Below are 125,646 nucleotides of genomic sequence, written 5' to 3'. Positions count from 1 at the left end.
ATTCAGCCACAATATCAACTATCTATGGAAGTCAATAGACTTATGCAGGAGTTCATCGATTTCACTCACCCGACGGATTTTGACATTTGAGCGGGTCGTTTTCTCGAACAAAAGTTCATTTTGCGTTCATTATGCGACCCGCTCAAACGTCATAATTTCTTGGGGTTCATTTTGCGTTAGTCAATACATGGATCGGTGAGCATAACATCATGAGAAGGGATAGGCACTGAACTGAGGTGACCCATGACAGATTGCTTTAAAGTGTAATGTCAGAAATTTACTGACGAGAAGAACGTTGCCGGAAGGAACCAAGAGCAGCCAAAAAAACAAACCCATCGCAGGAAAATAAATATGCAGAGCAAGTTATTACTGAGTCGCAGGAAAGAATGAAGCAGAACGATTTTCGGGGTACCTAATGGGTCTGTCAATGGCGTGCGGAGGAAAGCAGTGCCGTCTCCACCGACCACCGACCTTTTAAGCACAGCAGGTTTGTCTCATCTTCGAAAATGGTTAGCTATGAAGCTGTTGACTTTGGCATGTGCCAGTGGACGCGTGCCACTGTGGGGGACCAGCGCCGACCATCGTGTGCATGATCCGGTCTTCTTAATCGTGAAGAGGGTTCCTATGTTCACCTGAGGTAGCTGCAGTGAAAGAGACAGCTTTGCGGCAGATGGCTACCCGCACACGATGACTGAAAGGAAGGAAAGTGAGTTTCTGGTCGATGACCGCGCCTAGGACTTTAACTATCTTCTTATCCAGGATGGGGTGCTCCCCTAGTTTGCGACTGGGTCCGGACATTTGATGTCTCCACCTGCAGACAATTCCTCTTATGCAGATACTGGCAGTCATTTCAAAGCATACTGACGTGACCCAACGAACTACGGCGCTGACGGCATAATGAGCTTTGATCTGGGTAGTAGCTGGTGGTTTGCCAACAATGACCAGCAATATGTTGTCGACATACATGAAAAAGTGTATATTTGCAGGCAGCCTTCGAAAAACCTTGTTCATGACAATAAAAAAGGGCCATTGCCAGATAAATAAGCCTTGAGGTACGCTCGTCTATTCTGGGAACGAGCTTGAGTCCTGGTTTCCAATAAAGACTAGGAAAGTTCACCCCGAGAGGAAATTAAAAAAAAACGATAATAGAGCTTGCTGACGTTTAGTCATCTTTCTCTTTCAAGCGCAAAGGAAGGATAGGATTTGTTTTCATCGGGAAACGTTACCATCGGCTGCTAATTTAACCCTTAGCTGCCGATTCACGAACCTCTCGAAGCTTTTCCGCTATTAGCTCGGAAAGATTTGATCAGACTATGCTTGATCTGCTCCAGAATACGGATCATAGCCGAAGGTGGAAAGCTTTTGATCATTTGGTAATTAATTCTATCGGGAATAGATTATATTCCGTTACTCCTTGAGAGGGCCAGGAACGGAGGAGAATGGCGCTTTGTAATTCCGGGGGACGTGAGAGTGTGGAGAGAGATGAAGATCTTCTGGCGATGATCCGCTGAAACTCAGATCTTTCTCAGATAAAAAACTAGCTTATTCATCCTAAATTATTTCCTCACTTGTCATAGGACGAGTTCATACTATAACATTTTCTTAACTAATCTGTTTATTAAGCAGCCACCGGAGGGGTTCGAAGAGTGTTCGATTCGGAGTATCGTGATGGAAGATCTTCGCTTACCGCTGAGTGTGTTCACTTTTCCCCAGAGCTCGGCGTAAGTTTGGACGAGTATGACGAGTGAAGAACATCCTCCCACTTTAATTGCACATTATTCGGCAACTCGGTCGTACGAAAACCATTTTTTGTTAAATATCTTGGCTGTGCATATGCACAGCATATGTTTCGAAATGGACAAATTGATATGAAATTTGCGAAAAAGAATCCACGTGTCTTGGAGGGACTCGAACCCTCAACCTCCTACTCTCTAGATAGGCGTGATAACCCCTACACAACAAGACCACTTAAAGGTCACGTTTGTGGAAAAGTCATCAGAATCCATCAACCTCCTACTCTCTAGATAGGCGGGTTCGAGTCCCTCCAAGACACGTGGATTCTTTTTCGCAAATTTCATATCAATTTGTCCATTTCGAAACATATGCTGTGCATATGCACAGCCAAGATATTTAACAAAAAAAATGGTTTTCGTACGGCCGAGTTGCCGAATAATATGCAATTAATTGTAATCAAGTGTCGGTTTTTCACCGTCATTAGTCGTCTGAGTACACGCGACCGCTTACGTAAAGGCAATCAAACTCATCAAATGCTTTAGCCAAGCAAGCCTTTGGCACAGCAGAGTGCGATTGAATTCGCATTCTATACCGTCCCGCCCAGTCCGTTACTGGGGGGCATGGAGTGCGATCCTCTCGTTTAATAAACAATGTGCACTCGCTTGGCTGTGGATATACAATAGTGAAGCACATGTGGAGATTGGACAAATCAAGCATCCGAAAGATATTCAATTTGCAAAAAAGAGAGCTAACCGCGGTGGAGGTTGGTACTCGGATTCTGATGGCTTTTCCGCAAACGTGACTTTTAAGTGGTCATGTTGTGTAGGGGTTATCACGCCTATCTAGAGAGTAGGAGGTTGAGGGTTCGAGTCCCTCCAAGACACGTGGATTCTTTTTCGCAAATTTCATATCAATTTGTCCATTTCGAAACATATGCTGTGCATATGCACAGCCAAGATATTTAACAAAAAAATCCTCCCACTGTTTTCTCTTCACTTTTAGAATCACTACGTATTCATAGTGTTTTGGGGGAATCTACAGGTATTCGTAGTGTTTTGCATTCAAGGTTATTATGGTCCTGGAGGGCACTTACCTTGTAAGGATGACCAGCGGGGAGTCTCCGCATCGCCTTCCGGCTGGCCTTTATCACACAACGCGTTTCGTCCGACCATCAACGGAGTGCCTTCCTCCACGGCCGAGTGCTGGTTTGTGGTATGACGGCATCGAGGACGGTTTTGGTGAAGTCGGGAAGGGTAGTTGGCTGCATCACAGCGTCATCTTGGCCTCAGGTGAAGTCCAGGGGCGAAGCGTGGACTGTAACCGGGATCGGATAATGATTAACGGTGTCGATAACGGTGGCCGAGTGCCGTTAGAAAAGGCGGCGAACCGTTGATAAGAGTTACTAGGTCCCCGTTATCGAAAGCTTCGAGAAATGCAATATCGCGGGGATAAGACCTGCACAGAAAAAAATAATAAAGTTAGCGCTTAGTTATCAGCGCGTAAATAATAAAGACGTGGGAAATTATACTATTCTTGGCGTACATAAATCTATTCCAACAAGTTCACCCTAAATGTATGTAATTTACATAGCATTATGACACTTTTTCGTATAAAAAGTGACATAATGCAATACAAATAGCATACATTCAGGTGATAATATCCTTCAAATTGACGCTGTTTTTGGCATTCCCTTTATGAGCATTACTTTCATGTAAATTTCAACAACTTTTTCTACTGGGTGGTATCGCCCCAGGATGGATGATACACGTTCAAATCTCCCATGAGGAGGATAGGGGTGGAGAAGTTAATGATATCGCCCACCTTTCTCTTAATGCCCGCAGCCGCAGGGTAAGTGGAAATTTACCACGTTGATTAAAAGAAGGTCTCCAACAATTGGAGGTTTGAACTCGATTGACCTTCTGATGAACAATAAACCACGACAGGCTATCATGCGTGAACAGCTTTAGGTTGGAAGGTTAACAAACAAAGATTGTCCTCCAGCACAAGAGTAGGGGTCGTGAAGAGACCAAGTGTACTACTTTGATCCAAAACAGTAGAAGGTGGGGGCGAATCGTTCGATGAACCACAACGTCGTCAGTTTTAGTTGTTAATCGGTTGGACACATTGCTTCTCGATGGTCCATCGTAGAAAAATAATGCGTTCCGAGCACGCCTAACGGAAAACGCTTGAGTCGCAGTCCTCCGGAGAAGCAGCGGCTTGCAGGGGGAAAGTGCGTCCCTCTTCCATCTGTCCTCGGGCGCTGGAGGACATTCCCTAGTTCCGGTATGCGGAAGACGTTCGTACTGGGGACCCCTACTGCCGAAAGATCGGAACAGGCTTGACATTTCTGCGTCCATTATTTGTTGGTCGTACAACTTGCAGATACATCATCTGTTTTATGATTTCAGAGCAGCGTACGACTCAGTGGAAATAAATGAATTATGGCATATTAGCCTAGAACACGGTTTTCCAGCGAAACTAATACGGCTGATTCGTGTAACATTGAACGGATCAAAATTAAATTTAAGGGTTGCGAATGGTTTGCTGGTATGTTTTTGATGGAGATTAATCCTGACGGTTCTTCATCCTTAATCTGTTGCGGATGAGATTCCGACATCATTTGTAACCTTAGATGGATTGAAGCAGAGCGATGTACTCTCGAATTTACTGGTCAAAATGCATAGCGCCCGTGCACAGTGTTCGATTTCGTCGATTTCACGATCAAAATTGAATAACTTTTAAACCGTTGGATTTAGATGTTTGGTGTCTTCTAGAAAGTTTTTGGGCGTGAAAAGACACATCTTTTGATGTAATGAGTTTGATGATCAATTCTCCAAGAAGTGAGATGAAAATTTACTTTTCGTCAAAAAATAAATAGAGAATTGGTTTCTTCAGCAAAGTTGTAGAGTAAGGCATTACCAGAAACTTTATAGAACATTCCGAAGCTCTATCTATTAAAGGTAATGAAATATGAGCGTTATCTGAGGATGACCCCCTCAAAAACAGTTTTTTAAATATATCTTTTTAACGTGATTTTTCACATTTTCACGATCTTCTACAAAGTTATTCGGGCCAATAAAATACGCATTTTGATCACAATAGAAAGTTTCTATGTCTTAAGATAACAAAGTTATTCACGATCTTCCATTTTTTCTTGGTGAACTTTCACCTTAAGTAACATTTTCCGGCGCAAAATGGCGCAGTCAGTTCAGGTGGTATCCGAAAGTCCTAGCCTTCTGCTACAACTGACATGTGAAATTCCTTGTAGGCAAGAGTAGGCAAGGTATGTTACATTCAGAAGAAGTGTCCAATATAACACCAACAAAAAGGCAAATAACGCAGCTCGCAACCTACTGTTAATGCTTTAAATGCATTTTCATTCCATAAAATTATAAGGAGAACTACTGTAAGCCCAAAGCGAAGCACGGGTTTTGTTTGGTTCATCAAACACAATTAAATATTATCAGTATTGCTTTTATATTGAATTGAATTGAATTGACTAAAACGCAAATAAACAAAGATTCTGAAAATTCAATCAAAGTTCATTGCCTGCTTTCCGGATATTGGCCACCCGGAGTGGAAATTAATTATCATGTTTTAAAACTCAATTTGTGCATATGCACAACATGTGAAAGATTTAGTTTGAAAATGAATTGGAGGTAACCACTTCCTTTGGTGGTGGTTGAACCCATGACGAACTTTGACAGATCCTATAGACATTTTCGGCTTGGAAAAACTCATGCCTCGTTTTTTCACTTTCACTGGTTCGTCCCTTTCCGTTTCCTCATAAATTATCTTCCATCAGTTCATGTGAAGAGCTTCGTATTTGTATATCTATTTCAATTGAAACTATGTACTACCAGACAGCGTTTTCTAGTTTTTTTTATGATCTTTTCGTTGATTGGTTGAATTGCGAGAGTTCGTCCATGTGCCATAGCCATAGTGTTGGGAATTCGGGCTTATCAGTACCCGCGTAGCTGCAAAAGATGACGGAGGTCCTTCATGACTTAGTAGGGAAAGCATCTGTATAGCATACTGGGGTCGTGGGTTGATACCGCACCGAAGGAAGTGGTTACCTCAAATACATTTTTCAAACTAAATCGTTCACATGTTGTGCATATGCACAAATTGAGTTTAAAAACATAATAATTAATTTCCACTCTGGGTGGCCAATATCCGGAAAGAAGGCAATGAACTTTGATTGAATTTTCAGAATCTATGTTTATTTGCGTTTCAGTCAATTGTTACTGTAAAAGCAATACTGATAATATTTTATTGTGTTTAATGAACCAAAAAAAAAACAAGTGCTTCTCTATGGGCTTACAGTAGTTCTCCTTATAATTTTATGGAATGAAAATGCATTTAAAGCATCAAATGTAGGTTGCGAGCTGCGTTATTTGCCTTTTTGTTGGTTTTATATTGGACACTTCTTCTGAATGTAACATACCTTGCCTACTCTTGCCTACAAGGAGTTTCACATGTCAGTTGTAGCAGAAAGCTAGGACTTTCGGATACCACCTGAACTGACTGCGCCATTTTGCGCCGGAGAAAGTTACTTAAGGTGAAAGTTCACCAAGAAAAAATGGGAAATCGTGAATAACTTTGTTATCTTAAGGGATAGAAACTTTCTATCGTAATCAAAATGCGTATTTTGTTGGCCCGAATAACTTTGTAGAGAATCATGAAAATGTAAAAAATCGCGTTAAAAAGTTATATCGAAAAAACTGTTTTTGAGGGGGTCATCCTCAGATAACGCTCATATTTCATTACCTTTAATAGATAGAGCTTCGGAATGTTCTACAAAGTTTCTCGTAATGCCTAACTCTACAACTTTGTTGAAGAAACCAATTCTCTATTTATTTTTCTGACGGTAAGAAAATTTGCATCTCACTTCTAGGAGGATTGATCATCAAACTCATTGCTTCAGAAGATGCGTCTTTTCACGCCCAAAAACTTTCTAGAAGACACCAAACATCTAAATCCAACGGTTTAAAAGTTATTCAATTTTGATCGTGAAATCGACGAAATCGAACACTGTGCCGTGGAAGCGATCATGACTGAGGACCGGTGTGCAAGGAAGCGGTATCATTGTAACAATATCGCGTATGCTCCTGGGCCTTTTGGATTATGTCGATATTATCAGCATTGACCGCCCCCGTGCCGTGGCTTTTGCGCCTTTTAAGAGGAAGACTGTGAGAATTGGACTCACGACCAATACCAGCAAAACGAAGTATATGGTGGTGGTAGGTGATTTTGAAGATGTACAAGCATTTATGTATTTTGGAACTCTAATGGCGTGCAATAACAATGACACCTGGGAGGTAAAAAGGCGTATTACAGCTGCTGATAGGGTTTATTACCAACTCTTTTCTGTTCGGACTCTGCGACCAGTTATTAGATCTATTACCTAGTATCACAATTCAGATCGATTTTTGTTGCAGCAACTCCAAAATGACAGGATTTAGTTGCATTTGAGTGTGCTATGTACTCGGGTTGTAGCTTTATTACCGACTTCATAACCAGCTGAAGCCCCGTAGTCTGCGAACGAAGACGAAACACATTGTTCGTATGTCGGAAGAGCATCATGTGAAGATAATATTTAGTAGACAACCCGGCTGCAGGCTTCGTGGAAGGCCGCGTACACGATGGCTTTTTGCAGTTGAAGAGGACCTGAGGGCGCTGAACGTTCAGGCAACTGGAAGCGATTGGCTCTGGATCGAATTCAGTGGAGAAGGATACTCCTTCCAGCTACAGCTCATCGACGAGGATATGTAAAAGTAAAGTAGAGCAGATGTGTAACAACACTAGGAGCAAAAAAGGGTATTTTTTTTATTAATCGATTGTGTTAGTGGTTGGCCTCAAGATACCGAATATGGAAGTTTCCGTCTGTGAAATTGAAAGTCTACAATTGTCTACACACCGGTGAAAGTAAAAAGTCTTAAGATCACTGCGGAAGCTGTTTTTACCAGGACAACTTTAGTCCCAGAGAACATCTTCTTGCTTTTCATGTAGCCACATTGGAGGCAAACAGTACTCGCCACGTGAGGAACTTAGTGACCGCTTGGGATCAGCTCGGTCCAGCATCAATTAAGATCTAATGTATCCCTTGTAGTCATATAAAACCTGCCAAAGTTCCCGACCTTGTAGAACCACAGTGGCCACCAAGCGATTATGGGATTATCGGACAAAATGAAGAAAAGAATGGGACAATCGGACGATTGTTTGTCCGATTGTGTAATGCTCTTTCATTAGTTTTCCGTGGAAAATTATCAAAGTTTTAAGGGAATAGAGTCCACAATAGCGGCGTGGTAAACCCTGATCCATGTAACTGTCAATACTTTCCATTGATAGTTGTGGAGATGCTGTGTTCTGAGTATCTACACCCAATCAGTGGGTGTTGGATTTTCATACAATTCTGTATAAGAACTGCTTAAATCTATATAAGAATTGAGCATATGCGAAGTTGGTAAATTATTGGTAAAACAGAACATGTAAGGTCTTATACAAAAATCCAACAAATGCTTATTAGGTCTGTAGCAACTACAAGTGGACTTGCTGGAAACAGCGAAGATACCCCAAGTCTGAACCGCTGGAATACTATATAATTAAATAAACAAAATAAATACTAAATTAATAGTTGGTAAATAATGATTATACATTGCAAACATCAACCGTAAAACAATTGTAATCAATTAAATTTGTTTGTTCCCATTCTTGGTAAAAATATCTTATATTAAAATTAAATTGATTAAAAACATCGTTTACAATATTGAAGCATGCAAATAAATCAAGGTTTCACGACCTTGTTGATCATTCGGCAACTAAACATGCTTCGGTAGCCTTTGTTAATGACGGTGTCTTTTTATTCCTTCATATAATTTTACGTTCCTTATCGAAACAACCAGCAACATAGAGAAATTAAATGGCTTTAACACGAAAGTGGTGAAACATTAGTAAAATTAGAAGAAATCGGCACATTCTATTTAGACAGTAGAATGTCCAAGTGTAAACGAAAAGCAAAAAATACTAAAAGACACAAACTTTGACAAACATACTTCGTATGTAACACGAATAGTATGAATGTAAATATAGTTTTTAGATAGTTTTGAAGACGGTTGTAGGAAGATTTATATAAAACAAAACAAAAAATGAAGAGTAACATACCAATAAAATAGAGAGAACTACTGCCAAAGAATTATCCTGAAACGATAGTCGTCTTTAGTGATAACAATGAAAATTCAAAGCAACAAACCAACTGTAAACTTTGTTTTTAATTTTATTAACAGAATAAAATTCACAAAACTTTACTCGACTACGGATGTTTCCTTCAAGGCAATTGGCATTGATTTTTCAAGGAAATTCGGTTTAAATTTTTAGAAAATCTGAAACCGTGCATCTCGATTCAAATATTTCGCTTAGAAAGAAGCACAAGCACAAACGAAACAAAAATAAAAAAAAAACATTTCTTACTCTTTTGTATAATCTTTGCATAACTTATTAACAAGATGATATAGCAAAAGCGAATGTGAAAAATTTCTTTCTTCAAACAAAAGTGTAATCAAAATTAAAGTTTAAAGTGAAAAAAGGATAAAAAAAAATCAACCATGAGTAAGATTCCAGTTTTATATACCATGATTTTACAGGGTATTGAGGTAAAATTCCGTTTCAAATGTGATTTGAACATAACAAACTATTGTGTAAGAATTAAACAAAAAAATCGTAAAAACAAACAAGTAACTGATCGGGAAACGATTCGGTAATTGTCCGCAATTAATAAGTGGGTCTAAATACAGTTTGAAGGAAAAATAAAGACACGCGCCAGTGATGCAAATTTGAAAACAGGAAACCAATTCAATATTTAAGCATAAAGTACGGTTTTGACAAAACAAAAAAAAAACGATGTAGATAGAATTGTTAAATATGAAATCATGTGAGCATCGTAATTAATAGCAAAACAGAGCAGACAAACGAAAACCAACCTGTATAAACGAAATGAATTCCACATAAGCTTGTGAACATAAGTAAAAAAACAGTTGAAGGACAGTACTTTAGAAATAAAGGAAAAAGTAGCAGCATTTCAGTGCAATCGTTTCCACATTGTATAGGCATTGCTTTGATTTTTAATTAATTCTTACTAATAGAACTTACCCTCATCGAACAGCTAATATTCCTAGAAAGTCAACGTGCAATCGATTCCTTTCCTTAACCCCCGATTATAGACATTAATAGTCGTAAATGCTTCTATCAATTTGTAATAGAGGAAAGTGCCTAATTTAGACAATATAGTCTTCTCCACACAAACTCTTTAACGAAAAAAAAACTAATCTCGAATTCCGATAGATTTTCTCCGCGTAAGTGAAAGCACCACAACCAACTATCACAGTCCTAAAAACACTATTTTGTTCTCCGAACAATTCTTCCCGCGTCGCCGTTACAAGCATTATAAGCACAATTGCTTTCTAGGCAATATTTCTCTAGTTATCTCTGATGTAATCTCTATTCACAAAACTACAATTCACAAATTCATAGATTTTTTCCCCCTTTGGAAGTATACAAAACGAGCAAAGCTATAACAAATCAAGTATATTGTTTCCCCATAAGAAAAAATCACACACAAAAATTGTCGGAAGTGTGCACATTACAATCACGTTCACCATTTTGGCCGCCATTTTTCGACATTTTGGAAGTGAACGGAAAATACTCACAAACACACGTTATTATTGTGGATGTCATGCCATTCTTGAAATTTCGTGTACTCGGATCACACATACACACACATACAAAAACACACCGTACACAATGTAACACACAAACACACAGACTAGTAATATGTAGTAGAAAAGGGCAGACAGAACGCGGCAATAGACGTTAAAGGGAGTCATATTAAAGGTTTAGCAAAAATATTTTAATTGAAGAGACAAGACGAAGGTGAAACGAAATCAGAAGAAGAAAAAAATCATTGTAAAAATAGACAATTCAACATTCCCAAATAAATGTTGTTTTCTTTATTATTTTTCACGTGGCGCTTGGTTTTATTGTAGAGAAAATCATGTCTTATAGCTCCCAGCTGGTCAAAACATTCTCAAATTTCAATCATCGATCACTTATGAGCGAGCAAACTCGTTTGCGGTTTTAGAAAAACATAGCGATTGAATTTTCCATGAAAATCCGCAACGTTTCACTCATTTGCCGAAAAATCAATTCGCTCCTAACAGCGTTTAAAACTAATCTGACCCCACGGAACCTTGCAATGACGATTGGAAGTGAGTTTTTCAATTCAAGTTTTATTTGAATCATAAATCATTTTAATGATAAGAAAATTATTTTGAGCTTTTTAGTGGAATGTTTTCACCTGTCATAAGACGAGTTTATACAATCCCATTGAATTCCACCACTTAAATGTATCTTGACAGATACGTATTTCGATCTCAACAGCAAGGCCGTCTTCAGTGTCTCGTACTTGGCATTTTAATGAGTTTAAGATTTTGAGTCCTTCTCAACACTGATAGCTCCATTCCAGTTTACGAGTTACTTGATGAACTTATCAAAAACGCGTTCCAGTTTGGGTTTGAAAAAGACATTTTGTATGCACGAAATAGTCAATATAATCGAAAACATTGAACATCGCTTGCTTCAAAATCCGGACACAGTATATGGGATGCTTCAAATACCGGACAATTTTGCTTCGAATTCCGGACACTTCGAGTTTTGCTATACCGGGATACCGGAATACCTGGTTGGCTACAACGTCGCGATACACCTTTATTTCATTCATATATTTAGTTTACGTCTTAACAGATAACACTGAATCAACAATTTATCGCCACAATACACGGTTCGAGGCCACATCTCTCCCTCCTCGAATCCACGCTCGCCAAGTCATTCTGTACCTAGTCAGCCCACTTCGCTCGCTGCGCTCCACGCCTTCTTGTACCTGCCGTATCGGAAGCGAACACCATCTTTGCAGGGTTGCTGTCCGGCATTCTTGCAACATGCCCTCCCCATCGTACCCTTCCAGCTTTAGCTACCTTCTGGATACTGGGTTCGCCGTAGAGTTGGGCGAGCTCATGGTTCATTCTTCGCCGCCACACACCGTCTTCTTGCACACCGCCAAAGATGGTCCTAAGCACCTCGAATACTCCGAGTGCTTGCAAGTCCTCCTCGAGCATTGTCCATTTTTCATGTCCGTAGAGGACTACCGGTCTTATTAGCGTCTTGTACATGACACATTTGGTGCGGTGGCGAATCTTTTTTGACCGCAGTTTCTTCTGGAGCCCGTAGTAGGCCACAGATGATGTGCCTTCGTATTTCACGACTAACATTGTTATCAGCCGTTAGCAAGGATCAGAGGTAGACGAATTCCTCGACCACCTCGATGGTATCCCTGACTATCGTAACGCTGCTTCCCAGGCGGGCCCTGTCGCGCTCGGTTCCGCCCACAAGCATGTACTTTGTCTTTGACACATTCACCACCAGTCTAACTTTTGCTGCTTCACGTTTCAGGCGGGTGTACAGTTCTGCCACCTTTTGCAAATGTTCGGCCGACAATGTCCATGTCATCCGCGAAACAAATAAATTGACTGGATCTGTTGAAAATCGTACCCCGGCTGTTACACCCGGCTCTCCGCATGACACCTTCTAGCGCAATGTTGAACAACAGGCACGAAAGTCCATCACCTTGTCTTAGTCCCCGGCGTGATTCAAACGAACTGGAATGTTCGCCCGAAATCTTCACACAGTTTTGCACACCATCCACCGTTGCTTTGATCAGTCTGGTAAGCTTCCCAGGGAAGCTGTTCTCGTCCATAATTTTCCATAGCTCTACGCGGTCTATACTGTCGTATGCCGCCTTGAAATCAACGAACAGATGATGCGTTGGGACCTGGTATTCACGGCATTTTTGAAGGATTTGTCGTTCAGTAAAGATCTGGTCCGTTGTCGAGCGGCCGTCAACGAAGCCGGCTTGATAACTTCCCACGAACTCATTCACTAATGACAAAAGATGATCTGGGATATCACTTTGTAGGCATTAAGGATGGTGATCGCTCGAAAGTTCTCACACTCCAGCTTGTAGCCTTTCTTGTAGATGGGGCATATAACCCCTTCCTTCCACTCCTCCGGTAGCTGTTCAGTTTTCCAGATTCTGACTATCAATTTGTGCAGGCAAGTGGCTAGCTTTTCCGGGCCCATCTTGATGAGCTCAGCTCCGATACCATCTTTACCAGCTACTTTATTGGTCTTTAGCTGTTGGATGGCATCCTTAACTTCCCTCAAGGTGGGGTCTGGTTGGCTTCCATCGTCCGCTGAACTGACGTAGTCATCTCCTCCGCTGCCTTGACTTTCACTGCCTGTACTCTCAGCGCCATTCAAATGTTCCTCGTAGTGCTGCTTCCACCTTTCGATCACCACACGTTCGTCCGTCAAGATGCTCCCATTCTTATCCCGGCACATTTCGGCTCGCGGCACGAAGCCTTTGCGGGATGCGTTGAGCTTCTGATAGAACTTACGTGTTTCTGCAGAACGGCACAGCTGTTCCATCTCATCGCACTCCGCTTCTTCCAGGCGGCGCTTCTTCTCCTGAAAAAGGCGGGTCTGCTGTCTCCGCTTCTGTCTATAACGTTCCACGTTCTGCCGGGTACCTTGCTGCAGCGCGACCGCCCGCGCTGCGTCCTTCTCCTCCAGAATCTGTCTGCACTCTTCGTCGAACCAATCGCTCCGTCGACTTCGTCCCATATACCCGACGTTGTTCTCCGCTGCGTCGTTAATGGCTGCTTTGACTGTATTCCAGCAGTCCTCAAAAGGGGCCCCATCGAGCTCACCCTCTTCCGGCAACGCTGCCTCGAGATGCTGCGCGTATGCAGTGGCGACATCAGGTTGCTCAGTCGCTCTAGGTCGTACCGCGGCGGTCGTCGGTACCGAACAACAATGTTCGGTACCAAAAACTTTTGAAAAAACATATCAATTGAAGCGGCGAGCCCTAAAGATATATCCTCTGGAGTATTTTGTCCTTAAGATAAATGTCCTCCATGTTCCGTGCACGCAAACCAATTGCTAAAGCAACTTTGACAATCGACAATCTGGAAGTATATTTTTGAAGCATTAGTGTACTTAAATATTTACAATAAATATTATTTGTCTTACCTACGCTGTTCCAAAACTATATTAAAATAATATTTTAGCTTAAATTAGTTAAAAAATTGGAACACGCTCCGGTTTCACTAACGATGTGCCGGATACGCTTCGTGGATGAACTTTTTTTTCACTCATTAATGTGTAAAAATCCAACAGTTTTTTAATGTATGAGGTTGCCAATAATGAGTATTTTTGTACCCTTTGCATGATTCTGAAATACCCCCATTTTATAACAGATTTTTTTTATTCGGACTAAGGCCGAAGTGGCCTGTGCGGTATATAATAATCTTCTCCATTCGGCTCGGCCCATGGCTACACGTCGCCAACCACGCAGTCTACGGAGGGTCCGCAAGTCATCTTCCACCTGATCGATCCACCTTGCCCGCTGCGCACCTCGCCTTCTTGTGCCCGTCGGATCGTTGTCGAGAACCATTTTAACCGGATTAGTCGTCCGATTTTCACGGTGTGAACGATGGATGGTGCTTCCAGCAGCTCATGCAACTCGTGGTTCACGTTGGTCCTCCACGAGCCTCTTTCAGGTCTCGTGTCCGTAGAGGACTACCGGTCTAATGAGAGTTTTGTAGATTGTCAGTCAGATTGCGGAGTCCAAAGTACGTACGATTTCCAGCCACTATGCGTCTCCGAATTTCTCTGCTGGTATCATTGTCGGCAGTGACCAGTGAGCCCAACTACACAAATTCTTCTACCACCTCGATTTCGTCACCACCGATGCAAACTCGTGATGGGTGGCTCACATTGTCTTCTCTTGAACCTCTTCCTATCATGTACTTCGTCTTCGACGTGTTGATGACTAGTCCGATCCGCTTAGCTTACCCCTTTAGTCTGATGAAGGCTTCCTCCATCTTCTCAAAGTTCTTCTTCTTCTTCTTATTGTCATTTCATCCCCACACTGGGACAGAGCCGCCTCGCAGCTTAGTGTTCATTAAGCACTTCCACAGTTATTAACTGCGATGTTTCTAAGCAAGGTTACCATTTTTGCATTCGTATATCATGAGGCTAACACGATGATACTTTTATGCCCAGGGAAGTCGAGACAATTTCCAATCCAAAAATTGCCTAGACCGGCACCGGGAATCGAACCCAGCCACCCTCAGCATGGTCTTGCTTTGTAGTCGCGCGTCTTATCACACTACTAAGGAGGGTTTCAAAGTTACGAGCCATAATATCTATTTCGTCGGCGAAGCCAAATAGCTGGACGGACTTGTTGAAAATTGTACCACTCGTGTGAATCCCTGCTCTTCGTATTACCCCTTCCAAAGCGATGTTAGCAGACACCAAAGACCATCACCATAAAAATGAAGCTAGCAACCATATTATATAACGCATAATTGTCCCATGTACATAGGAAATCTTATTAAACACAGGACAAATATGCGTGTGACGGTAGTCTAGGACAATTGTGATCAGAACCACAGGATACCACTTGGTGCAAGAACGCTGCCTACTAGAACAATAGCGTGCATGCGACAATGGGTGGAACCGGTTTCACGGATTTTACGGAAACGGCCATATCTCAGGTTTTTGTTGTCCGATCTGTGACATCAATATATCAATCAAATAAGGAAGAGCTTTAGTTTATGTATAAAATATAAAAAGAATCAACATTTCACCCAAGCAAAAAATAGAAGCGCTCAAAAGATACCATTTTTGACATGCCCTCAAATAATCCGGATTATCTCCTGTGTCCAGCGGTCTGACCATAGATTTGAATTTTGATAAAATTATACACTATGCCCAGGTTGTCGAGAAAGTTTCCAACCCGAAAACATCCTAGACCGGACCGAAAATCGAACTCCGCCATCTCCGGATTAGCAATCCTACGCCTTTGCTCGCAAGGCTACGGGAGACCCCTATTTTGAATCCTCTGAAGTGCCTTCATTCTGGTATTGCAGCTACTTTTGCTGAATGGCAATCAGCAGTACCTATTTTGCACGTAAAAATATCAGTAAAAACACCTGGCAACACCTGATTAGCGACACATGCTCACAGATAGTGCTTATCGTTCATTTTCATTTATTTAGTTTACATCTAAACAGATAACACTGAATCAACAATTTGACGCCACAATACACGGTTCGAGGCCGCATCTCTCCATCCTCGGATACGCCCCACGCTCGACAAGTCGTTTTGCACCTGGTCTGCCCATCTCGCTCGCTGCGCTCCACGCCGTCTCGTACCTGCCGGATCGGAAGCGAACACCATCTTCGCAGGGTTGCTGTCCGGCATTCTTGCAACATGTCCTGCCCATCGTACCCTTCCAGCTTTAGCTGCCTTCTGGATACTGGGTTCGCCGTAGAGTTGGGCGAGCTCATGGTTCATTCTTCGCCGCCACACACCGTCTTCTTGCACACCGCCAAAGATGGTCCTAAGCACCCGTCTCTCGAATACTCCGAGTGCTTGCAAGTCCTCCTCGAGCATTGTCCATGTTTCATGTCCGTAGAGGACAATAGTGCTTATCGACGGACGGAATTTCTGGGACGCTATAGATGTAAGGTCGTACAGAGGCCCAAACTTTGATTCGGATCATTACCCTAATAGCAAAAAATCGGTGGCGACTATCCAGGAATTGTAGAATTGCATCACGCCCCGTTAAAAATAAATAATAGTAAAATTGTATTCGTTTGCATGATAGGAGGTAGACAATTAGTTTGTGAAATTATTTCTTTTTCATCCGCCCATTTGCACACACGGTGTCTTTGTCCGAAGAGGATTGTTTTCGAAAAATCAGTATCTCTAAAACACCCACTACACGAAAGTATAGGTTTTACTCTTTCACGTACCTAGGTGCAACATGTTTTATCGGCGGTCATTTTTCCATACATTTTTGGGGGGCTTAAATCGGCTATTATTTGAGATTTATATGGAGTTAGTACCAAAAATAGTGAAAAAAATTAAAATTGTTCTACCCACGATATGAAAGAGGAGATCATATATTTTCGCGTGGTGGGTGTACTGATCTTTGAAAAAGAAATCCCCATAGAGACACCGTGGCACACCTTCTGCTACCAAGTCCGCTGGGCGTCCAGCTACCAAGGCAGAATATCGGTTGGTACGCTTGATGGTGAGGGCCCTCCTTAGCCTAGCGGTAAGGCTATAAAGCAAGACCATGCTGAGGGTGGCTGGGTTCGATTCCCGGAGCCGGACTTGTTAAACTCGAGCCGGTGAACGAGACAGTCACGAGAAAGTCGAATAGCCACTTTGGGCTTTGAGTGTAGTGCGAGAGTTATATTTGTAATTACCTGAGGACTTCAATTCGTCTGACAAAGGAATGAAGACGTCTAGTCGATCAGTGGATTGATTCCCCAGGTGGAAAATGCGACCCGTTACCGCGTGTGGACTCTAAACTGATTCGCGGGTATAAGGAATCTCATAAGTGATCGTTGGCACGCGGTCGAAAGTGCCCTAGTCCCTGAAGTGAGGTTAACCACTCGATACCGTTCATGTGAAGCCTATAATCCACGGTAATCTCTATTTGCCACATTCCAGATTTGAGACCGACGCCTATTCGACATTCTAATCGTAAGACCGAAAAGTGTTCCCCCGGTATCATACTTCGCGTTAGGGCTGTGAATACCAAGATACCTTAAACTCGAAAAATCGCGGTGTGTGACCGGACGTCACGTCTTAGGACCGCGTTCCAACGCCCATAGTACGGCGATGACCACCGACAGCGTCGACCACGTCGTGCAAAGAGCGACGGTGGGAGGAGCGACCTATCAGATATCAGAACGTCGGCTCCAGGGGCACGTTCACCTCAATTTGGGAGATTTGTGCCATCGCCTTCACAGCCTTTTTCATCACACACCTGACGGAAAAGGAAAGGAATGTGGATGGGAGAACAAAGGGAATGTTTGGAAAAGGGCCCTTGAAGAGGGCATATAACGCATAAGCGTACAAGAGCTTATAACTCCTTACCACAACGGATTATGAACAACAAAATACTCTGAAGGTTCAGGTTTCTGAAGTCAATTTCACTAAGTAAGTGTTTACCAAATATTTGGAAGCGCAATTGTGCATAGACTGGGCAGTTACATATTAGATGATAAGAAGTTCCATAATCGGATTCACAACTATCACAAACAGATGATTTAACGCGTTGAATATTTGCCATGTGATAGTTCAGTCGGCAGTGACCTGTCAAGGCCTTGACTAAGACACTGCAATTCTGTTTAGACAGATTAGCTAAATAGCTTGCTACTACCGGAGATGGCTCCCGGATGTACAATTTTGTTTGATGACATGAATCCAGACTACTCCAATGCCATTTGTGCTGAGTGACAGCCCAACCACAGCTTCACCCAACACTTGGATATTGGAATAGCTGGCTCAGGACCAATAAAGTCATGCGATGCTCCATTACGAGCTAACTCATCAGCCAATTCGTTTCCAGCTATGGAAGAATGGCCAGGTACCCATATAAGGTGTAAAGTATTAACTGAATTCAGTTCCTCAATTTGAGTTCGGCATGCGATTACTAACTTCGACCTTGAGTTGGCCGAGGCGAGAGCTTTAATAGCTGCTTGGCTATCTGAACAGAAGTATATTACTTTGCCCATAATGCGTTGCTGCAGTGCAGATTGCACTCCACACATGATGGCAAATATTTCCGCTTGAAAGACAGTGCAGTGTGTACCCAGTGAGTGTGACTGTTCCAATCTCAGCTCACGCGAATAGACGCCTGCACCTGCTGTACCTTCGAGGAGGGAGCCGTCAGTGTAACAAACAATGCTGTCCGACATACTTCTCTCCAAATAGCCAGATGTCCACTCATCCCGCGAGGGGAATTGTGTTGAAAATGTCCTATAAGGAAAACTACTAACGTGTGTGAGATCACTTGGAGCAAGAAAAATTTTGTCCCAATTAACCATAAGCGGTAACAACGAAGTGTGTGTAGAACTGCGGTTTACAGGATTCTCTTCCATAAAACCGAGTACCCATAGTCGGTAAGTACAAGAAAATGCTTCTTGTTTGAGATGTATGTGTAGTGGGCCACGTCGAAGAGAACTTCGAGAGCAGCCGTGGGAGTTGAAGAGAACGCACCAGTCATTGCCATTAGGCACATCCTTTGAAGATGGCCTAATTTAGACTGAATTGTCCTCACTTCCCCCTTTTGCCACCACACAAGACATCCATAAGCCAAAATTGGTCGTACAACTGTTTTGTAAATCCATTTGATATATTTGGGTTTAAGACCCCAAGTTTTTCCAAAGGTTCGTCGGCATTGGCCGAAAGCCATACACGCCTTTTTGATTCTGAACTCAATGTTAGGAGTCCAGGAAAGCTTTGAATCCAAAATTAGACCCACGTACTTTACTTGATCAGTTACATTGATTTCAGAACCAAAAAGATGTAATGGACGAATACCATTACGATTACGTTTTTCCGTGAAAAGAACAATAGATGTTTTATTCGGATTGGCCGAAAGGCCATATTGGCGACACCAACTCTCAACTACCTGAAGAGCATTTTGCATCAGGTCGAATAAGGTAGTAATGCACAAACACACTATCAATGTAAGATAGTCGTCGGCAAATCCATAGGTAGGAAAACCGCCATTATTGAGTAACCTCAATAGCACATAACATATATGCATCATTGCTTTGAAATGTGGTTCATCTTCGATTTTGGAACACTAGCGAACCTACTGGTGGAAGTCAAGCTTTGCTGAACAACGCGCATGAGACAGAACAGCAGCGCATGCTTTTCTGTCGTTTTCTCTCACCCTGGGTATACGGGCCTTCCCGTTCGTCGGTTGTTAGTACTGTTGACACACAGTAATTTGATTTTGAAAACGGTAATTTGTTCTATGTTGTCTATCTATTTTGTGTCAATAGCGTATCTGCAACGAGATTCCACAAAAGTGGAGACAATACTCCCCCTTGAGGGCATCCGCAGACACTTAATTTCCTAATCGCTGCTTAACGTAATGTCGAGTAGAGATGTCGATTTTTAAGCATCTGGTGAATCCATTTGGTAATAATATGAGGTAGCCCATGACAACGTGCAGCTTCCAATATTGCATCGAAAGACACGTTGTCGAAAGCACCTTCAATATCTAAGAAAGCACCCAAGCACGATTGCTTTTGAGCGAATGCTTTCTCGATATCGTACACAATCTTGTGTAGAAGAGTCACGGTGGACTTTCCAGATTGGTAAGCATGTTGATTAACATGAAGAGGCATGTTTGCCAAACAGTCATCACGAATGTGATGATCGATAATACGTTCTAAGCATTTCAGAAGAAATGAGGTCAGACTGATGGGTCTAAAACTCTTTGCTTCTTCATACGAAGCACGTCCTCCTTTTGGGATAAACTTTACAGTGACATCCCGCCAGGATATGGGAATATACCCAGTAGCAAAACTGCATACTAAAAGCTTTTTCAAAACATGTTTGATAAGCTCAAAACCTCTCTGAAGTAGAACGGGATAAATCCCATCCTCCCCTGGAGATTTGTAGGGAGCAAAACTGTTAAGTGCCAATTCAGTAGTTATGATTCTACGTGCTTGAGCCCAAGACCCATAGCTATATGAAAACCCAAGTAACAAAATTAATTTTATGGTGCACTTGAAGCACACTTCTAGACTTGTGCCTTAAAACCTCATTTAAAACCAATTGCTCTACAAGCTTGCTCCAAGACAGCCATAAAACCACTATAAGACGAAAAAGGCCCACTCTTGAGAAGGTGTTCAAGACCATTTTCCAAGGTTCGCTTAAAACTTGTTAGTTTTATCAAAGTGAGCTTATGATGGCATGAAAGATCAGCATAAAACCCTGTTAGGATTACTAAGGAATTTGACAGAATGTATTTTCGTTATCTAGATCCGCTGATGTTCATACTTGTTTATATTGAACTTTGACTTAAACAAATCGAACAGTATCTCATAATGATGAAAATGATGATGGATACGTTGAAAAATTGAAACTTAATTGCATTGTGATCGTGTAATTCCACATGCCACAACCACTTTGTCGAAGCTTTTCTGAATAAATGTAACAAATAATGAATGCGCCTTATTTATATTGCAAGATATAGTATTATTTTGAAAAACTATTTCTATTCAAAAAAATTTACACACCCAAAAAATCAATTTTTGCTCTACATTTTATTTCGCAGATGTAACAATATTTGTTTTAGGCCCCAATTTGTGAAAGGACTCATGCATTTAAAAATGAAATCAAATAGTTTTCAGCGTTCATATAGAAATGGCATCCATCAAAAATTTGACGCAGACGATAATCTGCCATGATTTCAATAGTTTTATCTAAAACCATCATAGGATTTGGTTAAACCCATTTTATCTCATACAAAACCTGTTAGCTTTATGCAAGAGCATGATAAATTGAATTAGATTTATCGCAATCTTGACGAAGCTTAGTTTGTCCTGAATAAAACTAACTAGTACTGGTCAAAACTAAGAAGTTTTATTGAAGAGCGTTATAAGTTTGGAGCTTTCATTATAACATGTTGTTCACATATCCATTGAAAACAAATTTGGAAAGAGTTCGCAGTTAAATATTTATATTTACTAAACTGAATACTTGCACAAAATGCTGAATTAAATTAAAACTCAATAGGGCTACTGCTCCTCGGGTTCATAATATCTATCTACATCAATAACAATAGAAAACAAAGAATTGGAGTCCAAAATGTTTTGTATTCCATGTTTGTGATGTTTTTCAGTAGTGGGCACGCATGATTGCAATAAAAAATGACGCAGATTAAGCCGAAATCATCCATTTTGCGAATATTGTCATATAATAACATGCAATTCAACTGGAAAAAGAAATGCGTATAACTTATTTGTTAACCTTTAGTTAAACATCTATAGGGTTATTTTTATTCAAAAAGTAAATAGTTAATACTCTTTATTAAAAATAACCCTGCTTCGAAATACGAGTAGATTTGATAATTCGATAATAGTTTTTGGTTGCGATTTTGCAACAATATGTTAAAGATTTCAAAAATCTATCTAACAAATACTAAACTCGCCAGTATTTGTTGCGTAGCTAAACCGTCCGTTGAAAACTGGAGAAATTTGCCTGTGTGTTGTACCCAGTTGGTTATGGTTATGAATGCCCAAAAATTGAGAAAATGTATTTTGAGGAAAATTGATCGCTCATATGATAAATGGGAGGATATGCATTCTGCCTGGTATTGGAACATCAAGACAGCTGGTGATAAGTTTGATCCGATAGAAAGAAAACTGCAGCTTGTGATCCGATAGAGAGAAAACTCCGATAGAAAAAAAACAGATGCTTGCGCAAATGGAGTTTCCATATATGGGATAAATTTACATTATTGTTGCCTTTGATCCACTAGTTTTTAATTTATACACTTATTTGCGTTCAATTTGACATTATGTTTTGTTTGTTTTGATGTATTCTACAACAAGAGCAATTTCTCCCAACCAAAACCACTTAGTTTTAAGGAAGTTTTATAATGGCATTCTCAAGATCGTTCTTTCTTAATGAAGAGTACCATAAAACTTTCTCAAAACTATTTGGTTTTAATTGGGATAAACTGCTCTTGCTAGATAATTTATCAAAATAAACAGCTTAAGATGGACCTGGAGCATATCATAAAACTATTATAAGGTAATTTAGCGTTGAGGTAACTTGGACTAGACGAAAACTATGATAAAACTCTACAGTTTATGCGAAGCCTTGATAAAACTGCAATAAAACTTGAATAAATCCAAATAGAATTCAAAATGTTACTTGGGAAGACATCAGGATCATCCGAAGATGTTATATCGACACATCCAGGGAAGTGCGTATCAAATAAGTGCTCTAACGATTCTTCATCAGAAGAAGTGTAGTTGCCATTTGGCTTGCGAATTTCGTCAACTTGGAAATCCTTGGATCTCGCAAGAATTTTATTCAATCGACTGGCTTCACTCAAATTGGAAACATTTGCACAAAGGTTTTTCCAGCCGGATCGTTCAGCAGATCGTAGAGCCTTCTTGTAAGCTTTGCGAGCCAACTTGAAAGAATCCGTCCCTGCTGAATGGCGTCTGTTCCAACTCCTTCTGCACTGTTTCCTTAGCTTAGCCAAATCGGAATTCCACCATGGGGTTCCTCTTGAGGGTTTTACAGAACGTAAAGGGCAAGCTTCTTCGAAAGCTTCCACGATGTGCAACGTTGTAGTATCAACTGCATCATCCAAGTCGGTAGGAGTTTCTATAGAAGGTAGATATCCATGAAATTTGGTAGAGAGCAACTCTGTGTAAAGATCCCAGTTTGTTGAACGAGGATTTCTGAAACGCAAGGTCTGCGAAGTAACATTCAAATGATCAAAGTAGATGTAGCGATGGTCAGATATCGATTCCTCATCTGACACATGCCAATTCGTCAACTCGTGACTGATTCTATTGGAGCAAATGGATTATGTCTAACACCTCTGCTCAATAAGATACCATAAAGGTTGGGCGATTGCCTATGTTGAGTAAACTAAGTTCGGTACTACTTAAGTATTCCATCAAGCTGGAGCCTCTCAGATTGATATCCGAGCTACCCCAGATGATGTGATGAGCATTAGCATCACTGCCGACAATTAGCGGAAGGCCTTTTGAAGTGCAATATATGACAACTCGTTTGAAAGCATTCGAAGGGGATGGTTCATCATGTGGTAAATAAAACGAACGAACAATAGACGTATTTCCTGGCGGAGGTTCCGCCAGTTGCATCAATTGTGACAGCACATACATCTCTGGTTGTTAGTTCAGAGATAAGTATAGCAATGATAGCGTTGTTAACAAGCACACATGCACGCGCCATTATTCGAGAGATTTTATTTACTGAAAGCAGCAAAAACCGGGGTTCACTAGGTTACCAAGGTTCCTGCACCAAAGTCACTTGGTATTTGCCATTTTGCAGAAGTATACAAAGATTAATCGTTGCTGTTCTTTTATGCTGAAGATTGATTTGAGCTGTCTTAACTGAAGCCATTGCAAATTAAGATAATGCACTCCACAACTTCAGCATTAATATGAACAGCAACGATGAAACCAAATTGGTATCTTATCAAGAAAGTCAAAGACGAAACACAGAGTACAATGTGTATAACGCATAAAGCGAATCCATATAGGTGACAATTTGTTGAAAACTAAATAAAAACATGCTTCATAATCCCACCCTTATTTAACCTCAAGTTGAGATTGAATAAGAGTAGCCGATTATTTCGGAGAAGCAAAAAGTCAACTACGCCATAGCTCCGATTAGCGCAGTAAGGGCTAGATACTGTGAAGGGTGCCCTGGTGCTTCACAGGCTCCGTTAGCGGTTAGGTTCTTTTAGACCCCCCTAACCATTCATTCGTAGGCACGGTAAGCATAAAGCCGCATCACACCAAGAATTTAGGGTCACCTGTATGGTGGACTTCTACCACCGGAACAGGCAATCCGTAGCGTTATTCTTAGCCAGCTAACTGGCTGCCGACACCACACAGCTATCTTGGCTGTTCGGGGAGAGAAGTTGACATTGACTTTACGTCAACTCTCAATGTGGCCGAACAGCCTTCAAAATACCGTTCATGTGAAGCCTATAATCCACGGTAATCTCTATTTGCCACATTTCAGATTTGAGACCGACGCCTATTCGACATTCTAATCGTAAGACCGAAAAGTGTTCCCCCGGTATCATACTTCGCGTTAGGGCTGTGAATACCAAGATACCTTCAACTCGAAAAATCGCGGTGTGTGTCCGGACGTCACGTCTTAGGACCGCGTTCCAACGCCCATAGTCCGGCGATGACCACCGACAGCGTCGACCACGTCGTGCAAAGAGCGACGGTGTGAGGAGCGACCTAGCGACCAACCCTCGAATAGCAGAATAGGCAGCCCCCGAGGGAAGAAAGGTAAGTTGCATGCTACTTCTTTATGTTATGGAATAACAGATGTGTTTCAGTATCCTGTTCAGTATTCAGTATCCTGTCAGTATTCAGGCTGATTGAATTGTGATGATAATAATCATTCAGAAATGCACTACAAAAGATTTTATGTGTTGGACCATTTTCCCCATGGGTTCAATTCCAGGCTCGTCCCTTTCCTACTATGTATTTCTATCTCAAATCTTTCTGTGTTTCACGTTCTACCAAAACGATTCCTATACTGTTATAACCCTTCATACTAACAATTCCAAACCAAAATCAATTCCGTGGCACCTATGAGAGGTCGTAGAGTAGAGTCCATCCTTACCTTTCCTTAGCATTCGCAAGGACGTAGCCAGGGCAGATCTCGACTATTGGAGAGTGCATTGCTTCCATCTAAGAGATTAGTCCCATATCAATATCCGTGGTAACGGATGGCAGTGATGCCACTCTCATACAATAAACCAGGCTTGTTCCACCTACAAATTAGTGCGAATTGCTCAATGCCAATGCTTATGCTAATGGACCATTTTCCCCCATGATGCGTTTTGCACAATTCTCTTCAAATTATTCTTTATCATACTAGGTAGCTGCTATTTTTGAGATTACTAGTTGATTCGGATTATGTAAACTAATTTTCTGGAAATAAATAGATTGACGTCGCCTAAAAACATTAATTAAATAAAATGCACCACCATTTGCAACAACCGATTGAGCTGGAAAAAACAGAGGATGTACTTCCTATCAACGGAAAACAATGTTGCGATGTGTTTTAAAAAGCAACAGTTCTTCGTTTGCAGGGCCAATCTAATTCTCATACCTATGTGATGTTCACCTCACAAAATGGAATTAACTGTTCAGCCCACTGTGGGCACGCTGCCTCAAACAGCGGGCAAAATTTCCCCCACAACTTGCCCGCCTTCCCATAGCGATCTGTCTAGCTGACAGCTAGCTCTGTCAAACTGTAGCTGCTGTTATTGTATTTATTGCTTAGCTCATTGGATAGAGAGCACAAACGTACAATTAACTACCATACAGTCGTGATGGGAAAATGAAAACATTGGATCAATTCACTTCCATCCGTCGCGCTTTCAACATCGCAAAATTTTATGCTAGCCGTCGTCGCCGTCGCGAGTTTAATGGGTTTCCTGTGCTACCGGATTGAAGGGTGCAGTCGAGGAATAATCGCGTACTGTGATTGGTCATTGATTTTTTAAATCTGATTTCTGTAATCAAAATGCCACGAAGAATATAATGCATCTGTGAGTGAGCTGATATTCTCAAGTGAGGGGAAATTCATGTCTGTAGACATAAGATTGTGTTTGAATTATGATAAGGATCGGATTGCAAATTCAGTGGCACTTGAGGTTGTGCATTATTTCAAAAGAAGCTTGTAGCGAAGTTAGTTTCAGTGAAAATATTCGTAATCATTTCTTTCTTAGTGTAGTGGATGTGGCTGATATATGCTTTTGAAGGATAGATACAGGTAGCACTGTATGAATGGGGATTTTAAAGGTTCGTCACAATGTTTATGGGTGGCTAATAGTTGCGAATTGATGTTTGCGTTACATACTGTGAAGATGAGCAGTCATTCCTACAGTCCTGAAAAGGTTTGATGCGTCTATGATGGTTCTATCCGCATCCGTCTGTTACTCTGCATGATTGGTGATATAGTGAATGGCGCAAATGCTCGGCACACCTCGTAGAGCAACATATCCAGTCCTATAGTGAGTAAGTGGAAAAGTGCACTTGTTTTGATCTCCTCTTTGAAGTATATGGAGGAGAAAGTGATCGTGTTCGGCACTAGGCGAAAACGACGGGAAACCATGTCACGGCGAATAAATTTGATCGGAGTGTGTGCCATCAGTGGCTTATGCATTCTGCTGCTCTTTGCGAGCCACCGATTAACGTCCAACAGTTACACTACGGAGTACTTCAAGCCTCGGGAACGGAACGCCAATCTACGGCTGCTGAATGCACATAAATTCTACGGGTAAGTTGGCCATTGGAGCCGAGCACTATGCACTGACAATTTCGTCTCGTATAGTGTTATAAAGAAAGTGTTTATGATGCAAAACTATTCACCGGTGAAAGGGCAATGCGGATAGGGGAAAGTAATAAGTTTTAACCCCTTTCAAGAGTTCAGATCAAAGTTCGTTGACAGGCATGTGTGGTTGATCACTCAATGTTCAGATATTGTTTCAAGAAAAATTTCTGTGCAATAATAACAGTTAAGTAGTAAGCGAATTAAGTAATTTTAGTGATCGTAAGAGATGTTTGCTTCATTTACGGCATTATTATACAGAGTATTTGAATATATGCAGCTGAAAACATTGTTGACTTGAATAATCGTTAATCCGTTAAGCGTTAATCGGAATTCTAAATATTATATCTCACGATATTATCATCGACCTGCATGTGTTGATAACTTATTAATGAAATTTCACTTTGTAATGTTTACACCTAAAATAGAAGCGCATATAAATGTAAAATGTCTCATACATAATGAATAATATTTCAATATTTATATTAATTTTCTCCTTGAATTCATAACTTGTAAAAACTGACGCAGAGTAAGCATAAATCGTGCACTTCGCGAATATATGTTAGGCCTAAAATAATGTGATCACATTTTTCTACGACCAATCCGGGACACCTGATGCATTATATATTTTAAAAGCGTTTCAAATGAGATTTTTCTTCTATTTACCTGTAACACCCAGTATGATGCTAGAATCAAATGCCCTAACATCTACGGATATTTTCAAAACGAGAAATGTTACACAATCTAGACAATCTAGACACATTGCTGGACGCCGCCTACAAGGTACTTTCCCAAATTTTATCCCGTCGACTAGCACCAATTGCAAGGGAGTACGTGGGGCAGTACCAGGCGGGTTTTATGGACGAACGCTCCACCACAGACCAGGTGTTCGCCATTCGCCAGGTACTGCAGAAATACCGCGAATACAACGTGCCCACACATCATCTATTCATTGACTTCAAAGCCGCATATGATACAATTGATCGGGACCAGCTATGGCAGCTAATGCACGAACACGGATTTCCGGATAAACTGACACGGTTGATCAAAGCGACGATGGATCGGGTGATGTGCGTAGTTCGACTTTCAGGGTCATTCTCGAGTCCCTAGAAACCCGCAGAGGGTTACGGCAAGGTGATGGTCTTTCGTGTCTGCTATTCAACATCGCTTTGGAGGGGTAATACGAAGAGCAGGGATTAACACGAGTGGTACAATTTTCAATAAGTCCGTCCAGCTATTTGGCTTCGCCGACGACATAGATATTATGGCACGTAACTTTGAGAAGATGGAGGAAGCCTACATCAGACTGAAGAGGGAAGCCAAGCGGATCGGATTAGTCATCAACACGTCGAAGACGAAGTACATGATAGGAAGAGGTTCAAGAGAAGACAATGTGAGCCACCCACCGCGAGTTTGCATCGGTGGTGACGAAATCGAGGTGGTAGAAGAATTTGTGTACTTGGGCTCACTGGTGACTGCCGAAAATGATATCAGCAGAGAAATTCGGAGACGCATAGTGGTTGGAAATCGTACATACTTTGGACTCCACAAGACGCTCCGATCGAATAGACTTCGCCGCCGTACCAAACTGACAATCAACAAAACGCTCATTAGACCGGTAGTCCTCTACGGACACGAGACCTGGACGATGCTCGTGGAGGACCAACGCGCACTTGGAGTTTTCGAAAGGAAAGTGCTGCGTACCATCTATGGTGGAGTGCAGATGGCGGACGGTACGTGTAGGAGGCGAATGAACCACGAGTTGCATCAGCTGTTGGGAGAACCATCCATCGTTCACACCGCGAAAATCGGACGACTGCGGTGGGCCGGGCACGTAGCCAGAATGTCTGACAGCAACCCGGTGAAAATGGTTCTCGACAACGATCCGACGGGCACAAGAAGGCGAGGTGCGCAGCGGACAAGGTGGATCGATCAGGTGGAAGATGACTTGCGGACCCGTAGACTGCGTGGTTGGCGACGTGTAGTCATGGACCGAGCCGAATGGAGAAGACTCTTATATACCGCACAGGCCACTTCGGCCTTAGTCTGAATAAATGAAACGAATGTTTCAGGCGTTTTCCTGATTTTCAGATCTTCGCAGATTTGAAAATGCTCCAGAGTATACACATTTTTATGAACTGCTCCGTTTTCCATCTCACTAAACATTATATTCATCTCTTCTCAAAACAACGAAATACGGCACTAATTTCGTCGATTCTTTTTGCTAACATGCTATTGAAAAAAAAAACACAGAAATATGAAACAAATCAAATACATTTTCTTTGGATTTGGATTGGATTTAGTTTGGATTTGAATTGGATTTGGATTGGATTTGGATTGGATTTGGATTGGTTTGGATTGGTTGTATTGGTTTGGATTGGTTGTGTTGGTTTGGATTGGTTGGATTGGTTTGGAATTGCTTTGGTTTGGATTGGTTGGATTGGTTTGGTTGGTTTGGATTGGTTTGGATTGGTTTGGATTGGTTTGGATTGGTTGGATTGGTTTGGATTGGTTTGGATTGGTTTGGATTGGTTTGGATTGGTTTGGATTGGTTTGGATTGGTTTGGATTGGTTTGGATTGGTTTGGATTGGTTTGGATTGGTTTGGATTGGTTTGGATTGGTTTGGATTGGTTTGGAATTGGATTGGTTTGGATGGGATTTGGATTAGATTTACCTTGGTTTGGATTGGTTTGGATTGGATTTGGTTTGGTTTGGATTGGTTTGGATTGGTTTGGATTGGCTTTGGATTGGTTTGGATTGGTTTGGATTGGTTTGGATTGGTTTGGATTGGTTTGGATTGGTTTGGTTTGGATTGGTTGGATTGGTTTGGATTGGTTTGGTTGGTTTGGTTTGGTTTGGTTTGGTTTGGTTGGTTGGTTGGTTTGGATTGGTTTGGATTGGTTTGGATTGGTTTGGATTGGTTTGGATTGGTTTGGATTGGTTTGGTTGGTTTGGATTGGTTTGGATTGGTTTGGTTGGTTTGGATTGGTTTGGTTGGTTTGGATTGGTTTGGATTGGTTTGGATTGGTTTGGGATTGGTTTGGATTGGTTTGGTTGGTTTGGATTGGTTTGGTTGGTTTGGATTGGTTTGGATTGGTTTGGATTGGTTTGGATTGGTTTGGATTGGTTTGGTTGGTTTGGATTGGTTTGGATTGGTTTGGATTGGTTTGGATTGGTTTGGATTGGTTTGGATTGGTTTGGTTGGTTTGGATTGGTTTGGATTTGGTTTGGTTTGGTTTGGATTGGTTTGGATTGGTTTGGATTGGTTTGGATTGGTTTGGTTGGTTTGGTTGGTTTGGTTGGTTTGGTTTGGTTGGTTGGATTGGTTTGGATTGGTTTGGATTGGTTTGGTTGGTTTGGATTGGTTTGGATTGGTTTGGATTGGATCTGGATTGGTTTGGATTGGTTTGGATTGGTTTGGATTGGTTTGGATTGGTTTGGATTGGTTTGGATTGGTTTGGTTGGATTTGGATTGGTTTGGATTGGTTTGGATTGGTTTGGATTGGTTTGGATTGGTTTGGATTGGTTTGGATTGGTTTGGATTGGTTTGGATTGGTTTGGATTGGTTTGGATTGGTTTGGATTGGTTTGGATTGGTTTGGTTGGTTTGTTTGGATTGGTTTGGATTAGGTTTGGATTGGTTTGGATTGGTTTGGATTGGTTTGGATTGGTTTGGATTGGTTTGGATTGGTTGGATTGGTTTGGTTTGGTTTGGATTGGATTTGGATTGGTTTGGTTGGATTTGGTTTGGTTTGGTTTGGTTTGGATTTGGTTGGATTGGTTGGATTGGTTTGGATTGGGTTGGTTTGGTTGCATTGGTTTGCATTGGTTGCGTTGGTTTGGATTGGTTTGGATTGGTTTGGTTGGTTGGATTGGTTGGATTGGTTTGGTTGGTTTGGATTGGTTTGGTTGGTTTGGTTGGTTTGGATTGGTTTGGTTGGTTTGGTTGGTTTGGATTGGTTTGGATTGGTTTGGTTGGTTTGGTTGGTTTGGATTGGTTTGGTTGGTTTGGATTGGTTTGGATTGGTTTGGATTGGTTTGGTTGGTTTGGATTGGTTTGGATTGGTTTGGTTGGTTTGGATTGGTTTGGATTGGTTTGGTTGGTTGGTTTGGATTGGTTTGGATTGGTTTGGTTGGTTTGGTTTGGTTGGTTTGGATTGGTTTGGTTGGTTTGGATTGGTTTGGATTGGTTTGGATTGGTTTGGATTGGTTTGGATTGGTTTGGGATTGGTTTGGATTGGTTTGGATTGGTTTGGATTGGTTTGGATTGGTTTGGATTGGTTTGGATTGGTTTGGATTGGTTTGGATTGGATTTGGATTGGTTTGGATTGGTTTGGATTGGATTTGGATTGGTTTGGTTGGTTGGATTGGTTTGGATTGGTTTGGTTGGTTTGGATTTGGTTGGTTTGGATTGGTTTGGTTGGTTTGGATTGGTTTGGTTGGTTTGGATTGGTTTGGTTGGTTTTGATTGGTTTGGATTGGTTTGGTTGGTTTGGATTGGTTTGGTTGGTTTGGATTGGTTGGATTGGTTTGGATTGGTTTGGATTGGTTTGGATTGGTTTGGATTGGTTTGGATTGGTTTGGTTGGTTTGGATTGGTTTGGTTGGTTTGGATTGGTTTGGATTGGTTTGGATTGGTTTGGATTGGTTTGGATTGGTTTGGATTGGTTTGGATTGGTTTGGATTGGTTTGGATTGGTTTGGATTGGTTTGGATTGGTTTGGATTGGTTTGGATTGGTTTGGTTGGTTTGGATTGGTTTGGATTGGTTTGGATTGGTTTGGATTGGTTTGGATTGGTTTGGATTGGTTGGATTGGATTTGGATTGGTTTGGATTGGTTGGATTGGTTTGGTTGGATTGGTTTGGATTGGTTTGGTTGGTTTGGATTGGTTTGGATTGGTTTGGATTGGTTGGATTGGTTTGGATTGGTTTGGATTGGTTTGGATTGGTTTGGTTGGTTTGGTTGGTTTGGTTGGTTGGATTGGTTTGGTTGGTTTGGATTGGTTTGGATTGGTTTGGATTGGTTTGGATTGGTTTGGTTGGTTTGGTTGGTTTGGTTGGTTTGGATTGGTTTGGATTGGTTTGGTTGGTTTGGATTGGTTTGGATTGGTTGGATTGGTTTGGATTGGTTTGGATTGGTTTGGATTGGTTGGTTTGGTTGGTTTGGTTGGTTTGGATTGGTTTGGATTGGTTTGGTTGGATTGGTTTGGATTGGTTTGGATTGGTTTGGATTGGTTTGGTTGGTTTGGATTGGTTTGGTTGGTTTGGATTGGTTTGGATTGGTTTGGATTGGTTTGGATTGGTTTGGTTGGTTTGGATTGGTTTGGATTGGTTTGGATTGGTTTGGTTGGTTTGGTTGGTTTGGATTGGTTTGGATTGGTTTGGATTGGTTTGGATTGGTTTGGATTGGTTGGTTGGATTGGTTGGATTGGTTTGGATTGGTTTGGATTGGTTTGGTTGGTTGGTTTGGATTGGTTTGGATTGGTTGGATTGGTTTGGTTGGTTTGGATTGGTTTGGATTGGTTGGTTTGGATTGGTTTGGATTGGTTTGGATTGGTTTGGTTGGTTGGATTGGTTTGGATTGGTTTGGATTGGTTTGGATTGGTTTGGATTGGTTTGGATTGGTTTGGATTGGTTTGGATTGGTTTGGATTGGTTTGGATTGGTTTGGTTGATTGGTTTGGATTGGTTTGGATTGGTTTGGATTGGTTTGGATTGGTTTGGATTGGTTTGGATTTGGTTTGTTTGGATTGGATTTGGATTGGTTTGGATTGGTTGGATTGGTTTGGTTTGGATTGGTTTGGTTGGTTTGGATTGGTTTGGATTGGTTTGGATTTGGTTGGTTTGGTTTGGTTGGATTGGTTGGATTGGTTGGATTGGTTTGGTTTGGATTTGGTTTGGTTGGTTTGGATTGGTTTGGATTGGTTTGGTTGGTTTGGATTGGTTTGGATTGGTTTGGATTAAATTTGGATTGGTTTGGATTGGATTTGGATTGGTTTGGTTGGTTTGGTTGGTTTGGATTGGTTTGGATTGGTTTGGATTGGTTTGGATTGGTTTGGATTGGATTTGGATTGGTTTGGATTGGTTGGATTGGTTTGGATTGGTTTGGATTGGTTTGGTTGGTTTGGATTGGTTTGGATTGGTTTGGATTGGTTTGGATTGGTTTGGTTGGATTGGTTGGATTGGTTTGGATTGGTTTGGATTGGTTTGGTTTGGATTGGTTTGGTTGGTTTGGTTGGTTTGGATTGGTTTGGATTGGTTGGATTGGTTTGGATTGGTTTGGATTGGTTTGGTTGGTTTGGTTGGTTTGGATTGGTTTGGATTGGTTTGGTTGGTTTGGATTGGTTTGGATTGGTTTGGATTGGTTTGGATTGGTTTGGATTGGTTTGGATTGGTTTGGATTGGTTTGGTTGGTTTGGATTGGTTTGGTTGGTTTGGTTGGTTTGGTTGGTTTGGATTGGTTGGATTGGTTTGGATTGGTTTGGTTGGTTTGGTTGGTTTGGATTGGTTTGGATTGGTTTGGATTGGTTTGGATTGGTTTGGATTGGTTTGGATTGGTTTGGATTGGTTTGGATTGGTTTGGATTGATTTGGATTGGATTTGGTTGGTTTGGATTGGATTTGGTTGGATTTGGATTGGTTTGGATTGGTTTGGATTGGTTTGGATTGGTTTGGATTGGTTTGGATTGGTTTGGATTGGTTTGGATTGGTTTGGATTGGTTTGGATTGGTTTGGATTGGTTTGGATTGGTTTGGATTGGTTTGGATTGGTTTGGATTGGATTTGGATTGGTTTGGATTGGTTTGGATTGGTTTGGATTGGTTTGGATTGGTTTGGATTGGTTTGGTTGGTTTGGATTGGTTTGGATTGGTTTGGTTGGTTTGGATTGGTTTGGATTGGATCTGGATTGGTTTGGTTTGGATTGGATTTGGTTGGTTTGGATTGGTTTGGATTGGTTTGGATTGGTTTGGATTGGTTTGGATTGGTTTGGATTGGTTTGGATTGGTTTGGATTGGTTTGGATTGGTTTGGTTGGTTTGGATTGGATTTGGATTGGATTTGGATTGAATTTGGATTGGATTTGGATTGGATTTGGATTGGATTTGGATTGGATTTGGATTGGATTCGGATTGGATTTGGATTGGATTCGGATTGGATTTGGATTGGATTTCGATTGGATTTCGATTGGATTTGGATAGGATTTGGATAGGATTTGGATTGGATTTGTATTGGATTTGGATTGAATCTGGAATGATTTTGGATTGGATTTGGATTGAATTTGAATTGGATTTGGATTAGATTTGGATTGGAATTGGATTTGCTTTGGATTTGGATTTAATTTGAATTGGATTGGATTTGGATTGAATTAGGATTGAATTTGGATTGGATTTGGATACGATTTGGATTGGATTTGGATTTGATTTTGATTTGGATTGGATTTGGATTTGATTTGGTTAGATTTGAATTGGATTTGGATTGAATTTGGATTGATTCTGGATTTGATTTGGTTTGGATTTGGGTTTGATTTGAATTGTATTTAGATTGGATTTAGTATGGATTTGGATTGGATTTTTGATCGTTTTTGAGTGGGATTGGATTTTGATTGAATTCCAATTCAATTAGGATTCGTTCTTTATTGAATTTTGTTTTTTTGGATTGTGTTTGGATGTTGATTTTGATTTGATTTGAATAAGATTGATTTAATTTGAGTTTGATTTAATTAGGGGAAAATACCTATTCTTGGCAGTCTAAGACATTCGCCAAATTGAATGATAATATAAAGAATAATTACACTAAAACACAGGTCCAGTTTAACTGGTATACATTTGTATGCTCTTTCTTTGATGGTTGGTGTTCACTAAATATAACAGCTTTTACCACAAACTCAGTAAATTTAATATAAAGTAACAGGTTAACGTTTCTTCTGTTGGCATAGCAATTTCTATTATCAGCAATGAATTTGCTCCCTTTAGCAACTAGACATGGAAGTAGAAAACTGGTAATGTATTGGTGCCAAATGCTGATTGTTTATATCCTCGAGTAGTAAAATTCATTCATATTAATCGGCCGCACGCTCATCTCGCTTCACTCAATTTTGGAACAAACTTTATTGTTTATCAAAACTGGTTTAAAGCAAAACATGAATTTTTAGCCTTGGCATCAATTTTATGTCATGTAGACATATAGGCAAAAGCATTTAAACACATTGTAAAACAAATTTAACCCTTATGCGGCCAACAAAAAACAGACGTGAATGGCAGATAGGGTACCCGTGTACCCAGATATTGACCGTTTCATAACTTTTACCATTTTCAACCTATTTGAATAATGTTGGCCATTTTAGAGAAGGGAACTTATATGCTTTTTGTTCGCTGTCAAGATTTACATTTTTTGTCTTTTGTAATGCCTTAGAGTCTTAGAGTTTTGTAATGCCAAAAGTCTATCAACCAGTTTCAAATAAACAACTTGCTCTTTGCGGTCCTTACATGATATGTTTGTTTCATCAATAAAAATCATTGTGGTTGTGTACAAGACACGACCGCTCGACATAGCTACGTAAAACCAAATCTATACACATTAGAGTGGGGCGCAGTTGTATGGAAAAACGCAAACTTCGTCCGATCAAGTGAGATCAAGGCTTTTCTGAATCGTTTTGGGACCCCAATCAACTGTGCAAAATATGGGATCGATTGGTTGCAACCTCGCATGCCGCATCGCGTTTTAAATTTACATGGAGATTAGTATGGGAAAACGTACTTTTTAACATTTTTGCTCTTAGCGGCTTAAATTTATCATCAATCACGTGACTCAATACGTTAGCATCTAGTCTGGAAGATGCCGAAAGACTTTGCCGAAGAAGGTACGTAGTGGGAAGGTCTACAAAAAATGTTATTACGTTTCGAAAATTTATTGTGTTAACCATATGCAAGAAATCAATGTTTCTGCCAGCACTACCGGTCAACCTACGGTTCTCGAAAGGCAAAACCCATCTTCCTTCTCGTCTGATTTTTTTCTTTGTGAAATGATTCCGGATAGCTCCCATTAGCTCTAAAGCCCTATAAGATCAATTATTTTGAAATAACACTCAGTTAAATTATTGGTCTACGTAGTACGGCAGTGCTGGCAGAATAAACGAATTTTTGCATATGGTTTGAACACTCAATGTTCTAAGTATTATAACTTTTTTCGTGGACGTTCCAGCAACGTGCTTTCTTCAGCAAAGTTTTTCGGCATCCTTTGGGTTATACTTTAACGCAATGTGCCACTTGGTTCACGATGAACTGAAGCCTCTAGCAGTAAAAATGCAAAAATATACGTTCTCCCATACTAATTTCCATACAAACTTCAAACGCGATGCGGAAAGCGAGGAAACTACCAATCGGTCCCAAACTCTGCACAGTTGTTAAGGACCCAGAATGGCTTCAAAAAACCATTGATTTGAAAAACTGACCATGACGCCCCACTCTAATACACATAAGAATGAATTTTTGTCTGTCTGCCCTAGGAAACGGCATGAACATTTGTATGTAGAGGTTTTTGGAAACAATGAAGATTCTTATGATGGTATTAGACCCCTACTCTTCTGGAATGGGGACTCCCGTACAAATGAAGTACAAATTTCTGCTTTAATCGAAAATTAATTTAAAAAATGGAATCCGAATTTGCGAATTTCGAATACTTAACCGTCTTTTAAATAATGTAACAAATATATAATTAATCAGTTTTAGGTGAAGAGAAGCTCGTCGGTTCTGGTAGTATAGTATATTAATAATATATTCCACCTCGTTGATGTATATGTTGAATAATGGGCAGCACTGTCCTATCCAGCCGCTGGAGCCACCCCATTCTTACACTACGTTTCACAGTTGAATAATAAATAATACCCTAAAAGTAGGCAATTATTTATGGTTGAAATGCGCTATGTAGGAACGGGGATGGTTATGATTTTTTTTGATGAGCTTGGAAAGTATTGAAGTTGCAAAAGGAAAACGGTCCTGTCACATAAGGGTAAAAATACTACGGTGTTGCTATCACTTTTGGTATAATTCATGGTCTGCGTAAAAATCTGAATAGAAGCATTTGTAGGGTTTCTTACCCCATTCCCGGCCTAACATGCATACGACTGCATTATTTAATTGATATTTATGACAGGAAACATTTTTTCCTCAATTTCGTGGGCCGTGCAATACTGCAATGGGGTTCACTTCTGCTTAAAAATAGCTTTTCTTGGTAAACATTGTTTGAAAAGGCTTTTATTTGATTTAAATAAACGATGTCCAGCACTAATTTCAGTCATAGCGATTTCAAATCCGGCCCACTTCCAAACTAGTTCCCGGCCTAAGCAAAATTTCGCTCAATCTCTCAACATCTTACTCTCATTCTCTCTCGACGGTAGAAAATGCGACGTAAACAAAAATATGCACGTTCAACGTCGACATGATGCCAGATGTTATTATTTATAATAATTTTTATTTGGCTGAAAAGATATATTCGCTCATTCAAATTACTTCCAAACGCTTAAAAACTATATTTTTTTTACTTTTTGTAATCGAGAGAATTATAAATAACATGATAGAGTCAATGTATTAGATAGTTTTCCTATGAACGATGAAGGATTTTTTTCATACTAAAAAAAATCCTGGCCTTTTGGCAGCACGGTGCGGCTAGAAGTTCTTATGCCGAGGTGAATTTTTGTTTGGTTTGAGGATACATTTTCAAATGTATTCTAATATGTTTATATTAGTTCTAGTGAAACGAACAACTAGAAAAGATGAAAGTGCGTGAGTTTAGAATTATTGTGTGGTGATTAACAGCTTCAACCAATGATTGTATCGAGTACTGTGGCGATTTCCAGGTAGGTGTTTATATGAAAATACTGTTTTGTAAAAGTGGAAAGATTCACTTCGGCTCAGTGGTGCAGCAACGGAGAGCGAATGTTCGAAATCTACATTTTGTTTTCTATAATTGGACCAATTAGGAGTGAAATAAATGGTTAAAAATATTGAGTATTGTGCAGAAATAAACGGGAGACTTTTTTAAAATTATCAATCATAAGCTTACGGCTTCCAAAAAGTATGAATCTTTAGTTTTCTGTGCAGTGAGCCGGGAATCGGGTCCATAGGCCCAAGTAGTGATTTACCCTATTTTAACACTTTTTTTTAAAATAAATGCCATTGCCGGATTTTTGTTCGTATTTTTCCTAAAATCAAATCACAAAGAATTGTGCGTGGTATCTTTTTAGCGTGTGTTTGATATGCTCACAAACACATTCTCCCGCTCTATTCCGAAGTGAGCTGCTGCCAAAGAAAACGAACAGTGCCGATTTTATTTAGTGAAATATAGAGCAAATATTGCATAAATTTGCTCTTTGTGGTGATAATCAAGTGGTGATAAAGTGTAAAAAGTAGTTTACGTACCTAATTTGTCGTGTCATACGCAATAAAGAGGAGAAACAGGCGATCCAAAAAAGTAAGTAACAGTTTGCTTTTCGTGCGCTGCTTTCTTTGGCAATGCAATATTGGCAAGGATTTCGTAGGTGCAAATTTGTTTCGGTGATTAACACATCAAATCTTGTTACTTCTACACAAACAATTTATTTAAATTAAAGCTTAGACTTGAAATTGTGTGATTGAATCAAAATTGTGTTCATAAATAGTGTATGTTTGCTGGAAAACGCAAATATTGTTGAGGGTGCCAACAACTGTCGCACCCTGCCAATGCCGTATTCTACCCTAGATTGGATGGGTTTTGTTTGGTAATCTAACGCTTTTACGGTTGTATTGTGTTACAATTCAAACATTTTTTCAGTGTTTTTTTTTTTAGAGTTATAAACTGCCCAACAATATAGCTATAAAGACATTCAACTTTAATTACATTCCACGAGAGGAGAGGAGGCGAAAAATGTAGTATATGAGGTCAGGTATATAAAAAATCTGAAAAAAATATTAACTCTTCTGCATTGTGCTACTGGATATCAGTTAATGTCCATCGTTCGGGTCACGACAATTTCCACATTGTCTAGACCCTCCAAGTTATTCAAATTATTCAGAATTTTGTCAACATTTGATAATCTTTCAGAATACCAAGATCCTTTAATTCCTACGGAAATGGTCTAAATACGGCGAATTTTCAAAGTCCCATTCTCTTTTTTCCTCTGATTATTCGAATCCGTTACAGATATTTTAAACATAAACATAATTTATATGAATATGTGAATTCCAAACAATTCCACCACTTGATTGTATATTTTCAGATACATATTCCGAAGAGTAAATTGTTTTAGTAAAACGACTTTTCTGTTGATGTTGAAATACGTATTTTCGGATTGATTTGTTACAGATATTTTATTTTTTGCCTTTCTCGTATACAAAGTAAACGCAAAGACTATATGTTTGCTCTTTTATGGAAAGTTTTGCAATTGTTGCATAAATCACAAACTCGAAACGAGTGGTTTAACAGATATTAGAACGGGGAAATGTTATCTTCGTATAGCATATAAAAACACTCACTCATATCACAAGGCCAAACAAAATGTGCAAAATAAGCGGTCGTTTCAATTTATGCGTGGGTGCACCCAGTTGATAAGATGTACAAACAGCAGCAAATTATAACCATCCGTAACGTTGCACTGAGTAACGATCTTTTCTTTTTGTTTTCAGCACGAAAACATTCAGCGGGAGTTCATCGTACGACACATACCCGCCAATTCCGACGCCTCAGAACTCTACGGTCACCATCGAGGATATTCTCAACTATCAGCGCTCGCGGATAGCGGACGAAATGGCCGAGTTCGAGTACCCGAACGGCCTGTACAGCAATGGCGCGTCCAAACTGTCGGATCTGACACCGGAAACGGGCGGCCAGCCGATGCGCAGCATCATCATCACCACGTGGCGCTCGGGTTCGACCTTCTTGGGCGACATTCTGAACGCCATGCCCGGTAATTATTACCACTACGAACCGCTGCTGGATTTCGATATCATACAGATCCGCGGTCCGCCGAACGATCGGATTGCCGTCCACAATCTCAAACATCTGCTCAAGTGTGATTACAACGAGATGGAAAGTTATTTGGATTTTGGTCGAACGCATAACTACCTATTCAGTCATAATACTCGCCTGTGGCGACACTGTCGGCTGTTTCCGCACTTTTGCTACGAGCCAAAGTTCCTGGGACCTTTCTGCAAGCTGTTCCCAATGCAGAGTATGAAGGTTGTACGCCTGAGGGCATCGCTTGTCCAACCACTGCTGGAGGACGAAAGGTAAGTGCGATGGAAAAGATGTGGAATAAGAGTTGCAACGGTAATCAATACGCCCGGGGCACACCTTCCACTTTAACACGTGTAGCACTGGCTGATTGTTCGAGCATTGCTTTTTAGTTTTAACCCTGTAACCGCCACCGGGGATGAAATTGATCTCAAATATTGCCTTATTATCGCATCGCGCTTTCTGCACCCCGTTTACTTGATTCTTATGAGTGAATAGCATTGTGGGGTATCATTTGGCGCGGCCGTACCTTTCGACAATGATTCGTCGGGTGAAGTTTTGTGCAAGTACCCATTTGGAAACATTACAACAGTCGCGCAGTTTGTTACATCCAGAGAATTTGACAATACATTGTTTGATTAGGATAATGAGCCTCACTGTTCTATTCCTAAAGGATGACTAAAAGTTTATATGTACGTTGAATATGTATAACAGGTGCAAGTTTCATCATGATTGGTCAACACATTACGCAGAAAAGTGAAAGGAGAAAAAACTTGAAAATCCAGAATGGACTGGTACTAATATAGCAAAAGTGTTAATGTGCAGCTTTTAGGACAATAGTGCTATATTGTGACTGCACGCGCCTATTTCTCCAGTGAATTGAAGTTCATGTTTGTTGATAAATTTGCGAAGAAAGTTATGTTCTGGCAAGGGATGTGTAGTTGCGCATTCAACCTTTTATTCACATTCGTGACAACGACATCAAACATTTACATGGATGAATGATCACTTGAAGAAATGGGTTTAGTCATTTAATTGTCAGCATAACGGAGATGTTTTGTTTAAGCATGATTTGGTTAGTTATTAGGGGAAGGTGGGGAGACTTTTTCCCCGGGGAGACTTGATCACCCCTTGTTTTATCGAGAACTAAAGTAGTATTGTTCTAGCATATTTTTTAGAATAGATCCTCTAAACAAATGACCTTTATGTTGTGAGTTATTTTTTGGATTGACAACCTTATTTATTCTGCAGGGCGGTTTGTATGTTTTGACCTTCCTAAAGATTTTTTATTGGCCACGCAAAATTTGAACAACTTTTCATAACAATGACCAAATGCTTCCCTTTTTTCACAGCACAAAACCATAAATATGCTGAATGATCTGTACTGAAGAAAATGTCAACATTCCATCAAAGTTTTAGGATAATTGGATTTGAAGTTATTGCCTCAATATGGTGACACTTGATCCCCCATTAGTCACCCATACAAAAATTTGACGAAAAAGTCTCAATCTGTTCTCAGGCTTCTGATTTTTTGAAGATTTGACAGATTTGATGAAGGGTTGGCAAGAAAAAATATTTATTGCGTAGATATCATAGAAAGGGGATCAAGTCTCCCCAAAATCTGAAATTGCATGCGCTGTCGAATTCAATAACAAAAATCGCTCAAATATACGCACAGCAATTCGGAAATTCTTCGTATTTTGAAGGAAAAATATTTAAAAAAATTGAGAGCACCTTTTTTACATTTATCAAAGCAAGTTCTTGGGGAGGGATCAATTTCCCCCGAATACTTCAAAAGTCGATTTTTGACAGCACTCCAAAAAAATCGATAGTGTGCCAATAACAACAATAATTTAAGGACTGTCATTCAACAGTAAAGATAAATACTATATTTCTTAGGGAGTATGTGTGGAAATCGCGCATGTTTATTTATTTTTGACTGTGATCAGAAAAGGAAATCAGAAAAGCAGATCAAGTCTCCCCAGTCTCCCCTACTATTCTGAATCTCTTTGAATTGGTTTTAGAGTAGTTTGCCGCCAATAAGATCGATTTCATGGGGCTTCACGGTCGTGCAGTTAGCGACATTAATCGTCTGGGCGCATATGCGTGCTGTGGAGTTTGGATTCAATTCCCGCCCTAGTAAGGAGAAAACTTTTCGTAAAGCGGCAAATTTTTCTCTGGTGCTCTGGATGTTGTGTAAATGCCCTGTTCGTTGTCTAATGCTAGGTGTTTTGTATTTAGTCCGTGCAACCTCTGGCCGAAGACGGTGATCCTGTTTTTATAGGGTCGAGGCAGCTGACATATGACATAACCCTCGCATTTGCGTTGATTTGTTGATGTTGAATATTAATTGGTTTGACAGGGTTTGACCAAACCCTGACAGGGATCCACATTTTGTGCAGCGCTGCGGCGATGGTCTCAAAACTGGAACTTTATTGCGACCACGCATTCAATATTTGCCAAGAATCCTTTGCGAGCAGCATCTTTGACGGACCGTGTTCGCCCTACCTACGTTTGATCAGAAGAACAGATCATCCACATTTTTGGTAGATTGCCTTCATCCATGGACCTCTGTAGCACCGTCGTGAGCATGGTCGGATATGCTCAGGATCGTTCAGATCGCTGCATAGAATGACTATTTTTGGAACTCATACAGCGAGAATCTTGGCCAACGCTAATGCTTGCTGTCGTATCGTACACATTTACAGCCGATACTAGTGATATTTGGATCATGTGGTGGACCATCCACTTTTGTCTTTTTATGGACTCGTGATACTGCTTCAATCAATTTATCTCCTTTAAAACGTCGTTTACACCCAAGTGGGAAGTAAGAAATGACAAATGATAAGTGAGACATAAGAAGTTTAGAGCCAGACGTCTTACTTCTCTCATTTTTCTCTTCTCACTTCTTCCTGCGAAAGAAGAGTAGTGTAAAGTGAGACGTCTCACATCGTATTTCTTACTGTCTACTTCTTATCACTTCTCACTCCTTACTGTAAATAGCGAGCAATGAGCAACTTCTCACAGAGAGAAGTGAGAACGGGGGGAATAATTAGAGGAAACAAGTGATAAGTTAGAAGTGAGGAATGAGATTTGAGAAGTCAGGTTTCTCACTTCTCACTTAGTATTTCTCATTTCTCACCACAGTGAGGTAACTGAAATAAGAAGTGAGAAGTGAGAAATGATTCCTCAACTTTCAATTATCATTATCACTTTTCATATTCATTATTGTTCGACCAAAAGGCATCACACAACTATTCTTTATCAGAGCACGAACACAATATGACTAGACTCATTTGCCTTGCATGCTTTAATATTTCCTAGAATACGACGTTTTTTTGTAATCAAAGATGGATTCTCGAATATTTCCATAAAAGTAGAAACTACGATTGCATAAAACTGAAACATGCTTTACAGATAATGCAACAGAAACACAATTTTCTTCTTTTTTCGTTGCTAAAAAAAACGTTTCTTTGTCCTTATTATCTTTAAGAAAAACAAATCTTTTTCTTAGGTTATCTTTTGTTGCTTATTTTGCATGTTCATTCATTTCATTTATTTAGTCTACATCTAAACAGATAACACTGAATCAACAATTTGACGCCGCAATACAAGGTTCGAAGCCGCATCTCTCCATCTTCGAATACGCCCCACGCTCGCCAAGTCGTTTTGCACCTGCCCATCTCGCTCGCTTCCACGCCGTCTCGTACCTGCCGGATCGGAAGCGAACACCATCTTTGCAGGGTTGCTGTCCGGAATTCTTGCAACATGTCCTGCCCATCGTTCCCTTATTTTGCATGTTCACTGATGGAATTTTAATTTCCTGGCCAAACGACATTTTTGGCCATATGACCCGTTTAGCTAATCGACATTTTCAGTCCTCTCTGCCAAACGACCATTTCAGGCAAACGACATTTCCAGTCAAATAACCTGTTCGTCCAAACGAGGCTCTGCTTTGTGTGGTCGAAAAAAAAGTAATTAGTGCGCGATCGAACATGTTGTGAAGTGCAGAACGATTTCGAGATCCGCGTTATTTTCATTGTGCCTTCAAACAACACGTTACACCCGGAATACCGTTTACCAAATCAAATCTTGCTACACTCCCTGCCCCATATACCAATGGGGTAAATCCGGGTGAGATGCCACATCTTTTTAAAAATCGATATTTCTTCAAAACAATCCGTTAAAATGAAACTCTAATTAATGTTTTTGATAGTTTAGGGATCCAACTACATAGTGTAGATATTATTTGCAAAAAAAAATCGGGCTGTACTATTTACGATACAAAAAAAAGGTCAAATCCGGGTGAGCCACACCTCAGGAGGAGATGCCGCATGTGGGAAATGTTGGAGAAATGGGATTATATTTTTTTTTGTGTCAACATTCGACCTGTATTCGGCCACTGCCGGCCGTATTCGGCCACTTTACACATTAAATATCATCTGTTGTTTTTTTGTGTAATAACAGCTGGCCTAGTAATTACGGAGTAGTTGTGGGCGATCAATTATGCTCCTGCTCGACATTTTCGGCCATATGTCCTTTTCGGCCATATGTCCTTTCGAGCTAATGACATTTTCGGTCAAACCGAATTCAGCCGAATGACTTTCGGCCCAACGGTACCAAATGTCTTTCAGCCGAATGACTTTTGGTAAAATGACCCTTCCCCATATTTGCTTTATATTCCTCTAACTTCCTCTTATTTTAATATTCCATATTATATCTTATTAAGGCTGACCATACATACCGTATTTAACGGGACAGTCCCGTTTTTTAGACCTTATTGTGCTGTCCCGCCGTGAATAATCTAAAAAATCCTCAATTTGTTCCGTTTTTTCATTGATTCTTACAAAATAAAAAAAAATCAATGTTTTAAACAGGAATCTAAAAGCAAATACAAAGAAAGTGGACGAAACCCATTAAAAAAGTGTGAGATGTTATGTTTATTGTGTTGATTTTCAAAGAAAGCTATTTATACCGTTATGTATTTTGCATGGATTGACTTTCTTAAGGTTTTTCACAGGACAAAGGATGAGAACGGGAGGTTTCTTCATTTCATTTCAATGACTTTTTCCTGCTTAGTTCGAAGCCAATTAAAATGTGACCAATTTCATCAATTAATTAAACGGAACCGGTAACACATCACACTTCCTTCCTCTCCCTAGTTACGGTGAAGATGGGCGTGGCCAGGAGTAGTAATCCTCATGCTTTTGTTATTTTTGTTTAAGACTGGAATCAAGAACCACTCCCCTTCTTGATTTCTGATAGCATTCTAGATAAGGATCTCAAAAGTAAAACATGAGTATCACTAGTACGAATTACACCGTAACAATGCTAATGCTAATTCTGAATATTTCGTCTACTGTAGAAAATCGACGACAATAAAAAAAATATCAATCAGTTGTACAAATCGAGTTTTGAGGCAGTTTCAAACCGAGGGAAAGTTTGTTCGGATTCCGGTCCTCACGTACTTTAAGGCTAGTTTACAGATGGCCGGATTTATGGGATTCCGTTGTAGGAAGTTAGAATTTCGGCCCGATTCAAAATACAATCCGGCGGAAATTTCCGAGAGTCCGAGTTGTAAACCTGCCTATAAATTAGCCGGGATTTGTTTTACTTTTGGCGACGAAATTGCATGAGTCCCGCCCTTTTAGAAGCAGATGAGAACAATATCAATGGACAAGATTCCCGATGTGTGAGGCTACTTTTAGCGTCATTTAAATCAATTTCGATCAAAAAGTACATTTAAGAACATGCGCCAACCATATTCATGGATATAATTAGAATTACATTCTTTTCTTGTTATTCTTGTTCGTAGATTTTCTTTCACTTATATTCATGAAAAAGGGTTTTAGCACAAAAAATCTATAATCCCACCCAATTGCTCTTTTCGCATATATGCCTTTTGACAGGGTATTTTGAATATTGTTTTTTGTTATTTTCAATTGTTCATAATTAAAAAGTTTCTGATATTGATCAGTAATAAAATCCATGTTTAAAAATAAATTAAAAATGTCAAAATCCAACTATTTTTTAAAAATATTTTGAAACAATGTGTTATTAATGTAAATAATGTTCTTTCGTGTTTTTTCCGCGCCTCTTTGAAGATTGAATTTTGTAGTATTTTTCCACATTTTGCTATCGATAATTCTCTCGATCGGACTTCGTATTTGGTAAGGATTGAATAGCGATTGCCTTGTTGTTTAATCAGTCGGTTGCTTCAACGATAACGATATAAATATCATTTTCTCTCGTTCATTTCTTCTATTATTTGTAATAAAAGATGCTACATACTATCAGAAAAAGGTTTTTAAGTGAAATTTGTAAAAAGTTGGTGTTTTAAATTAGCACAACCCTTGAGAATCATGCATACATTATTTGCAGTCTAGGTAACATAAATTCATTTTGCTCTAAAAATCAAACTTTTGAATTTTTAATTAAATTCAATTTAATAAACTAGTAACACGGCCAAGGTGCCCTTTTGAAAATTTGAATTTCCAATCGCCAATCGAAATAATCGATTATCATTTTCACCCAATCAGCAATCGGTACGATTTTCAGTGACTAATTGGCACATCCTATCCTAGCTATTTCGGAATTGTTAAAAAAAATCATTATCTTCCCCTTGGGAAAAACCGATTTCAAAAACAGCTGCAATGTATACAAATGAATACAAACAAATGTAAATTTTACGTTTCTTATGAGATTTTTTGATACACTTTATAATGCACGAAAAAAGTATCATTACCGCCAGGTGGTTTAATCAGGAGTTTTCTTCCCACTTCCCAGTTTCTCATGTGTTACAAAAAACTTACATATCAGAGCGTCGTTGGACCAGTGATGGAATCAAGGATGTTTTCCATCCTTTAGTAGTTTGTTGATAACTCATTCCAGAGGCTTTATTTTAAAATGTGTTGTATCGTGGACTTCTAGTGCGCTGAGGACTTCGCAGTTAATAACTGTGGAAGTGCTTAGTGAACACTAAGCTGCGAGGCGGCTCTGTCCCAGTGTGGGGATGTAATGCCAAGAAGAAGAAGAAATAGGGACCGACTATTGAGGACCAGTACTGAGATTTTTATTTTCATTGAGAGAGGTCATGCGATATTTACACTTTATTCTCGCCGCTTTCATAGAAAACATAAACAATGAAAGGAATTCGGCCAAATTTTCACGGATTTTTATTTCTTGAAAGCACATCAAACTAGTGTAAACAAGCTGTTTCTTCTTCAAAAATGTTACTTCTAGCATTAGCATTGAGCAATTCGCACAAATTCGTAGGTGGTACAAACCAAGACTATTGTATGAGAGTAGCACCAATTTCATCCGTTATATATATTGATATTGATTTGGGACTAATCACTCTTAGATGGAAGCAATGCACTCTCCAATAGTCGAGATCTGTCCTTGCGAATGCTGAAGAAGGGGAGGATGGTTAGTTGGACACCTACTGAAGAAAGATGCAGAGAACTCTACGACCTCTCATAGGTGCCACGGGAGGACTTTTTTTGGATTTGTTAGTGTGGAAGGTTATAACAGTAGGAATCGTTTTGGTAGAACATGAAACACAGAAAGAACCAAGATAGAAATACAAAGTAGGAAAGGGACAAGCCTTGAATTGAACCCACGACCTCCTGCTTATAAGGCAGAAGCGGTAGCCACTAGACCACCGAGCTCGTCTTCTTCAAAAATGTTAGTTCTAACTCGAAAATCAAAAAATCCAAAAATACAATCATTTTATCGATTAGTCATCGTTATTTGTATAGATCTATTAAAACTATTTAGAAATTTAAATTTCAAAACAAAGTAACATTCCCATCGTGCCTGCTTGTAATGTAACAGGTGACCGGGAGACAGCTACATTTTCATTTGGTCTCTTGAAAATGAAAATGCAACTGTTTTCGCTCTCACATGACAGTCACGAAAACTACCAGTACTGTTGAGGACAGCATTGAACTGATTTTTTTTCCAACGATTTGTTTTGAGTAAACTGTATCACCAAATTGCTCCTGCTACATATCTGCTCACCACCCTTAATGTGGCGTGTAAATTCCTACTTCACAGGAATTCGTTACAGAGTTAAACTAAATTAGAGCAACTTGAGGAACCAGTTTCAGGCCAATCTAAAAAAAAAACTTTTAGACATGAGACAGGCTCTTTCTCTTCCTCCGCAAATGGAATAAATGTTCGCTCAAGGATCGCCTTTCCGCTATATTGCCAGCCAGTGGTGTGGTGCAGCTTTGTAGGGCTTATATGGAGCAGTGGCAGTAGCAACGCGCATCAGAGCATAACTTTTACTCATGTGCAAATTTATTGCGTAAGAATCGCAATGCGAAAAGCGGTATCAACAACGGTTTTCAAGCAATTTGTTTAGTTTCGGCATGGTTTTGCTTCCTGTTCCTGAACACACAAAGAATTTATTTCTGGCCAGAAGAGCATTGAGAATTAATACATTCCGAAATGTGCAATTCATAACATCTCTTTTTATTCTTAATCGTACTACAACATGATTCGCCAAAGATAACTGAACACCAAGCCATCAAAATCCTTCGCCATAACCCACTGAAGCTGTGTCATGATCCCACAGCGAAGGTAAACCAGTCCCCATCAGGTTGGATGATCTGTCATAAAAAGCCGTGTCCCGTCTGTCAGCGACTGAAACAAGTGGTGGCTATGAATTGGTCGTGCTGATAGAAGCGGCTGATAATAATCGCATATTTTGAATGCGTTTCGTGTGCACACCATTAGTTATAAGCGCGGTCTGTGTATGCTTTTGCAGAGTCGACGCGTGACTTTGTTGAATTACTACACATTCTTTCGGTCATCAGAGATAAATACGTACCGCCTCAGCCGATGAAGAATGATTGTCTTTTGCTATAAATATGCATTGCACGCCCTTTTGATCTTAAATTCAGTTGAGCGAGCGGTTCATAATGCCCTGTCTGGGTGTCTACTAAACTATACTGCCGTGAATCGCATATCTGTCCCATCTTTGCTGGGTTTCCTATTCATATGGGACAAATATGCGATTCACGTCAGTATAGGTGTGTACGTGTCATTGCATGCGGTAATTATAATTAACCTACTGTGACGTTTTCTGTGACAAAAATTTAATAGTGAAAGATTCAATATACTATTGTTTAATAGCTTCATAATGCAGTCTGAAGTATAATTTTACTTGTATCAAGGATCTTCATTCATATTTCATAAATAGTGTTATTTGTATAACACTGTTCTACCGAACGACTACACCCAATATTTTTTACACGGTTGGTATTTCTTAATTTCTCGGTTATCCCAAACTTTTACAGCTTTTGAAATACTACTTAAATTTTCTTTAATTTTTTGTGAATTTTTTCGTCGGGTGTTTCATTGAAGCTAAAGGTAATAATCGACTAAAACCCAACGGTGTAAAAAAGAATCGGGTGTATAATGTTAGTTAGTACTCTTCTCTGTAGAGTTTTTTTTTATTAATTTAAATACATATTTTATCTTCTCATTGATAAAACATGTAGAGTAGAGTGGGGCAAGAGTGCGCGTGGGGTAAGAGTACGTTTTCGATTTTTTGAAGTAATAAAAAAAGATAAACTAGCAGCACTGCATCAGTTTGACAGGTATTCTGGCCAACTATTATCATGTATAATTGTAAACGATTTGAATAAACAACGAGGGAGATATGGAGTTAGATAACTTTTTGGTCATTTTGCTTAAAATAATTGGATTTCCGCAACTAGTATTTCATTACCATATATACGTTCAATCATGTGAACATTATACCATTTCGATAACCTATTGTATAGAGTACTTTATGGTACAGAACACCAATCCGGTTGGTTTTTCAAGAAGTCAAAACCATTACTTGAATAATTTTTGGGACTGTGGGGTAAAAGTACGCAGGAATCGGTGGGGCAAGAGTACGCATATGAATCTTCAAGTTATGATGTCAAACCCGTATCTCCGGGCGAAATAAGACTTCTTCCAAAGCGTAAAGATCCACAACTAAGAGAAAAGGGACAGAATTTGAAATTATCACAAGTTTTTAGATAAGTTGAAGTAATTCGGTGTTAGAAAGGACTTAGCGAATAAAGCACTGAAGCGAAATAATGAAATTGTATTAGGACTTGTTGTACACCTAAACATAGTACGAAAACACAATTTCATCTAAATGATACTTTCATTTAATTAAAAGAAACATTTATAAATTATCCAACGTTTAGCTGGGAGGGGTTGCGAGATGTGTGACGATCCATATAATTTTTAGAGGATTCATACAAATAGTGTAAGATGAGGGGGGAGGGGTGATTAAATAGCCAAATTTTACGTTACGTGATTGGTGGACTTTCTTCAAGGAAAATGCCTTTGTATACGCCACGCGAAACCTGATATATATTTTTTACCTCTGTAGTTTTTTGTATATATAAAAAGCAATGGTTCAATCAAAGGTAATTGCCTATTTCCGGGGATTAAACCACCCGACTTGGACGTTAATTTACAATGTTATGAAAACTCATATGTGAATATGTACGTTATGTGGAAGATATTGATTTGGAAAATGTATTGGAGGTAACCACTTTCCCTTCGATGGGACTCGAACCCATGACCCTACAGTACGCTAGACTGGTGCTTTAACCAACTAAGCTACGAAGGACCTCCGTCGGCCTTCGCAACCTAGCGGCTACTGAACGAGCTCGAGATTCCCAAATTGGACGCATAGTCAAATCACTCGCAATCCATTTCTCAAGCCAATACTTCCACATGTGTATTGTACACGTCCACATTAGAGGAGCGTGAGTATTTAGAATGTCTGGCGGCTGTACACATTCTTCATCAGCAACGGTACTGATCAAGTGAGGCTGTGTAAACTATTTGCCAGTCGGTCGTCAAGCTCAGACCCGACCGCATTTGAATCGGAAAGGGGAGTGGCCCTTGATTCCAGTCTTAAACGAAAATTACAAAGGCATGAGAATTACTACTGCTGGCCACGTATACCTTCCCCGTAACTAGGGAGAGGAAGGATGTGTTGATGTGGTACTTAGGGTTCTTTCTAAAATTACGTAACACTAAATTTGGTGATTTTGGACCCCCACCCTCCCCTCGTAACACTCTTTGTATGAAAGGTTTAATTTTTGTGTATGGATCGTAACGCTTGACCCCCTCCCTCCCCCTTCAGTGTTACGTAATTTGTGAAAGGCCCCTTACTTAACGAGGCCATCGACTTAGCGACACCCTCATAAGTATCACTGTGTTGGATAATGAGGAGGGTATTCGTTGGGTCAGGATTTGCCTGTAGCTGGCAATATAACCGTGGTAGATCTTACCCCGTAACACACCACGTAAAAGTGTCTACCCAGCGTTACGGGTCCATCGTACATAATTATGCATGTTACTACAAAAAGTGACGATTGGGGGTGATAGATCATTACATTTTAACATGGCGTATTTTATGGATTTCTCCTAAAGATTTTAAGGAAATAAAAAACTTTAGGGTTGCCCTAAACTGTCACCGTCGTTGCGACTCTATTGGCTCCATAGACGCTTCCTTACCAAAGCGACAAATTGACAGCTATAGCAACAGTCGCATTGCTTTGGTTTGGAAGAACCTTTAATATGATTCGTAATTATATGAGTATAGGGGGGATATGATGAGTATAATGATAACAAGATAACTGATTTCGAAGATGTAACAAAGGGATAAATTTCCAAGTTATTTTAATTTTCTCGTCTTTAGAATCGGTTTTGCCTTTCTCCTACACCAAGGTGTAACGGAAAGGCTACATGTTCACTCAAAACCCAAATTTTTGATAGGAGGTCTGGAGGCCCGACTTTTATATACCGATCAACTGAGCTCGACGAGGTGATGTCTATAGATAACGCCTTTAACTCTACATCATTGGATGGCGATCTACTTACAACTGCAACTAGCGTTGAGCTGATCTCACCTTGAACCCTTTCGGATATTCCCACAGACAATCCTCAAGAAAATCTTCCTGGAAAAGGAACTTCCCGGAGCAGGTCTTGGAGAAATTTTCTGTAAGAATTCCGAAACGAATTTCCGGGGAATTCTTGAATGAATTTTCGGGGGAACCTTCAAAAATATTTCTGAAGCAATTCTTGAAGTAATTTCCGGGGAAATTCTTGACGGAATTTTAGGAGAGTTCATGAAGGAATTTCTGGAAAAAGAAAGTTGGATAGCTTCTTGGAGAATTTCCGGGGTTATTGTTTCAAAATATTGCTGAGAATTCCTGGAAAAAAATCTCGGAAAATCCTGAAGGGCTGATTTTTTGTAGAAATTTTAGTAAAAGTACCCGCAACAAATTTAAGAGTTTCAGCAGGATCTTCTGGGAGAATTCCCTTAATAATTTCCAGAGGAATTTCAAGGGGAATTTTGGAGGTAGTTTTGAAAGAGTTTTGACGACATTTTCGGAAGAATATCTGGTAAATAGCCAGATGAATTTGCAGAAGAATTTCACAAGGAATTTCTGGGATAACTGTCGATGAAAAAAATACCTTCATGGTGTTATTTTGTAACGTTTGACGTTTTTTTCTCGTGAAGCTTAATTTAATTTTACATTCGAAAAATGAATACGATAACTTTTAGACGTTTTTATCTTTTTAAGCAAAATCATTGCTTAAATAATTTTGAAATAACTATAAATTAATAAGGTAGCACAGTTTGAATGAACGAAGTACTAATTTGTTCCACCTTGTCTAGCAATAAAAATAATATGCAAGTCGACAAAAGGATTGTGTCTCGGCTAGCGATAACCATAACTTCGTTCTAATATGAATTTGACTCCATACTATTTCATGTGCTCGGTTTTTGTCGGCTCACCAAAGGCGCGAACTCTTTGTCGCCATTCGTAATTGCTTTGGCGCAAAATTCAAATTCCAAAGATATCACCTGAAGAAAGAGTTCTTTATAGTTTCCAAATCATTTCGCAAAGTCAACGGCTGGTGTGCAGAAGTTTTTCGCGAGGTTCTTTAGTTTGATGATAATTTGTACTAAGTACATTTCTTTTAGTTAATACTTTTCGATCGCAAGGTAAACCAAGTGAAACTGGAGTGAGTTTCGAGCATTTAATAAGTTTTAAATTTTTTAATTTTCGCTCGAAAGGTTTGCGTTACGGGTGTCAGTACGTCTGACCATTTCGCGAAGAATTTCAAATAGTGTTTAGTGAAACGTACAAAAGGTAATTAAAAATTGTTTGAAATTTAATAATAATTACTAAAGTGAATTCGCGTTGGACTTTCCAGCGCTTAGGCGCTTTTTGGTACGGGCTGGAGTTCGACTAGAAGTGGAACCGGGGAGCACCGTAGAAGTTTGGAACCCTTCCCGTCCGTAGGATTCGGACAGTGTAGAGCTTGTGCATCCGTCAAGGCCCGCCTTTTAGGTAGCTAAACGGAGGGGAGCGAAGTCGCTCGTTAGAGCAGCGAAAGTGCCCGACGGTAGTCAACCAACAGTCGGCTTGATCCATACACGCCATTTTCCCCGTGGATCGATATCTTGTCAGAGCGCGGTCCCCGCACGTCGTAAACTATCGTGCGCAGGACCGGACTGGAACCAATAGTTAGGAGTTCCACTTTTAGCATCGCACGGTCATAGCGGAAAGGTACGCGAAGCCGGGTCGTAGGAAAACGTGGGCTTCCAATTAGAGGGAAAGGTCAGCCGGACGCTCTCGGCTCAAAATCGGAGGCCTTCCGTCCAGCCGCCGCTTCCCCTCCGCAACTTTAGATTCGGCCATTGTTGCACGAGCTCAAACCTCCATCGCTGCAGCCAAACAGCAGCGCTCGCGGCTACGTCATCACGCCGTCATCGGGTTCCAGGTCAAACGCCGCCATCTTCCCGGCGGAAAACAATCTAGCTAACCATCGAGACGCCGCATCGGAGAAAACCTGCGCAGGTACGTGAGCTTTCTCTTCTTACATGGCCATGTTAAGTTAGCTCATTTCGTATTCCGTAAAGAACTGAATTAAAGTCCAACCCGAATGAGCGAAATAAATACCAATTGTACCATCTTGAGAATTTCGGCTTAGAGTTTTAGTTTGCTACGTTTCACGGTGCTGGGAAACTCCACTCCTATTGCGTTTACCGTTTAGCCATTTCGTTTCCGGTTGAATTCTCAAGGAAAGGTTCGAGACCGTCCGTTTTGCTCTTTCGTGGGTTGAGCGAGCTCAAGGCGTTTAGTTGGGAAAGGGTGTAGCAAAGTACTTTGGGAAGAATTGTTGCGTTCGTTTAGCATTTGAGCCAGCGACCGTTCAAAAGAGTCCCCTGAGGGAAAGAGTCAGCACAAGTCGGACAAATACAAAAATTGAACTGGTGATCTCTCGTTCGCGGGAGTGGCGCTTAAGCCACCAAGTTTTGCTGTGCCCTCGAGAAATTGGTCGAACGGTTACAATTTGAGGCTATGGTTTTCAATCTTCTTATGCTCAAAAACGGGTTTTGCGTTTTTATCCGACGTTTCGGTTACATATACTGTACCTTTATCAAGGAGTTAACTATATAACAATAAAACGGGAAGTAAACTCCTTGATTAAGGTACAATATATGTAATACAAACTACACTACACGGCACACTCTGATTTTTTCTGGTGCTACACTGCTTGTTTCAGTGCAAGAAAAATGCTACACTGGTGTAGCACGAACATCAAAAATGAACATTTTCGGTGCAAAAGTGTAGCACGACTGTAGCTACACCGCAAAAACGAAAACGACATAAGTCATTCTATGTTTTGAATAATCAAAACACGAATGTCAAAAGTCGGAGTGAATGTGCTTCATGAAAGTGAATATTTTATGCTCTGGCTGAGTGAAACTAATAAATGGATATTTGAGTTTTCTAAATGTCACTTCGATCTGTCAAAATAATACACGCCGTGGCGAGGCGGGCGCGCGCACAGCAAATACACCGGCGTGAGGGTACGTACTATTGAGGTATGCCTGTAGTCAGTTTGGTACGGCGGCGAACTCTATTCGATCGGAGCCTTTTGCGGATTTCAACCAAAATACGAACAATTTCCTGCCATGATGCGTCTCCGAATTTTTCTGCTGGTATCGTTTTCGGAGGTCACCAGTGAACCCAGTTTCACGAATTCTTCAACCACCTCGATTTCGTCACCACCGATACAAATTAGTGGTGGGTTTTTTGTGTTCGATGTGTTGATGACTTGTCCAATCCGCTTTTCAGTCTGATGTAGGCTTCCTCCATCTTATCAAAGTTATGTGCCATAATAGCAATGTCGTCGGCGAAAATCGTACCACTCGTGTCAATCCTTGCCCATCGTATGACTCCCTGCAAAGCGATGTTGAATAGCAGGCACGAAAGACTATCACCTTGCCGTGATTCTCTGCCGGCGCACATCATATTAATGTAAGAGTTGCAAAACTTGAACTTGGCAGTGAAATTTAAAAAAAAAAACCAAGATTAATCCACCTAGCGGCGATGATGCCTTTCTCGTGCATCGTAAAATGTACTGAAAAAATCACATAGGAAAGGTCAAAAAAGCACTTTAGGGGGATAGATCGCATATTTTCTATCATTTTGCATGTTTTTGCATTAATTACTATGCATTCCCACCATTCTTGAAAAATTTTTTTTTTCGATTTTGAAATTTTTTTTCCAAGGGGGGACCCTTGGGAAAAAACAATGATTTTTCAATAATTCCGAAATGCAATGTCCGATCAAGCCAATTTTCAATAGCAAACAATGGGACCGCATTCCCCGTCGAATGCAACTTGTTGCGAGTATATCGGGTAATGCTAAGTTCCAAAAAGTGTGTCTACAAAATTTGTACACATACACACATACACACACACATACATACATACACACAAACAGACATCACCTCAATTCGTCGAGCTGAGTCGATTGGTATATAACACTATGGGTCTCCGAGCCTTCTATCAAAAGTTTGGTTTTGGAGTGAAATTATAGCCTTTACGTATACTTAGTATACGAGAAAGGCAAAAATCAACATCCTAGCAAAGCGAGTGAGTCGAGTGAAATCCTGATTATTACAGTATAAATTGGTGGGCTGCAATTTCATTGTGGTCACCCAGTTTTTCGACGAATGATAAAAAAAATATGAGGAAAATATCATGTCAGCTCTTAGACCTTTTTTTTCATACGTATCTAACGTCTCTATCGACAGCCCAGGTGTGCGATCAACTATGCTACGGTGTCATAAATTTAACGGCTTTGTTAGTCTTTGAAGATTGAAACGAGTTTATTTGTTGTCCAACTGTTTGACACGGGGATAGGTTCTTCTGCAGTTTGCATCGTTTTATGTTTTTCGATATGTCTAACTATAACCGTTTGAACTGTTTCCTGTTTATACACACTGAAGCACTGTAACTTGCGATATCATAGTACAAGCAAGTGGTGCATCTGCCGCTTACTTCTAACAAAATTCATTTATTCAAAAAAAAAACTTTCATTTCGCTACAAGATCTTGATATTTCCTCTTGTTAGCTACATCGAAGCGAATGGTTCCGATATGCTGTACGCATACAAAAACAAGTCCAAACTCCAAACACTGACTATATGCAAAAATCATGCTTTATCACTATTATGTTTTTCACATCCATCACATCCAGCTAGCAACGCTGACTAGTGTCCGACTCTTCTTTTGGTTGGGTAAAATGTTTTCCATTAGCAACTCAAGCTTTGTCAAGCTAGTCGGTTCGTTTATAATAGCAACACAAGTTGCTTAAATTGTGGCATATACCTGCCTAATGGAGTTACTATAGCATGGCCAGACTCATACCATACCGGCATAGTCATACACCGTGAGAGGTCCGTTGCCGTCCCCAAACTCACAGCCTCCGCCACCGCCGTCCATGTAATGTCTGCGACCCGTGATGATGGAGAGACAGTATTGTCTATTTCACGACTGACTACTGGCCGTAACTGACAACGATGACGATGTGAAAAGGGAAAAGCTTTTTCAAAGTTTGGGTATTATCTCCAAGTATGTGAGCGGTTGACTTATTTTAAATGCATTCAATCACACGGCAGCTTCATCATGTGAGAGCCCACACGCTTGTCATGCACTGTAAGTGGGTACTACTGTGGTCTCCCGTCAATAATCATCGCAAACAAACGACACTTTCACGTCTCAGTAGTGGCTCGCTGCACTGCGTTTCGTATGGTTTAGCCACAATGGTTTAGCGCCAATTTGCTACGGCAGACAGTTGTGTGGGACTTTTACCTGATATCTAAGTCAGTTTTATTTAATTTTGCGCGCATTATTGAAAGAGATTATTTATTAATGCGCGAAAGTTCAAGCAATAAATACATGAAATTTTCTGCTTTTTTGCGAGTGCCAATTTGACCATTTTTCGTTTTTGAATTGATATAACTCTGACCACCAAAACAACATAAATTTAGATTATCTTTCGATTGGTATTGAACATCTATTTTGCTCCAGTTGCGTACCATGTTGTAAAAAAAGATTATAGATCCAATGCCATTTTCCAAAAGTTATCGTTTTTAACACAATGTTTTTGGCTGCCTGCCATTTTTATTGCTTTTTAGCCATCTAGACAATGCAGCAACAGTAGAGAGTCGATCTAAATTTATTTTTAATGAATTATTGACAGTGGCTGATTTTCTACTCGCCGCAGCCATATCCAGGCGCTATAGTATATGCACAAAATAGCCAGCAAGAGTTAACCACCAGAAATTTGTATGGCGAAAGACATCTAACGCTGGTTTTCTCAAAATTAGGAACTTTTAATGAAAAACTATTTGGTACCGGTTATGAGGGATGGTGTCCGCTACTACGCCTACCAAATATTTTTTCGATTAAAGTGCTTAATTTTGAGAAATCGAACCTTAGATGCCTTTCGCCATACTGATTTCAGAAAGTTAACTCCTAGTGTGCCGCTGTAAGCACGCTCAAAGCAGTCGATTCATTGCATGAGATACAGATATTTTTTTCGTTCTAGATATGATGGAGTGCATGCCATAAGTAGGTTATGGATCACCAAATTTTTGTTATGTACAACACATGACTGTACCTCGATTACCTTTGGGCATTGATGTAACTGGGTTAGTTTTGATTGTTTCGTAAAAAACCCTAACATAAAGTTTCAAAGTATTTAAAGTCCACCTCGTTGAATCGCTACATACGCCATCCATTCTCATTGAGCGTGGTTACAGCGGCACACTAAATAGGAGTTAACTTCTTGGTCCTCCATATTGTTTAAACGCCAGTGTTCGGACTATGAGTCATGTTCGGGATCTAAGTAATCTCGTCAAAGTAGTACAGCTATTTCCAACCGCTGCAAGCTACCGTTTGTTTTAATCGAAAATGGCATTTACATTAACTATTTTTATACTCGATTAAGTTGAAAACCGGAATACGGGACTAGCGAAGTTAGATTTTTCTAGCAATCCGTACCTAAACCTAAAATTAGAATCTAATTAGACTAGTGCACTACTAGCGAAGTTAGGTTTAACGTACGGATTGCGAGAAAATCCAACTTCGATAGTCTCCCATTTCGATTTTCAACTTGTCTAACGATATTATAAACGGAAGTAGGGAACAGACGGCTTTGGCAGGTTTTGTTCTATTATTGGCAGGGGGGTTTTTATCGACCGAATTTTATGAAATTTGGCCACAATATTCTTTGATATGCAAAGAATGTTTGGGCCAAATTTGAGCATAATCAGTCATAAAAAACCCCCTGCCAATAATAGAACAAAACCTGCCAAAGCCGTCATTACCCCTATTATAGAATGTCGTTATACCAAGCTTAGGTAAAATGTACGGAAAGGACGATTTCGTGTTTCAGAAGGATGGAACTTCTTCTCATACAGAGAATTTGATCCAAAACTACTGAATTGTCTCCCAGTCCGATAGATGTAAACCTCTTGGAGTATTTTGTTTGGTAGTACACGCTATCGAGAATAATCGAACATAAAATGTTTACTTTACTTTACTTACTTATGGGTCCTGTACACCCCCGGTGGTGCAAAGGCCCGACGTGAAAGATCGCCATCCTGAACAGTGTCCAGCTATCGCTTTAACCTGTTGCCAGGTTAGATGTTAGTCGAATTCTTTTATTTCTTTATTAAGGCTTCATCGCCATTTGCCTATGAGTCAGCCTGTGCTGCGATGTCCCGCTGGGTACCAGTCTAATGCTTGTATACAGATTTTATTTCCGCCCTACGTAAGGTGTGGTCGACCCAGCCCCACTTCCGATCCAGAATTTCTGTTGCTATCGGCCTCTGGGTACAACGACGATATAGCTTATTGTTTGAGATCCAGTTGTGAGGGCATCCAGTTGAAACCAGGCATGAATTATGTACCGCAGGCATCTGTTGATGAACAACCATAGCCGTTGAGTGATCTCCACTGATACACACCATGATTCATTAGTGTATAACAGCACAGATTGTACGTTAGAGTTGTAAATTCGGATTTTGGTGCGTTTACTTATCTGCCTGTTTTTCCAGATATTTCTTAAACTCACAGTGGCACCCCTTGCTAACTTGATCTGTGCGGCTATGTCGATTTTGTTACTGCCGTCTGACGCCATTTAACTACCAAGATATTGCAAGTTTTCAATATTCTCCACTGATTGTTCGGCTAGATTCCGGACTGGAAGGGCCGTGCTTACTCCCAACTATTTGGTTTTGTTAGCGTTGATGACTAAATTTGTCGATCGTACCTACCAGAATCTCGATTACGATGAGGAACAGTAACGGTGATAGAATACATCCTTGCCTCACACCAGCTAGAGGCGACTCTCTTCTTACTTCGCTTTTCCCACTTTTCACAATGAGAAGTGAAAAGTGGATAATGAGGAAAGAAAAGTGTGAAGTGAGGCGACTCACTTCTCACTTATAACGGTGATAAGAAAGTGAGAAATGAGCAGTTAGAAGTGAGCAGTGAGACGTCTCACATCTCACTCGTCATTTGTCACATCTCACTTCTTACTGTGAAAAGTGCGAAGAGCGAAGTAAGAAGGGAGACGCCTCTTTTCTCATTCATCATTTCTAAATTCGAGACCAACATTTGAAAAGGTCGCAACAGCAAAAATTTATTCCTTCTGATTCTTCGTCTACATACATAGCTATCCAGTTTTCCGCGAGCGGTAATGGCCGCCAGCTTGTATGCGGGTCAGTCTCTGATTTGACGCATGTGGAGGTCAACTGCACCCACCGTTCGAGACTTTTGATCAATCTATCTATCTATCTATCTATCTATCTTCTATCTATCTATCTATCTTCTTCTATTATATATATATATATATATATAAAACTCAATGTTTGTATGTTTGTATGTATGTTCCAGCATAACTTCTGAACCCATTGACCGATTTCAACCAAATTTGAAACACACATACTTTATCTTAAGGAGACGACGATAGGGGGGTTAGGGATGCTCTTTGGAAAAAGGGGAGGGTGTGGGGGGAGGGGTATTGCTTAGTTATCGATCAACTCAGTGTAACTTCTGAACCCCTTGGTCGATTTCATCCAAATTTGGAACACACATTCTTTATCTTAAGGAGACGACAATGGAGAAGGGCTAAGCATGCTCTTTGGATAAGGGGGAGGATGTGCGGGGAGGTGTATTGTTTAGTTATTAATCAACTCAGTGTAGCCTCTGAACCCCTTGGCCGATTTCAACCAAATTTGGAACACACATTCTTTATCTTAAGGAGACGACGATAGGCGGTTATGGATGCTCTTTGGAAAAGGGGGAGGGTGTGGGGGGAGGGGTATTGCTCAGTTATTGATCAACTCAGTGTACCTTTTGAACCCCTTGGCCGATTTCTACAAAATTTGGAACACACATTCTTTGTCTTAAGGAGACGACGATAGGGGGGTTGGGGATGCTCTTTGGAAAATGGGGAGGGTGTGAGGGGAGGGGTATTGCTAAGTTATTGATCAACTCAGTGTACCTTATGAACCCCTTGGCCGATTTCAACCAAATTTGGAACACACATTCTTTATATTAAGGAGACGACAATGGAGGTGGGCTAAGCATGTTCTTTGGAAAAGGGGGAGGATGTGCGGGGAGGGGTATTGCTTAGTTATTAATCATATCAGTGTAGCCTCTGAACCCCTTGGCCGATTTCAACCAAATTTGGAACACACATTCTTTATCTTAAGGAAACGATGATAGAGGGGGTTAGGGATGCTCTTTGGAAAAGGGGGAGGGTGTGGGGGAGGGGTATTGCTAAGTTACTGATTAACTCAGTGTACCTTTTGAACCCCTTGGCCGATTTCAACCAAATTTTGGAACACACATTCTTTATCTTGAGGAGACGATGATAGGGGGATTATGAATGTTTTTTGGAAAAAGGGGAGGGTGTGAAGGTATTGCTCAGTTATTAATCAACTCAGTGTAACTTCTGAACCCATTGGCCGTTTTTAACCAAATTTGGAACACTCATTCTTCATATTAAGGAGACGACGATAGCGTGATTAGGGATGCTCTTTGAAAAAGGGAGGGTATGGAGGGAGGGGTATTGTTCAGCAATCGATCAACTAAATGTAAGTCTTGAACCCAATGACCGATTTGAACTAAAGTTGTATCAAATATTGTAAGTCCTAAGGAAACAACTTTAGTGGATGTGGGTAGGTAATTTTAAAAGGGGATGGTGTGAGAGGGGTATTGTTTAGTTATCGATCAATTCAGCATAACTTTTGAACCCGTTTACCGATGTCCACTAAATTTGGAACCTATATTCTCTGTTCAAAGAAGACTATATCAGACTGGATAGGAGTGTCATAGCTGAATGAGAGAGATGGTATATTTATTAAACGAACAGTTTAGTATACCTTTTTACCGCATGGGTCAATTCAAACCAATTTTGTAAACACATATTCTCTGCCCAAAACTATTATATAGAGGCTGGGAGAAACTTTTGGAATGCGGGAGGTTGTTGGGGTTAGGTATTGTTCAGAAAACGTCTTAATTTAAAATCACTCTTATTTAGTTTATTCGAGGTTCTTTCACATTGTACAATACTCCGAAAACAAATTTCCCGAATTCCTTAAAAATAGCAAATCCTCGACAATAACATTTTCCCGTTAATAACATTTGCCCAAAAATGACTTCAACGAAAATGATATTTCCCAAAAATGATTCTTACCGATACACATATCCCAGAATATGACACTTCCCTGAAAATGACATATCTCTGAATGAAGCAGGCCATTAACATAACAATATTTGGCATAATGTCATTTGACATGAAGGGCATTTGGGATAATTATGAACAGTATCAGAAAAATCTTTCATAGAAAGCATGCATTTACTGGGTATAGAGCAATGATTATTGTCACCCTTCATCGGAATCATGGTTTGCCCAGTGAAAAGCAATAATTCATATGTTTCCTTCTGGATGTGATTGCTTCTTTAAAAGTAGGCATTTGCCCGGAATAAGGCAATGGTGAGTGTGATCCCTTCTTTAAAAATGGGCGTTTGCCCGGAATAAAGCATCGGTGGATGTTTTTCCTTCTTTAGCAATTGACGTTTGCCAGGAATAAGCCTATTCAAACCAACGATCCCTTTTTCTAGATCAGTCAATGCTTCCAAAAGCCTTCTATTAGTCAAATGACGAAGTATCTATAAGTTAACACAATTACTCTGTTGATCAATTGGTTTTATCTTTTTCAGATTGTAAAAAACTGAAAACCAAACTGGCAATTCCGAGCAAGGCCGGGTACATAAAGCTAGTGTAGTATATAAAAAGGCTTGGATTCACTTAATCAGCACCTTATTTTATGCCACATTGGTCAAAATGCTCAGAGCGGTGGGTGTAGTTGACCTCCAGAAATGTCAAATCAGAGACTAACCCGCAAGCAAGCTGGCGGCCATTACCGCTCGCGGAAAATGGATATATGTGGACGAAGAATCAAAAGGAATAAATTTTAGCTGTTACGCCCTTTTCTGATGTTGGTCTAGTAATTTCGTATTTCTCACTTTGCAGTGAGAAATGAAGATTAAGAAGTGAGAAGCGAGACGTCATAACCAATTTGGCCGAACAACCTATTCGGCAGAATGACTTGTTCGGCCGAATGATTTATTTAGCCATAAGCTAAATGGCCATATTCAGCTAAATGGCCTATCAGCCAAATGACCTATTCGGCCAAACGACATATTAGACCAAATGACCTGTTCGACCAAATGCTTTTACGACCAATTGACCTATTCGGCCAAATGACTTTCGGCCAGATGGGTTTCGGCCTAATGATTTATTCGGCCTAGTTGTATTATGCCGAATGGGTTTCGGCTAAACGACCCTTTCCCTCCTGAGGGGCACCATCCACGCTCTAACATGATGTACAACTTTGACTCCGTCTCCAGTAAATTTGGTTCGATCGGAGTAATGTCGCAGTGTGTCGATCGGAGTAATGTCGCAGTGTAGAAACAAAGGAGTAGGCACAAATGCGCAAGAAGGCATCCACTGAAGCAGCATTTAGACTACCCTAAAATACCGCTTCTTCTTCTTATTCGCATTACATCCTCCACTTGGACATTGCTATCTTGCTGCTTACTGTTCATTCAACACTTCCACAGTTATTAACCACGAGGTTTCTTAGCCAAGTTACCATTTTTGCATTCGTATATCATGAACGTTGATACTTTTATGAACATGGAAGTCGACACAATTTCGAAACCCTAAAGGACCGCTACCACCACCAAAGGACGTGTGTGAAAAGTTATCATCAAGAAGACGATTACCGCTCGCGAAATGTCTTGAGGGAATAGCACGGTAGCTTAAACGCCATCCTCGAAAAAAGGACCACCGATCGTGTTCTACTATTGCCCGAATTCTACAGACCCTTTACTTCAAGGAACTTTTGAACGGTCGCACGTTTCAAAATTCAAAATTTGATGCAACCAGTGAAATGACTTTCTCTAGTCAACCACCAATCATAGGCTTTCCCGTCCAATATTCATTACTACTTCTCCTTTCATACACTTTCGTGACGCAGTAGTTTTTGTATTCTATTTCGAAAGTGGTCTATCTGAAATCTTCTACAACATCCTGTCCCTATTGTTATGGAACGTACACACGGTCAAGCAGTTTGACCAACATTGACTCCACCTCTCGTTTATTCAAACATCCATCAAGTTTTACCAACAGCGGCACGAACAATCAATTTCTTCGACCAACAATATCACACACGAATGACTGAAGCGCCAACTTGAGCACCAACTATCAAAAAATATATGGGGGTTTGTGCAACTTCACTACAAATGCTCAAACATGTACGGCGAACCTTGGCTCCACCCCCGACAACTCAAACCAAAATCAAACCGTTTTAATTTTTTCCAACCGAGTCGCCAACTGTCAAATGATTGTTCGAACAACTTCACACACGTTCAAACAAAGCAGCAACCGAAGCGTTTTCTTGGGGGCGGAGTCAATGTTCGTCAAACTGCTTGACTGGTGTGTACGTTGCATTAAGTGTCTACGTCTACGCACGATTTTCTGTAAAACCCGAGTTAAACAATTCAATCAAAATTAATTGCAGCAACTCTTCTTCTTTAATGGCTCTGTATCCCAACTGGAACTTGGGCTGCTTTTCAACTTGGTTTTCTATTAGCATTTCCTCTGTATTATTTGAAAGCTTTTCTATATTGAGATTCTCACGGCCGAATATGTAAGTGGCGATAAAAGGAAAGCAAATACTCCTGGATGATGCAACTCAGCGAAGCTTGGGTTAAAATGAGTATATTTCCATATATTTTTTGACTCTTTTGCAATCATTGTGATGACCCGATCATTTTTGAGGTTATGAGTATAGATAGATAGAAGACTAATAATAACATGCCCAAAAGCTTAAGGTTTTGTTTAGATTTTATACAGTTGTCATTTTATTAGATCTGCAAGCGAACTAGAGAACCGTGTTTTGACTTCAAATATAAAACCTGGGTTCCTAGGCTTTTTAATGCTCTTGTATTCCTCTTCAGAACTTTGAAATAGAACGAACATAAAACCAGCGAATATGTAGGGTAACTGTCCTATTTTGGACCCCTAGAGGAAGTGCATCTCAATATATGCTTATATCTATTGAAATACAGGTTCGATATGGGTGGAAATGACACCATTACAAAGATGAAAGTCTTATTTATGAAATAAGAATTCGAAATGAGCTTCAGTTATTGATAAATCAGTGAAATTTGCCATTTTCTGAAATGAAAATATTCTTCGTTTTGGACAGTGCAACATATTTTGGACCCCCAAATGTACACATTTTGGACACCCTCAATTTAGTCTCTTCAAAGTCGAATTTCTAATTTACCCTGGTCAATTGAGCCGAAGCCAAGTCTTATCTTTCGATTGGCATGCATCAATGAGAAGATTCCTGCGTTTTAAATTCACAATTTCGACAAAAACTTATTGTGTACGTTCTGAGATTTTCAGTGATGTATACTTTAAAGCGTAACGCATTGTAACGCTCGCCTTCTTGAACAAACTAATTTCCTCGAAATTTCATCTAAATATCGCTTTTTCGCACGGGAAACCAGTGAAACAGATGCTGAACAATATTAATTTCCTGAAGCCAATGGGGGAATTAGCAGCGGCATTGTTTTGCATGGGGAAATGCATGGGGAAAAATTCCGCGGATCAAGGAAGCCTCACATCTTGGGAATGTGGTCCGCGGAATGTGGTCCTCATGTATTTTTACATATGCGATGTTTTTGGAATTTGGGCACAGAAAATCAAAATCCCGGCCCCATTTAAAATGCACGGGGACCAAAATCCGGCGGAAAATTTTCCCGAGGTGTAAGGTAGCCTTAATGAAGATTTTTAAAAAAAACCTTGGCTTCTGAAAAAAACCTGCATAGGAACATAAAGTTTTGAACCTTTACATTCGATAAACACACGAATTTCTAATCAAGCACAAATTGTTTGGCTACTCAAGATTTTTTCTTCATTTTGCAGCTAGAAAGAATATAAATCATGACTATTTTTATCGACTCAAATTATTGCATAAATTCAAGTCGACGAAAAACCTCGCTTGGTTTAAACAGCATTTGTCGCATGATTGTTATGATGAAGCGAACGAAAAAAGAAATGTCATCCATATTTACATGCTATAATACTTACATTACATACCGATCAACAGTTGTCATAAAATATCGATTAAGAGTTGTCACTTTATAATATTTCATTGAAATACTTACTTCTGGAAGTAATTGCATACGATTCCAAGGGTAAAAAAAAGTTTGTTTATGTTTTTCCGCAATCTTTCCCACGTTGCTGTAATTTGTGCAATGAAAGCCACCAAGCTTTCAGTTAGACCAATATAAAACTGGCTGGTCAGAAAATGGTTTCGAAAAAGCTAAGGAATTCCGCCTCTGGAATGAGTTATTGGCTGAATACTAAATGATAATGAAATGATAAGTTCAATCCCTGTGTCCTGCTTATAATTCTTCTATCTTCGATCTTTCTGAACTGGTTTTCGATGATCCTCTTTCTTCTGTTAATCGCAATGTTTTTACTTTCAAGTGAAATGTGCGTAACTGGGGGCGACTCTGCCCAGTACCGATTTATTCGCATCTTCGTACACATGCTTGTCAGTTTTCCCACTTTCTTACGCCCTACACGGACTGATAAATCAACCCAAAATTTGAGTTCACAATACTTTTCCTCTTTCCTTACATTTCCATGATTGTTGTCAAAAATAGAACAAGATACATGCACTTAATTAGGGTAGTACTTACTCGCAATATGCATGCTGAGTTCATTTACAGTTAGGTACATCGAACAACTAAAAACCAAAATTTACCGCTCCATAATTACGAGGTGATATAAACTAGAATGAGACAAATTGGAAAAAGGCAGCAACATAAAATTTCACTGAATGAATTAGAAATTTTCCATAAAAAATTGGAAATTGCCAATAAAGAAATCAGTGTGTGGGTAATAAATAAATATAATATTTCCACAAACAATGCAAAATTCTCACAAACATTTAGGATTTTTTTACAAAAAAAATATCATTTTTAAAAGCAAAAATTGCGATTATAAAAGAAGAATTTTCCATGAAGAATTCAAAATGTTACATTTTTTATTGGGAGTTTCTATTTTAGTCATATGGAAAATAACACGGTTTGTAGTGTCTCGCCGGCTCACCTTAATATCAATAACTATGCTAAAATTTAGCAATAGGACAATATTTTCCGTTAGACATGACCAGAAAATCATTTTTTTCGCAGTTGTACAAAAAAATTTAGCAGTTGTACAAAACCAGTGGCGGTCCTCTGCAACGTTATAGAGAATGTGAATTGGAACATCTTTTCTGAATACACAATATTTGATTAACGGTTTTCAATAAATAATCAATCAAGTTGGCCACTTTTTGATTGTTTCCGTAACAGTTGTACTAAAACGTACATTAGCGACTATGTATTTTAAATTGATTAAATAAATTCAATAGTAGAACAAGGCGGAACAAAACAAAATATTGTGCATTCGATAGCTTAAAACCGAATCTTTCAGATGGCGGCTGTTTGGCTTGCCGCTTATCATGGTTTGTTGATGTTCAAATTAACTATTATTTCTAAAGATTCCTCAATAACTTTGACAGGTATTAAGATAGATCAAAGTAGTCTTCTGGACAAACATGTTTTTTGTCATTATGAACAACTTTCCAGAATAAACTAAAGTGCCTGCAGTATACAAGTAGCGCAATATTCCTACCTTTAAGAACCTTGTGCTCGATTGGAACAAATGATTTGACAGCAAGCGCGCCGTTCCGATTTTGACACTGCGTCTCTTTGTTATGAGTGCAGCCTCTTTAGAAAAAACCATACTGCTAAAACCATTTTCAAAAAAGTTATGCTCAAAATATGAAAAATATACAAAACGTGCATAAAGTCGTTACCAAACCGTTATTCGAATATCGTGTCTTCAGAAAAGATGTTCCAATTCACATTATCTATAATATTGCAGAGGACAGCCGTTAGTTTTAAACATCTGGGATTTTTTTATTCCATGCCTTCCATGGTGGATCGATCATTGATATTTTTGTTCCAAAATGAAGCCCAAGAAATATCCTTCAACCCTTCTAAAGGCACCATGTCTCTAAAATGTAGTTTCCAGGTCAAAATCTAAAAAACGCACGTTTTAGGGGCTTTTGAACCAGTGTGCGGCGGGGTTTATGGGCGAAAGGTGTTCACCGTGCGCCAAATATAACAGAAATGCCGCGAATACAACGTGCCCAGACACCATCTATTTATCGATTTCAAAGCCACATATGATACAATCGATTGAGACCAGCTATGGCAGCAAATGCACGAACACGGTTTTCCGGATAAACTGACACGGTTGATGAAGGCAACGACGGATAATGACGTACGTAGTTCGAGTCCTTCTAAAATGTGCAGAAGCTTGAGGCAAGGTTATGATATTCAGTTCCTTCTATTCAACATCGCTTCGGAGGGGATAATATGAGTGGTTCGATTTTCACGAAGTCCGTTCAGCTATTTGGTTTCGCCGAAGACATTGATATTATACATCAGACTGAAGAGGGCAACTAAGAAGATCGGACTAGTCATCAACACGTCGAAGACGAAGTACATGATAGGAAGAGGCTCAAGAGAAGAGAACATGTGGTTGAAAAACTCGCCGAAAACGATACCAGCAGAGAAATTCGAAGACCACGAAATTGTACAAACTTTGGAACTTCAAAGGAATAGAGTTTGCCGCCGTACCAAACTGAATATCTACAAAACGCTCATTACGGTAGGCCGGCCACATAGCCAGAATGTTGGGCAATAACCCGGTGGTAATGGTTCTTGATAACGATCCGACAGGCACAAGAAGGCAAGGTTAGCAGCAAACAAGGTGGATCGAACAGATGCGAATCCTCCGTAGACTGCGTGGTTGGCGTCGTTCAACCATGGGCCGAGCTGAATAATATATTAAGAGAATCCAACTATATGTAGGGTAAATGATGTATTTTGGACATCTGAATATATTTTGGACTTTTGGCTATATTTTGCGTGTTTTTCTACGTAGCTTCCTTTTAGTAAATAGGAATCATGTGTCTCTTTAACCTCTTTCATTATCACATTTCTGACCATATTTTCGTATTAAATTAGAGAAAATATAGCCAAAAGTCCAAAATATATTCAGATGTCCAAAATACCATCGTTACCCTATATCTACCTTTTCTCATGCGCTAGAAAGGCACTTATGTTCTTTGAAATTAAATAAAAATGTTATCAAGACTTCAAATCATTATTGAATAATAAAAAAATCAATTTCAAATAGCGTTGCGAAGCATTTAAAACGATCTGAACGTTATTTGAGTGCCTGTTATTATAATTGATGATTATTTCAAACTCCAAGTCAGCTGCTCCGAGTTCGACATCTAAAAATCAACGGCCTGGAATGTTGAGAACCAGCACTATGTTATTAAATCCCCACATCACTATTCTCAGCCACCACCAGCGGTTCATTATTTTTAGAAGGCTGGAATGGCACGTCAGCAATTTGTGGGATGACAAACGACATTTATGCCTCCGATAGCTCCTCTCCAGATTGCTGCAGCAACCGCGCGCTGCCAAACGGCGAAAGAATAAAGTGGAGCAAAATCATCATCAAATGAACGAGAATAAGGGGGAACCCACCCATCCAACATCGGTTCGCCACCAACGCCACCACTTCGGACAACTTTATAGGATCGTAGAGAGGTACTTTATCCGACCCCGCATCTGGCACCCGTTCGTCTTTGTTTCTTGATCTTTATTGGGATGCAGGCTGGCTACCGCGCACGTGGCCTCCAACCGCAATCCGAGCAGTAGGTCAATGGGAAACGTTAGCCTTTCCGCTGCACTCTCATAACGGATATGTGCGGGAAATCTCGGATGCCTGCACCATCACTATCAAGATGATTCTGAATCTTCATCGTCGTCGCATTCGCGCAAAAAGCTGATGAGCAACCGAGTGGAGGGCGATAGAGCACTATACTCGATACCCGCAATTAATAATTCAGAATGACTCGGTACGATCGTAAAGTAATCTCTTCCATTTGGATGGGCAACCGAAAACAACCGCACTTTTGGATAATTGGTTCAAATTTTTGGTCAAATTTTCGAAATATTGTTAAAATGTTCTGTGATGAAAACGACCCACTTTGTTTCTTATGTGTCTGACGTCTACAGAAATATTTTTTTCAAAAATATTCATATGTATAAATCATTGAATCGATATTTCAGCCATACTTTAGCTGAATGTCAAATTTCATTTCGACCGAAGAATTTGGTCATGTCAATCCTACGTACAACGGATCGAAATTTTAAGTCATCTGCATACCAAATTTCATTTCGATCGAATTATTATCCGAAACTGTTGTTTTTGCCGAAGAATTTGGTCATGTCAATTCTACGTACACCGGATGGAGCACATCTGGTGCCGAACGAGCAGCTCGCAAATGCTATAATGGAATGCAATGTTGCCTCATGACCAGCCGCCGGCTGTGGATGAATTTGCGAGACCGGCCCTATGTCACTGTCTGGTACCATGGTTCCGACGAAAAAAAGCACAGAAAACGTGAGTAAATATAGGAAACAAGCTTTCTTTCGTCCACCCTGTGGAATCTAAGTGCTTGCGGTTTTCACGAATGTTGAATTATTTTATAGACGCGAAAGCACGTTGAGCAAGATTTATCGTTCGGTCGTTAGCAAATGATTTGGTGGCTTTCTGGTCCGAAACGGCCAGTTCGTGGCACGAATTGAAACCAGGGCAGTTTCGGAAATGCGCCCGCGGTCCATTGGTTGGTTTTCCAGGTTTACGGCTTGTAATTTGTGTGTCGTAGGGAAATCGATTGCATTATGGGTCTCTTAGTTGTCTCGTGCCCCTGTCTCGGAATATATAATCGATTGAATAAGCCCGACTATTGAGTTCAGTTTGATTTGTACCTTGGCATATGGAATGGATCAATGTCAATCCTATTTGCTTCTGATAAACGAACAGTTGGAACACATGGAACATTTGCCGATTAAATACGTCCCTAACGGCAGCTGTTGTTTAATTCGACTTCTTCAAATCATAAATTAGGGGAACGGTTCGGCACTTCATCCCATAGCTCCTATTTCTATCCCATCAAAAACAAGGCAATGAAAAAGAATGTGTTTTTTTCTTATTTATGTGATTTTTTTTCGCCAGTGAGCACGCTTGTTAAAGAGATTGGTGCTGTATTTCTTTGTTTTGCGATTAGATGAATATATGTTCAGATGAAAAACGGAATAGTTCCCCTAGATGATGATTCACTTGAACGAATAATTTGAATGAATAAATTAGGTATCAGAAGTACCTAAACTTAAATTTCTCTGCATTCAATACCTTTAATAGAAAAATAATTTGGTCCTCAGAAGCTACACATAAGATGGAAGTCCCATCCCATTACATAGAAAAAATTTAGGCTAAAAAATTACTTTTCCGGAACTTTAAAATTGTTCAAGAAAACGACAGATTATGGACTGCGGGCAGCGGCTTGGAAAAGGCCCGTACTCTCCTACTCTGTTGAATCGATCATCTTCGACCATCACTTGACCAACCATATCGATCGTAGCCGGTCGTCTTCAACAAGCTCAGTTTGGATCACTATCTGGTGTTGACGGAAATTGACTCTTCGGTAAACCGCTATTAGCTGTCCCAGATAAACTGTTTTTTGCATTTTTTGTTTTTCAAAGTTTTTTGGTAACTTTTGTCACAGATAAGAACTGAAGTTCACAAGAACTTATAAAAATAATCCTCCGCAGTTACCTGATACAATATAAATCCTACTGTAATCACGCTCGAGAACTTGATAATCGTCATTCTAATCCGGTCGAATCAACTGCTTCATTTAATTTGTCGATCATCGGTCACGATCAAAGAACTTCATCCCGTCACGGTCGGTACTTCATTTCGACATGACAATGATGCGGTTCAACGACTAGCTCTGCTCTCAACCGACAGTGTCAGTGCTTAGTTGTGGTGCTGACTGTGTGCTAGTGTTCGACACCTTCGCGGGCGTCCAATTGTTAATTACCATCCAACAACGAATGCGTCAGCAAGTGCAACATCCGCAGATTCTGCTGAGCTTCATATGAATGCAGATAAATCCAAACCCCTACACTTTGTGAGTAGGTGCATATGTATATGATGCCAATAATTAGCGTAATGAGCAAAGGCGTGGGATTGCTAGTTCTGAGGTGTCATAACACATTTTCACTGAACTTTGAATAATGCCCCGGACTTTGGTCAATTTGTTTTCAACACGATATTAAACAAGAATGCAATTTGAGACACAGACATTTGTCAGTATAACTAATTTCAAGACAGGTTATGTTCCATCCAAGGTGTAACGTCCGAGTTGGTATCTGCTGGCGCAAGACAACCGGCTCATCTGTTTCACATGCAGATTTATACAACTCATCACGCTTAACCAGCGCGACCGACGGCCGGCGGGTGGATAGACGTGGATGCGGAAAACCTGTTAAATTGTTTCCAAGTACCACTTAAACTTGACTCCGATTCGATTCGTGGCAATTGACATTGAAATTGAAACATAGTAGAATACAAGCTTCACGGATCGTCTAATAAATGAACGAGTTCGATAATCGGGATGCTTTAAAAGCCAATTGGTCGGAACTTTTTATCGTATGAATATATGACGGTGATGAATTACGTGATTTTATGCCAACAGAGGTTGGATGTACCGACTTTGTTATGAACTACTTGTTGATTTTTTCGATTAGTTATCAAGTGCTAAGCGGATTATGGTGTTGCACTTTAGCTCAATTTTCGTGTTGGTTTTCTTCACAATTTGACCACAAAGTTTTGCAGAATTTTCCATTAATTCCACCAGCGTTAGTATTTTTAAGTAAGTTAGTTTTAAATTAGTAAAATGAATCGGCGCGCCGCCGTATAAAAATTGAGTTTTTACCACACCGATAGCATTTTTACTGTTAAGTTTACTGTTTATCTAGCTCGGAAACAAATATTTTCAACAAAGTTCATATAACAATTATCTTCTTTACAAGTATGCAACATTTATTCTTTTTACTTGTTTCTAATAAAGTCCAGATCCAACAAAATTGAAAGCTGATGGAGGGCTTATTTAATTGACAATAGGCTATTTTAGCTAAAAAAAGTAGCTTATTCAGCCTGAATTGTTTGTTGGGGTATCTCTAGATCCCTTGTTGTACAACGTATGCTCGGTAATAAAAACAAATTTTTGTTTGAAAGAAAATGCACCTGACATTTGAGGGGGTAAAATGCAGTGGGGTAAGTGACAGTAACTTAGTTTTGAGACAGATTACAGATTGTATGGAAGTTCAAAAAATTACTAATTTTCTGTGAAATTTCACATTTATTATGAACATCGTACAAACTAGGACCTAAGGACCTAAGTAACATTTTTTTCATGAATTAATTTGAATACAGCAATCAATAGCTTTCATGTTGTTCTGTTGTTTGCGCTATTAAAATTAATTCATGGAAAAAATGTTACTTAGGTACTTTTGAAAAGTTAGGCGAGATATCAATATATTGCCGCAAAGCTCTAGAAACAAATAATTCGTTATAGTCAGCTCAATTTTGATCAAAACGTTACTTACATCCCTCTGCTTCTAACCCCCTCATTTAATTATTTAGAAAATAAGGGATTTGTTCTTCAGGAATTCGAAGAATTGCTTCTAGAACTTCTTCGGCAGCACGTACTGGAATATTTCGGCCTGAAAATATTTCAGAATTTTATTGAAAAATTGTATGGAAACTCGATAAACTTTCTTTTGAAATACTAATTCATCTACTTTTAGAATTTCAACAGAAACTATTTTAAAAATTCCTTCGAAAATTTCTTCCTGTAAGTCCATGGGAATACACACGAAATTCATTCAAGAATTTATATAAAAATTTCTTCTGAGTTTCAAACCAGGATTTGCTTTGCGAATTTCTTCAAGAAATATTCTATGCATTGATCATCAAAATCTTTTATGAGCTCCTTCGGTTCGGATATTCCCACAGAAATTCCTTTGTGAATTGTTCATAAAAGAGGAATTTCCCGGAGAAGTTTCTTGAGGAATTTTCTAGAGAAATTTCCAGGAGATCATATAGAAATATTTCTGGAAGAGTTCTTAATGGAATTTTCTATAGAAGAATTTCTATAGAAGTCTCTAAACGAATTTTCGGAGGAATTTGCAAGGGAATTTCCTAGAAAATCATGTAAGGCTTTTTGGACGAATTCTTGGAGAAATTCTGGAGAAGTTTCAGTGGGAATTTCCGAGTTATACAGGAGTTATTAAGAATTCCTTAACAAATATCCTGAGAAATGATTTCCAGAATAATTTATTTCTAAACGACTTTCCTGGAGAATCCGTGGAGTAATTTTGGGGTTGGAATCTCTGGAAGAATTCCCAGAGGAAAATGCGTAAATTTTGCTATTTAATTTCCATATGGAGTCCAAGAATTCCTGGACAATTCGTCGGAAGAATCCCCGGGAGGTGGACTTAGTGGAATTCAATGTGAATTTTGAAGAAAATTTAGAATAAATACTGATCCTCGTAGTAATTTCTGAGTTTGCGAAGTTATTTATTAAGTGTTCTTGGAGGAGTTTTTGAAGGAATTCCAGAAAAAAAATCAGGAGAAATTCTATGAGTAATTATTTAAAAGTTACAGGACTTCTCAGGGATTTCCTGAGCAAACTTCCGGAGGAATTCCTGGAGGAACTTCCGGAGGAATTCCTGGAGGAACTTCCGGAGGAATTCCGCAAATCATAATCGTTTGGCGTCGGTAGCAGCGCAAGTGCTCGTCGGAGGGAGACACTGCGAAAATGTATTTCCATGGATGGTGTCTATCGTGTTCCAGCTGCGAATCATCGATTGGCGTCAGAGGCAGTCATGTGAAGTTTTCTTTCAAGTTTCTGATTTTGGTTTCTTTCTGTTCGTGATTGGAAACGGGCACTATTGAAAACAAAGCGATTCTTTTCAGAATCATAATTTTACGCAAGAGAAGGTTAAGCTGATACGATAGCCGCCGGTAGCAGTATCACAATCGCTCGTCGAAGTGAGATGCTGCAAACATTTATTTTTACTGGATGGTGTCTACCGCGTTTCAGCGGGAAATCATGGAGTGACCAACGTTGCACAATGCTTTTGCTCCATACAAAGGGATGGCCAAAACTTCCTAGACGTGATTTCGCGATTATATACTTTTATTGAACTTATTTTAAGGCAAATAAACTAAATTTTCATTGTTGTTCGAGGCGGCAAAATGGCCCTTGTGGAAAATGTGAAAAAAGTTGTATTTCATAACTGCGTCAACACACATATCTACCATATTATAAATCCTTTGTTGTTAGCTACAATAATATTTATACTAAAACCTTCCAAGGCAAAATTGACAGTCATAAAAATGGCTTTTTTTTAGCTACGTGATTGATTTTTTTTTTTAAATTGACTCTTTTTACAGTGAAAAAAGTCTTTTGTCACCACTACTTTATATGTACCACATTTTAGAGCTATTTGAAAAAAATCCAGATTAATCAACCTAGCGACGATGATGCCTTTCTCGTGCATCGTAAAATGTACTGAAAAAATCACATAAGAAAGGTCAAAAAAGCACTTTAGGGGAGTAAATCGCATATTTTCTATCATTTTGCATGTTTTTGCATTAATTACTATGCATTCCCACCATTCTTGAAAATTTTTGCCTTTCTCGTATACTAAGTATACGTAAAGGCTATAATTTCACTCCAAAACCAAACTTTTGATAGAAGGCTCGGAGACCCATAGTGTTATATACCAATCGACTCAGCTCGACGAATTGAGGTGATGTCTGTTTGTGTGTATGTATGTATGTGTGTGTGTGTGTATGTGTGTATGTGTACAAATTTTGTAGACACACTTTTTTGAACTTAGCATTACCCGATTTACTCGCAACAAGTTGCATTCGACGGGGAATACGGTCCCATTGTTTGCTATTGAAAATTGGCCCGATCGGACATTGCGTTTCGGAATTATTGAAAAATTATTGTTTTTCCCAAGGGTCCCCCCTTGAAAAGAAAAATTCAAAATCGAAAATAAAAATTTCTAAGGATGGTGGGAATGCATAGTAATTAATGCAAAACTTGCAAAATGATAGAAAATATGCGATCTATTCCCCTTAAGTGCTTTTTTGACCTTTCTTATGTATTTTACGATGCACGAGAAAGGCATCATCGCCGCTAGGTGGATTAATCTGGGTTTTTTTTTCGATTTTGAAATTTTGTTTCCAAGGGTCCCCGGGAAAAAACAATGATTTTTCAATAATTCCGAATCGGACCAATTTTCAATAGCAAACAATGGGACCGCATTCCCCGTCGAATGCAACTTGTTGCGAGTAAATCGGGTAATGCTAAGTTCCAAAAAGTGTATCTACAAAATTTGTACACATACACACATACACACACATACACATATAATTTGAGCTAATTATATATGAGAAAAGTCAAATAGAACACTGTTAGGTGGATATGTCCAAATAATACTATTGATTTATACTCGCCTAAAATAATTCGAACGTTACTTTAATACATTGTATTTGTATATTCGATATAACGTACCCCCGAAATAACGTACACTCGATATAACGTCCTCGATATAGCGTACATTTTTCCCCGTTATAACGTACACTTTGAAAAATAATTTCAATTTGGGTAGTTATTACAAAATAATTTACTAAATTGTTATGATCATTCATGTGTTTTGGTGTCTTATTTTATCAGCTAGAGGCATTAATTACTGTTTTCCTCAGTTTGCACTATCCTCCGAATTCTCTCGAGGTATTGGATGATATTGAGTTGAGTTGAGCATATTCTATGGACAAATGTCCAGTTGATATTAGTCAAAGTCAAACTGATGACGAATTGTTTTCAGGTCTTAGTTAGCCAATGTCGAGTAAAATATTGGTATTGTAGATCCAGGCTTGAAATGTGTACCAGATTATTTTTAAATTAAGGTGAATTTTATGGAGGAATTCCTGTAAGAAATTCTTTTAAGAATTAAAATTTCTGAATCAATTCTTGAAAAAAAATGAATGAATTCATGGAGGAATTAAAAAAAACTGAAGAAATTTTCGAAACGAATTCGTAATTTCTGAAGGAATTTCCAATGGATTTTTTAAAGGAATTCCTAAAAGAATTTCCAAAGGAGTTTCCTGAATGCATTTTTAAGCAATTCCTAAAGGAATTTAGGAAGGAACTCCAAATAGAATTTGCGAAGAAATTCCTAGATTTCTACAGGAATTCCTTCGGAAATTCCTTCAGGAACTCCTTCCAGAATTCCTTCTGGAATTGTTCCATCTGGAATTTCTCCAGAAAATGCACCAGTAATTTATTCTAAAATTCCTCCAAAAAATCCTTTGAAGATTACTCCAGGAATTTCTTTGGCGATTCCCGGAGGGATTTCTTCAAAACATCTTCCAGAAATGAATCCAGTAATTCCTTCGAAAATTCTTCCAGGAATTCCTTCGGAATTTCCCTTAGACATTAGGTCAATACTTCCACATCGAATTCTTTCTTTAATTTCTTTCAAGAAAATCCTTAGACCACCGGAAATTCCTGCAAGAACTCCTTGAGCAATACTTTTAGAAATTATCCCAGGAATTTCTCAAAAAAATCTAGAATAAAACTCAAAGAAACTCCTAGGGAATTTTCAAACGAATTTGTAAGTCTTGGTTATGTTATGTAATGAGTATTGCCGAGAAATTCATGAAAATGTAGTCTAATGCGTGAATTGTTTGTGAAAGGCAGGTAAAACTCGTCTTTATGTGTAGGTTTTCCCAGTACATTAGCAACTGCAGTAGAGCAGGGCATTATTAGCCTCCACCACCCTATAAGACCACATCTAACCACTCACCATAGTCCTCCAACCCAACAGAGGGCCAGAAGCACCTTCGTTAAGTAGCCATTACGGGGTGGCGTAATTGGGTCGATACTATGAGACGAGGTGACTGACCTGGAAAAGGAGGACATGACCCTGGGATGCGGTCACTATTCCAAAGTATTTCGAAGTGAAGTTGAAGAATAGAGAAGAAAGTGTGTGGAACAAGAGAAGTCGTTGAGGACAACCCCACTGTTTTTGGGTTCAAAACCCCAGCAAGAACCGCCGTCATTCCCTGGTTACGTAGTCGGCCTAATTCATTGATTACGAGAGTTTCCTGTCCGCGAGTTGCTTGAGGTGAGCGTGCCGACCCTCAGGCCATTGGTTCAGTCTCAGCATAGAGCTAAGCATATTTACCCGATACTCACAAATTCCTTGTGAGTATCGGGTAAATTGTTTCTTCGAAACTTGTTTCTTCGAAAATTGAAAGAATGGATTTTTATTTATACTTAATTACTTAATTTATACATAATTACTTCAGAATCTACCTCAGTTGTTCCTTTGGAATTCAAAACTTCCTCCTCATTCATTTTGAAATATATTCACGAATTCCTTCTAAACATTCTCTAGAAATACCTTCCGAAACTCATTTAGAAATATCTACTGAAAATACTTATATTCTTTCAGATATTCCTTCGAAAATTGCTTTGGGGATTCGTTCTGGAATTTCTTTACAAATTCCTTCGGAAAATTATCAAGGTTTTGAAAATTCGCGTAGAAATTTCTTCGGAAGTTGCTTCAGATTTTTTTTTATTTGTTTTTAAGGAATTCATTTAAGAGTTTCTTCTGGAATTCTACTGGAAATCCCTATGGAGATTCTTTCACAAATACCTCAAGAAATTTCTTCAGAAATTCCTGTTAGCGTTGAACTTAATTTCTAAATTTAAAAAAGACGTTGATAAACATTTAAAAAAATCAGAATTTTCTAAAAAGTCCTCCTGAAATTCCTTTAGAACTTTCTCCAGCAAATCTTTCAGAACTTTCTGCCAGAAAATACTTAGGATATTGCTCAGTTTTTTCAGCATCTATTTCAGAAATTTCTTTGGAAACTTCTCTGGAATTTTCTTCAGAATTTCCAGAATTTCTTTAAACATTTATGAGGAAATTCCTTTAGAATGTTTTTCGGTAATACCGGCGAAAAATCCTTCGAAGAATTCTTTCGATTTTTTAGGAATTCCTTTGAAAAATAGTTTGAAAAAAAAACATTTGGAATTTCTTGGGAAATCCCTTTAAGAAATCTTTGACTATTTCGTTTAAAATTCCATCAAAAGTTCCTTCAAATATTCTGTTGGAAATACCTTCAAAGAAGTATTAAAATTTCTGGAAGAGTACAACGAACAAAATATCGGATAGAATTCAGGTATTTTGTATGGTTTTATTGAGAAAAAAAACTCCTATAGGAATCTCTGAAAAAATTATCAAAGGGATTCCCGATGAAAAAATCCTACATTTCTCCAGACTTTTATTCAGGAACATCTCTAGAATTTCTATCGGAAATCTTCTATATAATAAAAATGAAATAGTCTGTGTTCGTATCCGCATAACTTGAAAACGGCTGGATGGATTTTCTTCATTACTTCAGCAGATATGTTATCGTTATCGTTTCCGACGGGTTTATATGATATTTCCTCATGTGAAAATTACGAGTAAGGTTGAGTAAATCGTTGAGTAAATACTAAAATTAAGATTCGTATGGAAATTTCGCATGGGAATTTTCGCTTACTATGCAGGACAACGTCTGCCGGGTCGACTAGTTTCGAATAAAATTGATCAAAATTGGCGTGATATCAGATTTTTTTTTCAAAATTATGTTGGCATATTTATATAATTAAATTTCAGTGAAAATATTCAATTTACTCAATAAATGAATATTCATGCAAACGTTGCAACGAAAAGCAAGACTTGTGTTTCATGTGCTTTTTAGCCCCTGTTATTTCCAGTGCTATATAGGTATATGGGTAATTTTTCTTAGTAGCGAATAAGTTTGTAGGAATCGTAGGATCGTAATGCTTCGATATAACGTACAACTTTGAAATCGATATGTACGTTATATCGAAGTTTACCTGTATATGGTATCCAGATAAGAGATTCTAGTGAAAATTGTGTTGAAATTAGTTTTAGTCAAATTTCGCTTTTTTTTACCTTTATGCGTTGGCGTCAGTAGCGCCAAGTGAAATTTATATTCAAGAATGTGAGACACTGCAAAAATTAATTTTCATGGACGGGGTCTGCCAAATCGCACTAAGCGCCAACAAAAAAATTCCCATTTTCCAGCCCATGTTTTTGGTTAGCAGATTTAATTGATCACAAATCTTATCGGATACCTCTCAAACCCATTGCTGAAGATATCCTTCAACAAATGCACTAGTGAATATAAAATGATTTAGGTCTTCCAACCAAACAATCAAAAAAAAATGACCCAAACGGACATTGCATTCCGGAGTTATTGAAAAACATTGTTTTTTCCCCATCGGTTTTTTTTCAAAATCGATTTTTTTTAAACTGCTGCAATGCGTTCAAATGAACGCAAATAAATGTGGATTGATAGAAATAACTGAATCTATCTCCCTATAGTGCAATTTTTACCTCTTTCATGTGCTTTTCTTGTTACTTTAAAAAAAAATATCCACGAGAAAGGCACCATCACCGGTGGATAGGGAGATAGGTGGATAGGCTAGGTAGATTATTCTGGGTTTTAACAGAAAAATGGAAAACATTTATAATTGTAATTTGGCGCTTACGCCAGTTTTACAGATTACGACGTAGCTACCTGCTGCCTCCACTAAGGGTATGGTTACCTTACACATAGTTATTATAACTTGATTATAATCAAGGTGCGTTTTTATGGTATGCAAATGTATACCATGAAAATGATGTCACTAGATGAACTCGCAATATTATAACTTTTCAGTTTGTTTTGTTATAGACATATTATATCGCAAAGCATACATATTGAACATATTTAGATCGTGAATGCTTTGAGAGTACTTTTCTTTGAAAACCTTTCATAATGAGCCCAACAGCAACATGTCACTTAAGAGGGACCTTCTAATCAAAACCTTTAAGATACTGATATGAGATTAACTTGTTAGCTCAAAAAACCAGTCCGCTGCACAACTTTTACCAGCTGCCACAGACTGGGAGTTCAACGGACCATTACGACCTCACCGGATTTTCCCGCCACTGTTTGGTGCCAACAAATATGCTGAAAGCGTAAACATGCTATCATTTCGTCATCATCGGCTTACAATTTACATTCTCGTAGGTACCACCCAGTTCTGTTTGGTTGACTCTACGATGCGATGGCAGCCACAGCCAGATCTGACCTGCATAGATGCAGAACCAGTCCAGTTCACAAACGTCCTCTGTCCAGCAGTAACAGCAGCGGTGTCTCGCTGCTTTCAGTCGGCATGAACTATGGGAACGCTTGTCGCAATCGCTCTTTTGTGTGGAATAAAGTTTCTGCAATGACCACCAGGGTCGTTGAAACAATAACAATAGAGTCTCTTGATTGATGAATGAACGGAACAAACGGAGTGATCTGCATAGTTCAATCGAACCGAACGGTCAAGAGCAATGTGTAATTAGGGATCGATGGATAATAAATATCAATTTGAATATATTATATCGGATAGCTCTTTTCGAATTCGAAAAATTACTTGATAAATATGCATAGACTAATTGGCTAAGAACGTGCAACAGCGATCGTCCAATAAAAGCACAAAGTGGCTAATTCATTCGATGGGAAACTTCTCAAGAAACAACCTGGTTTCTGATACCTATATAAATATAATCCTATGGGCAATTATCGCTCAGCTGTTGCCGCTTGGTATCAACAAGAGGTTTTTCTCGGAGTTTGATGCTTCTGAGCCACCCGTGCGCTGGCTGTGTTTGCATTGATGCAGCTATTAGTTGCGCCTCTGTTCGGTGCGATGTGCTCTATAAAATGATAACGGTTTGACCGACCAACCTACCATCATAACACAGTGATCTGCAAGGACGAGGAGTGGAATAATTTTCGTAGAGTCGAACTATTCCATTTAAGCAGTACATATTTCGATGAAATAATTTTGAAGCGTACTTAGTCATAAGACAAGCTGGTACTATTCCTGATTCCATATTAAATCGTCTTATGTTATGTGCAGACATTCCACTGAAACGCACTAAAGTAATTTTCTTCGAAATTTATATTAACTAACGGAAATATAAAAAATACCGACTTTCTAAAATTTGACATTTATTAAAAACGTATCGCGAACACTGAACAGTGGTAGAAAATTCTTCCAACAAAGTTTTATTACTTTTCCTCAATTGCATATTATTCATTTTTAGAACTGTAAATACAAAGATTTTAGATACTAAAAAGCAGTGACGGGAAATGTCATATCGATGTCATGGGACCAATTTGTTAATAATTTTTTCACAAGTAATTAATAATCGCATGTTTTATATAAATATAAAGCCCTCAAAGGATACTAAAACTTTTTTATAGGTCATTGCTCTAAAACTGAAATTGGCGCCGTGAGAGCCAAATTAGTGTCAAATGACATTAATGTCATGACATTCCGTAACATTTTTTTAAATTCGTTATCGTGCCTCATACTGTGTATTTAGAACAATGACCTGTTTGGCAAACTTGTAGGATCCTTTAAGCATTACATGTTAATAAAAAAATCCGAATTGTACATAACTTTTGAAAAAAGTTATTAGCAAATTAGTAAAAGCTACCCCATGACATTTTTTTGACATTTCCCATCACTGCTACAAAGCATTCAACTATCTAACCATTTTGGATCACTGTGCACCGTCAACGCCGGTGCTACTAACGGCAGTAATCTGTACCAAACAGCTATTAAAATTGTAAATCCGGTACGGGGTTGGCTGCATCTCGTCAGCAAAGCCGACGAGCCTATCAACAACAGAGGAAATGGAGCTTTCTTCAAAAATCAACATCCGAACAAAGTAGTGTTTATAAGTCAACTCAACTAAGCTCAGCTTGATTGTACAAAGTTCGTATGCGTCGTCAAGATAAGATGGGTATGATTAAATCTGATAATCAGTGGCAGCTGAATATAAGATAGCGAAATTTATACAATGAAATCTGCACCGAAATGTGATTATAATGTGCTGCTTGTTGATTTTGAGCACAAAAACTTTACTTTGCCACCCGTAATAATTTCTTATACAGTGTTTTATGATTTATATTTAGGTCATTGATTTGTTTAAGGTACACTGGAGTCGGTTTTTACGCGGGGGATACGTTCCGCGTAAATCAAAACCGCGTAAATTCCAAAAACCGCGTAAAAAACGACTTCACTAAAAATCGTTTTTTTGTGGTTTTCACGTGTTTCCGAACCTTTTTAAAAAACAGCGTAAAAAAACCTTTTGAAAAAATCCGCGTAAATTCCGAAAATCGCGTAAAAATAAACCGCGTAAATCCCGAAAACCGCGTAAAAAACGACTTTTAATAAAAAAAAACGGTTTTTCGCTATTTTTACGCGTAACCAAAGGTCTATCGACCTGTTTCAAATATGGTGCATGCTCCTTGTGCTACAGTATGGTCCATAAAAAAATGCGAAAACATCAAAATTATAGTTACGTAGTTACAAAGTTACAAATAGATACAAATGTTTTTTTCATGATACGTTTGCTTACACACATATATATGAATAGTAGAAATAACCCTTTAATGTACAAAAACATAAGTTGAAAAATATTTTCGCATTTTTTTATGGACCATACTGTACATAGAATAGAATGTGTATGAAGAATAACTTCTTGGCCATCCAAGAAATTCCTGAAGTAAGGCCTTTTGATCTACACGCGTAACCAAAGGTCTGTCGACCTGTTTCAAATATGGTGCATGCTCTTTGTGGTACATAGTATAGAATGTGTATGAAGAATAACTTCTTTGCTATCAAAAAAATCCTTAAGTACGGCTTTAAGATCTACACGCGTAACCAAAGGTCTGTCGACCTGTTTCATATACGGTGCATGTTCCTCATTGTAGATAGAATATAATGTGTACACAGCATAGTTTCTTGTCTATCCAAGAATTTCCTGCAGCAAGGCCTTTCGATCTACACGCGTAAGCAAAGGTCTGTCGACGTGTTTCAAATAAATTGCTTGCTCCTTGTGGTACATGGAATAAATACCGAGTGAAAATAGTCACGTAAATAATGATCCAAGTCAGGGACGTTGTACGGGTCGGACAGGAGAGCGACATCGGTCCTCGACTCCGAGACCGACTGCCACAGCAGCTGCTGGACAGATGCACAGTGGTTAAGATTCAACTGTGTTGCTTGCGTGGCTTCTTCTTGTTTTCCTCTCCGATGGGACACGGAGGTCCACCCATAACGTGATTACATGCTTACTTTTTGCTGGCACAGATGGACACTTTGGTAACTTATCGCATTCCTGCGCCTTGTGCCCTTCCCAACCACAATGACGACGTAGGTTGCTACGGTCTGGGCTCTTAAAGTCGTAGGACTTATGTAGGACTAAGCACCAATAGTACCAGTCCAGTTTGTTTATTGGGCTTACTGACCAGCCGATTTAAACATCCCTCGCTCCATTAACTAGGGTAGTCTAGCTGCGTGCCAAATAGACCTTTGTACGTTCGTGACCTCGTCCAGTTGCTTGCAGTGGAAGGTCACTTCCGTCCCCAACGACCTCACCTCGGCGCCGACACCCAAGATCTCTTGGGCCAGTCGTCCCGCTAGCTCCACGTTTCAGCACCAAGATCATTTCACGCTTCGTGCGTCCTGTACCAGCACCGAAAGCTTTTCGGTCGCCTGCATCGACGTCGGCGTACTTATGCTTATCGGTTTTGAGCAGCAAAGCCTCTACTCTGTCCTTACCTTTCTTTGCGGGTCGAGATGCGCTCGACTTTCGCTTTGAGCTACTGACCAGGGATTTTCGATCCCTTGTGCCGATGGCACTGGCCGCCAGGTACCCTCTTGCGGCCCGGCGACTTGCGTTTGGTTGGTGCCTTTCGCTTCTTTTGGCCGAGAGTTGCCTTCTCGAGTCAACGCCCTTCGGGCATCACTACATCCAGATCTGCACCGTCAAGACGACGTTTGGCCTACTGTCACCTACTGCTTGGCTTTGCTCTGAGCACCTTCGCCAGTTTGCTTGCCTGAGCCGTTTTTGGTTAGGCGCAATATTTTCCTCGTTGGCCGTCAGGGCGAAATCAATCGCCTCTTCTGCCATAGTTGATGTTCCAAGAAAGGAGAAGGTCTCAGTTGTGGCACCTTTGTTGGCCTTTTCGCTTCTCCCGGGTGGCTGAGAAAAGCGTCCTGTTCTTGTCTTACGACTCGAACACCAGCAGGTTCTTTTTCAGTTCATTAATGATGTTCTGCATTTCGCTTGCGAACTCAATAATATTATCGAGTCACTCGACGACCACCCACATCCCGGGTAGTGGTCTAAATATTGTATCCAAATCGAAAAGTAGTCTAGATTATAGACACTGTAGGTTCTATAGACGAGCTGAGGCGAAAACGAGGATAGCCAAACGAACTCTCAACTAGTGTAGCTAAACGAGCATGACGCCATGATTGCAATCCAAACAATGAAACATGTGACGTCAAATTCGCGTGGTACACTTCTCCCTTCTCACATCTCCCATCTTTATCTCATTTTTTCACATTTTACATCTCACTTCTCATTTCTCGTCTCTCACTTCTCACTTCTCGATTCTCACTTCTCAACATTTTGCTTCTCACCTCTCACTTCACACATCACACACCTCACTTCTCCCTTCTAACTTCTCTCTTGCCTTCTCACTTCTCACATCTTACGAATTGCTTTGTATTTCTAACTCTTCACTTCTCATAACTCACTTCTCACAGCTCACAGCTCACTTCTCTCCATTCGCTTATCAGCTTCCACTTATCACTTCTCGTTTCTCACTTCTCACATCTTACATCTCACTTCTCGTATCAAATGTCTCACTTCTCACTTTTAAATCTCACTTCTCACTTGAAGCTTCTCATTTCCCGGCTCTCACTTATAACTTCTCACTTTTCACATAACACATCTTTATCTCATTTCTCACCTCTCACTATTCACTTCTCACCTTTAACTTTGCACTTCTCGCTTCTCAATTCTCACTTCTCACTTCTTACTTCCCACTTCTAACTTCACCCTTTTTGCCTTCCCTTCTCACATCTTACTAATTTTCATTTCTCGCGCCTCACTTCTCATATCTCACTCACAACCCATTCAATTCTGACTTCTCACTTCTCACATTTTACTTCTCGTATTGAATTTCTCACTTTTCATTTGTCGCCTCCAACCTATTTCTCGGTTCTCACTTCTCGTTTCTCACTGCTCACATCTTACATATCACTTCTCGTATTGAATTTCTCACTTTTTAATTTCACTTCTCATTTGTCGCTTCCAACCCATTTCTCGGCTCTCACTTATCACTTCTCGTTTCTCACTTCACGCTTCTCAAATCTTACACCTCACTTTTCGTATCAAATTTCTCACTTTCAAAACTCACTTCTCACTTACAGCTTCTCATTTCTCGGCTCTCACTTATCACTTCTCGTTTCTCACTTCTTATTTTTCAATCTCACTTATTTATCTCATTTCTCACTTCAAACTACTCACTTCTCGCCTCTCACTTCCGACTTCCCGCGTCTCACTTTTTCACTTCTCACTTCTCACTTCTCGCTCCCCACTTCTCACTTCTCACTTCTACTTTCTCATTTCTGCCTTCCCACTTCTCCCTTCTTGTTTCTCACTTCTTACAACTTACATATTACTTCTCACTTCTCCTTTCTCACTTCTGATTTCCCACATCTCACTTCTCACTATTTACTTCTCACTTTTCACTTTTCAAAAATCACTTTCCACTGCTCACCTTTTACTTCTCACTACTCGCATATCATTCCTTACTTCACACTTCCCAAATCTCACATTTCACTTCTCGCTACCGTTTTCTTACTTATCATTTCTCCCTTCCTATTTCTCACTTCTCATCCACTTTTTACTTCTTCCTTCTCGCTTCTCATGTTTTGCTTCTCGGGTCACACCACTCGTTTCTCACTTCTCAGTTCTTACATCTCACTATTCACTTCTTATGGGCCAAACTGTCAAAACGCACGCAAACGTATCCATTGTGTTTGACCCTTTACTCCTCACTTCTGTAAAGTGTTACACTACTTACTTCACACACTTCTCATTTTTCACTACGCACTTCCTACTTTTCTCTTCTCACTTTTCACTTTTTCGTGAGATTTATCGTATCTAATCTCTAATTTGTCACTTCTCACTTCTCACTTTCCTCTTTTTACTTACCGCTTCTCGCTTTTCAGTTTTCCCTTCTCACATCTCACATGTTTATCTCATTACTCACTTCTCACTTCTCGGCTCTCACTTTTCACTATTGTTTTCTCGGCTCTCACTCTCATCTCTTCCTTCTTATTTCTCACTGCTCGCTATCTCACTTCACTCTCCTCACTTCTCCTTTCTTGCTTCTCACTTCTCACAAATTATTTCTCATTTTTCACTTATCACTTCTGTCTCCATGTCACAAAATATTTCTCACTTCTCATTTCTCACATATCACTTCTCAATTCTCACTTGTCACCTCTCACATCAAACTTCACACTATTCACTTCTCGCTTCTCACTTATTACTTCTCACTTCTCGCTTCTCACTTCACACTTCTCGCTTCTTACTTCTTACTTCTCCCTTCTCACTTCTCTCTTCTTGCTACTCACTTCTCACATCTCACATATTACACCTTTTTTCTCATTTCTCACTTCTTACTTCTACCTTCTCACTTCTCATTCGGCCTGACGGCTGAGGCCAAATGACCTTCGGGACTGACGGCCTTCGCTCTAATGGCCCAGCATCGTACCTTCATTAAATATTCAAAGTGTTTTCCCTTGAAAAGGACTTAGAATATTTTTTTGAACACCGCGTAAAAAACGACTTTTGCAAAAATCGATAAAAAATCAACTCAACAATTTTCACTTGATTTCAAGACTTTTTCGAAAAATCGCGTAAAAAATTAAAACCGCGTAAAAAAACCGCGTAAATCTCAAAAACCGCGTAAAAAGCGACCCGCGTAAAAAGAGACCCCAGCGTACTCTGAAGTTGATGTGTTGATGTCTATTTTAGGCTTGCGCCGATAATATTATTATCTATCTATCTATCTTCTATCTATCTATTCTTTCTATATATATATATATATATATATATATATATATATATATATATATATATATATATATATATATATATATATATATATATATATATATATATATATATATAGAAATGGTCTGTGTTCGTATCCGCATAACTCGAAAACGGCTGGATGGATTTTTTCATTTCTTCAGCAGAAACATTCGTTATAGTTTCCGACGGGTTTATATGATATTTCCTAATGCGAAAATTACGAGTTTAGTTGAGCAAATCATGAAAAACTAAAATTGTGATTTCTATGCGAACTTTGCATGGGCAGTTCGGAACGCACATTCTCGCCTACTATGCAGGACAACGTCTGCCGGGTCGATATATATATATATATATATATATATATATATATATATATATATATATATATATATATATATATATATATATATATATATATATATATATATATATATATATATATATATATATATATATAAAGCTCAATGTTTGTATGTATGTTCCAGCATAACTTCTGAACCCATTGACCGATTCCAACCAAATTTGGAACACACATTCTTCATCTTAAGGAGACGACGATATGGGGGTTAGGGATGCGATTTTGGAAAAAGGGGGAGGGTGGGGAGGAGTATCGCTAAGTTTTGATCAACTCAGTGTACCTTTTGAACCTGTTGGCCGATTTCTACCAAATTTGGAACACACATTTTTTATCTTTAGGAGATGACAATGAGGGGGTTAGGGGTGCTTTTTGGAAAAAGGGTGAAGGTGTGGAGGGAGGAGTATCGCTAAGTTTTTGATCAACTCAGTGTACCTTTTGAACCCCTTGGCCGATTTCAACCAAATTTGGAACACACATTCTTAATCTTAAGGAGACAATGATAGGGGGTTGAGCATGCTCTTTGAAAAAAGGGAGGGTGTGGGGGAAAGGGTATAGCTAAGTTATCGATCAACTCAGTGTACCTTTTGAACCCCTTGGCCGATTTCAACCAAATTTGGAACATACATTCTTTATCTTAAAGAGACGACGTTAGGGGAGCTAGAGATGCTGTTTAGAAAAGGATGGGGGTGGGGGGGAGGGGTATTGCTTAGTTACTGATCAACTCAGTGTAACTTCTGAACCCATTTCTACCAAATTTTGTATCTACCAAATTTGTATCAAATATTGTATGTCCTAAGGAAACAACTTTAGTGCATGAGGGTAGGTCATTTTAAAAGGGGGATGGTGTGAGAGAGGGGTATTGTTTAGTTATCGATCAATTCAGCATAACTTTTGAACCCATTTACCGATGTCCACCAAATTTGGAACCCATATTCTCTGCTTAAGGAAGACTATATCAGACTGGATAGGAGTGTCATAGCTGAATGAGAGAGAGGGTATATTTATTAAACGAACAGTTTAGTATACCTTTTTACCGCATGGGTCAATTCAAACCAAATTTTGTAAGCACGTATTCTCTGCCCAAAACTATAGAGAGGCTGGGAGAAACTTTTGGAATGTGGGAGGTTATTGGGGTTGGGTATTGTTTGGAAAACGACTTAATTTAAAATCCCCCTTATTTAGTTCATTCGTGGTTCTTTCACATTGTACAATGCTCCGAAAACAAATTTCTCAAAAATGTCAAATCCTCGAACATAACATTTCCCCAAAAATGACTTCAACGAAAATGATATTTCCCAAAAATGATTCTTACCGATACACATATTCCAGAATATGGCATTTCCCTGAAAATGACATATCCCTGAATGAAGCAGGCCATTAACATAACACTATTTGGCTTAAGGTCATTCGACATGAAGGGCATTTGGAATAATTATGAACAGCATCAGAAATATATTTCATAGAAAGCATGCATTTGCTGGGTATATAGCAATGATAATTGTTACCCTTCATCTCAATCATGGCTTGCCCAGTGAAAAGCAATGATTAATGTGTTTCCTTCTGAATGGTGGATGTGATTGCTTTTTTAAAAGTAGGCATTTTCCGGAATAAGGCAATGGTGAGTGTGATCCCTTTTTTTAAAAATGGGCGTTTGCCAGGAATAAAGCATCGGTTCTTTAGCAATTGACGTTTGCCCGGAATAAGCCTATTCAAACCAACGATCCCTTTTTCAAGATCAGTCAATGTTTCCAAAAGCCTTCTTTTAATCAAATGATGAAGTATCAATAAGTTAACACAATTACTCTGTCGACCAATTGGTTTTATTTTTTTCTGATTTAAAAAAAAAACTGGAAACCAAACTGGCAATTCCGGGCAAGGCCGGGTACATAAAGCTAGTTATTAATATTATTACTCTTAACATTCCTTTTACCACTCTCAATGATTTGTGTATGCATTCTTCCTCCCCACATAGCGCTAATTGAGTTGAGTGGTTTCTGGAATAGAACAGCACTGATTTTATCGTTACATTAGCTATAGAATCATTCTAATACAAATCGTGATGTGTCCAGTTTCCTTTCATAATACACTGACCTTGATAAGTTCCAATTTCCTTGTAGCCCGCCTTCCAAATACCAATTGAAATTAAATTAATGCGATTGACAGAAACTACATATTATATGTATTCCATCGAATCAAATCGTGTCTGATCAACTCTCCATTTATTCCTGATTGCGATCAATCAATCTTCTGTTCTCTTCACTGTACTCAGCCTTGTTCCATTCTTTGTCATTCTTAACTCTATCCGACTTCATTCAATCGACTGACATTTGGCTTCCGCCGTATTGCCTAATGAATACGATAAATAACTTGAAGAGTTGAATCGGGTTTCCCACTATTGAAAAAAAAGCGCTCATTATAGTTGCATAATCTTGAACCGAATTTCCTGAATAATCACTACCTATGCCATATTGACATTACAATGCTGGCAATCAGATTTGTCCATTGACCAACCGACCTACATGAACCGCCTGCATTGCGCTACTATCTAGATTATCTGTTAGGAATGTGTCACAACTTAAACGCTCTGCCTCTGGCCGCCGATGTGGAGATGGGCACTGTAAATTATCCACCGCTCGTATATCAAATTACCACCAGCTGCACCTATCTACCACTTAATATCGGCCATAGGAGACCGCAACGTACCCCCGACGCGCGTTGTTGGAGGTGGAAGCTAATGAGATTTATTCGTGGCATCGCCACTTCATTGCATAGCGGGCGGATATCGGAACGGGACGTGACATGTAATCGCATTATTGTTCTCGCCCGTAGATTGTAATAAGGTGATTAGTTTGAAATGTGGGACAGGAAACATTCGATCGGAACGATTTATTTGCGCGAAGATATGTGTTTGCAGCGCCAGGGTCAAATCAGTCTTTATGCATGGGAATGAAAATGATGATGATATTAAGTATTATATATCTACCAATGAAATATTTGAACACCGTTGTTTTTCGCAAATCTATCCGCAAATTAAATCCTGATCCCAACCCAACATCGACGGATAATCCGGTTCATTATATGAAATATTTTGAAACTGGTTGCATCATTTGTTTTGTTTTAAATTATGTTTTTACATAGTGAGATACAAAAGGTTGTCTAAATCATTTACAATGAGAACAGCCTTCAATTATACTTATTATGTCATATTTTTTATATCTTTTTCTCGTGTGTTTTTCGACGCGATTAATATAATTTAATTTGACAAAAAACGAACATTGTTGTTGTATTTGTTTTGTCAAATACTGAATGATGAATGCCTCCAAAAATAACCAGAATCCTGTACCGGAAGTAGTACGAAATAAACATCCTTCATACGTGCATCACCCTAACTGGAAATATGACAAAACGGTAATCCTGCCGGTAGCCTACAGTTCCACGAGCTTATGATATAATAAAATATATCCTCATGCCATCCTTGCATGCATAGCTATTAGTTCCCAGCCATATTTCATTTACGAGATGGCATTCCGAGCGAAAGCACAGCCTAATGGCCAATTAGATGATTATCTTCTGTGTCGGGCTGCCATGTGTCGTCCGTCAAAGTGCCATGGCTCTGATGGTCCCGACGGCCGGCCAGCATCATTGTTTCGCCATTTGCCGTGACCTAAACTGCTGTGATGTACTCCCAACACATTATGTCAACTTACGTGGAAGGCAACATCGTTCTATAAATCATAACGGAATACCCCAGCGCCGAGCTACACGTGGATGGGGCCCCACATATCAACCCCCATATCCACAATAAATGGGGATGTCGTAATACAGCCATTAGGCCTGATGGGCTGAGCTCATTACCGTAAATGACTTCCCCAGAAAAGAGAAAACATCTATCAAACCAGGTGCTAACCAATGTATCGCCTTTTTGTTTCGTTTCAGCCTAAATGTTCGCGTGATTCTTCTGATTCGGGATCCACGGGGGTCGCTGCAGTCTCGCAAACACCGGGTATGGTGTCCCGGTCGACCCGACTGCGACCATCCGCCCACCGTGTGCAATGATATGCAGCTCGATTACGAAGCAGCCATCGAGCTGACTAAGCTGTTTCCCACGAGGTTTAGGTAAGTGGCTTAATGCATATATTATGACGGTAGTGTACGATGTACTGTATATCTTGATTCTATGATGTCATTTACTATTCTCAATCTAGTTTAAATCTGGAAAGGTTGACGTTGGCTTTATTTTCTAGTTTTGTATGTTGAACCTAACTACGGAAGTGATATGATAATACAGTGTTTCTTCAATTGAAAGTAACGTTCCACTTCCATCAAAGCCAAATTTGCTCATAAATTAATTCGTTTTGTAATATTTGATCAACTGTTTTGTTTGAGCACTCTTTTATTTATCTTTTATTTATACGCATAACTAGTATCCAATGTTTATGAAAATTTTCGTTCATTTGACGTTAAGGTACAGTGGGGTAAGTGGGTAAATGGGGTAAGTGAAAAAAACGAAAGTATTTCACTGATGAAGCACAGAATTATTCACTTCACAATCATACAAGGCCATTCAAATCAATGCGTTGAATAAGTGAAACATGAAATAATGAACCATTTCAACAAGCGAGAGTAAAAGTTTATTAACCTTTCAAGTCTATCTTTTGCACAAGTTGTTTTGCGTGTCAATAAATACAAATATTTTTTTATGTTGGTTTTCATAACACATTCAATTAGTGAATTGATAAGTTGGTTTTCTTTGTTGTTTTGAACTCCAGCCACAAAAATATTGATATGAACATCAAAAATTTTGAAAAAAATATTTTATTGCTTTGCCTGTTTTTTACCATGGGTGGAACAAGTGAAAATTTTCCGACACTCAGAGGCGCATCCACGTTGCGAGTTGTGGGTAGGACAAATAGGAAATGCCAGTTTGAGCAATAGTTATGGTATTAGGATTGGCTTCAAGCGATTCGCATCGTGGGTGTGGCATGAGAGTAGTAACCGTGACCACCGAGAGCTGCATTTCTTACTACAGAGGTGCAGAGAACTCTAAAAACCTCTCATAGGTGCCACGGAAGGTTTTGGAGCTGTTAGTGCGGAAGATGTGATGTTTGTGATGTTTGTGGTTACTCAGATTTCAATGAATCTTTTAAGGTTTGTGAAAAACCTTTTTCCATGAGTTTCCAATAATTCATTTAAACGCACTTCATCTATCAACACACTCAACACTGGAAAACTTTTAGACCAAGGATATTTCTGTAAATGATCATTTAGTAATCATAAATCATTTCAGATGCTGAATTCCAAAATGTTTAGTATGGTGAACTTCTAGTGCGAAGGTATTTCTTCAACTTAATTTTAATTTAATTAATTTATTATTATTTTTTAATTTTTAATTTTTTTTAATTTTTTTTTTTGGGCTTTATTAGAGTGATTTTTAACCTTTTGTCTGTGCTCTGGGGTCAATATGACCCCAGGCCACTTTGAGTGGCTGCCATTTTTTTTTAGTTTTCAACCGATTCTCCTAATTTTTGGTAGTTTGGTAAAGCTCGCTGAGATCTGTCTCTTAGGTGCAAATTCGCTTGAAAAATCTTGAAAATATGCGCTAAAGTGTACTTTTTCCAAAAACTTACGTTGTCTGTGCTCTGGGGTCAAATTGACCCCAAATTGCAATTGCTATAACTTTTTTAATGTTTGGCCAATTTTGGATTTTTGGGGCTGTTTCGAAAGATAATTTAATCATCTTTCAGGTCGTAACTAAAGACTGACTATTGGTGGGCGGGTAGATCGTGGGAGGGGTTTTCGTAAAAAGGGTACGAAAACAGTGATTTTTCATGCTTATTTTACTTATATCTGAAATCCTATCCATTTTGAACTGCGCACTTTCAATAAGGTTATACAGGAAGGCGTGTCCTTCGACATGAGGAATTGATTAGTTTAGAGCTTGGTCGCTAGGTGGCGGTATATTTAAATTCGTTATTTTAGACTACTCAAGTAATTCCGATGTATGGAATTCTCCTCAGTGTAAATATTCTTATCGCACAAATTTGAAATTTGTAAAGATGACGTCTTTAACAAAGTTCGTCTAGTGGGAATGGACTGTCATGTGACGGAATAAATAATTAGGAAATATACAAATAGGCGGCGCTAGTGTACTTGTAATATTCTTGCATATTTGAAATATTGCTTTAGCTTGAGATCCCTCATACCTACAACCAAGTTGTATTCGGCAACATTGTTCAGGATGTCCAGGACTACAAAGCGGTGCTCAATATAATGAGCACTTCTTCCAAGATGCGGCGCTAGTGAGCTGTTATATTTGAGTATATTGTTGCATGTGAGATCTGATGTATTTTGGTTTATGGCATTTTTGGCAAACATGAATGTTGTGGTAGAGTTCATCAAAAGTTTTCTTTGCATTCAACCTGCTCCAGCGATGCTGCAAATAATAGAATGTGTCATTCAAGAAAACCCTGGAGCTAAAGCCTTTGGGTCTACATGCGTAACCAAAGATTAGCCAATTTGCCGCCTATTTGTAAAATTCCCAATTATTACTTCCGTCACTAGACAGTCCATTCCCACTAGACGACCTTTGATCAAGACGCCATTTTAACAAATTTTAAATTTGTACGATAAGAATATTTACACTGAGGAGAATTCTATATATCGGAATATCTTGAGTAGTCTAAAATAATGAATTCAAATATACCACCACCTGGCGGCCAAGTTCTAAACTTATCAACGCCTCATGCCGAAGCACACGCCTTCCTGCATAACCTTTTTAAAAAAGGTGCAGTTCAAAATGGGTAGGATTTTCGGATATAAGTAAAACAATCATGAAAAATCACTGTTTTTGTACCCTTGTTCACTAAAACCCCTCCCCGCGATGTACCCGCCCACCAATAGTCAATCTTTGGTTACGACCTGAAAGATGATTAAATTATCTTTCGAAACAGCCCCAAAAATCCAAAATCGGCCAAACAATAAAGAAGTTCTAGCAATTTCAATTTGGGGTCAATTTGACCCCAGAGCACAGACAACGTAAGTTTTTTTGAGCACAGACAGAAGGTTAAGTTTGACAAAGTTCATCACTTCAGTTCGTTAATTGAATTTTTCTTATAACGGACATAAAGCACCAGTTGCAGTAACTAAAACTGAATGATTGATATATTGTTATCATTTAATATAATTTACTGCAACTAGCACATTACCTCTATTTTTAGTGAAATTCAAACTACGATTTGTTAGGCAGAGTTGTACAAAAATCTTCAGATAAGAAGCTCACCATACTACACATTTTGAAAGTCAGCTTCTGGAATGAGGTAATATAGATAAACTACTAAATGATTAAACCCAAATTACAAGATGATCGAAAAGATCCTTGCTTAAGACATCTTGAACGCTTGCGAGATTACAAGAAAAGTCCTTAGGGGAACTCCTCACGGAATCCAAGTTTCAAAGTGCTCGCGTTTTCGAGGGCACACCACTCGATACGGAAGTAACGCACAACTGTCATTTTTATTATTTCACGCATGCTGCGATGAGTATCGAGTGGTGTGCCCAAGATTTTTTTATGTACAGGTTATCCGACTTCGTCAGTAGATGGGAATAACCAGCGCGGGGGGGAAACATAAAAACGAGCATAAATTCCATACAAAAATCCAAGATGGCTGAGCTGGGGATATTGACAAGTCGGATAACCTGTACATAAAAAAATCTTGGGTGTGCCCCCAAAAACGCGAGCATTTTGAAACTTGGCTTCCGTGAGAAGTGACGGTAAGAACAATCAGTAGTCTATTCTTTAGGATCTTATAAACCTCTGTGATTATTCTAAATACTCTGATTAAATTTGAAATCAATTTTTAATAACACACAGATTTTTTCCAGCTGATGACTTCATATGTTCTACCAATAATCATGGGTAGGACAATGCTTTGACTGTCCCACCCAGGGAAATTCGTGCGTAGGACATGTCCTACTTGTCCCACCCACTCCCGGCGCCACTGCCGACACTGAATGTATTTCTCTATTTTTCCAAACGCAAATAATTTCTATTAAGCTTATATAAACAAAAAATACCAATTCGAACTCATTTGAAGGCTTTTGGTTATTACAGTGATACGTGGTAATATTAAATCAGAAAGTGTGTCAGTGTTTTAAATAATCCATGTTTGATGTATAATTCGTGAAAAAATGTTATTTATATAGCTTAAATACAAGAATCACTACTATTGCAAATATATCAACAATTATGATTTATTTAGTTGAAATTTATAAAATTTATTTATTTGTTAATGTTGATTGTTCTACTGAAATCATAAGTGGATTGTTAATGAAACACAATATGATTCCAGGTTTGATGAATATTTCAAAGATAATTTCTCTGCATTATCGCCAAGGTTCATTATCTTACTATAAACCTGAAATAGAAAGTAGTGGTAGACACAAATGGAGATGAGATATTAGACCTAAAAAAACTCGTGTAAAGAAAACATAAAAATCACTAGTGCCCTTTGACTTTCATGAAGTGCCAAAAAGCATCATAACAGATCACAGTTATGCTCTATTCAGTCTAATTATCATTTGCATGAAATATATGAACAGAAAATGTGTTCTTATATTGAAAAATCTCCTTTGGAAATTTCTTTTTCACTTACCCCACATGTGGGGCAAGTGAAAAATTCAAACAGATTTTTTGGTTTCTCAAATATTTGGTATCCTAAAAGTATTTTTCAAAGATCTTGTTCGCAGGAATAAAAAGATTGAATAGATGATTCGTTATGCCATAAATATGATTAATTTCAATATTATGTTCAGCTTTTATAACTTGATGAACATGAACTTCACGATTTCCTTTACCCACTTGCCCCACTGTACCTTACTAATTAATAGAACGGAATATATTCTTCTCTTGGGCCCTCCTTAGTCGTGCGGTAAGACGTGCGGCTACAAAGCAAGACCATGCTGAGGGTGGCTGGGTTTGATTCCCGGTGCTGGTCTAGGCAATTTTCGGATTGGAAATTGTCTCAACTTTCCTGAGCTTCTCGAAAGGAGACTTCTGAACCTCTTGAACGGAGGCTTCCCAGTCTCTTGAGAGAGAGTTTCCGAGCCACTTGAAAAAAGGCTTCTATGCCTCTTGAAAAAAGGCTCCCGAGCCTTTTGAAAGAAGGATATCGAGCCTCTTGAAAGGAGGCTTCCCAGTCTTTTGAGAGGGAGTTTCCGAGCCTCTTGGAAGGAGCCTTCCATGCCTCTTGAAAAATGCTTTCGAGTCTCTTGAAAGAGGCATCCCAGATTCTTGAAAGAAGGCTTCCGAGCCTTAGGGCCGATGCCCACGTAGCGGTTTTTCAACGCCACGTGCACGCAGCGTTAAAATAACGCTGGTGTGCATCGGCGTGGTGACGCTGCGTTACCGCTTTTTCCCGGTGCACACCTGCGTCTTTTTGACGCCACGTGCACTCTGCGTTGAAATGACGCTACGTGGGCATCGAGCCTTACGAGAGGAGGTTTTCGAGCCTTTTGAAAGGAGGCTGAAAAGCTTTTTGAAAGAAGGTTTCGTATCTCCTTAATCTTCCGGTACTCGAAACGTTGTGAAGCTCCCTTGTCGTTCACAACAGAGGTGGAACTGCGTGAGTGATTAAAGTCACTCCTGACGGAATCCAAGTTTCAAAGTGCTCGCGTTTTCGGGGGCACACCACTCGATACGCCGGCGGCGGACAACTGTCATTTTTGTTGATTCAGCTTTGCTGCGTCGCAGCATGCGTGAAAAAATAAAAATGACAGTTGTGCGTTGCTTCCGTATCGAGTGGTGTGCCCCGAAAACGCGAGGACTTTGAAACTTGGTAATCATAATTTAGTTATTTCAACAATCAATACTTATTGATTTTATTCTTCCAAATGGTGTATCAAATGCCAAACACGCTTAGTAAAAACTGTCTTAAATTCCGTTATCCTTAAATTCATTGTTGGACAGTTATTTTTTTTTTTTTTTTTTTTTACAAGGGAGAATGCATTTACACACTAACCCAGTACACGTGCATTGTAGTTGCCAAACTACCACACGGAAGTGTACTGGAGTGTCGGACTCGACCATACCGGTAATACCGACTAAACTCCCTTGGGCTCCACCATCGTTTCCCCCAGTACTACTTCTGGGGGGACGGCAGTACTAAGCGTACTCGCTCATTATCGCTCACACAGGCACTCGTCCCACGCGAGACTGACTTGGGTGCTCGCTCTATCGCACCCTCAAACACACCCTACATACTCTGTTGCACCTCTGTCATGCCGTGCGGGTCTAACTTGTGTGCCCACCCTTCTCATGCCATGTGGGTCTAACTTGTATGCCCACCCAAACCCTTGATTCATGCTCATACGCTCCATGCTTGCACACACATTAACGCTCCTATGGGTCTGACTTGTGTGCCCACCCTTCTCATGCCGTGCGGGACTAACTTTTGTGCCCACCCTTCTCATGCCGTGCGGGACTAATTCTATGCCCACCTTTATCGTACCATGTGAGACTGCTCACCTCTTTCATTCAGTTCGCGCTGACACATACTACTCGAGTCATTCGACCTAACACTCCCTCTGGGGTCCGTTGTGGGACTCTTCGCTTAGGTTCCCACTTCTGACATACCATGTGAGTCTGACTCACCTCATTCATGCCATATGAGACTAGCTCAACACGACTCAACTCATTCCTTTCGTACCATGTGAGACTGACTTGGATGCTCCCCACACTCCTCTGCCACGCCACGGGGTATCAGTAGTCGTAGGAACCAACATTCCTGCGCTACTCCCAGCGCGGCGTGTGCAGTCCATACATACACCTATTCATTCACCCTTCTGCCATGCTTCGAGGTGACGATCTCGGTTGCCACCCGCTGCGCCATTACCTCTGCATGGACAGACCATTCACACACTTCTTCGCGTTCGGCACTTTCGCTCTAACTTACCAATCATAAGTTAGTCATGCTTGTCGATTGTTGCTCGGCGCGCCAGATTCTCTGCAAGCTGCAGGCAATCTGAGTGGTTGCAGTCGAGACTGCGTTCCACTTCTCCACCGCTTGACACATCCTTTGGATAAGATTATCCGGAGTTGTGTCCCGGCCGCAAACGTCTAGCATTGCTCTTCTTTCGACGTCGAAACGAGGACATACAAACAGTATGTGCTCTGCAGTTTCGTCAACACCTGGGCAGTCAGGGCACACGGGGACCTCCGCGTGTCCAAACCTGTGGTGGTACTGTCGGAAACAGCCATGGCCTGACAGGAATTGTGTCAGATGGAAGTGAACCTCCCCATGGGGTCTCCCCACCCAGCTTGTTGGACAGTTATGATATCCTTGATCTGTACGCCTGCTAATATTTGTTTCACTTATGCAATGATTACGAATTGTTTCAGATAAATCTCCATGTAAAGACTGTTCGGAATCAGTCTGTTCGGGATTTGAGTCCAAACAGTATATGTGTAGTGATTAAAAAACCTTTCGATATTTTTTCTCCTCGGAGCAGAGGGAGGATGTGGGATACCGAAAGTGTCCTTGATTATATATAGTAACATCAGTCAAAGGTTGTGCTATAAGTGTTGGGTGAGCAATCTGTAAATGCTACTGGATGCACTGCAACTGCAAGCATCACTTAACATACTACGAGCGCACAAAGGTTGACGTCTCTAGCCCCTTTCATATACGGAGCTTCGAGTAGTAAGGTTGTGTGACAGTGGAGCGGTTCTTCCCAGCTGGATATGGGTTACACAGAATCGATTCCATTCCTTTAATACTATTCTGAACTGCGTTTTCAACTGGAACTATTTGCGAAAGCAAAACTATCTACCGGATCTACAGGTTGGGTCTCCAATTAGCTTCGCTAACAAAGGCGGAGGATTTCCAATCCGGAGATGGCGAGTTTGATTCTCGGTCTAGCTTAGGATGTTTTCGGTTTCTGGGGCTCCCTTGGCATAGTGTATCCATTGCACTTGCCACACAATATACATACTTATGCATTGGGGGGCACAGAAAAGCTTTCAATTAATTACTGTGGAAATGCTAATAGAACACTAACTTGAAAAGCAGGCAAAGTTCCAGCTATGGAAAAAGAAGAATCTACCGGATCAACCAATGCTTTTTGCAATGTCCACAACATCGATATGTACCCAACCTGGCTCAATAAGCATATGCGCACCATGCAAACCAAATTCTCTTGAATACGATATGTTCAAGGTACTACAAAACATTCGAGACGAGCCAGCCTCGGGCTGACAGTCTCGATAATAAAGACAAAAAAAAACAAAACATTCTCGACGTCAGCTCAAGGTATCTTCCAGATCAATCAAGGCTTTTGTAATGTTCTCATCGTCGGCACATACCCAATCCGGTCCAATAGACATATGAGCATCATGAAAATCCAATTTTCTTGTATACCAGTTGTTTATGGTACTCCAAAACGTTCTCGAGTTTAGTTTAAAGTATCTACTAGATCAATCATGACTATTGCAATTTCCTTATCATCAGTATGTACCAAATCCAGTTCAAAAAGCATTGGATCCTTATTTACATAAACATAAGATATCTAAGGTCCTCCAAAACGATCTTGAGTTAAGGTCAAAATATCTACTAGATGCACAATAAATAAGGAGGTGTTTGTATCGCGCAACACGGACATTTTTTTACTGGGCGTAGAACTACTGCGTTCGCGGAGACTGGATTTTGGCCATATCAACACTTCCTTCCTCTCCCTAGTTACGGTGAAGATGAACGTGGCCAGGAGTAGTAATCCTCGTGCTTTTGTTATTTTTGTGTAAGACTGGAATCAAGGACTACTCCCCTTTTTGATTTCTGATAGCATTCTAGATAAGGATCTCAAGAGTAAAATATGAGTATCACTAGTGTCCAATCTACGAATTACACCGTAACAATGCTAATGCTACTGGATTTTGGCCAGATTTAATATTCTATTAGCATTTCCTCAATTATTAATTGAAAACTTTCTATGCCCGCCATTGCATGAGTATGTATCTTGTGTGGCAAGTACAATGGCCAGGAAGTCGAGAATATTTCTCACCCAACTGAGAACATATTTTAGTATGGCACCATTTGTTTCCACGAGTCGATATCGAGTCTTAAACATCGACTCATGAAGGGTCCACTGTAGCTTGCACAAATAGACTGTTCCAGAAATTATAGGCACACTTGATTTTTTAAATATTTCGAACATTTTTTTACATGTGTTTTAATGTTAGTTTATTATCTTGTCTACTTTCTTCTAGTGTCAAGTTTTGCCAATTTTATGAAATATAAGTCATGTGTTTGAACAACATAGTTTCAAATAGTTTCATTAGATTTCTCTTCGATATCCACACTTAATCTCTTGCATATAATCATTATACTTACTTTCCAAGCATTACAGGTGTCAAAGCTTAAAAAATGGTAACCGAAGAGGGATTATAGGCATTTGAAATTCACAGGGAGTCGCTCCGAAAAACGTCAAAAAAAAAATGTCGAGACCTCGTTTTCACTTATTTAACATGTTTTTTGCTTTATTTAATCAATATTGGCTTATGACTAGTAAAGTAATTTGATTTTTATGTCTTTTTCAAGGTTTTCTAACCTTCGCAACATATTTGCAATCACTTGTAGATGGCAAGACTAATATTCCTATACACTTTCAATGGAAATTTGACTGACCTAAAAGCTCTACGTTTTTTACTAGGTGATTTCTCAAAATAAGGCACTTTAAAAATGGTCAATTGCAAAGAAATTTTTCTGACTCAAAATAGAAGATAAATATTTTCTAAATTAGCAAAATATTCGGAAAATTTACATCACCTCTATTAAATGGATATTATCATCGAAATTTTCATGAAACATTAGATGCATTTCAATTTGCAGACTATTTTAGTGTGACTATAATTTCTGGAACAGTCTATATTGCAAAACAGAAATTTTCAGTGATGAAATAAGTTATGCTACTCGGGAAACCGTAGGCTCCCGTAGGCTAACCGTCATTTGTGACAGGTCTCACCGTCAACGTTAGCAAGACTACCCCCCAACTTCACGGTAGTCGGCCAAGCAGTGATTAGAGTGAAAACAACTTTCAATATCTTGACAGCCTTATAGATGTCGGACGGCGGAATCAAGATTGGCATGAATCAAGAACCCTAAGACTGTCTTTGCCAATTTACGAAATATTTGAATAAGATTAGCAGGGTTGTTACGACTACGCGGATTTCGCGGTTTTCGCGGATTTGGCGCGGATTTGCATAACGATTTTAGGGTTTCGCGCGGATTTGGCGCGGATTTAGTTTTAGGTGAAAACTTAATAAATAAAATGCTAGATCAGATCTAAGGACGTTTGTTTGTAAATTAGTTTTATGTCTTTCTTGATGGGCTTGTTGCTGAGAACAAAGCTTACGTTTGAAGGATGTTAACATTATTATTCGGATATGTCCAAGCTCTTATTGAACGGCTCTTATACTCTTAAGAATTCTTTAATCTAATGTTCTGAGGAGAGTGACGCCAATGGTTGCCATTTTTAATCCATTCTGAAACATCACAAAACATGTCTATTGAAGATCATGGACACCCATTTCCACCTTGTCCAATTCTTTGTTCGAGAAATTTGTCAGTTTCTAATTGATTATTTATTTTACGATGAACCACTTAGCATGACATATCATATTATTTTTCAAAAGTTTTTTTTATCAGGAATTCTTCTAAAGTGTTTGATTATTTTCTATTGCCTTCAAAATATTCATCTAGAACGAATAAGGGTTTATACAACATTTAAAAACACAAAAATGTATATTTTTGGATAACGCCGATGGTATTTTTACAGGATTATCAACAGAAATCAAAAAAATACATATTTAAAAGAGCCATATGAGGATCCTTGTATTAATTATAAAAAATAAATTTCCACGTCCTAAAGAGAATTTTTGCAACATTTAAAATCCGAAAAATTATTTATTAATTTTGGAGGAATATTCGTGAATTTTCTGCAATTTCTGCCAAAAATTCTAAAGCGATTTTCGCAGGAATTCATGAAGAGATTTTCGCAAATATGCTCTGAAAATTTTCTGCAAGTTGTTTTTAAGAATTTACTTGAACTTACGTCAAAATTCCCAAATGAATTACCGAAAAATTTCCCAGGGGAGCTTTTGTACAATCTTGTAACGACTTCTGCAGCAGATCCGAGAGCAGTTGGATTTCTGTAAATATTTCCAAAAAAACTTCCGTGAGAATTCCCGGATGATTAACCACAGCAATTGCTGGGATAAATTTGTACACGAATAATGAATTTCTGCAGGAATTCTCGAAGAAGTTTTCGCAGATACTCTAGGAGATTTTGGCTGAAATTCCAGTACGGTCAAAACATGTTGCAACCATGTTAGATTTTAAATTATTTGTTTCTTGATACGAATTCAAATAATTATTTTACAGAAGTTTTGTTTGAAACCGAAGCTGCCTTGTTTTATTCCTTAATCTCTACGCAAGTTTGTCTTGTGATCAATAACAAAGTTGCATAATTTATTACTTCAGAAGAAATTATGGTTTTGGCAGATTTTTTTATTATTTGGCATAAACTATAATTAATTATGATCAAATCTGACCTGAACATTCTTTGTGTATCAATGTATCTTGTGCCGAACTTTATAAAGTTCGATCGACAAAAAATCAACTGACAATAACGGAACAAAACATGCCAAACCCTCATCTCATTTTAAAAGCGGTGCTTATTAAAATAGTTTTGGCTGTTTAGTTCTTGTTCAGTTAGCTACAATACAATACTAACTGCGGGTTACTTAGTATGTAGAGGAAATGGTAATAGAATAATAAGTTCAAAAGCAGATCAAGTTCCAGTTGGAATGTATAGCCATTGAATAAGAATAAATATTATAAAAAAAAAACAAACTTGAAAAGAAGACGTTCAGTAAATTGTGATAAAAAAATTGATATTTCACGTGAAACGCGAGGATTTGGCGCGGAATGGATTCCATGTCGCGCGGAAATGGCGCGGAAAATATTTGAGGATCTCCGTAACAACCCTGGATTAGCCAACGTACCAAAAATCTAATATTCAACTCTAACGCGAAATCTGTATTGCTGTACGCTAGTGAGACGTGGTGTGCAAGAGCAAATATCACGATGAAGCTTCAAGTATTCATCAACCGATTTGTATGGTTACTAATTCGGACCTAGTGCTTAGATGCTAAGTATTCAGTATGTGCGTCCTCTGCTTGAAGTCGATGGTCCTTTCAACATGCTTTCGAACGCTTTATCGACGATGTGAGAACATAAACGGAGGTGGTCGGACACACATTACTCCAGTATTCTAGGAAAATTGGAGATCGGCCTAATTGCCATGAAAAAAGTTGAATATCATAAATTCATAATAGCCTAATTTTACGTTAAGCATGCTCCAATCAGGTAATAGCGTTAACAGCGGATAACGTAGCCACTTTATTATTACCAGTAATCATCATTACGGTAATTTCCAAACACCAACGTAACCAGAGCTTGTCCATGCATTAAGCCATAGAATCAGTTAAAAACCGATTAACACGCTCGATATGTCTCTATTACGACACTTTCTCCTCCCGTTGCGTTCATTGTCGTTTCAATGACTTTGACAGGGCATTACGGAGACTAAAGAGATTGATGATTGGCACGTTGGATTCCTATCGGAGAATCCTAGCGAATGGATAGCAAAACAACGAATTATCATTCCATTAGCATCAACTGGCAGCATTGAGAGTCGCCCACCATCACCAGCCACGTATATCATTAAAATCACACACATAACTAGGCACCACCATCTGGAAAAGGTATTCCATCCATACCCTACCAGCCAGGCAGCGCCTTCCAACATTGGCAAAGTCCACAGTCATGGGCCGCGTAGTGCGGCTTCGGTATATTTCCATGATAATAGATGTTTAAAAGATAATTTATCCTGCAATTATATTCAGAAGTATTAGTGATTAGTTAAAATCAATTAAATAAAATTACAATGCTTTTATGTGTATTGACGTCATGTTTTGCGAATAACAGCAACTAACCATTTGGTACATCTATGTTGAAGCCACATTTATGACTGTTTTAAACTATTCGAGTTTACTCTTATTCGTTGTTAAGTTTTTATTCATATTTGAAACATTTTACCAAGCTTTTTGTGTTAATTTATTATAGCGTTATTTTCCAAATTAAAAATAAGAAAAACTTGTGAAATGCCCGACTTTTATAGGATCCGCTACTGTATGATGGACATTATCCGATGACTTTAATGTCCCTGTCGACAAGTGTTGTTGAAGTACCACTGTCGTGGCAGTATCCGCTTTTGCTAAAAAAAAAAAGAGGATAGACTGCAACAGACGTGAAAAAAATCTTAGAGCTGTGGTTAGTCAAGTACTACCCCATTCTCAGCACGCACATCATACACCATTATTGAGCACCGTGCAAAAGTGAAAGGAATCAATGCTCGCATGTTAAACAACCACTCCAGATTGGCATTGCCACCTTCGCTGATGAAGAGCACCGTTCAATTAGTGATAGTGTGAGCAGCGGCAAAAATGCTACATTACTATCGATTTCAAATTGCAATTAGTTAGACGATTAAGATTGGATCTTTGAGCCTTGAATGGTAATCAAATTCAGTTGTTAACAACACTGTGATATTAAATCAATTTTCGTGAACTTTGTTGGTACTCAGCCTCGGGCTGAAAGTCTCGATAATAAAGACAAAAAAAAAACTTTGTTGGTAGATTTTAATCGCATAGCAAATTTTGAGCACTATTTATTTTAGACAAAGAAAACACTTTAAAAAATCATAAGACAAAGAAGATAAAGAAGAGAGAGAAGAAGAAAAAGCCAAAGAAGACGAAGAATACAAAGAAAAAGACATAGAAGACAAACAAGACAAATTAGACAAACAAAATAATTTAGACAAAGAAGACGAAGAAGGCAAAGACAAATACAAAGAAAGCAAACATGAAAACAAAAAAGAAGACAAAGAAAATAAAGAATACAAAGGAGATAAAAACACAAAGAAGATAAAGAAGACAAAGAAAATTAAGAAGACAATAATGACAAAAAAGATAAAGAATACAAATAAGATAAAGAAAACAGAAAAGACAAAGAAGACAAAGAACACTAAATAAGACATACAAGACAAACACGAAGAAGTAGGCAAAAAAGACAAAGAAGACGATCCTTTTCTGTAGGCTACTAAACGACGAAGTGAAGCTAGGAACGCAGGAGTGAATAAGATGAATATGGCCACATAAACTTTCGTTTTGCCACGGGTTCGAACTGCTGACTTTACATACTTTACATACTTCACAACAGTCGACACCATAAACAGGGAACGGAAGCGTGGGCGACACTCTGCTGTACTATAGTAGGCTTGGATCGGAAACAAGTGTGGCATTGGTAAAAGACGGACGCCCCTTCAATCGTTGCAACTACACGACGTAGCGAGAGTAACGAAAAAGTAGATCTCAACGTTGGGTTGAGGCCGCGCAAAATATTTTCGGGATTTTCAGAACCAGCTATGTGCCCCCTCTGGTAGCCTGGATCTTTGATATGCGACGAATGTTTTCCAGCGGATTGGAATGGCACGCAGCCACTGAAGCACGGTGCTAGAATCGGACCAGAAATAGGCGTTGGTGGTGTCTTGGTAGACTTGTATACCTTCCGTAGATTTCATGCGGACGAAGCTCCATACGCAATAGAGGATGCATCGGCGTTGAAATGGAGCTGGCTAGTAGCATCGACTGACGAAAACACGAAACGAGGAACTTGGACTGTGGTAAAGTGGAGCGTGGTTTGCAACTGCTTCCACTCGTGTTGTAGCTGATCCAATGGAGAATCTCCCTCGCAGAGAACACCGCCATGCTTCAATCCCCATAGACGCTGCACAAAGAACTTTGCCTTTTGTGATGACTGGGCCCAAAAGGCCCAGGGTTGAACATTGTGGCAATCTACGGCATTACTTTCCGGTTGGTGAGGATGGCCGCCGGGAGAGATACTTCTACCTTGGATCGAAAGTTGTCGGCCTTTGGATCCCACAATAGGCCGAGTTCGGAGATCATCTGCTCATCCTGCAGATCGTGGAAAGGTTGAATGGCCAGATCTTCTGGCGGAACATCCTGACGGACTTCTAGAGCGCTCATTTTTTCAACGTAAATCCAGCTGGACAGAGCATGTTTATTTGAGAAGCTATTATGTGGCAATGACTTGATCGCAAAGTGCTGTGGCAGATTGCACGTCAGATGGTGCCGGACAACAGATCATCGACGTAGAAATCTTCTAACACTGGGTCAACAACAGCAGGATACAACTCCGCCTTTTTTTTTTATAGAGGGATGAAGGCAAATCTGCATACAGACACCTGAAATTATCACTCAGGGAGATAATTTACAGAAGGTTACTTGAGTTACCCTCTCTTCTAATGCACAATTCCCCCCGGGACTACCTTTCAGTATTACTTCTGTGGGGGAAAGCAGTACTAAAAGTACTCCTCCCAAAACAACACCTTTCACAGTGCCTCTCTTCGATGTTTTGTCATACGTCTGAGCCCTTTGGCTCCCTTATTGGTGCCAGCAAGCACACAAAAGCGTGGGCCCTTAAGCCCTTTACTTTTTTTTCCTTGTGCCATTCAGCAACGCATCTACTTTCCTTTTTATTTTTAGAGCCATTTAGCTCTCAACGTGCTCGCAAGCTACTCAGATAGTCCCCCGGCGGCGGATCTACCCTACTCCGACGGGGAGTCCCCCGGCGGCGGAAGCTCCCCCGATACCGACGACCCGCATTCGTGGATGGCTGTTACATTACCAACACTACACATTCACCTGGTATGCATGTTCATAGATCCGCTCAAGTCCTACGCACATTCTCATACAACAACTCATACAACTTCTCATACAACTCCGCCTGGTTAATGGCAATCTGCTGGAGTCTCTTCGATACTAGGTACGATGCGCTAGCCGTACTGTATGTGACGGTCTGTATCGCAAACGTAGCGATAGGAACGCACGAACATCTGAGATGAGATAGCGGATCTTTTCAACGTCTGCTACTATGGCATTGCGTGTACGGAATTTCGTGTAGATGTAATAGAAGTCATGCAAGTCAGTCGTTTCAAGCTTAGCTTAGACTGACTGTACATATCAATGGTTGCTACTCCGTGATTGATGAGAACTGGTACAAATTGCACTACGATCCAAGTGAATAGTGGTTGGGGTTTACCATCTATTCTCGAAGTGCACGTTTCAGCAGCTCTCAAATGTTGATCAATAACGGCGCCGCCCAAGTCCTTACAGTCAGTTGGGGAAGGAAAGGAATGTTAGTGTGTAGTTATTGTTGCTACTAGAGACCGAGAATACCTCTGCATCTCCACAATTACCACGGGAAGGAAGTTGTGTTACTTGGGTGGGGTAATCAGTAACATAGATCGGGATACACCATGGAAAGTGATGTGACTATGCAACTTCTATACTACAGTATTAGCATTTCCTTGATTTATTCAATTGTTTATCCTTCGCGAGAATAAACAATCAATCGCTCAAAATGAGCGATTGTTCATTTGAATTTCGGATGAGGCGCCCGCTGCATCATTTCTTCAACGCAAGGAAAGTAAAAAAGAAACGGGATTTAAATTGAAAATAAAGTAATAATCACGGCTGTTCAACCAAATTGATAGTAATCGGAAAGCTAATTATGTTATCTCTATTTGACGTTAAATAAGAATGTTCAGCCAGACATATTTTGTTAATTTACGTTTATTTCACATGTCGTTTATTTTGCATTATTTTCGCGCGTATGTTTGTCGCTTGCCGTGACCTGTATACCGTAATCAGGATCTCACTGGTATTAATCCTGATGTGCCGGTTGGCACTCGTGTTGGGCTTGTGCGCTTTGAGCGGCACACGGTCGCTTTTCAGTCAATATAAAGTCGTACATGGTGCAATACAAGATGCTAAATTGGAGACGATATAGATACACGATATACATACATGTTGTATGGAGAAGCACCTATATCGCCTCCACTTCAACAGCCTACACGACACTATAGATAGTGGAATATATAGATGAGCGAAGATAAATCCTCTGTCTCCAAACGAACTGTCACACGTTTCTCCAAACGAGCATGACGTCACGATTTCAATGGAAACGTTAAGGGCTGTGACGTCATATGCGCGTGTGCACGGGCAAAAAAATCGACTCAGCCATGCTTTCGCTCATCTATAGATTCTACTATCTATACACGACACCATATACTTTCATGTGTTGACTGGGTTTGATAGGGCCTGCCTATAGACACATGCAGCTTTTTGCAGAGGTTCAACAGAGCCCACTGTCAAACCCCACCACATCCTAGGCAGCCCCCCTAACTCGCAGTGGCCATGGGGAGGGGTCGTCAAGCCCTTGGACATAGTCCCTGCTGCCCCTCACATGCTAAACGACAGTCGTTTCAAGCTCAGGAAGTGGAAAAGTTCCCAGTTCAACCGATTCAAAAACTGTCGCGATCATGATCGTAATCAAGAATGAACTGCTCAAGCGCATCAAAAATTTTCTGCTGGTACTTGCAGTAAACTAAGCTACCTACCAGTCAGCTGTTTGTCCTCTTGAGCACGCATTGCTAACGAAAACGGTAGTTTAATCGAACTATCAAATCCTTCGATACAGGACGAGGACGATACACACCCATACGATTTGCTCCTTTCCGTCGCGGTTTATAAACACTTCGCGTCGCTCAAAATTAGACGGAACTGGACCGTTTCACATCGAATCGATCTCTTCTTCCCGTCGCGAACGAACCCACTTCTACGCGGTATCGCAAATTGAGGGCGAGAACGGTTTCCTCGTTTTCTCTCGATTCGCGCCTAGTCAAGCGAAATTGCACCAAACGTATCCAATGGCACCGAGCGATTGTGCCGAGTCTTGCTTCAATCCGCGCTAGCAAGAGGTTGAGGATGGGGAAAGATAAATAAGACAAATCTCGCTCAACTTTTCAGAAGGGCCTAAGTAACATTTTTTTCATGAATTAATTTGATTAAGGTACCCCGGGGCAAGTGAAAATACGGGGTAAGTGGGTACTATGGCTGCCGATTAATCGGTGAACGTTTTTAATGGTAACAATGTTCTAGAAAGATGAAGCAGAACTATCAACGAATTCGCCTGACACAAAAATATTTGGAATCAAAACCATTTGCGGCACCATACTAATGGTATTGTTTAATCATGACTTTAAACTACTGGCAAAAGCTATTACTTATATTTTCATTCAATGGATTCCCAACTAAATAGTCTTTTCAAATTGATCATTGATGTGGAAAGCGAATACTTTGAGCTATGAAATAATTGTGTGACACCGAAAACGATTTAAAAGTTTTGATTAACACCAAAATCTGCAATTTTCACTTGCCCTTGAGTTTTAACATACATGGGGCAAGTGGGACATATTTGAACAACATTTTCGATAGAGCCAGTTTACCTGTTTTTAGATTGTTGACTAGTTAAAAATAACTTCGACACTCATATATTATATGGATCTGAATCAAATGCAGTTGATATCGTTGGTTTCGTTGTTTAGAAGTAGTATACAGTTGATTTACCAAATATGTAATTTACTTTCTGAAAATTATCTCCCCCATGGAAAAGAGCAATGGTTATAACTATGCGAAATTTTCCGTTTACAGTGCAAACAATATATTCATTTAACAATAGATTAACAGGTTTTGTCTAGTGTTTTGTTATTTTAAACTTTGCATCAGATTGACAGATCTTCAGATAAATAAAGTTCTTAAGACATAAATTGGCCATTTCGATCTTTTAAAAATTTACAACACTGCGCATAGCCTGAATAAAGACGTTCCCTTTAAAGTTCTAATTTATGTAATAATTTGTGTTCTAAACAGAGAAACATTCATTCGAATAGTGAACAAAGATTTGCTTTTCCTTTCTATCAAACACATTTGGTAAGAAAGTAAGTGAATGGAAAGCTAGACAACAACCAATTAAACAGTAAACCGGATGTTGTCTTGTTTTTCATATCTGCTAACATTAAAATCCCTTTCTTTTTGCAAAACAAAGGTCCGACGAGCAAAAATCCTCCATCCATGATCTGGAAATACTACGATTCAGAAGTAATATGAGCATTATATTTACTTTCCTCCAATTATAAGTCCCACTTGCCCCGTTTGAAGGGGTAAGTGGGTCCGACAGGTAAATTTATTTCTGTCACTACCAATATTTTTTGAAACTGAATAAATGGCTTACAACACGTCTACACTTCAACAACGGAATCATATAATGACGTATCCGTGGTTAATGTCCTGAAATACCCTGTTTTCTAAGTATGCGTTAACAATTTTGCTGTACTGGTGATTTTTTAGGTCCCACTTGCCCCGCGGTACCTTACTGCAATTAAAAGATTTCATATTGGTCTGTTGATTGTACTATTCAAATTAATTCATGAAAAAAATGCTACTTAGGTCCTTTTGAAAAGTTAAGCGAGAAATCACCTTCCTACAATGGCAATGGAACAATGTCCGATCTTTTTCACTTCACTAGAGTAACACTCGCCATAGTGCACTTGCAAGCGCAAAAATGTTTATGCAAATCACGCATGAAAAGTTTGCCGAAGGCAGAATGTGTTCCAAAAGTTTGCTCTCCTACCCGCGATCGAAACACTTGAACGGATAGTCACTGTAACGCGTATCCAAACATGGTAAAACGACCTATTAAAAAATGTTTCAAAAATTCTTTAACTGCTTGTAATTCTTATGGAGATCAGTACGACAACAATAGGACCTTAGCACTACCGCAATAAAAGGCTTAAAGGATTCAAATTTTCAATGAAAAATGTTGATTTTTCATCATTTTGAACAGAATTTTGTCAAGCAAAAGCTGTCCTAGTCGTGATTTCGAAGAGTTTAAACGTATCCACAATTGTATAACGGGTCACCAGTCGCGTTTCCGGTTAGCAATTGGGCGACTTATGCGCCACTCCTGAAAAGAGAACGCCCAACAAGTTGAAGTTGCCCGGCTTGAGACCTTCTTAGGGGAAGGGCCGCTTTTCTTAGAAAGAAAGCTGACTGGCTAACCTGAATACGTCCTTCGTACTTCTCGCTTCTGAGCGGACACAACTAATTCCGAAAGATTTCCCAAATAAATTCTTCCGATATCTGGCCTGCAAAATAGCAAAGTCATTCAGGCGGGGGTTTTCCTCATCGGACCAACCCAAAAAAGTTACCCGTTTCACCTCGTTCAAGATTGGAAAGCGGTCAATAGTCAGAATCGGGCTGACTACCCAGTAAATACACCCAAAATATACGCTAATACACTACTAACGTACGATCGCGAAGCGACATAAATTCTATACAAACACCGACTAAATACATTTAAATAGCAGATTTTGAACCGGTTTAATGGTTTCGATCGAGATATTCCTTTCGGCTCTGATCCCTCCCATACATGAGGCTCCAATAAAGGTGTACATGGGTTTTATTTATTATTATTTATTCAGACTAAGGCCGAAGTGGCCTGTGCGGTATATAAGAGTCTTCTCCATTCGGCTCGGTCCATGGCTACACGTCGCCAACCACGCAGTCTACGAAGGGTCCGCAAGTCATCTTCCACCTGATCGATCCACCTTGCCCGCTGCGCGCCTCGCCTTCTTGTACCCGTCGGATCGTTGTCGAGAACCATTTTCACCGGGTTATTGTCCGACATTCTGGCTACGTGCCCGGCCCACCGCAGTCGTCCGATTTTCGCGGTGTGAACGATGGATGGTTCTCCCAACAGCTGATGCAATTCGTGGTTCATTCGCCTCCTCCACGTACCGTCCGCCATCTGCACCCCACCATAGATGGTACGCAGCACTTTCCTTTCGAAAACTCCGAGTGCGCGTTGATCCTCCACGAGCATCGTCCAGGTCTCGTGTCCGTAGAGGACTACCGGTCTAATGAGCGTTTTGTAGATTGCCAGTTTGGTACGGCGGCGAACTCTATTCGATCGGAGCGTCTTGCGGAGTCCAAAGTATGTACGATTTCCAGCCACTATACGTCGCCGAATTTCTCTGCTGGTATCATTTTCGGCAGTCACCAGTGAGCCCAAGTACACAAATTCTTCTACCACCTCGATTTCGTCACCACCGATGACAACTCGCGGTGGGTGGCTCACATTATCTTCTCTTGAACCTCTTCCTATCATGTACTTCGTCTTCGACGTGTTGATGACTAGTCCGATTCGCTTGGATTCCCTCTTCAGTCTGATGTAGGCTTCCTCCATCTTCTCAAAGTTACGTGCCATAATATCTATGTCGTCGGTGAAGCCAAATAGCTGGACGGACTTATTGAAAATTGTACCACTCGTGTTAATCCTTGCTCTTTGTATTACCCCTTCCAAAGCGATGTTGAATAGCAGACACGAAAGACCATCACCTTGCCGTAACCCTCTGCGGGTTTCGAAGGAACTCGAGAATGCCCCTGAAACTCGAACTACGCACATCACCCGATCCATCGTCGCTTTGATCAACCGTGTCAGTTTATCCGGAAATCCGTGTTCGTGCAATAGCTGCCATAGCTGGTCCCGATCGATTGTATCATATGCGGCAATTGGTGCTAGTCGTCGGCATAAAATTTGGGAGAGTACCTTGTAGGCGGCGTTCAGCAATGTGATTGCGCGGTAGTTGCTACAATCCAGCTTATCGCCCTTTTTGTAGATGGGACACACGACACCTTCCATCCACTCCTGCGGCAAAACATCCTCCTCCCACATCTTGGTAATGACCCAGTGCAGCGCTCTAGCCAGTGCCTCACCACCGTGTTTAAATAGCTCTCCTGGTAGTTGGTCAACCCCAGGGGCTTTGTTGTTCTTCAGCCGGCCAATCTCCTCCTGGATTTCCTGGAGATCCGGAGCCGGTAGAATTATGTCTTGCGCGCGTTCCCCCAGGTCCATCACCATACCGCCATCTTCGTCTGCCACATCGCCATTCAGGTGCTCTTCGTAGTGCTGCCGCCATCTTTGGATCACCTCACGCTCGTTCGTAAGAAGGTTCCCGTTTATGTCCTTACACATATCAGGCTGTGGCACGTGGCCCTTACGTGAACGGTTCAACTTCTCATAGAACTTTCGTGTGTTATTAGCGCGGTACAGTTGCTCCGTCTCTTCACGGTCTCGATCTTCCTGCTGACGCTTTTTCCTCCGGAAAATCGAGTTTTGTCTGTTCCGCGCCTGTTTATATCGTGCCTCGTTCGCCCTCGTGCGGGGCACCGTGCCAAGTGCAGCGGTTGCGGTGCTACCAATGGCGGATCGAATATCTCTCCAGCCATCTTCAAGAGACGCTGCGCCTAGCTGCCGTTGGGAGTGCCACTTCCAGCTGCTGCGCGTATTCTTGGGCTAGTCTACCGTCTTGTAGCCACCCAATATTAAGCCTCGGCGTCCGACTTCGACGCGTGTTGTACACCGTCGAGAGTTTTGAGCGCAGGCATACTGCAACGAGGTAGTGGTCGGATTCAATATTCGCACTGCGGTAAGTGCGGACGTTCGTGATGTCGGAGAAGAATTTACCGTCGATTAGAACGTGGTCGATTTGGTTTTCCGTTTCTTGGTTAGGTGATCTCCATGTGGCCTTGTGGATATTTTTGCGGGGAAAGAAGGTGCTTCGGACTACCATGGGTTTTATTGCTTACAAAAAAAAAACTGCCTTAAAATTAGTAAAATAAATGAATAAATAATATTTTTTAAACTTGCTATTAAAATACTAAAACTAAATAAAAATAAATTTAAAAAAAGTATTTGAGAACCCATGTTAAATATTTATATTTCAATATAATTTAAACAAACCCCTGGTTGTGTTAAAAATTGGAACAGATTACGGTACAACAACACCAGATTTGGAGAAATGAGAAATTGGAAAAAAGAGCGTTTATGAAGTTTAAGGAGATGGGAGAGATGAGAGAGATGTGGAGGGATTTGGAGACTTTGGATTGCAAGAGGTGGAGAGAAGCGCGCTTGGTCTCGAGTTCCTCACAAGTCAGTGGTTGAATCGGGTAGTAAAAAATCAATAGTAGAGTGCGTGGGACGTTTTTTTCAAGTTGCGAACAATAATTCGGTGAGGACCGTGAGGACCGATCTCTCTTCGTCAATTGGGAGTAAGATTGTTTTTCCCACGTCATCTCTACGGGACCCCCCGTCCACGCTATGCTGCTTTCAAGCGTGCTCCCTGTTCTAAAATCACCCGGACACCCAAGTTCCTAGGCAAACGTCAAACTATCCTAGAAGATATGTTCAACCCTGTCATAACCCAGTAGACAGTGCACATTTCCATGCAACACCAGCATCCATTAGTGACCGCATGCGTGACGGTTCGTAAAACCATTTTCGACGCACGGTACCAAATTCCGACCCAGATGAACGCCGCCAATTCCAGGAGCGCCGCACTCTCTTAGGGACGGTATGTTTCCATCTTCTACCCATCTCCATCAGCAATGAGCTCCAACGATTAGCAAAACAAAAATTGTAATAATAAACCCCCCCTTTAAAATATAGATTGTAAGGCATACATCCAACCGTTACATAAATTAAAAACAAGAGAACAATTCCAATAAATTGATTGGCCTTCCCTGGTTCGCACGAAAGTAAGGAGGTAGGTATAGGGTTACTTAGTTTTCCCCGGTCCAAAGCCGACCCTGAGGTAACTGAGGAGGTGAACTGGCCTGGGCGTATGGACGTCGACACCGCAGGACGTGTGGATGTCCATGGGTGGTTACACTGGCTAAACCCCATGTGTTTCCTTGGTAGCTGACTGTAGGGAACGCACAAGACTCAATTCTTAGCGTAGGTAACTCAATAGCGTACTTCTTCTAGACCATTCTTGCGGTGATCCAAAACAAAGATTTATTTCAAAAGATGCAACTGGACATGCAAAGTTTTATAATTTAAAAGAATAGCAAAATAAAGAGATAAACTGAACATTGAAATAAATAAATATGACATACTTGGTACAATTGTTCTTGATGCTATTTTATCCACACAGAAAAAGTAATGAAAAATAAACAGCGCGTAAAACTTGACATGCGAAAATTTACGCTATTCTACGCTGAAATTGTACTCTCGCTAACAAGATTGCTTACAACTTGTATGCAATATTGACGATTCACGTCGAATATTGTATACATTTAGGCTATATCCCGTATGGAATTACGCTAATAATGGCGTTCCATTTATGTGCATGATTTTTAGCGTAAATTTCAGTGGATTTTTCTATCTGTGCAGAATGGACTATTTTAACACTACCGCAACATTGGGACATACCATAACCACCCTACCCTACCGTCGCAATTATCAATCTGTGTGATTTATTCCCCCACACAAACGAGGTCTACCCGCCTTGGCAAAGCATCCCAGCGCACACGGACTATTAGTTCGCACAAAAGCAGTCGGAAAATTCCTACAATTGAATGACACATACCACCAATGACCAACGCGCGCAGTTGGTCAGATTGCTTTTTATTGCACTACTGCGGGAAATACTTTCCGGTATGAAGTGTATTCGATCCGGTTCGAAGGACCAAATGTTTACGATTATCGCCGTGCCGTTACTCAAAGGACTTGCTTCGCTAATTAAATAGCCTCGAAAAGTTTCACGATTCAATTTGCCTTAAAGCACTCCTCCAAACAAGCGAACAATTGCATAATGCATCAAACTATATGGAACTCCATATCCACAACCGAATATTGATTGAGATTGCTTTTTATTCTTCCACAGAGTGCTTCGGTACGAGGATCTCTCGCTGAACCCATATAAGATGACCAAAGAAATCCTGAAGTTCTACGGCCTACCCTTCGATTCCGCCGTTGAGTCGTTCCTTGATACGCACACCAAGCTGGACATTGGCGGGGTGAGTTCCACCTTCCGGGATTCCAAATCGGCTCCGTTCCACTGGACGAAGGACCTCACATTTGAGGAGGTATGTCAACTGGTCTTTCTAGCTCGAATCTCGTGATCCCATAAGCTTTCTTCGTTCTCGCTCCAGGTGAAGGTGATCCAGGACAGCTGTGTAACAGCGATGAAATCGTGGGGCTACCGCAACGCTACCGACGAGAAGGACCTGCTGAGCTTCGATCCGCTGTTGCCGTACAGTGTGTCGTGAAACAGCACTGGTTTGGACTCGACTGAGATTGATGACGGTACCGGCAGCGGCGGCAGTTACTACGGCACAGCGGTACATTAAAGGACAAAATTTGATACAGGTTGTCTTTTGTCATCGTGTGTTTCCCACTGCAATAGTAGCGGTGACTAATTGGTGATTCTAGTGAAATGGGTAATGTACTTGTCCGTTTTGAACGGCGGCACCGAAGCTTTGAGTTGCTTCGGTAGCGGAATTAAGCAAACATATTTTTAGCGTTTATTAAGAACACGAGCATCTGTGATGAAACTAGGTAATGAAATAAATATCGAATAATTTATGTGAGCACTAAAATACTGGTTGAACAAAACTACATACTAACTAATATTGTAAGGTCTACTGTGTACGTGTGTTCTCTAAACGGTCCACTGTGTAGGAAATACCGAAAAATGAAGGATTACGCCATTTTCCCACAAAGTAACGAGTGTAATGCTTGTAAGGGGATCATACTTCCGCTTTAAACTATTACTAAATATCCGACTTAAATAGGAAGACTTAGATTATGACAGAGCAAATCGCTGTCAGATTATTAGTACTGTTTGATAAGGTGAAATGCTTTCTTCAATCATTTGAATCATTAGTTAGAATATATTAATCTAGTTGATTTGTTCAAGGAATGTTGTCATATTGCAAATTTTTGATTGATATGTTGAATCCTTTGTGAGTAAAATGGAAACTATAGATAGTGGAATATATAGATGAGCGAAGATAAATCCTCTGTCTCCAAACGAACTGTCAAACGTGTCTCCAAACGAGCATGACGTCACGATTTCAATGGAAATGTTAAGGGCTGTGACGTCATATGCGCGTGTGCACGGGCAAAAAAATCGACTCAGCCATGCTTTCGCTCATCTATAGATTCTACTATCTATAATGGAAACCATTACCAATTTGACAATTGTATTACGCGGGACTACGTTTGTTTCACACGTGAAGTAGAATAATGCACTAGTTTTGAATACCACCACTACAACCCGAGACTAACCAAAGGTAATGAATGCTGAAAGCAGATATTACTTGCTCTTTTTGCATCCTTCCCATGCATAATGGTAAACATTGTTGGATTGAAACCACTTCTGATATATTGAATTTGCTTTTGTCGCTACATATAGCCTTTGGTAATACTATGTTCGCACTAGGGGCCTTGTAACATGTTATTCGGCTATCTTGATGAGCTTTCTTTTGTCGATAATTTGAATAACATGTTATTCAGGCCGTAGTGCGAACATAGTATAAGGGTATAAGGGAGATCCGATACCGAGAAGATCATGCTAGGTTTAAATCCTGGAAAAGGGAAATTTTTGACACACGCGACGCAACTATCGCCGTCGCTTGGCGACTACAATTCTGTCGCCGTTGCTATGGAAGCGCTAACACGCTGTATACAACGACCCAGCGATAAAGTGGCGACGACAGTCGCCCAGCGACAGCGACAATCGTGTCGCATGTTTGGAGGAACCTCTAAAGTACTCTACTCGTGCTAGGGCACTTTAGAAACCTCCCAGTTAATAAGTGTGAAAATGCCTAGTGAACACTAAGCTACAAGGCAGAAATGTCCCAGTCTTTCGACAATTCTTTTTATATATGTTTTTATGTTCTTTTTGAAGTAATATAATAATTGATGGAAATTTCCAACACCCATCCCCATAGCATTTTTTAATTTCTATTTAATTTATTAATTTATTCTTCTTTTCTTGTATGAAGCATGGAATATGCTGATCCATATATTAGCAGTTCAACAATATAATATGTTTATTGAAGCTTATTCCGGCTCCACTTTTCATTTTGAGCAGCAATCATAACAATTGTTCTTAGCTCGGTCATACCCCATCATGGCGGAAGCTCAACCAAAAAGTGACGTTAATAAATATAAAGAAACCAATAAGCAAATCTGTTATTCAAATCAACCACCTCTATTCACATTACTGGTACGTTTTTAAACTCAATGTTGCTTCAACCGACATATTTGTAGTGCACCAATCGTTTAGAAGTACTAAGGCAGTAAGGCTCATTATCTTGAACATATCGTTTGAAGGAAAGCACTGTGTTAGATCACAAACTTCCTAACCATTTAATGGCATCAATTTCGAATTTTCCCAGTGCATTTGTCAAGATCCGATCAAAATGGAAACACTGCGATGTGGGTTTTTAATAATAGTTGTTTTACTCTAGTATCAGCTAGAGATCCTACGTATAGTTCCGTAATTTCAAAACGATTAATGCGATTTATTACGATGAAACAATAGATAGACACACAATTTAATTGACCGACAGAAAGTTTGACATACTTTACTTAAATTTCACAATATGTAATAAAATAAAGTAATTATAGTGCCTTGTAATCGGAAATAGATTGATCCAAGTTAATGGAACGATAAATAAAAAATAACATATTAAAAACAATACGCTACTCTCTCTATTATCACGAACAAAATACGTTGTAGATTAACAATAAACATTGAACAATCTTAGTAGTATGGAAACCTTATAGGGAAATCGCTATAAATAACTGTTTTTCTTTTTTGAAATGTCTACTGACTAATCCTATAAAAGCAGTGCTAGAATGTAAGAAGTTCTATTTACAGAAACTGTCCTAAATTGCTACCTACTCTAGTAATAAAATAAGTCCGATAAGTCGAGCACTTTGTATAACGCAACCAAGCAGCAACGAATTAAATAAAAAACCACATTAAAAAATGGTTTATTACAGGTCACTACAAACATGAACATGGGTGGCAATTCACTGACCGTTTTCTAGCACTACTACATATGGCTGATAAATTATTCAATAAGCAACGCAAATGAGGTTTTGAGTATGACGAGCCGTATAGCTGATGTAGGTTTTAGCGGAACAACTATATAGTAACCAATCATAATTTATTGAATCTTCAGAAATTGATCGAATGAACAAAGCCTATGCTCAAGAATTTGAATAAAAACAAATGTGAAAGTTATTTGTTCGGTGTTTCAACTAGGGGGTGAATTTGAAAGAAAGCTTTGTCATATATACAAACATCGGTAAGACCTTTGAAGATTTCCTAGATAAACTGTTGAATCCGTACACTTCTTCTATGACAAACTATAATGGTATCAAGTATGTCCCGCGAAGACGAAAGCCAATACCCTTCAAACATCCTGACGCACTACAAAAAGTTCGCAAATGTTTCTTTCGTACACGTATACTGTATAGATGTCTATATACAACTGCCAGCGACCAACAGACGTCCCGATCCTGTGCTTGGGACAGGATATGGGGTCTCCCGAACTCCTCTTTTTGGCAAGTACTCTCAGCCAATAAATCCTTCTCTGCCTTGAAGTGTTCCGATTTGCAGAGCTTCATCCGCTCCTCACCACATGGAGTCCGACATCTCCATCTACTACCAGAACGTTAGAGGAATTAACGGCCTTCTGGACGAATATCGACTAGTCGTTCTGGATAAAGCCACGACGTCATATTAAATACTTGATACTTGTTGGGCTACAACAGCTCTTCGACAAAATCAGGTCCTCTTCAACTGAAAAAAGCCATCATGTACGCGGCCTTCCTACAAAATATTCCACAAAATATTATTTTCTTCAGACGCTCTTCCGGCATACGAGCAACGTATCCAGCCTACAGTAGTCTGCCGTATTTTAAAAGCTTATCAAATTTGAGCCTTTATATAATTAAGTACGGACCTCTACAATTAGCTTTTTAAAAAAAGACATTTATTCACTTAACGGGAGAATTACATTACAATCAAGGTCCTGTCTGTTTTAAGTCTAAATTAGAACTGAGCTCTCTGAATAAAAATTGGTTAACTGTCCCTACTGTTCGATGGACTGATTAATTGCTGCGTAAGGCCTTTGGTGTCGTCGTCGTTGTTGCCACTTTGGTTCTGCTGCGTCGGGGGTCCAAGGTGCATTCGGTTCGCTGTGTTGCTAGGGTCGCTGTGGATGTCGGTCATTCACTTGCTGCGTCAGCAATACCAAGGCTATTTATTTGGTGCATCATGAATAGCGCATCCGGTGCTATAGTCGTTGATATCCATAATATCCAAACTTGATTTGATGCGTCAGGGATGGCGCATCCGGTATTGTTGTAGTCGATATCCAATAATGTCCATAACTTCCCCCGCCTAAGATTGAGCCGTCTCGGGTCAACTTTTCATGAGGAGCCGGGTGTTTGGATGCGAATGAAGTCTCGGATGCCTCGTACTTCTCTGGTTATGTAAATGAAAATAGAAATAATGATCATAGATACGATGATAATGCTTCCAATGTTAATTGAACTATTTTGCTGATTTGTAGTTTCCAGAAGGCTGATTCTATGCCGATTATTTGTTTGTAATTGTTGCATCTCCTCCATCGGGTCCATTTGTGTTGATGATCTGTTGACTTCAACAAAGTGAAGTGGTATAACATCCAACTTGGAATCGAACCTCATCATTTCACTGTCATAGTGAGTTCCTTCAATGTCAATCGAGCAATTAAAAAATGTTATGTAGAATGATCCTGTTAGGTTTTTTGGTCCGTAACCGCAACTGTTTTGAAGAGTAAGTAGTTTCATTATGTTCTTTAGTAAGATCCCGTTGTTTTCCAAGGGCTTTATTTCTGGCGATTTGAGGCTGGTGCTGATAAATGGGCATCTGCCTGGGTTTCCTCGCAATATCTTGTGGTAACATTCGTTCTCTGTAACGTTAACCAGATACTGACTGTTGCATAAAAGGTTGTCTTCGACGTGAGTACATTTCTCATTTGTCAGAAATGATTCAGTCTCGCTGGTTATGGCGTACGTTCCGTTTATCTGGATGACTTTTCCATCAATTGGAATTGTTTCAAGTCGGATTAATTGATAATTTCCGATTTTAAATTTTGGGATTTTTACCAAGAGGATAATAGATGAACCATTATGGAAGGCAGATGGTTCCAAGTATTCGTAAGCTTGATCATAGCTGTTGACTTCGATTCCGTCTGCTGTTAAGAGATGTATGGCGAATTCGAGTTCGGTAGGATATAGAAATGCTTTCGATATCACGCCTAGCTTAGAAAGTTGGATGGACTCAAAGATGATATCAAGTTGATAGCGAACGTTATCCATGTTAAAGATGATGTTTTGAAGATACAGCATGTGTTGCCAGTCTATTGCCCTATCTAGATTTAGCCTAGCTTGTTTAATGACCTGTTTATTTCTGATGCTTGTATATATGCTATCCAAGTTATTCAATCGTTTTTCAAAAAGTTCGTTAATTTTAATCTGTTCGTTATTTTCCGTGATTAAAACGTTGTTTGAATTTTTCAATGTATCAATTTGGTTACTCAGGGTTTTGAAATCCTGACTATCAAGGTTACCTGTGATGGATTTAACTATTGACCCTAGAATTTCAATGCTACGCTTGTGTTTCTGTCTTGGGATTAAATTTTAAAAAACTACGCTAGCTTGTCTAAGTTTCTGTCTCAAAAGTTGAGTAATTTCTACGGTTTGTGGATTTTGTTCTAGCTCATTAATGATTAACTCGTATTGATTTAAAACTATTTGAAAAGCAGAAAGTTTGAATTCATGTATCAAAGTATGATAACTTTCTCTAATGAAAACTTTACCCATTTTCAAAGCGAATAAACCTGGATGGTTGCTAAGGTCTGTTATTTCTAAGCGTTGTGTAGGGTTAGGAATAAGAAAACATGATAAAGGGATGCCTAAGCATGTTAGGATGATGGTTAGACCAATGGGTGACATCATTTCCCGTGTGAAATATGCTAGAAAGAAATGAAGAAAAAAAAATGGTTTATTAATACTTTAGTTAAGCTTTCTTTTTCGTTTGAGTTTTGATTTGTGAATTTTTCTGTGGCTTGTATCGATGACGGTAGTCTCCTTATTTTCTGAGACTTTGTTTTCCCTATACCTCTCCTGGTGCTTGAGATTGTTCCTTTTGCGCTCATAAATCGTTTCATTATCAAGGAAATGGTCGGGGTCTTCCCTATTTTTGTTGACTTTGTCCAAGAATTTGATTTTGTCCCCTTTTTGTCTGGCCGCGTACACTCTGAATAGAGCTTCCTTCTGCTCGATCCTTTCGTTAAGATCCTCTGGGATTGGGTCCTCGTTTCTTACGCCAAAAAATAATTCCTTTGGTGTCAATTTTATCTGAGAATGAATAGAATCGTTGTAAATTGACATGGCAAGATTTATTCTTGTTGTTTCGGCTAGGTCGTTCGTGGATTCTTTAATTGACAAAATGTTGTGGAGTTCCCTTAGCGTTCTATGGACAATTTCCACGGTTCCGTTCGAGGATGATTGTCCAACGCTTGTGTGGTGGTATTCTACGTTGTTTTCTTCAAGGAACTCTTTCAGGGTTGTGGAGGTGAACGATGCTTCTTGATCCATGACTAATAGAGAGGGCTTTCCTAAAGTAGAGAAGAAGTGTGTTATTGCCTTGAGAATATGTACGGTGTTCCGTGATTTTACGGGAATCGCCATGGTAAGTCTGGAAAACTTGTCACAAAGTGTTAGGTACCTAATGTTTGTTGTGTATGATAAAAATATCCATGTGAACAATTTCCAGCGGTCTTTTAGGAGTTGCAGTCAGTTTAAACTTTTGTTTATATGGATGTCTTTCGTACTTAGCTTTTTGACAAAGCTTACAGATGTTGATGAATTTCGTAATCTTGCTTTTCATTCCTGTGAAAAAGTATGTACGGGAAATGTGTGATTTGGTTTCGTTAATTCCTCTGTGATTGTTATTGTGTTGAGTCCGAATAATTTGATCTTGTTCTAATTCGTCGGTAATGTCCTCTAGTTTTTTCTGAGTCCAAAAAATTTTAAATGATTTTGCTCTTGAAAAATAATTTTTGTATACAACTTGCAGGCTTGTTAATATCTCTTCGCTACAATAGAGTCCAGTTGAGCATTTTGTTGAAGCGTACTCTTTTAAAATGTTTATCAATATCGCTGGGCTAAAACAGATTTTTTTATAATAGTTGTGTGGTAGTTTCTGAACAAGGTAAGAGATTCTCGGCTGTCTTCGTTCGCTTTTTCCAGAATAATTTGGTTCCGAAATTCGTTCAAAGGTCTTAGCGATGATGGAATGCATTCGTTATCGTCAGTGTCGGCGGAATGTTGGGTCATGTTATCGCTGTCATCATTAGCCGAATTTGCATTTACCTCTGGTTTTTCATCCTGGTTTGCTTCTGTTTCCGGGTTCATACGGGATAGTGCGTCCTCATTGGTGTTGAGGGTGCCCTTTTTATATTTGATATCGAATTCATACTCTTCGAGAGCCAGCTTCCAATGAAGGAGTCTCCTGTTCAAAGCATTTTTCTGCCGGAGCCACACAAGTGGTTTGTGATCCGTGCGGATTTCAAAGTGGTTTCCAAAGATATAGGGTCTGAAATGTTTTGTTCCCCAAACAATAGCTAATAACTCTTTTTCGGTAGCTGAATAATTGCATTCTGCATCATTCAGTGTCCTGGATGCGTAAGCAATAGGGTGTTTGTTTACCATCTTCAAATTTTTGGGACAAAACAGCTCCCAATGAAAAGTCACTTGCATCCGTTTCCAAAATAAATTTCTTGTTAAAGTCTGGATATTTTAGAATAGGATCTGTTGTCAGTAAGTGCTTGTAATCATTGAAGCAGCTAATAAACTCTTCATTATGGACGATTTTTACGTCCTTTTTCAAACACTTTGTCAACGGTTTCGTAAATTTGGCGAAATCGCGAATAAATTTCCTGAAATATCCAAGTAGTCCTAAAAAGCCTTTTATCTGGGTAGTGGTTTTTGGAAGTGGCCAGTTGATGATTTTCTCAATTTTATTGGGATTAGGTTTGATGCCATCCTGGGTTATTATATGACCTAAGAATTCACATTCTTTTTGAAGAAACTCGCACTTGTCGAATTGGATTTTGAGATTGGCTTGAGTAAGTCTATGAAGTACTTTGTTCAGATTATCAAGGTGTTGTTGTAGAGAGCTTCCGAATATGATAATGTCATCTAGATAGACTAGGCAACAATTCCCGATTAGATTACCGAGTATATGATTCATTACGCGCTGGAAAGTAGCTGGCGCGTTTTTAAGTCCAAATGGCATGCGAATGAACTCATAATGACCTTTATCGGTGCTAAAAGCGGTTTTTTGTCTGTCTTTAGGGTGTACTTCTATTTGATGAAACCCAGATTTGAGGTCCAACGTAGTGAAGTAATTGCTGCGACCAAGTCTATCAAGAATTTCTTCGATGCGTGGAATCGGGAACTTATCATCCACAGTCTTCTCAT

General features: G+C 39.6%; 1 protein-coding gene across 1 annotated transcript; it reads left to right on the top strand.

The window, feature by feature from the left end:
* Positions 1–25,762: 25,762 nt before the first annotated feature.
* Positions 25,763–120,352, top strand: LOC134212473 (carbohydrate sulfotransferase 5). The gene is made up of 6 exons (XM_062690371.1): positions 25,763–26,017; positions 26,198–26,748; positions 39,453–40,055; positions 92,153–92,332; positions 116,978–117,179; positions 117,246–120,352. The coding sequence occupies exons 2-6, from the start codon at positions 26,531–26,533 to the stop codon at positions 117,360–117,362; spliced, it is 1,320 nt and encodes a 439-aa protein (XP_062546355.1). The 5' UTR covers positions 25,763–26,017; positions 26,198–26,530; the 3' UTR covers positions 117,363–120,352.
* The last annotated feature ends 5,294 nt before the right edge of the window (positions 120,353–125,646 follow it).

This window comes from Armigeres subalbatus, chromosome 2, assembly GCF_024139115.2.
Source record: "Armigeres subalbatus isolate Guangzhou_Male chromosome 2, GZ_Asu_2, whole genome shotgun sequence".
NCBI classification, from domain to species: Eukaryota; Metazoa; Arthropoda; class Insecta; order Diptera; family Culicidae; genus Armigeres; species Armigeres subalbatus.
The sequence above is the reverse complement of the archived record's forward strand: the minus strand, read 5'-3'. Positions and strand labels throughout refer to the sequence as shown.

Bases quoted from the DNA above. Each gene is read 5' to 3' on its own strand.
- LOC134212473 (XM_062690371.1), top strand. From the start codon at position 26,531: ATGGAGGAGAAAGTGATCGTGTTCGGCACTAGGCGAAAACGACGGGAA. The intron at 26,749-39,452 runs GTAAGTTGGCCA...TTTTGTTTTCAG, and splicing joins AATGCACATAAATTCTACGG to CACGAAAACATTCAGCGGGA. The intron at 117,180-117,245 runs GTATGTCAACTG...TTCTCGCTCCAG, and splicing joins AGGACCTCACATTTGAGGAG to GTGAAGGTGATCCAGGACAG.